General features: G+C 37.2%; 11 protein-coding genes across 18 annotated transcripts; 8 read left to right on the top strand and 3 right to left on the bottom strand.

The window, feature by feature from the left end:
- Positions 1-16,531: 16,531 nt before the first annotated feature.
- On the top strand, positions 16,532-17,487 carry LOC121751305. The gene is made up of 2 exons (XM_042146026.1): positions 16,532-16,775; positions 17,072-17,487. Exons 1-2 carry the CDS (start codon positions 16,655-16,657, stop codon positions 17,311-17,313), a joined length of 363 nt encoding a protein of 120 aa, XP_042001960.1. The 5' UTR covers positions 16,532-16,654; the 3' UTR covers positions 17,314-17,487.
- A 2,834-nt stretch (positions 17,488-20,321) lies between these two features.
- Positions 20,322-24,517, top strand: LOC121753285. Its single transcript, XM_042148531.1, has 6 exons — positions 20,322-20,595; positions 20,679-20,819; positions 23,471-23,721; positions 23,856-23,943; positions 24,132-24,198; positions 24,289-24,517. The coding sequence occupies exons 2-6, from the start codon at positions 20,752-20,754 to the stop codon at positions 24,340-24,342; spliced, it is 528 nt and encodes a 175-aa protein (XP_042004465.1). The 5' UTR covers positions 20,322-20,595; positions 20,679-20,751; the 3' UTR covers positions 24,343-24,517.
- A 748-nt stretch (positions 24,518-25,265) lies between these two features.
- Positions 25,266-26,490, top strand: LOC121752709 (DNA-directed RNA polymerase II subunit RPB7-like). The gene is made up of 7 exons (XM_042147810.1): positions 25,266-25,271; positions 25,359-25,501; positions 25,598-25,763; positions 25,848-25,898; positions 26,125-26,190; positions 26,292-26,360; positions 26,425-26,490. The coding sequence occupies exons 1-7, from the start codon at positions 25,266-25,268 to the stop codon at positions 26,488-26,490; spliced, it is 567 nt and encodes a 188-aa protein (XP_042003744.1).
- Positions 26,491-37,827: 11,337 nt separating this feature from the next.
- Positions 37,828-41,224, top strand: LOC121752207 (EIN3-binding F-box protein 1-like). The gene is made up of 2 exons (XM_042147150.1): positions 37,828-38,052; positions 38,603-41,224. Exons 1-2 carry the CDS (start codon positions 38,028-38,030, stop codon positions 40,477-40,479), a joined length of 1,902 nt encoding a protein of 633 aa, XP_042003084.1. The 5' UTR covers positions 37,828-38,027; the 3' UTR covers positions 40,480-41,224.
- Positions 41,225-50,280: 9,056 nt separating this feature from the next.
- Positions 50,281-52,257, bottom strand: LOC121750851 (equilibrative nucleotide transporter 8-like). The gene is made up of 2 exons (XM_042145479.1): positions 51,741-52,257; positions 50,281-51,108 (listed from the first exon to the last, which is right to left on the bottom strand). Exons 1-2 carry the CDS (start codon positions 52,204-52,206, stop codon positions 50,405-50,407), a joined length of 1,170 nt encoding a protein of 389 aa, XP_042001413.1. The 5' UTR covers positions 52,207-52,257; the 3' UTR covers positions 50,281-50,404.
- Positions 52,258-66,574: 14,317 nt separating this feature from the next.
- Positions 66,575-86,828, top strand: LOC121750723 (guanine nucleotide exchange factor SPIKE 1-like). Of its 5 annotated transcripts, none has more exons than XM_042145320.1 (29): positions 66,575-66,951; positions 68,336-68,413; positions 68,618-68,780; positions 69,024-69,225; positions 69,381-69,436; positions 69,532-69,629; positions 70,052-70,189; positions 70,915-71,226; positions 71,941-72,150; positions 72,262-72,429; positions 72,499-72,690; positions 72,900-72,943; positions 74,226-74,295; positions 75,625-75,786; positions 76,233-76,340; positions 76,501-76,538; positions 77,971-78,115; positions 78,418-78,544; positions 78,699-78,892; positions 80,039-80,169; positions 82,377-82,452; positions 82,588-82,698; positions 82,897-83,079; positions 83,445-83,588; positions 83,700-83,873; positions 84,000-84,347; positions 84,430-84,762; positions 84,844-85,029; positions 85,486-86,828. In XM_042145320.1, the coding sequence occupies exons 2-29, from the start codon at positions 68,402-68,404 to the stop codon at positions 86,692-86,694; spliced, it is 5,334 nt and encodes a 1,777-aa protein (XP_042001254.1). In that variant the 5' UTR covers positions 66,575-66,951; positions 68,336-68,401; the 3' UTR covers positions 86,695-86,828. The 5 variants fall into 5 exon arrangements, with proteins under 5 accessions (XP_042001254.1, XP_042001253.1, XP_042001250.1 ...); XM_042145319.1 differs by having other exon boundaries at positions 68,293-68,413; XM_042145316.1 differs by having other exon boundaries at positions 68,293-68,413; positions 71,941-72,429.
- Positions 86,829-90,690: 3,862 nt separating this feature from the next.
- On the top strand, positions 90,691-92,994 carry LOC121752420 (glucan endo-1,3-beta-glucosidase 11-like). The gene is made up of 3 exons (XM_042147489.1): positions 90,691-91,083; positions 91,655-92,688; positions 92,825-92,994. The coding sequence occupies exons 1-3, from the start codon at positions 91,035-91,037 to the stop codon at positions 92,900-92,902; spliced, it is 1,161 nt and encodes a 386-aa protein (XP_042003423.1). The 5' UTR covers positions 90,691-91,034; the 3' UTR covers positions 92,903-92,994.
- Positions 92,995-96,172: 3,178 nt separating this feature from the next.
- On the top strand, positions 96,173-97,567 carry LOC121751585 (cucumber peeling cupredoxin-like). Of its 2 annotated transcripts, none has more exons than XR_006040124.1 (2): positions 96,173-96,616; positions 96,878-97,019. XR_006040124.1 is itself a non-coding variant. In XM_042146352.1 (2 exons), the coding sequence occupies exons 1-2, from the start codon at positions 96,430-96,432 to the stop codon at positions 97,371-97,373; spliced, it is 648 nt and encodes a 215-aa protein (XP_042002286.1). In that variant the 5' UTR covers positions 96,215-96,429; the 3' UTR covers positions 97,374-97,567. The 2 variants fall into 2 exon arrangements, 1 of the variants encoding a protein (XP_042002286.1); XM_042146352.1 differs by having other exon boundaries at positions 96,215-96,616; positions 96,913-97,567.
- LOC121751584 (nuclear pore complex protein NUP160-like) lies at positions 97,536-112,099 on the bottom strand. 2 transcript variants are annotated; one of them, XM_042146350.1, is made up of 27 exons: positions 111,798-112,099; positions 111,526-111,652; positions 111,169-111,433; positions 110,739-110,799; positions 108,582-108,739; positions 107,549-107,631; positions 106,783-106,887; positions 106,589-106,686; positions 106,157-106,277; positions 105,504-105,686; positions 104,914-105,106; positions 104,224-104,798; positions 103,137-103,299; positions 102,672-102,949; positions 102,408-102,595; positions 101,944-102,020; positions 101,492-101,835; positions 101,068-101,136; positions 100,659-100,977; positions 100,302-100,430; positions 100,002-100,110; positions 99,835-99,906; positions 99,519-99,651; positions 98,729-98,836; positions 98,278-98,418; positions 97,923-98,096; positions 97,536-97,838 (listed from the first exon to the last, which is right to left on the bottom strand). In XM_042146350.1, the coding sequence occupies exons 1-27, from the start codon at positions 111,980-111,982 to the stop codon at positions 97,797-97,799; spliced, it is 4,500 nt and encodes a 1,499-aa protein (XP_042002284.1). In that variant the 5' UTR covers positions 111,983-112,099; the 3' UTR covers positions 97,536-97,796. The 2 variants fall into 2 exon arrangements, with proteins under 2 accessions (XP_042002284.1, XP_042002285.1); XM_042146351.1 differs by lacking the exons at positions 111,526-111,652; positions 111,798-112,099 and having other exon boundaries at positions 108,582-108,707; positions 111,169-111,368.
- A 9,812-nt stretch (positions 112,100-121,911) lies between these two features.
- Positions 121,912-132,074, top strand: LOC121752100 (WD repeat-containing protein 11-like). 2 transcript variants are annotated; one of them, XM_042146987.1, is made up of 21 exons: positions 121,912-122,051; positions 122,150-123,134; positions 123,739-124,198; positions 124,500-124,587; positions 124,729-124,910; positions 125,095-125,231; positions 125,360-125,426; positions 125,655-125,811; positions 125,940-126,051; positions 126,527-126,602; positions 126,701-126,883; positions 127,405-127,565; positions 128,707-128,818; positions 129,055-129,256; positions 129,341-129,618; positions 129,779-129,900; positions 130,689-130,833; positions 130,905-130,997; positions 131,123-131,196; positions 131,317-131,370; positions 131,445-132,074. In XM_042146987.1, exons 2-21 carry the CDS (start codon positions 122,167-122,169, stop codon positions 131,734-131,736), a joined length of 3,963 nt encoding a protein of 1,320 aa, XP_042002921.1. In that variant the 5' UTR covers positions 121,912-122,051; positions 122,150-122,166; the 3' UTR covers positions 131,737-132,074. The 2 variants fall into 2 exon arrangements, with proteins under 2 accessions (XP_042002921.1, XP_042002920.1); XM_042146986.1 differs by having other exon boundaries at positions 121,919-123,134.
- Positions 132,075-141,406: 9,332 nt separating this feature from the next.
- On the bottom strand, positions 141,407-143,902 carry LOC121750824 (probable clathrin assembly protein At4g32285). The gene is made up of 2 exons (XM_042145440.1): positions 143,638-143,902; positions 141,407-143,442 (listed from the first exon to the last, which is right to left on the bottom strand). Exon 2 carries the CDS (start codon positions 143,366-143,368, stop codon positions 141,656-141,658), a length of 1,713 nt encoding a protein of 570 aa, XP_042001374.1. The 5' UTR covers positions 143,369-143,442; positions 143,638-143,902; the 3' UTR covers positions 141,407-141,655.
- Positions 143,903-144,179: the final 277 nt, after the last annotated feature.

Genomic DNA, 144,179 nt, shown 5'->3' with positions numbered 1-144,179 from the left:
CAAAAGAAAAGAAAACACATAAGCGCATAAACTGGTATTTTCCTAGCAGCCATCCCCACAAGTTTAAGGTCAATCCAAGCGTTTACAGCCTCAGATTCCTCCCCTTCCCTTCTTCTATCTAGCCGAGTTGTCAGTTCGTCAAGATAGCCTTCTGACTTCCCAATTGTTAGATTCACTCGATCACTCATTCCTCACCAGGGATGTTAGGATCGGATCGCTCTTAAGTTAAAGTTACTCCACTGATGCATCGGGTTATGAGAGTTTCTCCTTCCTACCGTCTCCTTTTTATTCCTGGGTCTGGTTTCTACTGCTTCCTGCCCTTAAATTTATTTATTTATTTTTTTTTTTCCTGGACTTCGTCCAGCTTATACCTCCGGTTTTATTATTTTAACTCCTCCCCTGGACTTCGTCCAGCTTATACCTCCTTTTCCTGGACTTCGTCCAGCTTATACCTCCAGAAACCCTTTCTTTTTTTTTATTTTTCCGTCAGACTCTTCTCCCTAAGCATCAAGTGGTAGCCCATTCTTTTTACAAGTTAGCTCAAAGTGTATAGGCTTATAACTCGCTCTTATAGTAGGGCTGCACAACTGGGTTATCTAAGGCATCCTCTATCGTTCTCACTTCATCCAACTGACTTTGATTTATTAAGAGAAAAGGATTCACAATTTAGCATGTATTTTCTCTTCAATTACTCTCCCTAAGGGGCTTTTTGCTATTTATTATACCAGTTATGCAAACACGAAACCTAAAAAAAAACTTCTACAAACTCCTAGACCTAACAGAATATGTACAAGACACTAACTGCACTAACTGCGTCCCCCCTCCCACTTAATTTATGCTTGTCCCCAAGCAATCCGTATGAAGTGGAAAGCAGGCCAGTTAGTGGCGACATGAAACGAACTCAACAAAACACAAACTTCTCACACTTAGACCAAGCATTGGGCTAAGTGGGAGAAGGAACAACATACAACACAAAACATGCTATGACATATAACCCCTTCTCACACTTAGACCAATGCCTGGTCTAAGTGGAAGGGTTCAACACATATATACAGAACCTAGCATGCTGACAGGTAAAACAGAAATAAAACGAAAGAACTGTTAAATAAAAGAAAGAAAAAGTTACTTGGGTTTGAGGGGAAATTCAATTCGGTGTCTGGCCCCCGTGGGAGCCAAACTTTGGTGGCACCGTCGGCTGGGTCATCTTTGCTTTCTTCCTGGCCGGCATCTCCGGCTTCACTGGTCTGTCATCAGTAGGTCGGGGTATGGCTGTCCTCAGGACCACGGGTCTAGCGGAAGAGGGGGTGATGTGAGGCCTCGGGCCTTGTGATGGCTTCTGCGCGGATACACTTCCTGGACTTAGCGTTGTAATGTTGCCGCTAGACCCAGGAATAGTTTCTGATGCATCCGGGAACTTTTTGTGCAGCCATTTCAGCATGGTCGTCATCAAAGCAACACCCTCCGCCATCCTGTTGGTTTGCTCTGTTGACGAAGCCACCCAATCGGTGATTCGTCCCCTTAGGACTGCGGCCTCTTCCCTGCTTTTTCCGAATTCCCTTCGGATCTCAGTCATTTCCTTGCGTACCCCGTCGATTCCTTTCCTTACCTCCTCAACCTCTTTCTGAACTCCCTGAACCATCAGCCTGACTTCGTCCTCAGTGGCTTGATCCTTTACCTCCACACCATCGGGTTCCTGCTTGACTTGTGCCTCTGACTTACCGACCTCATAAAAACACACCTCCTTCCCTCGGGCGATCAGCAACCCCTTGTTGATAAAAAAATCGAAATTGAAGACTTCCGGGGCTGAGCACATCTTTACTACACGGCAGGCCTTGCTGATTTTAATTACAATGTTGCGCTGCAAATAGGCCCCGAGAAGATGGCACGTGTACAGATGCCTGGACGGGTTGGAGGTGACTTGATGGCAGGCTTGGGCTAACCAATAACCCAAATGAACTCGTACTCCTGTGGCCATGCACCACGTAAAGTATAGGTCGGCGGTCGTCAGGGCATTGTTGGCAGTGCCCATCAAGTTGTAGCTAACAAAAGTTTGGGCGAATCGCAGGACCCGATTTTCTATATGGTGTGCCTTCGACCAACTTGTTTTAAATTGACCCACTCTTGAGTGAGTCAAGAACTCCCACGCACCTTGTGCCTGAAATCCTGGCGTCAACTTCGGCGGACCAACCATTCTGTCGTTCCACAGGCCCTCATCATCTTCTGTTCTCGTTAGCAAGCCCATCCGCAGCGTCCACTCCCGGATACTCATCCTATGTTCTTCATTAAAAAGCCTGAAAGCTATGGAATCCGCATCCAAATCGGCGGTGGATTTGAACCGGAAGGTGGAAAAGAATTCACGGGCCGCGTCGACTGGGACTTCGAAAGTGCTGTGCTTGAGTAACCAATCAAAACCGATTGCATCTATATACCCCCTGAACTCATCGTTAGAGCTAATATGTTTGAGTTCCGCCGGGTGGTATATTTTTCCGGACTTCGCCACCTTTCCCTCAGCACTCTTTTCCTTGTATATGGCCACACGTTTTGGATCGTCAAATCTTCTCATATTGTCTAACAGCTCGTTTGTAATCCAAATCTCCGTCGGCTCAAAGTTCAGTACATCCTCGTCTTGCTCCTCCTCTGAATCACTGGACCTGGCAGGATTCTCGGGCTCCGTGGCGTATGGTACTTTGGCGGGTGGAGGAAGTGGAGATTCAGTAGATTTCCCCCTCTCCTTCTCGGTCGAGGAGGAAGCAATTTGTTTCCCTTTCCTCTTCTTAGCCCTCGCGCGGCGCCCCTCTTCGTCACTCTCCCTTCCACTCGGCCTGGGGGAGTCTTCCTGCGCAGACACGGCTGTCGCTAGGTCCAGCGTATCCTTTTCCTTTTGTTGGGCAGAAACGGCAATGTCATCAAGAATACTCCGACGTGTCCGTCTCCTTGTTTCCCTTAGATTAAGCTGCGAATCGGCCTCCTCAGAGACCTCAGTTAAATCCACTATCATGTGGAGTCCTGCATCGACAGTTTCTTGAGCACCCTCAGAATCGAGTGCTCCACTTTCCTCTGCTAACAATGGGGTTGCCCCCGTGATATAAACAGGGGTTTCTAACCCCGTAAGATTTCCTTCAGGTTGGGCTTCAGTGCCCACAGATTTTTCGGGAGTCCTTCCCGCATCAACAACTTCCTCAGTAAATTGGGCTTCATCGCCCCCAACTACGTCTAGGGTTTCCTTTTCAGAATTTAGGGCTTCGCCGCCCACTTGAACATCATCATCATCAACAACGGCATCCCTCTCAACAGACGCCTCCAGAACAGGGGTTTCCCCCTCAGCCCTACTAACAGCAATGGCGGTGTCTTCAACTACCGCAACAAGAGCATCTACCCCCCCAACAACACTCTCCACCAAATTCACAGCAGAAATATCAAGGTTTACTCCCTCTGAAACACCATCACCTCCAAACTTTAAAACAGGGGATTCCTTCTGAGAATCAGAACCTAACCTGGGTTCACCTACGGCCAATAACGTCAGTCCCGCGGCCAGATCTGTCTCTACTTCGCGAATCTCCGTAATGGGTGATCCTGGAACGTCGGGCACTGCATCGTCCTCCGGCCTGGTGGCGGTTTCTGGGACTGTGTGCTGGGCAGAGGTGGTTTATTCTGGAATAATGGTAGCAGCCTCCGGTGCGGTTTCTTGTACAGCAGTGGGTGGTGTCTCGACAACCTCCGGTTGTGTCACGGTGGTTGTTGGAACGGCTGGCATGGGTTGTCCCATTGCAAACATCGCGAACGCTTGCATCGCTTTATCGGCCCCTCCGAACTTCTGAAATAGTTCATTCATGAACTCCGCCGCACTCTTCTCGGCGGATCCAGAAGCGCTGCTGGTTCCTTGTTGGTTATCCATGGTATTCTGTAGAAAATTTTGAAAAGAACTTGGGCGAAATTTTCAGATTAGGGTTAGAGAGAGATTGAAATTTGGGGTTTTTGATTTGGGAGAGAGAATATTTGGAGAGAGAATGAGTAATGAAAAAAAAATAAAAAGGCCAAAACCGATCATAGTGTAGGCATTGGAGAGGACAGTTCCTTTTGCAGGCGGGTGCAGGTGGTGACGCTAGCGACCGTACGCCTCCCCATAAAGTGCTCTTTGAAATCCGGACCGGTGTCAATTCCCTCCAAAACTCTTTTACCCCACAATTCCTTGCTCAAGTAAATTCCTTCTGCCAAAACACACTAAAAGAAAACATCAAACTAAAAAAAATGAAACGCCGAACTCCCCGGGTCTAGGATATGACAGCATCAAAAACATTCCCGATGGGTCCGGTATTTCGAAAATATTTTTGGAAGAATAAAATTTTTTTTATTTGTTTGGATTTTTCTTGATTTAAAGAAAGCAATTAAATATTTACAAAATTGTTGTCAAGTGTTCTCAAAATTTCCTGGATCAGGGTATGGTTAAACTTTATATTACTAGACCCAGGAGATATTTTAAAAACACTTCCTTCCTAGACTGGTTAGGTGATATCAAAGAGTGCGCGTAGTGGCACTTCGTCCACTACACACAACTCTGAGCTATCCCTAAAGACCTTTATCCTATGTCCATTGACAAGAAAAGGTATGGAATTTGGTGCACTTCCCTGGATTTCAACTGCTCCGTTTGCTCGAAGTCCCATGATGATGTAAGGCCCAATCCATTTAGACTTTAACTTTCCAGGCATCAACTTGAGTTTGGATTGAAACAAAAGGACTTTCTGTCCTACCCTGAGTTCCTTGACCCGGAGATTTTTATCATGCCAAAGCTTAGTTTTTTCCTTATACCACATGGCAGATTCATAAGACTCAAGCCGTAACTCTTCCAGTTCCTGGAGTTGCATTTTCCTCTCTTCTTCACAAGCCTGCGGATTCATGTTGATCTCTTTGACCGCCCAGTATGCTCTGTGTTCGATTCCCACGGGTAAGTGGCACATTTTTCCGAATACCAACCTATATGGTGACATACCAATAGGTGTCTTATAAGCTGTCCTATAAGCCCATAATGCATCATCCAGTCTCTTACTCCAATCCTTCCTAGACGGGTTCACCGTTTTTTCGAGAATGGCCTTTATCTCCCTATTTGATATTTCTGCCTGGCCATTGGACTGAGGATGATAAGGCGTAGACAACCTATGGTGGACTCCGTATTTCTTCATGAGAGCCTCTATTGTACGGTTCTTAAAATGGGTTCCTTGGTCTGAGATGACAGCCCTAGGGATCCCGTACCTGTTGAAAATGTTAGACCGCAGAAATTTGGCTACTTCCGCAGCTTCGCAGGAGGTCGTAGCTTTTGCCTCTATCCATTTCGAAACGTAGTCCACCGCCACAAGTATGTATGTATTCCCATATGAAGATGGAAATGGACCCATAAAGTCCATACCCCAAACATCGAAAATCTCACAAACAATCACCGGAACTTGTGGCATTTCGTCCCTTCTAGAAATTCCTCCAATCTGCTGACACCTTTCGCAATTCTGGCAGAATTCGAATGCATCCTTATGTAATGTAGGCCAGTAGAAACCACTGTCTAGAACCTTCCTTGCAGTCTTCCTAGGTCCAAAGTGACCCCCACAAGCCAAAGCATGGCAATGATTCAGCACATCCCTTTGCTCCCACTCCGGAATGCATCTCCTAATTACCTGGTCAGCTCCCATTTTCCACAAATACGGATCGTCCCAAAAGTAGTATTTGGCTTCACTTTTCAATTTCATCTTCTGGGCCCGGGAAATTTCGTCGGAACTGGGCACTTCTCTAGTGACCAAGTAATTTGCTAGATCAGCGAACCATGGCTCTGCATTCGCCTGGCATTTCCTTTTTTCAGCATCTCCTGGACCTGTTGCTGCCATTACTTCTTCCCAATTGATAGGTCTAGGAGAATCGTTAAAATAATAAAGATGTTCTTCCGGGAACGCATCAGGTATTGCTTCATCCGTCTCACCTTGGTAAATGCGACTCAGGTGATCAGCCACCTTGTTCTCCGTCCCCTTCTTGTCTCTGACTTCCCAGTTAAACTCCTGTAACAGTAACACCCATCGGATCAACCTTGGCTTAGACTCCTTCTTTGCCAGTAAGTACTTTATCGCAGCGTGATCTGTGAAGACTATCACCCTCGACCCGAGCAGATATGGTCGAAATTTTTCAAAAGAGTACACGACTGCCAACATTTCCTTCTCCGTGGTGTCGTAATTTTTCTGGGCTTGATTTAGCGTTTTTGACGCATAGAAAATCACGTAACTTTTTCCATCAACTCTTTGACCTAGCACCGCCCCTACTGCATAGTCACTCGCATCGCACATGATTTCAAACGGCAAACTCCAATCAGGTGCTCTGATGATGGGGGCAGATACTAATCTGTCCTTCAGCAGCTGAAAAGCCTTAATGCACCCCTCATTAAAAACAAACTCAACATCGTTATGCAACAGATGAGTGAGTGGCTGAGCAATTTTGGCAAAATCTTTTATAAATCTCCTGTAGAATCCTGCGTGACCTAGGAATCCCCTCACTTCCTTTTGATTTGTCGGGTGGGGCAGTTTTGATATCACGTCCACTTTTGCTTGGTCCACCTGTATGCCCCTTTCCGATACTACATGCCCCAGGACAATTCCTTCAGGGACCATGAAGTGGCATTTCTCGAAATTCAAAACCAAGTGCTTCTCTTGACATCTTCTCAGCACTACATCCAAGCTCGCCAGACATGAATCAAATGAATCCCCGTATACAGTGAAGTCGTCCATAAAGATCTCGATGCAATCTTCCAGCAGGTCTGAGAAAATACTCATCATACATCGTTGAAAAGTGCCTGGTGCATTGCAAAGGCCAAACGGCATTCTCCGATATGCATACGTTCCGAACGGACACGTGAAAGTTGTCTTCTCCTGGTCCTCGGGGTCCACGTAAATTTGGAAATACCCACTATATCCGTCCAAGAAACAGAAATATTGCTTGCCTGCTAATCTCTCCAGCATCTGGTCAATGAACGGAAGGGGAAAATGGTCTTTCTTGGTTGCCTCATTCAATTTTCTGTAGTCAATGCACATCCTCCAACCGGTGACTAGCCTGGTCGGTACCAACTCATTCTTGTCGTTCTTGACAACCTGGATTCCCGACTTTTTGGGTACCATGTGTACTGGGCTAACCCATTCACTGTCTGGTATGGAATAAATGATTTCTAGGGATAACAACTTCAATACCTCCTTCAATACCTCCTCCCTCATATTGGGATTCAATTTGCGTTGAGGGTCTCTGCAGGGTTTCGCTCCTTCATTTAATCGAATGTGATGCATGCACAGATCAGGGCTAATCCCTACCAAGTCAGAAAGTGTCCAACCAATAGCGCTCTTATTCCTTCGGATGACTTTCAGCAGCTCCTCTTCCTGTTCCTTGATCAAGTTGCTGTTGATAATCACCGGAAAAGTCTCATTCGCCTCAAGGTAAGCATACTTTAGGCCTGGCGGAAGTGTTTTCAACTCCTTCTTGGGAACATCTTTTTCCTGGGGCAGGGGGTTCTTTTCTGCAGCTCCAGTCGTCATCCCCTTAGTCGATCCAGGAAGATCTTCCTTGCTTGCCCCATAAAGTGTCTCCCTCGATCTGGCTAGCTCGGGCTTGGTGCAAAATTCCAGAATTGCTTCTGCTAGCTCTTCATCTGACAACTTGCTCGTATTCATTGCTTGGCACCAACTGGCCACCTCCTTATCAACAGCATGACTCATCTCTGAGTTCTCAATCTGTCCCTGCATTAATTCAGTCTCGAGGTATTCCTGGACCAAGGGGTTAATGATATCTACAGAATGCATATTTTCAACATCAAGTGGCTTCTTCATTGCCTCATCTATGCTGAATGTATATTTATCCCCATTGTAATCGAGACAGATAGTACCATCAAAGACATCAATGATAGTCTTAGCAGTTCGTAGGAAAGGTCTCCCCAATAATACTCCGCCAGACTCTACAGACTCATTATCGCTCATCTTAATCACATGGAAGTCAGCCGGGTACAGGAAGTCGTGTACCTTGACTATTACGTTCTCGAGCACTCCTTCAGGGCAGATGCATGACCTGTCCGCCAATTGGATCACAACCTTCGTATCCACCATACCTACTCCCACTAACCTCTTGTATATGGACAGGGGTAACACATTTATGGATGCTCCCAAGTCACACATAGCATGCTCAATTTTCACATCGCCGATGGAAATAGGCAAGGTGAACATACCTGGGTCATTGCATTTCGAAGGCATCCTCCGCTTCTGAATTACCGCGGACACATTCTCGCCTATCAAGATTTTTCCACTAGGTCTAGCCTTCCCAGCTATAAACTCTTTGATGAACTTGCTGAAAACTGGCATTTTCAAAGCCTGTAAGAAGGGTAGATTTATCTCCAGTTTCCCGAAAATATCCACAAGATCCACTGGCTCATCCTTCTTTTTCTTTGCCTCTCCTCGGTTTGGGAAAGGTTTTGGTCGTTTCTCGGTTCCGGAACATTCACCTGCTGAAAATTCATCGACTCCTTTTTTCTCTACCAATTCCGGTTCTGGATCTAGGAAAAATGGTTCGATTGTCCTGGGCAGCCGTTTCTCTAAATCTCCTGCCTGAAGTTCATCTCTAACTGCAGGGTTGCTTTCAACCGAGTTTCTTGATTCAGTGGTTTTTTCCTCTGCTTCCTTATCCTTAATGGGGGTCGTGACCTCTCTGTACCTCATGACCGGCCCTTCGTACTCCTTCCCAGATCTCAGCGTGATCTGGCTAATATTGGCTTTGTCAGGTGGTCTTACCGATGCATGAATCTTGCCCTCGTTTCCCCGCATATCACTCAAGGAAGTAGCTATTTGAGACAACTGTTTGGCCAACATATCCATTGCCGCCTTCTGTTCTTGCTGCGCATCCTGAAGCTTGTGGACCACATCATTGTTCGACTGTAAATTGTTCTGAATGTGCTGCTGGGAACTAACGAGGTCGTGAACCATCTCATCAAGGTTCCTTGGTCTAGAGCTTGGCTGACTAGGGCCTGGCCCTATATTTTGGTTTGTTCCACTTCCTTGGCCTGGGCGAATGTGCCCTTGACCTCCTGGATTGTTGTTGAAATTACTTCCTTGACCTGGGTAAGGTGCTTGGAAATTCCTTTGATGTGGTGGTACATAAGAATTCCCTTGATAATTTTGATTCTTGTTTCCCCAGGTCGAGTGATCTCCTTGATTACGGTTGTTCCAATTTCCTTGCCCCTCATGATTTCTCCAGTTACCCTGCCTCTCGGGCTGCGGTGCGGACTGTATACTCAGTTGGGGTGCTGGCTGGCTTTGCTCGTTTTCAGACCATCTAAAGTTCGGGTGATTCCTCCAGGGTGCATCTCTTTGTCTTCCTTGGTTCCAACTTCCATCAGGATTCCAACTTCCCATCGCGTTCGCCTGGGCCTGGTAATCACCTTCCTGAGGTCCGTAATATTGCTGGGGTTGATTATCTACTGGACCTAACAACTTAGCCGTTTCCCTAGGTGCGGCTGTATTAGTTTTTTCGATAGCATTCAGCAAGGCTTTCTCCAACCTATCAATCCTTGCTTCAACTTTGTCATCCTCCTGCTCCCTCAATGCATTCACAGAGCCTTTTCTCACAGCATTCCTCGTACTGTCATACGCCTTCTTGGCGTCGATTAATCTTCCCAAAATCTCTCTTGCCTCACTTCCTCTCTTTCTTGTAAAATTCCCCCCGCTCGAGGAGTTCATCAAATCCTTAGACTCGGGAGTTGCCCCTTCATAAAACAGAGAGTAGGTCTCTGCCTCTATCATCCGATGATTCGGGCATGCGTCCAGCAATCCCTTGAACCTTGACCAGTATTGGCTCAATGACTCATCGTAATCCTGCTTGCATTCCACTATCTCCTTCTTCAGAGCGTTCGTCTTGTTGGATGGAAAGAAGTAATCTAGGAACTCCAATTTAAAGTCCCTCCAGGTGCGGATAGAATCCGGGGGTAATCTCAACAACCATGTATTTGCCTCCCCCTTTAGAGTGAAAGGAATCGCGCGCAAGCGATAGTCCTCCTCTGTCGCATCATTAGGCCTCCTTTGAATGCCACATAACTTGCTAAACTCGTTCAAAAACTCGTACGGGCATTCACTCCTTCGCCCAGAAAATGTTGGCAAGACACCTAACACATTCGTTTTGATCTCAATAGATCTCTGACGTGGGTTCATCACTATTGCGTGTGCTGGTTCTCCATCGAGATGAGCCGTTAGTGACCCTATTTCTGGATCTGGGTCCGCTACGTGTGCCATCTCAACTTCCTCTTCCTCCCCTGTTTCTGACTCTGTTTCCGATTCTGGTGGGGACTCCGGATCTGTTCGTCCTGAAGATTCCCAAGATTCGTCACTCAAAAACTCAGTCGGGAACGGATCTCCCGTCGTGAACCCTGATCTGGTAGTCACAGTGGAGGCTGTATCCTTGATCTTCCAAACGAACTGACCGTATTTCCAACCAGACGAGTTACTCCGGTGGAAGCTCCTGCTCATGTACTACAAAGAAAACAGAAAGAAAAAGTAAATTAAAATTATTCACACCAAAAACTCTAGGCACTAACACAAAGTACGCCATCCATCCTCGGCAACGGCGCCATTTGAAACGAGGGTTTTTTGTTGGTTGTATATATCGAGTGTGCACAGAAATAGATCACTGCAAGCGCTTGGTCAAGACACCATGCTCCTTAAATCCACTAGAGCACAAGGTCTAGGAACTTAAGAGAACATAAAGTGCTTGGTCGTTGGACACACATCGACCCTCCTTCAAAAAATATAAATCCCTCAACCCGAATACTATGAATTAGTATAGGGAAGTGGGGTCGATCCCACAGAGATGGACTCGCAAAGTAGTGCTCAGAGACTTTGGACAGACTAATGGCTGCTGCCACGCAACAAAAGGGTTGAGAATTTTAAACTAACTCTAGACCTAGGCAGAAAATGTAAATGCTAGACCTAGGACATGTTAAACTTGTAAATTCAGACTTCGACAACAAGAAACATAACCACTTGCTAGACAGTGTAAACAACTACCTAATCTAGCTAAACAGAATATGACTGAAGGTGGGGACCATAATTCCAAAAATGGCAAGTACGGAAAGAACTGCAGATTAACAAACTGAGCAAAAAGCGAGATTCGAACAGAATATAGAGATTTGGTCGTCGTTATCTTGCTGCAACTCGGAAACACATCAGATCTGCGTACACTAGACGGAATGAAAGAAAATCACGTAAACTAAGCATGAAAATCAGATCGAAACTACTCAGATTCACGGCAGAATGCTTGATCCACTCCGGATCCAAGACATCCGAACCCAACACCCAACAAATCCAGCAAATCCAACCAAAATTCTTCCACAATCCAACTCCAATCTCCCAGATCTGACCATTAACCTGCAATAACTCAGTAAACAGCTGCGAAACGCATCCAACTCAGACAAATTAAAACTCCAAAATCTCAATAAGCGAAACGATCAAACCAGAAATCAACACAATCGCCATAACGGAAAATCAAACTTGCATCTAAATCAGAAACTATTCGGTGAAAACAGCGAACCGAGCTTCGAACAACGAAGCTCGGCAAAGTAAGCAAAATGCGGAAAGCAGAAAATAAATTGTTTCTTCGCTCTTAACAAGAGCGGTGTTACACCATATCAGAAGCTAAGATGAAACCCGGACGTGCGAACTGAGATCTCCTCAAAACTAGTATCAAGTGTGTGTGTGGGAAAGTGAACTAAGCAACAGGCTGTGGTGAGGTCTCCCCCGGGAAGATCCCTCCAGCTTGCATGCTTCTGCCTTTTATAGATGCGGAAATAGCCCTTGAGTCTTCGTAGAAATCTCTATTCTACCCTTCAACTCTGGAGCTTCCTCCGTCGAGCAATTCTCTTCATAATCGTTCACTAAATCGCCAGTTCCTCGACCTTGTGATTTTTTGGTCTTCTTTCCTGGACCTGGCGAATTCCTTCACACACCTGGCTTAAAACGTGCGTTAGTCCTAGTAAAATCACGAATTAAATCCCTAGACCCATGCATGAAATTAGCCTTATCAAACTGCTCATTGTGTGTCTGTGTGTGAGAAGAGAAGAATAAGAATGTTTCGAAGTGAGGGGCGGAGATGAGATTAGAGAGACAGAGATATGTGAATACTCAAAATATGGAACAATGTATTTCCCAAAATACCCCCATGCAATTTTTATTAATAGAAAATGAATACTTAATTTAGTCATTAGATTAAGATAATGTGTGGCTGAGATTTGTTCTCTAGTTATACACTTAAAACTAGTTATATCTTGATCACTACCCTATATATATATATATATATATATATATATATATATATAAATAGGGTTGTGATCAATGTCGAACCAATTTTAAAGACCGAACTAGAGACCAAATCTGGGCCATTAGATCTAGTTTTTTTGATGAGATGTGGTGCTGTGTAAATTTTTCGGTCTTCATTACAAGCCCATTTTACTTCATTGTATAGATTTATTACTTCATTCCGTACGTAATACCTTGAAACTACAACATGTTTTTACTTTCTTCCATTAGTTTTTGAAATGATTCAACATATGTTTCATTTGAATTCATTGACCTGAGTTTTTACTTTATTTACATTAAAAAATGCAATTTATTCAAGTGCGTTTATTACTTCATTCAAAAACGTTATTACTTCATTGGATAAGGTTTTTACTTCATTCCAGTAGGACTTCACATACTCCATTCCAATAATTTATTGCATCATTCCATGTGTTTATTACATCATATCAGCGTTGTGGCGGTGGTGATAGATATTGTGGAGAGAAAGAACGACACGCGACGGCAAAACCGCATTTACGTACTGGAATGAAGTAATAATCCTACTGGAATGAAGTAAAAACCTACTGGAATGAAGTAAAAACCTACTGGAATGAATTTAAATCTTTGTAACATGTTTGTATGACTTATTTACCTTCGGATGAATTAAAATAGGCTCGTGATGAAGGTGAAAATAAATTATAAATTTGTGCCTCTCATCCATAAAAAACTAGATCAAAAAACCCTAATTTGGTATGGTTCGGTGGTTCGGTCTTTAAGAGTGGATTTGTGAATAATGGGACTCTAAATATATATATATATATATATATATATATATATATATATATATATATATATATATATATATATAGGGTAGTGATCAAGATATAACTAATCTTAAGTGTATAACTAGAGAACAAATCTCAGCCACACAAATAAATGGAACAAATATTATTTATTTTAATAATACAAAATAGACCAAGGGCATTTTCGGAAATTACTTTATGAAATTCATAAGCTGGAATTGAGAAATTCATCCAATTTCACCGGATCTTCTTCCTCCTCTATCTGCGCCACCGCCACCTCCGCCACCGTAGTCTCCGATTTTGGTGGTGCACGCACTGCTCCGAAGATCCGTCCGGAAATTTCTCCCGCGTGATCGGCGACTACGGATCTGGAAATGTCGAATGCGCCGACGCCGTCATGGCGGCGATTCCATTTCAGTTTACTCATTGCTATTGTTATGTGTGACATGTTTTCTGAAGCCATGGTTAGAGGTTGAGAGTTGAAACTTCTTCAGCAAATAGCAGAATGAAATTTCTTATTTTCGTATTATGCATTTGATTGTTAGTCTTTCGGCTTCAGGATGAAGTGGATACATGCCTTACTATGTTGTATCAGTAAAGTTGAAGGAAAGCTCTTACTACATAGCCTGAATATGTGTTTAGGAAATCGACCCAAAATTTATTAGTTTATACATATTATTCTAATATACATAAGGCTTGAATGGTAGGGCTGAAAGTTCCTGAAAGGGCATTGTTCACCACCACTTTCCCCTGATTGGTAGCTATGATTTTACTTCACTCTTGTTTACAAAACACATCACTCTTATAATAAGATTTTACTTCACTCTTGTTTACAAAACACATCACTCTTATTCTGATTTTACTTCACTCTTGTTTACAAAACACATCACTCTTATTATGATTTTACTTCACTCTTGTTCAGAAAACACTTCACTCTTGTTCACAAAACACATCACTCTTATTCTGATTTTACTTCACTCTTGTTCACAAAACACTTCACTCTTGTTCAGAAAACACTTCACTCTTGTTCACAAAACACATCACTCTTATTCTGATTTTACTTCACTCTTGTTCACAAAACACATCACTCTTATTCTGATTTTACTTCACTCTTGTTCACAAAACACTTCACTCTTGTTCACAAAACATTTCACTCTTGTTCAGAAAACACTTCACTCTTGTTTACAAAACACATCACTCTTATTCTGATTTTACTTCACTCTTATTCTGATTTTACTTCACTCTTGTTCACAAAACACTTCACTCTTGTTCAGAAAATACTTCACTCTTGTTCACAAAACACATCACTCTTATTCTGATTTTACTCCACTCTTGTTTACAAAACACATCACTCTTATTCTGATTTTACTTCACTCTTGTTCACAAAACACATCACTCTTATTCTGATTTTACTCCACTCTTGTTCACAAAACACTTCACTCTTGTTCAGAAAACACTTCACTCTTGTTTACAAAACACATCACTCTTATTCTGATTTTACTTCACTCTTGTTTACAAAACACATCACTCTTATTCCGATTTTACTTCACTCTTGTTTACAAAACAAATCACTCTTTTACTTCACTCTTGTTTACAAAACACAACACTCTTATTGTTAAGTTACTTCACTCTTGTTTACAAAACACGTCACTCTTATTGTGATTTTACTTCACTCTTGTTTACAAAACACATCACTCTTATTCTGATTTTACTTCACTCTTGTTTACAAAACACATCACTATTATTCTGATTTTACTTCACTCTTGTTTACAAATTACATCACTCTTATTCTTATTTTACTTCACTCTTGTTTACAAAACACAAAGAACAACACATAAATATGAAGTGATCTAATTCCAAACTCAAGCACCATCAAGATTCAAGAAATCAAATTCTCATAATAGTAGTGATAAAAAATATATGCCAGTGCAGCAAACACAAAATTGAAGCAAATTAAGTGCATTATTTAGCAACAATTATCCAAAACTGAAACTCTAATCAACAAAAATCAATGATTTATGTGAGCATGGAAGTAGAATATGACAGCAGCAGCAGTGGCAATGGCTGTGACCATCCACCTCCTTCCACCGCCGATCTCCCTAATCACCATCTCCTTCTCATCAAAGCACGTCTGCATTTCCTACTCCGCCAAATCTTCCGATTCTACTTCTCCACAATCCTTTCCAAAACCTGGATTCGCTCATCTCTAGCATCCAATTCCACCATCAGCGACGCATTTTTCTTCCAATTCAGCGTCCGATTCCTGCAGAACGTGACGACGGCGACGCCAACATTGACGAGAAGGTTGAATCGCTTGAATTTTGCAGAAGAGATAAGAAAAGGTTGAATCGCACAATGAGGTTGAATCTCCTGCCGCCGCTGCGACAACGGCAGGTACAAGGCGGTGATGAGGATGGAGAAGAGAAGAAGAGGAGATGAATTCTAATTTGCCGACGTATCCTATTTTTGGATATGCAATGACCATTATACCCCTGCCTTGTTATTGTAGAGTAAATTTGTGATTGAGGGAACTAATTTCTCCTTAAATTCAAAAATTAATACTAGCCCTTGATTTTTTTGATCTTGTGGCTATTATTTGTTCTCTAGTTATATGGTTAAGAGGTGTTTGTCATAGATCATGACCCTATATATATATATATACTTAAAAATAAGTCCAAATTTTTTATCAAGTAAATATAAAATGGGTAAGAGATGACTTGGTTTGACTCCCAAATCTTACCCATATGAACAACAAAAATGGCACTATCAGGCGGCGATTCTAGAACAACAATTTTTTATTGGTTTGAAAAATGTTTAATTCACTATAGTACTACTACTGTTTACAAGTATGAACAAATAATAAAGAATTTACCTAGCAGATTTCGTCGTATATATGAAACATCATCGAAACCTAATATTTCATCTCACCTATGAAAAGATTATATGTAATTAGTCTGTTTCTTTTCCATGTTATAGTTTTTCTTTTATGACAAGACTAAAATTATGACTTCTTGACTCAACTTTTTGAGATGAGCTACTCTTAGTAAACCATTCTAATTACATTAAATCAGCCTAATTAAAATGTAATAATCTTGATTAAATCTTACTCCTATTAGAAATATGATTAACTATATGACAATAAAGTCTAATAGCACGCTAATATTAGCCACAACCAAAAGATTAGAGAACATCACACTCAAAAACTCAAATTAGGGCTAAAACATCATACAAATAAATTCTAGAATTAGTAAAATCAGAATATCATCATCTCAAAAACTGACCAATACGATAATAAAAACCAATTTAAAAAAAGTACTCCTAAATAAAAATAAATATATCCTCATCTTAAAGAAATAAATAGCCAATTTTATTTTACTGGAGTATAAAAATAGCATCAGCATTTCTTCTTCCACATTAAATAAAGAAACCATTTTCCCTCTTCTCCCACACATCCCATCACCAACTCACTTCTCTCTTCTCTCTTCTCTCTCTACACAGAGGGACAGAATTGACAGATCGTCAACTATCATGCCTTCGATTCTGTCATCACAGAGCGTGGTGTTCGCCACCGCCATGGCACTTTCCGGCACCGTCATTCTCCTCGCCGCTCTCCGCCTCCAGAAACCCACTTCCCATTTTCCTTCCTCAGGTATTTAATTTCCAATTTTCGATTGCCTCTGCATGCTCAAATGGGGATATCAAAACACAGCTTTTCTCGACTAGGAAATTTAATCCGAATATTAATTTTTTTTTGTCCAAGAATCATGGATGTGATCTTTGAATAATACTAACATGATAAGATAAATGTATATGTTTTTTTTGTATATATGCAACTATTTATGTATTTTATTTTATTTAGACTCTAGTTGTAATGCTTCATTTTACATGGAAATTATATTTATTTTATGAATATAAATTCAATTAAAAAAAAGTGCATGTGGGCAGATGGAGGGAAGAAAATAAAGAAAAAGAAGATGAAGAAGGTGCACTTTGCAGAAGATGTAGTGGACCCAATTGGGAATAGTGAAGAGTATAGGAAATCACACAAGGCTAACTTCCATAAATATTCAAATCCAACCACTTTAAACAAAGGCAGGAAAATTCAAGAAATGCCAGCCAATAGATTGGCCCTTTACAATGGCATTTTGAGAGATAGAGTCCTCCAAAAGATCACATATTCATGTTGATAAATCATTTTCTCTTTTTTTTTGGTAAAAACATTCTTCGTTTGTTAATATAGTCCAACTCTGGTTCTTTGAGTTAATTAGTTAGGGTCAGATTTGGCCATTTGAGAGTTGAGATGTGTACAAAGTTTCTATCCCAATATATTCAAATAATCAACTCGTTATATATTTTATTTTGATCGTGGATGTGATGTAAGGTATAGTACATTCTAGCATAAATTTGTATAGTTTATAATTAATGCGTGAGGTGAGCTTATAAAAGTCTACATACAAATTACAAATATAAAATACATCTTGACTAGGTGCTGTGGACCAATATCTCTATTCTCTCAACCTTTAACAGCTGCATAGAGGCCAATAATTGGGCATTATACATTAGTTCATCAACTTAGTTTTGTGATTGACCTATTCTTTTATAATTCCACCATTAAGATGCTGACAAGTGTCACAAGATTGTTGGACAGACCAATTGGAAGAGTGCATATGGGGAAGTAAACTCTAGACCATCCAAGAAAGAGTTAGGTTTCAGTCTCTAACAAAATTTGAAATTCTACAATGAGAGGATATTGTACTTAATTAAATGCATGTGCCAAAATCTTTGTCCTACGTTATTATTCGATTCCCTTGTTTTGAATATTTGGTATAGCTTTATAAAAGTTGAAATAAGAACAAATGAATGGTGTGAGCATGATTCTCGGATAATTTAAAACTATAGTTTGTTAAGTATGGAATTTGATAAACAAATAGAGACAAAAGGTTTTTAAAATCATCATGTAATGCTAGGGAATGAATGATGTGTGACCATGAGTCTTCTGCTTTACTCCCCCCTCCTACAAAATTACGCATTTTTAATTGGGCACGAGTTTTAATACTCCCTCCGTCCCAAGTTACTTGAGTTGTATTCCTTTTTGGGTTGTCCCAAGTTATTTGAGTCATTTCCTTTTCTGACTAAAAACAAAACATCTAATCTTACTGTATTATTTCTTTTACTTTACTCTCTCTTCTTTCTTCTTTCTTTTACTTTATTCTCTCCTCTACTTTATTTAACTTCTCTCATCTACTTTATTTAACTCACTAAATACAACTTTCTTAAATCTCGTACCGAAAAGAAACGTCTTAAGTAACGTGGGACAGAGGGAGTACGTAATTACTAATTAGTAAAATAAAATAAAGATGGAAAGAAAAGTAATTAAAGTATTGTTAATAGAGAATGAGTTCCATTTCAATAGAGAAAAAAAAAAGTTTCCAAAATTAAAAAGTACATACTTTTAAAAGCAAAACACTTTTTTTTCTCTATCTCTTATTTTATATATCAATTTGTCATTTCAAAAGTTTCTACTTTTAGAAACGAGAGTATTTGATATTTTGGACTTTATCGCATATAAGATTTCATCTTTTACGAATTTTAATGCTGTATCACAGAAAAGGTTGCTGAAATCTATTAATGGTATTAAAAAAAGAAAATATTTAGCTTGTTGAATTATTTTTGTTTATGAATTGAGCTGCTTGTCATAAATTGCTAAAACTTGCATGCACTCGGTCTTCGTGCAATGTTGGGCTCGTAAAATATATGCCCAAATAAAAGTTGGGCTTAATCAGCCCGCCCAATAACCTTTTCGGATTGATTGGAATGCTGGTTTAGAGCATCCACAATGGCTTTCGCCCAACCATAGCCCAGCCACAAACTTCTCCTGCCACATCATCAACACTAAAAATCTTCCTGCCACATCATCAGGACAAGCAAATAGCCCAACAATAGCCTAGTCACATCACTCCTAATTATATAAAACAAATAATTGATAATCACACAAAATACGGAATTAAATTTACGACACAGATACGGGAAAATTTAATAATATTATTTAAATTAAAAAAGTACATTAAAAAAATACATAAATTTTAAAAAAAGTACATTAAAAAAATACATTAATTTAAAAAAATTACATTATAAAAAAAAAAAACCCGACCTCCGCCTCACTCCTCGTCTCCGTCGCCTCCGTCGCCGCCGGTACCCCCCCCGTGCCCCACCCCGGCATCGCCGGTAACCCCCCCGGCTGCCATCCCGGGCATCATCTGCTGCCACGGGTACATGTTGTAGTACCCGGGCATCGGACCCATCCACCTCCCACGGGTACCGGGGGAGTTTGAGACCCGCTCGTCATTGGAGTACCTTCGTTGTTGTTCTCCATTTCACGTTGTTGATCTTGTACAGAAATTAAGATAGATAAAGTACTCGTTAAAACAAGTGGTGCGAATGAAAATGACGTGCAAAGCACGTATATATAGTGTTTCAAAAATTAAAAAAAAATCGCTCGTCGATAGTTTGCCGGGCCGGAGCCTGCAATGGCGGCGAGCGGACCGGCGAGCGCATCGCCCAGCGCTCGCGAATCGGCGTGCGCTCGCCGATTTTTTCGCCGAAATGGCGCTCGCCGGTTATAATGATTCGGCGAGCGAACCGGCGAGCGCCGTTGATCGGCTAGCCGGTCCGCTCGCCGCCATTATGATTTATGGATGCTCTTAATAAGTTGGCCTACAAATTGGAATGCTGGTTCAATCATTATTATTCTACTTTTTTGTTTTTTCTGTTTATAATTAAATTAGGGAATTTGAGAAGGGGTAAAAGAAAGATAAAAGCGTAGTTGATAAAATTATCTTCCCTTCAGATATTAGAGTTATATCATTAGATAAATTAATTAAGAACTTGATTCTCTTTAATTAAATAAAATATCGAGCTAATGTATAAGTTATTCTTAGACTCCAATTTTGGAACAAACCCATTTGTTATCATTGACTCTTTAATTTAAAAAAATCAAATCGAGCTATTTAAGTTATTCAAAATTCATGACTCCAATTTTGGAATGGACCCACTTGTATTTCGGATCCGAATGTTCATATTAAAACTTAAATAATTGGATTGATGATATTTTTGGGAGTTTTTGTTGTGTGTTTTTAATAAAAGATTTTGGTAGTAGTTTATTTAGTAAGGAAAAATTATTTTGTTAATTACCTGTCACCTAACCTGCTGCTTTCTTCACAAAAATTCACCATCTAAAATGTCCCGTTTTCCCAAAACTTTATCTTTAACAATTAACACTCACTGATTAGCAATTTCGACACCCATCTTTCGTAATCACTCGAATAAGCATATAAAAGGGACGTAATTTACAGTCTAAATGTTGTGGATAAGGCCGTAATCATATCATTCATATCAAGAATCAAGATATAAAGTAAATCTTGATTTGCACTGTAAAGTCTTCTTGCGGCGGTGCCTGCTTTTTCTCTCAGGTAAACGAAATAATTCTAATCTGACATTTGTGATTTTAGGTTTTTGAGGGATTTTGATACTGATTATGTTGAAATATTAACAGGGTCTGTGTTAATCTATTGGAATCTGATGGTTTCTTGATTTGGGAGAAAGATCGCATTTTTATTTGGGCGTTTATGTTTAGATATATGATGTTGCACAGTTCGTTCAGTTCTTTGATCAGCCATTTCCTTGCTTGCATGGGGTATGTGCTCTCATTTTAATCTGTTTTTAGTTTTTTTTTATTATTTAATTTTATTTTCGATTTATTTTTATTATTTGATCGACTGTATGATTGGTTATTGAATTGATTGAATCAGTTTGTCATGACTAGAGTTTGTATGGAGTATGATTTATCTATATGTTTGTCTTTCCTTTCCCCCCTTTTGTTTGTGTATCTTGTTTGAAAATGTGATGACAATTGGCTTTCTCTGTTTTAGATTATGAAATTGTGATCTAGGAAGCATCATGGTTAGGAAATCAAGCCAACTTTTGTTTTTTGATTCGGTTTGAACTCGTCACTTGCTAAACAGTGTCATCATAAATTTGAAGAGGAAACTTATAAATGGTAGTAATGATTTAGGGCTCCCTTCATTTAGTAACCTGGAGCCTGGAGGCTTGGTCTTGAGAAATGAGAGGTGTGGTGAATGGTAAATCCAGTGTGTCGGGATGAACTCAGTGGAGTTATCTTACATGAATAAATGAGGACCCAATTTTGTTTACTTTGGAAGGAATATTTGGAAATTTTGCATTAATTACTAATAACATGATCAGACATACCTGGTTTGGTTAAGAGGTGGGCCAAGTTCATCCAACAATATTGTATGTATACTTATGAAAAGGCAAAATGGACTAACACAATTAAAGCTTGATTGATCTAGCAGTAGTCTCTGAAAATATAATTTCTTCCCTTTTATACTTCAACAATCATCTTAAGCTTGAAAGTAAGATTGGTTTTTGTTTGTCGAATACGTAAATTATTTGTATTTGTGCGTGCTATACTTCCATTCACATATTGCAGCCATCCGTAATACCTTTTTGGACCATCAAATGGACAATTCCATGGGTATCCAAATTGAGGACAGGCACTTGCATGATAAAAATTTATTTTAAATCTTAATCCTCCTATTTGATGCTCCATACGCTGTGGTTCAGGATTAGATCAGGGACTCTACATTTATTTAAATTGGGGGAGGTAGTGCTAGATATGATAAAGTTAAACTCAAGGAAAACCCAAGTGAGTTGTAGAGAATTAGTTAACTCTAGCCATATTCTGCTGAGTTGTGAACACTGGTTTTACATGAGCTCAAAACAATAAAAACGCTAATCATATGCCAGATAGGGGATGTAACTTAGTTTAAGTATTGTGGCAGATGAAACTTTTAGTTTTATAGTTTTATTTTAGCATGTAATGTTCTCTCTGAGTGTGTTTCTTTTTAAATAAAATTGGCGGTTGTCACAATTTGTAAGAATCTGGAATTCTGTATTTTCCAATTTTTTCGACATGTTTATTAGTTCTGTCAATCACTTTCATTTCATATGTTGTTCCCTTTCTACTCAACAGAGCTCCTTCAAACATTGTACAGGTCTTTTGAGTGAACTGAATACTTTTTAGCTAGATCTTGCCAATGAATTATGTTAGCCATTGAAACTCACAAAATGGGAATTTAATAGGAAAAGTTAAGAAGCTTTAGCACAATGGTGTCTGATACTCGAATAACATCACCCACAAAATGGATTTTGATAGGAAAAGTTAAGAAGATTTAGCACATTGGTTTCTGATAATCAAATAACAATCCCCTGTGTAACGCCCGGGTCTATGGGGCCTCCCCACAACCATTCATTCTTCCTCAGATTCGGTACAATGATACAACGAACCTGCTAGGAACTCTTTGGCTTTCATTCTTGCTTTGCCAAAATGGTTAATCCAAGCTGCTAACAAAGTCCATTGGACCTCTATATAATTCTTCCTCATATATTCTGTGTGGTGGGAAATGTCCCGCTGTTCCAATTATGTACCTGTGAATGTGATTGGTTTCTAGATAAGAGTTGGATAAGTATATATATTGTTTATTTTCAGTTCAAGTTTAGAGCCCAAACCATGTAGTTTCATCGTATCTACTTTTAAATTTAGAGCTGAAAAAATAAGCATGGCAGTGGCAGAATTTGAAGGGGGTTTCCAGTTTTCTTTTTTAGTGCTATAAGACTAGAGCTATAAAAACTATAAATGTACCCGAAGTATTAAAAACAATAGAAGCTTTTGATCTTCCAAATTCTTCGTAGCATTGATAATAATTTGACTTCGATCAACTTGTCGATAGTGTTGATTGGTTTTTTATGTTTATACAGTATATTTCCTTGATTCAAAGAATTGATTGTCAGTCACTTATCCACCAAAAATTCTGCTTTCTTCCTACAACTGTGTGTTGTTAGGTATTTTTTGCAACCACAAAGTAAAGTAACATGAGCCGAGAGGAAAATAATCGATAGTCATATGAAATTGTCCGCATCTCATTTGGTTGGCAAAATTAACTTATCAAACTGAACAAGTTTTTAAGGTACACAGAGAATGGTATGATTATTATCATTGTAGAATGCTGTTAGTTACTTCGGAAGAATCTTTCAGGGTTCAATTGACTGTCTCCGCATTTAACTCACATGTGATGACTGTCTTCAGCCAGTTTGTGAGAGAGAAAGATTAGAATGTCATAACGTGTAGGGGGCTGTATCACCAAACACGAATCTTTGACAGTTCCCTTTTTTTTTTGCTTATTTTCCTGATCTAGCATAAATCCCTATTGTCTTCTCATCTATATTTATGGAAAACATGTATAAACATCGCTTGTAACAGCACAGAAGTTGTATTGGTTGTTGTGATAAATCTCAACCAATCACTGCTGTGGACGAACCATCAAAAGGACTAAGAATCCAAGGCCAGCTGGTGAAGAAACAAAGCATTTCAGACGACTTCTGGAGCACCAGCACGTGTGATTTGTTGGAGAACAGCACGCTTCAGTCACAGAGAAGCTATTCATCAATCAGCGTCTCAAATCAAAGTGTCAGTTGCAGTGGCAGTGCTAGCAACCCTCCAGAGTTCATAAATCATGGCAAGTTTTATCAATTTTGGCACTTACTCATAAAACAAAAGTAAAGTTGATCGGTTATTAACATTTTTTTAAAATTTTGATATGATACGATATGTTTTAGCTGCTGCTTTAATAAATTACTGTTGTGGGTTCAGGTCTGCTGCTATGGAACCAAAGCCGCTCTCAATGGGTCGGAACTAAGAAGTCCCAAACCCCTAAAAAAAATCGAGAACCTGTATTAAGGTACTTTAACTTGCCTTGTTCTTGAAATGTGGTTCTTTTTTGCAGATGTAGAGTTCTAGTTACATTTTTGGCTAATGTTTCATACACAATAGATGCTTGTTATGTTTTTTTCTGTTTCGTTGACTACTTTTTTAGTGCACTTGAAATAGTTTTCTGTCACATTCACTGACCCTTTGGCGCCCGTATAGTTGGAATGCAAGTTACGAGAACCTGCTAGGGACAAGCAAGCGGTTCCCACAGCCCGTTCCTCTCTCTGTGAGTTACTCGAGCAGTTCTTGCTACTTACTCAGATGCATTTCGTGATTGATTTTCCAGCTAAATCGACGTCTGTATTATGTTTTGCAGGAAATGGTTGATTTTCTAGTGGATATATGGGACCAAGAGGGGTTGTATGATTGATGAAGATTCAGAAAACTGTTATATCTTCACTTCACTAATATACTGTTAAGTTTGAGCTTTCAAAGAAATGGGATTATTTGATGTATAGTTTGCAAAGGGTTAGTGATTGAAAATTGTGCAAATTCTGGTGAAATATTTTTATGACATGAATATATTTGTGTTATCTATTGTTCAACATTTTTTTATTCTGGAGCTTGAAACCATTCAATTTTGTTGATTTATTTGTAGTTTTATAAATTTTAATATGGTAAACATTAACCAGTCATCTTCAAAATTTTAAATCATTAACAGCGTTTTTATATGATATTGTGTTCGCAGTTAGATTATATATATAAACTATAATAATCATACAACTATTTAATTTATAAAATATCATTAATTTAGAAAATAATTTAGCATTTGATGACTATTAAAACTAAATTAAGAAATGATATTCTTTGGGCCCATTTAATAAACCCTATAGTGAGAGGCCCATTATGGAAGCAGCAATCTAAATGGAATAGTTTTTGCGGGGAAAATCGACCAAGATGAATTGAAGAGAGGTCGCCACAACGAATTCATTTTCCTGCTTGCCAAACGCGCCGCTTGATTGTTCCGTATATCTAAACCTACCGTAATCTTTTACCCCAATTTCGTTTCTTTCTTTTTTTTTCTTTCTGTTTTTATGGAGCACAAATTAAAATTTGGAAGAAAAAAATTTTCTTGATTAGTGTTGTTTCTGATTCGACGAATTCCAGTAAATGATAGATGAGGTGGGACATTGAACGCTATGTTTGTTATAAAAGAAATCGTAAAACACTAGTTTCAGTAGCAATTTTGAATCTTTGATAGTTATACCTTGGCATTAACTGTACATACACAATGCTTGTATAAAAAATGTATTTTTTCCCAACCTGAAATAGATTGTGTTTATAGTTATATACATGATGGTATCATACAAGCAAGTGCGAATTTTTATGAAATGATCTTACCAATATAGTGCAAACTTTAAGCTCTAGTGAAGAAACTAGTTCTAGTCTAATCATCATCAAGGAGAAAGAAAGGATGTTTTCCACATGGTATTGGAGAGAAACATGCAGCTACACCCTCGTCATTTTGGTCGTGATCTCCGGGATAAGCTCGTGTCCAAGCTCATGAAAGACGTCGAAGGCACTTGCAGGTTACTCAATCTTGATTCTACATTGATGTTTTTTTTTTTCAATTTTTTGGACATTGATGTTATAATAGAAAGGGCTTTTTATTTGCGTTATGGCAGTGGTCACCATGGATTTGTTGTTGCAATAACTGGGATTGACAATGTTGGGAAAGGGCTGATTCGTGATGGGACCGGATTTGTTACTTTTCCAGTTAAGTACCAGTGTGTTGTATTTCGACCTTTTAAGGGAGAGATTCTGGAAGCTTTTGTTACAATGGTTAACAAGGTGATATTTTTATGATTGTTGTCCCGTCTTGATTTTGTGCTTTGCGTTTATACATTTCTTCTCATACTATGAATTTTTTTTCAGATGGGATTTTTTGCCGAGGCAGGTCCTGTCCAAGTTTTTGTATCCAATCATGTAAGTGGTTTTGTGTTGGTCTTTTTTACTTTGTTTTTTGGCATATCTTTCATTTCAGCAATTCTTAGGATGATATGATTTTGTACTAGTTATCAGAACTTAACAAAAATGGTGTTGTGTTACTATTTTCAGCTATGCTCCTCTGTTTACCTTAGTTGATTATGCATACTCCCTTCTACCAATTTCAACACCTCACTATAAATAAACTTGTGATTTTCGCATGTAGTTGATACCTTATGATATGGAGTTCCAAGGTGGTGATATCCCGAATTACACTACTTCTGATGGTTCTGTACGTAGCCCTTCTTCCTTTGTCTTTTTTAAATCGCGAGAACTTGTTTCTAATGCAATAATCAGCATGCTCTTTGGTTGTTTTTTCCAAATGATTGGCAGGTCAAAATACAGAAAGAAAGTGAAGTTAGGCTGAAGATAATTGGAACTCGAGTTGATGCTACAGATATCGTATGCCCTCTGTTTATTTATCGCCATGACTTTCTACCGGCTGTGATAAATTTTTTTTTTGCAGTTTTGCATCGGCACCATAAAAGACGATTTTCTTGGTGTGATCAGTGATCCAGGTGCAAACTCCTGATGTCTGTCTGGTAGGCTTGGCTGTATTTATTCATACTTGATCTGCATTTTATGTTATACAGCTGAATTGTTGGAATACACTTTTGTATTGATCAGCATCATCTAACAGTTTGCATATTTTGATGGTTCAGGTACAGCAACATTTTGGGGTGGAGAGTGTATGCCAACAAAAATGAAAAGAAATTGCCTAGTAATTCTGTTTTGTGAATCTCAAAACATTTTTTTTGGGAATTTTCCAAGTCCTATATTTTTTTTTGTTGGAGTAGGTATAAAAATTAGCTCTTAATCTGGAAAAAGCTCTTAAACTATTCATGTCTTTCTGTGATTAAAAGTGAATAAACTATGCTTCTGTGAATAAAGGTAAACTAGGTAGTAGTAGTTGATAGTATAATATAATAACCTAATTTTGAAATGTAAAAAAAAAAAAAAAAAAAAAAAAAAAAAAAAAAAAACCTAATTTTGAAATTTTTAACTCTAAATTTAATAACGAAATAATTAGAAAGAACAACTCTATACCAAAATTTGAGATTAAAAACTAGAAAAAAAGAGTGGAAAGAGCAAGAGTAAATATGTGTAACAATTGGTGACAAATACAACTAAACAATGCAATGGGGGGTGGGCCAGGCTTCTCGAAGGATCCGGTTGCGGATGGCCTTAGAGCATCTCCAATGGCGGACGTCCGGTAGGACATCCGCGACGGGCGACCGGGACGTCCGCCATTGTGGCGTTTCAACTCGGATACGGACGTCCCGTAAGGACGTCGGATGTCCTCGGACGTGCGGGTGACGGGCGGGCGAACGTCCGCCATTGTGGCGTGGGTCGGACGTCCGATATTTAATTTTTTTTTAAACTCTATATATACGGCTCGTTGAACTTCATTTCATTCGCACCACTTGTGTTAACAAGTTTCTCTCTTCTTTTACTATAAATTTCATTTCTACTTAATGGAGAACGACAGGAACTCCCCCGCCACGAGCGAGTCGCAGACTCCGACTTTCCCGCCGAACTGGAGGGAAACTCTAGCCGAAATGCGACAACGGTTCCGGCAATATCGGGGATGGGTAGAATGGGTAGGATGGGTGGGATGAGTGGTATGATGTCCCCTTACTGCAATATGTACAATTGGATGAGTGAGATGAGTGGTATGGGTGGTATGATGCCCAGGGCAGCGGGGATGGGGGGCATGACCCCAAATATGATGGGGATGGGGATGGGGATGGGGGGCATGACCCCAATATGATGGGGATGGGTGGGATGATGCCGGGGATGATGCAGACCATGCCTGGGGGAGGGGGTGGCAGGGGCCCTGAACCACTAGCGGACGATGTCTATCGGCCGGTTATCGATATGTTGTCTACTGATACCCCCTCCAGTTTTGTTCCGGAGACTCAGTTCACCGGCGTGGATACTTTCTCTTTTGAGGAGTTGGGATATCTCCAGTCAGGGAGACTCCCGATGATGTGGGGACAGGGGCAAGGGCCGTGGCAGGGGCAAGGGCAAGGGGAAAGCCACGGGCTCTTCCTCGCGAACGGTGGCTGAGGAGACGGGAAAGAGGACGGTCTGGAGCGTGTGGGAAAACGTCGCGCTTTCGAAGGCTTGGGTTTCAATAGTCGAGGATCCCTATGTCGGTGCTAACCAGCATATTGACAGACTGTGGCATCGCGTCGCTGAAGCCTACCTCACACACAAACCGGCTGAGGCGAAGTGTCGCGAGCCCGAACAATGCCGGAAACAGTAGGAGCGGTTGAGGCCTAAGCTTAGTCGATTTGCCAGCCTCTACCAAAACAATGTCTGTCAGGCAACCACGGTATGTCCGAGGAGGATGTGAAGAACCGTGCCTTGGCGCAGTACCCCGACAGATCCTTGAAGTTCAAAGATTTCGACCAGTGGGAGGCCTATCTCGTGGTGAAGGATTCCCAAAAGTTTTGTGGGGGTGTCGAATCGGGCTGGCAGAAGCGGACGAAGATCAACGCTTCCGGTGAATACAGCAGCAGTGCTGGTTCGCACGAGCTCCCGGAAGCCGAGGAAGTGTCCCCGCTACCTCAATCAGACTCCCGTCGGCGTCGTCGCCCGATTGGGCAAAAGGCAGCGCAGCGGAAGGCTAGGGGAAGCAGCAGCGGTAGCGGGTCGTTCGAGGTCCAATCGGAGGCCCCTGCTCCCCCAGAAGAGTACGATCGTCTCGCCTGCGCGCAGATAATGATTAGTTTGGTCCGGACCATGCATAGGTGGCATAGCACGACAGATCCTGTGTACAAAAGGATGTTGAAGGATGTCATCGATAGATGTCGGCGCGATTTGGGGATGCCACCCATTGGAGATGATGGCGCCGAGATTAGCGGCGGGGACGATGGGGGCGGCACGGGCGAGGGCGAGGGCGAGGGCAGCACGGGCGACGAGGACAACGCGGAGTGAGCTGAGTCTAAATTTTCCCGTATTATGTTATTTTTATTATGTAATTTTTTTTCTTTTTTATTATGTAATTTTTTTCTTTTTTTATGTAATTTTTTTTAATGAAGCATTCGCAATTTTCCCCTATTCCGTGTCAAAATTATAATTCCGTTACGTTTATAAATAATTGTGATTTTTTTTATTGCGGGAAGTCCTAGTGGGAAGGGCGATGGGAAGGGCGGATTGTGAAGGGGATGTCCTAGTGACGTGGCAGTGGGATGGGAAGTCCTAGTGACGTGGCAGGAGGTGTTTTTGGGAAGTCCTAGTGGATGTCCGAATGGGACATCCGTGCATTGGAGATGCTCTTAAAAGGAAATATTTCTGAAAAGGTTGGTGCTCGACGTTTCGTATCCTAACCGAATTGACGGCATTTTGGCAGGAAATTACTAAATACAGGCAAGAGGCTTGGATTTTTCCTACAGTAGTAGTGAGTGAGTGCTTAGAGCATGCGCAGCGGTGGACGGACGGCGTCCGTCCGTCCGTGCCGCTGGCACGGCGCTGCTCGCTACGAAGAGCACGTCCGTGCCAGCGAGCAGGCGACGTGGCGACACGCGATTGGGCAACGGCATAGCCGTTGCCTTTGAATTTTTTTTAATTAAAAATTCATTATTTAATTTTTTAAAATGATAAAAAATAAAAAAAAATATTTTCCAAATCCCAAAAATATGGCCGTTTTTTGCCCGTTTTTCTGAATTTTTTTTATTTCCCCCCCCAAAATCATCTATAAATACACACATTTATCATCCATTTATCACTTCAAATCATCTCTCATTCATAATTCTCATACAAACTATCTACACATTCATCTTTCACTCAAAACCTCAAATGAATTTCACCCATCTTATGGCGGAAGCGGAGCGTGAAGAACAAGAATACTACGAACAACATCGTGCCGCTTACGACGCATATGTCGCGGCGAATATCCCCGCTCCTCCTCCTCCTCAACGAACTAGATCAATTCGCCGCTACATCCATCGTGACCGGGAGGGAGCCCACTAAAGGCTCGTTGCCGACTATTTTACCGACCAGTCGCGGTTTCCGGCAGATTACTTCAGACGCCGTTTTCGCATGTCAAAGCGCTTGTTTATGCGAATTGTCAACACATTGTCCGCACGTGTTGAATTCTTCCAAACAGGTCCAGATGCAACCGGCCGGCAAAGTATCACGCCGTTGCAGAAGTGTACGTGTGCCATCCGACAACTCGCTACTGGCAAACGGCCGACCTCTTCGACGAGTATTTGCATATCGGTGAGTCCACTGGAATCCTTTGTCTAAAATTTTTTTGCGATGGCGTTCGTTCAGCCTTCGGTGATGAATTCATTCGGGTACACACCACCGATGATTGCCAAAGGTTGCTTCATCTTCACGAATCAGTCCATGGCTTTCCCGACATTCTTGGCAGCATTGACTGCATGCATTGGAGGTGGAAGAATTGCCCGACTGCTTGGAGGGGGCAACACTTAAGCGGTCACAAAGGCGGCGGCCCAACACTTATCCTTGAGGCGGTCGCCGACTACCGCCTATGGATTTGGCATGCATATTTCGGCGTTGCCGGATCCAACAACGACTTGAACGTGCTCTATTCTTCACCACTCTTCAATGATGTGATGAATGGTGTAGCACCGACGATCGACTTCACCGTCAACGGAGATGCATACCACATGGGTTACTATCTCGCCGATGGTATCTACCCAAGGTGGTCGACTTTCGTGAAGACGCTCAGCAACCCGCACGACCCGAGAAGGGTTCTTTTGCCCAGCGTCACGAGTCCGTGCGGAAAGACGTCGAAAGAGCCTTCGGGGTCCTTCAAGCCCGATTCAACATTGTGAAGGCCCCGGCTCGGCTGTGGTACGTCAATAATATCGCTGACATCATGTTCACGTGTATTATCTTACACAACATGATTATAGCCGACGAAGGACCGATGGCGGCTAGCTTCTACGACGAGGATGAAGCCGGGAGCTCACCCGCGAGGTCTCCCCCACGCCGAGGTGTGCATACGACGGTGGGCCAGAGGATCGAGACAAGGGACACAATGCGCGATACCCGAACCCACGTTGAGCTACAAGAAGACCTAATCAAACACATGTGGACGAAATTCGGCAACGCGTAGTGGTTTTTTAAATTTTAGGATTTTAATTATGTAATTTTTAATTTTTAGGATTTTAATTACGTAGTTTTAAATTTTTAGGCTTTTAATTATGTCTTTTTAAATTTATTTGTAATGTTATTTCGGTTTTTTAATGAATTTTCATATTATGGAAATATTTTTATTTAATTGAATTTTAAATTGAATTGTGTTTGTCATTGCGGAAGAGCACAGCTGTGGGTGTTGTGCTCTTGCCAGAGAGTAGGCAGAAAAAGTGGGGCCGGGCCCACAACCGTACCGCTGGCAAGAGCACGGTTGTGGATGCTCTTATGTTTCCCATAATTTTATCGTATTATATTTAAATTTAGAAAAAAATGATGTATACATTGATATATTGTATGCTATTTTATTAGCTAGGGAAAGAACTAGGAAGGGACACTGAAGATTGAATTCTAGGCTTTTTTATCAATCCAAGAAATCTTCATCCTATGATATTTTCAGAGTTATTGCATATTTTGATAAATTAAAAATGATAGAGAAAATGTATTTAAATAAAACAATCCAAAACAAAACTTAGCTGCTGGATTTGGCAGAGTTGTGTTTGTTCAGTTATGGTTTTGTCCTTTAAATTCCATACAACACCTAAAAACTAGTAGTAAAAAGGAAATTTGAATAGTTGAATTGATTGTTGCTTTTAATTTCCGGAATTGGAATATGGATATTAATGAATAGTGTGTTTTCCTAATTTTCGCAATATTGATTGTTCAAAGAAAAACGACGTATATTTAATAACCGAAAATTAGTCATTCCTTGATTATTCCTTCGCTTAGTTCACACTATTATTTTCCATTATTTAGTCTTTCTTACTTACCTGCTGTCAACTATACTAAGCCACTTATCTATGAATTCCCTTCTAGTATTCATATGATTCGTCCTTTTTTTCTTCTTATTTTATATTTATTATATTTTCTAATTAAATTGAATACATGATTAAATTAAAATATGAAACTTATTAAATTAAGAAAAATTATATAACTGAAATTCAAAAAATATATAATTAAAATCTTAAAATTATTTTTAATGCGTACTCAACGGTTCATACTTCATACTATAAACTTTGGTCATTCTTGGTTATGTTAATTAAATTGTACTGAATCTACTGATTGAAATCTTTAGGCGCGTCTTCTCGAAAATAATGGCCTACATTTTAATTTGTGTATTAATTAATGATGAATTAATCAATTTCTGAAGTTCATTGCACGTCCCAGAAATATGTATTAATCGGATTACATGTGGAACCCACCGATTCTCTAAAATCTTTCACACGCCTTTAAAACAAGTCCATCCCATCCCATATTCCAATCGCCTTCATATGTGTATCGCACTATATACTAATATTTTCTACCTTTTCCTATTCGTATTATCCCTCAACAACATAGTACTACTCACATACACACACATAAATTCTGATAATTTGCTTGTAAATTACCCTCTACATCCCAAAATAGTAATCGCATTTTGTCATTTCAGTTAATCTCAAAATATGAGTTATATTTTACTTTTACTATAAATGGTAAGTATGTCTCATATTCCATTAACTCACTTATTCATTCATATTTTATTATAAAATCAATACTTCATTAAAAAATAGCCTCATATTCCACTAACTTTTCCAACTCACTATTCTTTACATTTCTTAAAGCTCTTTCCCACACTATGTAACTCCTATTGTGGGACGAAGGGAGTACTAAATATTTCCTAAATTTTGATTTTACATTAACTTTATTTCATATTATAAATAATTACACGTGTCATAATTATGGCAATTTATTAAACTGTCTGATTTTCCATACCAACTTTAAAATCTTCTTGTAAATTATCAAACTATTAATTTGTTCTAAACACACAACTAATAAAGATATTGTCACTCACATAGCTTGATAACTTACTTATGTGACGCTATCGAGACATCAACCAAAATAAAATTATATTTTAGGAAGCGGAACGACGTTGTGTTACGTTAAATCATTTATTTCATTTGTTGAACTAGGAATAGTGAATATTGCAATATTTTCAAAACTAATTGCAGTATAAGAACAAGTTGTAATTGTAGTGGTAAACATGTAGATACATCATACATGCATAATGAATTTACATACATTCACCTTAAATTTATATATTTTCAAATAAGGACAACGATAGGCATTCATTTTGTCAAGCCGTATTCAAGTAACTTAGATAAAAAGATGTAGTAGTATAAGTATATAATATATTGATAAAGCTATTTTTGTTGGCATATTATAGGGATCCATTGCATTGCATGCCCACTGGTGTAATAGAAGTCAAATATGAACAAAATTCACTTAACTCAGACAATTTTATGTGCCTGCGTCTGCGTGTGCGCCTATATCTATCTACATATATAATTAATCTACGTGCAACTCATTCAGACCACTTCTTCTTTAAATAGTAGTCTATGAATCAGTGTAGCCAATATATAAACATTACTATATTCAATGGATATGTATATAGTGACAATTTTAACAACCTCTTTGCCTCTTTTCTATTTTTGCACTTAAGTTCTTTCTTTTGTTTATGTAACCTGTGCTTTTTTTTACTATGATAAGGGCAAATGTAACCGCTGTTAGAGGCGATAGTCTAAAAACCGCTATTGAGCGCGATAGGCTCCTCTATCTCGTAGAAATAATCTATATAAACTATAAATGGAGTGACCGAATCAGTAAACAAAAGTCATGAGTCAAAGTTATAGAATGTAAGGTCAATGACGACTCAAAAAGATTGAACTTAATATAACTTTTTGATACTCGTAGGCGACGGTAGGGTCAGCCGACCCTGCACGACCCCACCTCCATTGGTCCCCGTGCATGAAACCTAAATTGCAGTACGAAAACTTGGTTGTGGGCCTGGTGAAACAAACCGACTCCGTGCGACCCCACCTCCATCGGTCCATGTGCATGAAACATAAATTGCACTATGAAAACTTGGTCGCAGGATTGGTGAAACAAACACACCCTATAAATAATATTATGGCGGGATTTAAACCTAAGAAATTTGATTACAAGAATACCCATTTTTTAGGCATGTATCTCACAATATGCATCGACAAATCCCAATTAATGAATAATTTCTAAATTAAACATTGCCAAATTAGTATATATATTGGTTCGTTAGATTGAGACTGAGAAAGAGAGATACTATCTTTGTTCCAAGATATACTCATATATGCGTTTCTTTTCGAGACATAGTTTAGGAAATACTACTAATGTTTAATAGTATGTTAAGTGGAGAGAATATAGCATTATAATAAAGAAGTAAAAGTGGAAACGATTCTTACTATAAAACATGTCAAAATGAAAAAAAAATGACTATATTTAAAAGTATTCTTTCTCCATTTAAAGGTTAAATAGATAGAGAATAAAGTATGAAAGAGAAAAATGAGTAAAGTATGAAAAAAGTTAAAGTCTAATTTTAATAATAATAATAAAAAAAAGTAAAAGAAATATAGTGTAAGTGGTTTGGAATTGCCCGAAATGAAATACATTGCAAGTAACTTGGGACGTAAAGAATATTTTTTTCTACGTTCGATGTGTGACTAATACTCCCTCCGTCCCGAGCTACTCGCTCATTTCCTTTTCGGCTCGGAGATTAAGGAATGAGTGTATAGGAAAGTCAAAAATGACGGCTGTAGGTGAAATTTTTTACTAAAAATGGAAAGAGTGCAAGTAACTTGGGACGCTCAAAAAGGAAATAAGTGCGAGTAGTGCGGGACGGAGGGAGTAGTATTTACCAAAGGAAAATGGAAAGAATGGTTGTCAATCTGTTTGTTTGGTTTGGTACCACAAAGAGAATCGAATTCCCTTTTAATTATCTTCTCGATATTAAAGTTGTTGAATAAATTAGCTAGGGTAATAGAGTGTAGGAGGAAATCAATCACATGAATAGGAGCTGTAAAACAAAGTATACAAATTTATAAATATGAATTGAATCAATCAATCAATCAATCAGAACATAATAAAATTGTAAACACGAGCTGTTAGTCTGTTACCAGTTGTTTCATAGAATAAAGGAAGCAAGTTGGGTTTAGTTTGAGGTACGAATACGATGCACTGTCGCACGCAACCACAACTTGGTGTTTTGCTCAAATCGAGGCATATATCAATCACAAATTCAATTTTATTACTACATTTTGTGTTATTACAATATCATTTGACACATATAAAATGTACTAGGAGTATTAGTTTATCACTCTTGGATTTCATGTACACTATCAATTAAAGAATGGAATTAAAGTGAAAGCGTCAATTTCATTAGGGTTATAGGGTACGTAGTCCTTGTACCATTTTCAATGATTCTATCTTTCTTAATCAACTTATTCACGTCACACTTATGTCCAGACAAACTTTTATTGTTGCGCCAACTTTAGGTTATTGCATTTAATATATGGTTTAGTAATTTCAAATATTGGATTATTAACCGAACATATGAAACTATCGGTACATGGTTCAGCTTAGAAAAGATACCATTCATTTCCCCAAGTCAAGAAAATGAAAATCATCCTGATTGTCCGTATAGATTCGTTGACATCTCCCGATATTTATGTACTTCACACGTCGTTCCACTTTGACATGCAACATGATCCTGCAACGTAATGTTGTCTAACTCATAATTATAACGATAACATGTGACGTTATCATATAATTCACGAAGAGCGTGCATGGCGGGAATATCACATATTTTACAAAGAACGTTGAAAGTTATCTTTTGTAGATTAGTTATTGAGTTAATATCAAGTGGTGAACTTGTAGTAAATATTGAGTGTGGAATTAATGCAAATTGCAATAAAATTACATTAATAATGCATGAATAGCTAAACCACTAAGTTTTTATTCCACTAGTTGGGAGCAAATAGCAATAAATTTAACCATTATTACGCCTTATTAAGAGTATTCATTTTTGTAATAATATCGAAACAATTTATAATTTCATAAAGATAAGATAGGTAAAATTATATACTAGCTTTTTTAATCTCAAATGATTGTATTAAATTATCCTCCATGTATATACGTACACAATAAAACTTGTATACGAAAAGATAGAAAAAATGGTTAAATAACACGCTCAGTATATTTCACTAAACATACATACATATTATATTACCTTGTTTTATTCGTTATTCAAGTAAAATCTCTCACCAATTAATCCTCAATTATTTGAATCCCTATTCTTTATGGATTTGGGAGCTTGGAGACCAGAAGCCATCTCATTAAAATAATCGAAAATTCATGCCTCTGCGCCATTATCTCTACAAAAATCATAATCAATTCCTCAAAATTAATCAAAATTTTGTTATCCTATTTCGTTTACCGTCTTGACCGAGTTAAATTTTCAATTACTTGATTTCCTCCTAAACGGCGTGTTAGATTTTCCAAAATTTGGGTGTTATGAGCTTCATGGAATCGATTCGAATAAATAATTGATTGGAAACTGAAATTTCCTCGGAAATTTGTGGCACGCAATATAATCTTACATTTAAATAATTAAGTATGTACATAAATTTATAGGAATTTCCTTGAAATTTCCCACGTTTGATGGAAATTACAAGAAGAAAGTTGAGTGTGTGTACATATAATTATAGTACTATGATTATTAGATAATCTAAATACTACTATAAATGACCTAACAAGAAAATTATATATTTCACATAAAAAATATTTTATATTTTTCTTAATTGCATCATAATATGACTATTTCAACAAAATCAAATCACTCAAGAAGTCAAGGTGGAGTAATGGCGTCATATGCCGTTAAATTCGGAAATTTCGCATTTGCCTTTTTCCTTTTTTAGTTACAAGATGAGCTTTACACTTTTTTTCTTCCACCATTAAGTACATAATAATTCGTTATATAGTAGTATATCATTAACAATTATATGTAATATATTTTGATAATCTAACACATTAAGAATTGCGAGACATTCATTTTATCACAAAAAGTTGAATATAAAACCTTCAAAAATTCAGTAAATGGAATATTGAAAATTTAAACGCATATCAACTATAATACTACTGTGCTTTTTATACATAAAAATACAAACTTATTACTCCTTAATGATGCACTTTGAAATAGTATTATTTAGATCATTAGATGTAAATTTCTGCTCAATTAAAGCGCATTAGATAAATGAACCTACGGTAGTATTTAGCCCCAAAGCAATTTAGCTAGGAAATGTCTATATGTCTAAGCAATAATTAGTATAGTAATTTTAACAAGCCTCTAACTAACTCTATTTGTTGCAATAAATGATAGTAGATATTTTGAACTTGTATTCAAATTTTGAAATATGATTGAGCTTGATTTAGGTCGAACAAGTTTAAAATAGTCAGAAGATAATGTCTCAGCCAAAATTGGGACATTAAAAACTCATTTGTACATTGGATAAAGACTAGTCTAATTTAGTAAAATTACATAAATGTGAAATAACAAAATTTGTATATGTTGCAAAAATTATAGTAGCATAGTTGTGATTAAAAAGAGGTTCTCGAAAAATAGGGCCCAAGTGGCAAAATGACCGAAAAAGCCGGTTTGGGGTATTGATTCATTGAACGATGCAAGAATTCATGAGGATTGAGGGTTTTCCAGCCATCATCATGAATCTAATGACTTTTGACACTTCACCCAATTCTGTATATTTTAATCTCATTTTATATTTATATTCATGCATGTTGCTATTCTTGCCTCATTTATATATATTCTCAGCACACAACTGTTTTAGAAAAACTCATCCTTTTCTTCTCTCTTTTCTTCTTGTCTCTCTCTTTTTTGCCCTACGGTTGTTGGGGTTGGGTTGTTCATTAAGATTTTGGGTTATCTTGCCTTGGAATGCAAAGATTGCCTCTAATCTTCATCTGGGCTGTGTTGATTTTGTTTAAAATTTTGGTCTTTTTTGCTCTCCTTTGGGGATTTTCTTGTGAGAAACAGCCATGCCTGCTCTTGTCAATTACAGAGGTCAGTTGATTTATCATGATTTATTTGATTCTTTACTAGGCTACAAATGGATTGTGTTTTGGATTAGTCTTAATTATGTTCACGAGATTCTTTCCTAGGTTAGAAATGGACTGTATTTGGAATTGGGAATTATTTTCTTAGCTGACTAAGTTCTTTAGTGGTGAATATGCCATCATAATCTTTTTATGATTGTTAGAGTTTTGGGATTAGTCTTAATTGTATTCATGAGATTCTTTCCTAGGTTAGAAATGGACTGAATTTGGAATTACCAATTATTTTTTTAGCTGACTAATATGCAATCATAATCCTTGCTCTAGAAATTGGTAAGACTAATAGTGTTTAGAATCCATTATTTGAGGTAGGAAGAAATTTGGGGTTAAAAGCTTGTTTAGTTTGATTGGAATGAAAGAGATCAAGAATGGTTCTGAGGTAGTAATCCAGTTATGATTTGGAGAGAAACATTTATGTAAATGGATAGATTAGGATCTTCCCATTTAGGAACTATCTTGATTCAATTTAACTGACATCAATTCCTGGCCAATCCAATCAGGTGATGATGATCTGTATTCTGGGGCTTCATTGCGTTCCGGAGATTCCGGCCTCTTACTCTCCAGCTCCCACGTGGAGATCTACTGCCCGCCAAGGAAGCGCTCGCGGATCAGTGGCCCTTGCTTCATTAGTGGGAACTTCTTCGAGGATAACAGACCATCTGTTGATGTCCTCCCAGATGAGTGCTTATTCGAGATCTTCAGGCGCTTGCCTGGTGGTCGGGAGAGGAGTTCCGCAGCATGTGTTTCAAAGCGCTGGCTCACGATCTTGAGCAGCGTTCGCAGCTCTGAGTTCTACAACAAGGAGAATGTCTCCGCGGATGAGGATATGGAAGTGGAATGTGATGGGTACCTCACTAGGTGTGTGGAAGGGAAGAAAGCGACGGATGTCAGGCTTGCCGCCATTGCAGTTGGCACATCTAGCCGCGGGGGACTTGGGAAGCTTTCTATCAGGGGAAGCAACTCGTTGAGGAAGGTTTCTAACTTTGGTATGTCAGCAATAGCTCGCGGTTGCCCTTCCCTCAAGGCTCTCTCATTGTGGAATGTGCCCTCTATCGGTGACGAAGGGCTATTTGAGATTGCTCAAGAGTGCCATTCGTTGGAGAAGCTTGACCTGTGCCAATGCCCTTCAATCTCTAACAAGGGTTTGGCAGCCGTCGCAAAGAGTTGTCCCAATTTGACTGCAGTGAATATCGAATCGTGTTCAAACATTGGCAATGACGGCCTTCAAGCACTTGCCAAATTCTGTCCGAAGCTGCAGTCAATCACTATCAAAGACTGCGCGCGTGTTGGGGATCAGGGCATTGCCTGCCTTTTGTCATCGGCCTCTGCCTTGACGAAGGTGAAACTTCAGTCGCTCAACATCACAGATTACTCGGTTGCTGTGATAGGCCACTACGGAAAAGCCATTACGAATCTTGTTCTATGCGGGCTTCAAAATGTGAGCCAGAAAGGCTTCTGGGTGATGGGCAATGCACGAGGTCTTGAATCTCTATCGAATCTGACAGTTAGTTCTTGCCGGGGAATAACCGACTTGAGCATCGAAGCAGCCGGGAAGGGCTGCCCAAACTTAAAGCACATGTGTGTCCGTAAGTGTTGCTTTGTGTCCGACAATGGGCTCGTGGCTTTTTCCAAGGCAACGAGCTCTCTTGAATGCTTGCAGTTGGAGGAATGCAATAGGATTACACAAATAGGGATCTTGACTGCTCTTTCCTGCATCAGTTCGAAATTGAAATCTGTTTCTTTGGTTAAATGCATGGGAATCAAGGATCTATCGATCGACTTTCTGGCGCTCTCCCCCTGCGAGTCTCTTCGTTCTCTGTCGATCCGGAGCTGTCCCGGATTCGGAAGTACTAGTTTGGCTATGGTTGGGAAGCTATGCCCCCACCTACATCACTTGGATCTGAGTGGACTTTGTGGGATCACGGACGCAGGGCTTCTCCCGCTCCTCGAATGCTGTGAGGCCGGGCTCGCCAAGGTTGATCTTAGCGAGTGCTCGAATTTGAGCGACGAAGTGATCTTGGCCTTGGCTAGGTTTTACGGTGCGACTCTTGAATTGGTGAATCTCGACGGGTGCCAAAAGATCACCGATGCAACTCTAGCAGCACTAGCCGAGAGTTGCCCGTTACTCAATGACCTCGACGTCTCCAGGTGTTTGGTCACAGATGCCGGTGTTGCTGCTCTTTCGCGTGGAGTACAATCTAATCTGCAGGTTCTCTCCCTGTCAGGGTGCTCGATGGTGTCGAACAAGAGCATTCCCGCTCTCGAGAGACTGGGGCAGACGCTAGTCGGCTTGAATCTCCAGCACTGCAACTCCATCAGCAACAGCAAAGTGGAGATGCTCACTGAGAAATTGTGGAGATGCGATATCCTTTCTTGAGTCGGATCGGGCGAGGATGGCATCACACGAAGATCAGTGTTTTTCACGAGCGCGTGCAACATAGGCATTGGTCGATCGGCCCGACTCGGTTGTTTTCCATGGAGACCAAGGCGAATCAGTTTTTATCTGCTGCCCCCTTTTTTGCAGGCTTCTTTGTATTTAACAAGCCTGTTGAAACCCCCCTTTTTAGCCCTCTCTTGTGGGAGAGGCTGCCTCTTTGACTACCTTTGGTTTCTTGCGAATACGACTATCCTGTTGTGCTGCCGACCAACCTGTACCCGTCCCCGTCCCGCCTATGGTGCTGCACGTTGTCTAAGCCCCGCGCTATCCACCTTCGCGTCCCGTCTGTGGTGCTCCTCCTCGTTGCCTGAGCCCCCACCAGTACTTCCTCCGCCATCGTCCATATTGTGTCAATAAAGTTTTCATTTCCATGTCTCGTGGTGATGTTCGTCTAGTCTAGTCTAGTCATCGTTGTACTTGGTCCCGTGTCGATAAAGCTGTTGCTAGTTTCTGTGTTTTGTAGTGTCAGTGTTATGGTTTCTTCAGTTTGAGTGTCTATGCTTGTTAAGCTTGTGTATTGGGTGGTAATACTCTGTTGTGGATTTGAGAGTGAGGTAGTCTGTTTCTTCTTTTTTATAGGATTGAAATATCCTATTTCTGCAGCCTACCTCACTTCTTGATTCTACAATGTAACTACTTCCCTTTTTATGTTCAATAAGGAAATGAAACTGTGTTTTGTGCTTGATTCTTGGCACCATCTTGCTATTTTTCATTCAATTGACAATCAAAATGTCGAGTCCTTACTAATGGGTTGTAGCAGGATTAATCCGATTCAGCCGAAGGTGGATTCGGAACACCTGTTGGGTTATGAGGAAGCATAGAAACCCCACCGGCCAAAGAAAGAAGACATAGTCGTTGAGGGCAGAGGATGCTTCCTCCCTACTATATTTATATTCATACACATTTATGGTTCAATGTACTTGCTTTTTACTTGTAGGCCTACTTCCACCTAATTTACACATTATTTGTTTCTCAAAAACTTACAACTATATTACTTGATTCATGTGGTCATTTGCAGATCCGGACACAACCAATCAATCAAAGTGATTTTAAGTAAAAATGGAGTATTTTAAGAGTTCGTTTTTGGTATGCATGAAATAAGATATAGTAATATGAATAAAAAAACACAAACCAAAGAGTGGGGACGCGGTCATGGTGTTTCCCAACTCGAAGCCTTCTGGACGGCCACACCACACATGACGACTACACAATTTCACTAAAAGACTAAAATCCAACCTTCTCTACTCAACTGGATGACGTAATTGTTTGCGTCATTTGTCTGAATGATTTTTTATCTAACGTTTGCATGTAGTAGTATTTTTTAGGGTTTATTGCGTTTTTTTAATAATTTTGATATAACTCATGTTAATTGTTATAAGCTAACTATTATACAGAAATTAGTTTATTATAAAGAGAAGTTAAGTAGTATAAATTTTCAATGTGTAGGAGCCTAGCTCGGAGTAATTTGCTAATTGTGATATAACGTTCTTTTTAGTTTCTATCCAGTATTGGTAGCTTATAATATTGTTAATTGCAAATATTAGGGCCTAATTTAGCCTATTTAAATCTTTTTCTATGGGCACACCTGTCTAATATGCATTGAAGATAGACTTCAAGTTGCTACGTTCACTTAATTGGATCAATTGATTTCATGGAGTAAGGATTGTGGAATTTTTTTAGACCAATTAATTTCATGGAGCAAGGATTGTGGGATTTTTTTAGACCAAAGATTACGTTCGAGTTCATCTTGACGCAATCTTTAAATTTATAAACATTTACCTTAGAAATAGAAACAGTTCCCAGATATTAGTTTACGACAGGCTTACACTTTAACAAATAGGTATATTTACCATTGAAATTGTAACATGGTGTACCTAGTTTAAAATATAAAAAAAATCATTTTAAATCTTACCTATATGATTTTTTTTCCAACTATACCTACGAAATCTTTTAGGGCGGCAAAAAGTTGGCCGGACGATGTTCAATTAAGTTTATTAAGCTCTTTAGAACAATTTATAATTCGTTTAGTCTTGCAACTTGTTTGGCAATATAAACTCCTTAGAGCATCCACAATGGTTTTCGCTCAGTTATAACTCAGCCATAGCTCAGCCAAAAACTTCTCCTGCCACATCATCAGCACTAAAAATCCTCCTGCCACATCATCAGGACAAGCAAATATCCCAACAATAGCCTAGCCACATCACTCCTAATTATATAAAATAAATAATAATTGACAATCACAAAAAATACAGAATTAAATTTACGACACAGATACGGGAAAATTCAATAATAATATTAAAATTTTAAAAAGTACATTAATTAAAAAAACACACTTCATTAAAATTAAAATAACATTACAACATCCTCATTAATGAGTTTGTCCCATATCGAAAGTGGAATATAAAACATTCAAGGATGTCTCTATAAAAGAGAAACAACCAAGAATGAGTTTGTATCACATCGAAAGTGGAACATAAAACATTCAGGGTTGTCTCTATAAAAGAGAAACAACCAAGAATGAGTTTCATAAAAAAAATATTAAAAAAAAATTAAAAAATCCGTTGGACGATGCGCTCGGCGATCCGGACCCTGCAATGGCGCCGAGCGGGTCGCCTAGCGCTAGGCGATTTTTTTTTCGGAAAACCGCTAGGCGGTTGCAATGGTTCGCCGAGCTAGGCGTTGCGCTAGGCGCCATTGTGGATGCTCTTATAAACAACTTATAAGTTGTAAAAATAAAATTCCCAAAATATAATTTTCTGAACCCAAATGTACCTTTTCTTATCTAATACTTATGTGGTAATTTAAATATACATACTCCTACCTCATTAATTTTCGTTCCTGCATAATAAAAATGATCCGGAAACATTATCCAGTTTTAATTTATAACTCAATTGATCCAATATTACTTAAAATAGGCCTTTCACAGATGGTTCTAAGGGATGCTACAACTACGTGAACCATCAGAAAAAATTCAATTTAAAAATCAATTTGAGAACAAAATTTCAAGACTAATAACAGTAATTTAAAGAGTGAATTACATCAAAAGTCCTTACTTTTCGGTTTGTGACACTGTAGGTCCCTAATAAAAAAAATATCGTCGGATGACCCTAACGTTAAACATAATCATGAATCAAGTTTTTTTAGCCACTTTTCGAATGAAAATGCCCAAATGGCTTGAAGGGCATTTTTGGCAATCCCTAAATTCACTGACATATGAATTATGTCACATTTATGTCAGCAACTTCTTATATGATATCCTAATAAGTTCTGATACTTCATACGTGATTAAAGTTTTGTCAATATTTGTACACACAAAAAAATTCTTATATTCATCTATTTCTAGTTAGTGGTAACAATATACTAGGTATATCATATAGGAAATTCATTGAGAAACAACAAAAATATGGAAAAGTGAAGTTATTTATGAAATAAAATTTGAATCAATAATACACAGAATAAAAAATATTTCATATTTAATTAAATGATACAGTATTATTTTCTTGAAACACTGACATTTAAAATATTTTTTCATTATATATCATCGAACTAATTTGTTAATGTAAGCCTAACTTTAAGACGATTTTATATTTATTAATATTTTTTTAAGAATTATAATTTAGCTCAAACTGAAATTTTTAACATCATATGAATATTCAATCTTTATATATAAATTTGCATAGTTTCTTCTCGTTCATGATAAAATTGAAATATGAGTAATATTTTGAAAATATTCAAGCATGTGACATTAGCTATTTAATCCTTGTAGATTTTTTTACTAATAATAGTATCTGAAATTAATACAATGTAAATTTATAAATAAATACTGCAAAATTGGGATACTATCATAATAAATAAAATCGATCGACAAATCAAGGTAAAAAACAAATAAAAATTAGTGGAAATATAAAACATCGAAAAATACCTGAAAGTGAGATTTATAAGAAAGAAAGGGTCTCATTTTATTATTTTCATATTAATTAATGCAAATAATGATATATATGTATATTATAAAAAAATAGAAAGTGTAAATAATGACAAAATTTTAATTACGTATGAAGTAATAGAATTTATTAGAAAATTACATAAGAAGTTGCTGACAAAAATGTGGCAGAAATCACATGTCAACAATATAATGGAGTGAGGGAGGCCTCGGCATCCGTTGGATGAGGGAGGCCTCAGCATCCGTCGTTTCCACGAGGTCGTCAAAGCTTTCAGCATCAAGCTCTGGTGGAGATTTCTCACGCAGGATTCTTTATGGGCGCAGTTCACCATGCGCAAGTATTGTTTCCATGCTGGTCGTGCTTTCATTTCTCCTTACTCTGTGCATGATAGTCCTATATGGCATCGTCTCACTGGTATTAGGGGTCAAGTGCATGGTCTCATTAGGTGGTCCCTCGGTGAAGGGCGGATTGGTTTCTGGGACGACGTGTGGGTCGGGGATCTTCCCCTTAGGACCTATTGTCCGCCTGGGACTGATCTCCATGCCGCTGAGGTCTCTAGGTTTTGGCGTGATCATACTTGGCATGTTGAAAAACTGCATGATTATTTGGCTTTGTATGGTGTGCCATTGTATGTGTTGGATTTTATCAGGGCTGTTCCGATCGAGGCGGGCAGGCGGGATGTGATGCGATGGAGCCTCACTGGCGATGGCGAGTTCTCGACGGCCTCAGCTTGGGAGCTCATCCGGACACGGTCCCCTAGACATTTCGGACTTCGCATGGTTTGGAATGTTGGGCTGACCCCGACCATCTCTGTCTTCATCTGGCGCCTCCTCCTCCAGAGGGTCCCTGTTGAGTGTTATGTTCAGGCCCGCGGTATCTCTCTTGCATCCAAGTGTCTGTGTTGTGTCTCTTCTTTTTCAGTTGAGTCGTTTCAGCATTTGTTTGTGTCGAGTCCTCTGGCGAGATCGGTTTGGGATTACTTCGATGGCTGGTTCCCTTACATTAGCACACACATTCACACGTGCACTGATATTGCACTTAGATTAGGTTTTTGGTGGAGGTCCTCTCACAGGGCCACCGCCCTGCACATCAGCTTCATTATTCCCTGTTTGGTATACTGGTTTATTTGGACGGAGAGGAATAGCTGCAAGCACCGCGGCATTTCTTTTCGTTCTTCACATGTTATTTGGCAGGTTGTTCAGCATCTGCGGATCTTGGTGGCAGCGGGTGTGCTAGTCCCCCTTCATTGGCGCGGTTGCACCCCGGCCGTCGACTTCATGCCTTCGATTCCTCCTCGCCGGCGAGTTTTACGGTCCCTGCAAGTGCTTTGGCATCCACCCGACGATCCTTGGGTGAAGCTGAACACCGACGGGGCCTTTACTAGCTCGACGGGACAGGCAGGCGGTGGGGGAGTGGTTCGTGGTTCAGACGGTTCCCTCCTGGGGCCTTTTGCACGCCCCTCGTAGCTGGGTCGGCCTTCGAGGCGGAGCTCTTAGCTCTTCTTCATGGGCTGACTTTGGCTATGCAGTTCTCATCGCATGTTTGGGTCGAGATGGATGCGGCAGCAGTGGTCGCGGTGTTCACTTCAGGACACGGAGGAGCAGCGGATGTGAGACATCACATGGCTCGCATTCGCACTTTGCTCGCACAGACGCAGTTTATGTTCTCTCATATCTATCGAGAGGGCAACCGGCCAGCCGATTTTTTGGCAGGTAGGGGGGTCCAGACCCCTGCCATCACCTTCTTTGATGCGGATTCAGCGCCTCGGTATTTGAAGTCGCTCGTCGGGATGGACCAGTTGGGCTATCCGAACTTCAGATTCAGATATCGAGATGGATGACTACTTCACATGGTTCGTGGTTTTGATTTATGGTTTTTTTGTTTTCCTTTGGAGTTGGCCATCTTTTGGCCATCATCCTTGTTTTTATTTTGGTGTATAGCTTTGTTATGTTTGTTTTCTCGTTATTTAGATGGTTAGTACCCGGTCTGTGGGGATACCATAGTAGCTTTGTTAGCTCTTGTGATTTGTATCTTTCGTGCGGACCGAGTCACTTTTGGGCTTGGATGATGTATGTTCTTTTGGTGATTTTTGATATATACAGGTTGGGGGTCCGCCTTATATTTAACGTTAGGGTCCTTTGGCGCTATTTTTTGGTCTGAAAAAGTATGATTCGTGATTATATTTAACGTTAGGGTCCTTTGGCGCTATTTTTTTTTTGTTAGAGACCTGCAGTGTCACAAACCGAAAAGTTATGGACTTTTGATGTAGTTCACTCTTTAATGTAGTTGTCTAACTAGAGCCAGTATAGCTATATACGCTAATATACGCATCCAATGAGCAGGGTCAAGTTCATAATTTTATAGTTGCTTGCCAATATTTGGATCTAGATCTTGAACCTTTATTAAAATTTCATATCATGTTTATCTCAATATCGTGTACATCAAAACTTGAGTTTCTATCTCATGGAATATATGCATGATATAATTTTACAATAAAGTAGTATCTAATAGTAGTAGTGAATTATCAGACTCTGACAAATTACAAGCATATGCCAAAAAGAGGGGCCTATTAATGGACTTTCCTCGTTGTAATTGGAGGTAGGTTTGAATGGATATGAATAACTTTAATTAGCCTAAAGACTTTGTGGCTAATGCAATTGGGCAATGATAAAGCTTCTTGAGGTTCTTATTTGATTTTATAATTTATTTGGATACTTCAAATCTACCTCTCTTAGTCTTAGTGTGGTCCAATCAAATACCAAAAAATTTAGTGTTATTGCTATCATATTTTATCTTTCTTTCTTTTTTTAACTTCTGGTGGAGTGGGGTGTTTGGGGGTGACATTTTTCTTAATAAATGTGGTGGTTTTTTGTTCATAAGTTGATGCTATTTCTCATTTGAGGCTAGTTTCTCACTTTTTTTGTCCAATATGTGAAAGTCCCTTTCCATGGGTAGACAACACAATAAATGATACAAGAAAAAACCAAAAGTTGGTTACTTTAAATGCACTTCACCTAAATGATAATAATAGAAAAAATAATCTTGTATATATATACTTCATATTACAAGTTTATTTATTTCTATATTACTAGCCAAGAATTGTAATCAAAATAGAACTAATTCTTAATGCATTAATTAAGTCATATTATTTGATGCATCAGGGTCTTTCTTTCGGGAAGATTCATTTTCTGCTCATATTAAAAAAACATATATATGTATATCACTTTCTTTTGGGTGACTACTTCACACACTGAAAATATGTATCATGAAAGGTTAAAAGTATAAGTACTAAAAATGAAAACCACACGTCAAAAAGGGAAGGAGAAAAACCTTTTTAGGCAAGTTGTTTGTATCTGGACGGTTGATATATTGTTTGGGCCTACAAAATATTAGTACTACTAACAATTATTATTATTATTATTATTCTATAATAATTAAAAATACAAAAAGTGCGGCCAAGGACATATAGAGCCTACCACAGTTGTATCAACTCGATCGATCGATGTCGTCAAATTCTAGATTTTAATGACACACATGAGCTTAAAAGATAGTACTTCGAGTATTTTTATATTTTTTAATTTGTAATAGTAGTTCGAGTATTTTTAATGTATTTGTATATTGTGAAAATATTTTTAGTAATTAAAATATTTAAATTAAATAATGGAATGGTAGGACCATTGAGTATGTTCTTGTGAAAGAGTATAGATGTGTGTGTTATGTTCTTGCCAAATAACAGAGAATAAAAAATGAACAAAAGTTGGTTTGGGCCAACTTCTATCCTCTTACTAAAGAGAATGGACGTGAATGCTATAAGGTTTAGCATTTCATAAACAATGGGCTTTGTAAATTGAAGAAGTGGGGCTAAAACAAAAAAGTAAGTGGTGCGATTTATTCCCAACATATTTGATAATTGGGCAGCAGAGACCGGAGTCACGTGAGTGGGTGATTTGCAGCCGTCAAATTATACGAAAGACGGCGGATGCGTGGGTCCTATGTCACGTGACACAGCTACCACCTGAATCAGACATGTTCATCAAACTCAAAACCTCACTAGCTTAAGACATATTCAGTTCAGCTCTCTCCTTCATAATGCTTGTAAGAAGCTCTTCAATACCTCTGCTGAACTCATGGGTTCCGAAACCATTGGCAAGATCCTGTTACATGTCGTTTGACCACAAGCGTATTAAAAAAATCTCCAAAAATCTAACCGAATCTCCAACTAATCATACATTTCTTGTTCCGGTTGAGGATGGAGAAGAAACGGGCTGTAGATAAGCAGCGGCGGAAGTGTCGTATCGGGTGTCAGAGATGGAGATGACGCCAATCATGCTAGTATGGATGTGCATTATATGGGCATGATTGAGGCTGATCCTATGAATTCCATGCTTTTTACAAACTATGCTACATTTTTGAAAGAGGTACACCAACTATCTCTTCATTCTTTTCTATCTGTTATGATAAATATGGCAATTGTGTAATCGACAAACGAAAAGAACGTAAAGATGACACAGATTTACGTGGTTCGCCAATTGGCTACATCCACGGGCAGGAACAGAGAACAAATTTTATTCATAGTGTTTTTAGAGTATGGCTACAGATTTCAGATTGGATCAAGATCACAGAATTATGTGCTCTACTCCCATATAAATAAGCACACATGAGATCATATCTTAATTCGAAAACATAATCCTATCATGAATATAATCCTATCACAATTAGGAAACATGATCTGAAGAGATTCAAGACATACTAACACTATCTTTCCTTCATAAATGCTTTCAAATCTTATTTTACAAAATTATAGAATTTTAAAGATTTTATATATAAGTATTTAGTTGAGGTATATTTTGAAGAGGCTAATATTTAAGGCAAGTAATTGTTTGTTAATTAATTAACAGGTTCGAGGAGACATATTGAAGGGAGAACCCAAGTTGTGGAAATGCTTTGTCATTATATGCTCATCATCTAATTTGGCTTCTTCTCTATAGAGATGCAGAGCGCGCTCATATATATTTTGAACGTGCGGTCAGAGCGGCACCCGACAATTGGTAACTATTCTATTCTATGCTATGCATATATTAAAATTGAAGACCAACAATAGACAGACTATTTCTTCATCCTAATTGATTATGGGATTCGATTATTTGCACCTATGTTATGGCTTCATATGCTCGATTTCTTTGGGATGCCGAAGATGAAATTGAACAAGTATAATATTCTCTTTTACCTTTCTCTTCATGCTAATTGTAATATACTAGGACTAGTATTTTGTACTTCTATTTTGTAACCGCATTTCTAAAATACTGCTAACGCGTGTAATTTGGGTGAATGACATTGTTATTGTAATCTTAATTATTTATTACAATTATTGATCCCAAATGAAGTATTCAAATTATTTGTACAAGTGGTATTGTATTGTTCACATATTTCCAATTTAACGTTCATATTTATGGGATAATTTTTATCAATTAAACTGGCATTAAAAGACTACTCATTGATACTCTCATCAAATTATAAAATAAAATTCTACTAATATTTTACTATTATAAGTTGACAGGTTTAATTGTACACGCAAACATTTAAAAAAAAGAAAAAAAAACATGCGCAAATGGGCCGCACTCTTGTGCGTGCAAATGTTCAATACTCTAGCATTCCATATTGTTGAGTCGTTAAAATTTAAAATAACGCCAATTTTTAAATAGGCATGCGTATTTAAATTTATAAGGAATGAAATTGTCACATTGGCGTTATTTTAAAATTTTTAACTTAAATTTGTATGTTGATTAAATAGGCATGCGTATTTAAATTTATGTTCGTTGCTTGTCGCTGATTATTATCCTCAAATAATTTGAAACAAATTTGGGCATAACACATCATAACAAACACTACTGACTACCCCCAATTCCCAGAGACTTAGATAAATTTCAAATGATCCAAAACCACCCAATGACCGACCCAGCCACCAGCCCCACCGCCAGCATCACCGCCATAACAATGGCGGCCACCTCCGCCTCCGCCTCCGGCACCGTCTTTGGCGCCAGGATCATCAGCACGCTAGTCAGGTAGCCATTACTTAATCCCAGCACCAACGTCAGCACCACCACCGGCGCCTCCGTCCTCAGCCACTCCGGCCCCCGGAAACACCCCACAAACAGCGGATACAGCGCCAGCCTCGCCACGCACCACCACGCCGCCGCCCCGATCCCCTCCATCAGATACACCGCCGTCGCCGCCTTCCCCGCGAAATCCGCCAAATTGTACGTCGCGATCAGCGCGATCGGGTACCAATCCCTGAGCACTTCCGATTTGATGTTCTCCGCTAAAAAACCCGGGAAAATCGACAGCGTCACCGTGTAGATCAGCACCACCCCCAACGCCGGAAACCTAATTTTCCTGAATGTTTCCCGCAATCGGAGCTTGGAGCAGCCGTTTACCGGTAGAATTTCCCGGAAATTCCTGTAGTGATGCTGCATTACCGGCAATTTGAAGAGGAGATTGCAGCTGATGATGCATAAAATTAGGGCGGCAGAGCTCACCACGAAGTAGAATTCTGCACTCGTTTTTAGGCCTTGTGGTGTTTGAGGGAGTGACGCTTTGGTTATCGCCCTCAATATCGTAATCAATACACCTAAAAAGTGAAATTGTTAGACATTTCGATGTCACCTTAGTTTAAAACGACGTTGTTCTGACATTATTTTGGACATTTCCACATATCACCATGGATTTCATTAAGAAAAAAAAAATCGATTTCATAAAAAAATTGATTAAACACTAAAAGTTCACACTCCCTTCGTCCATCAATATAAGGCCAAGTTTGATCGGATACAGATTTTAAGAAATGTATTTAAAAAGTGAATAGAAAGGATTAATAGATTGTATGTCCTACTGTTATATAGTATTTTTATAATAAAATGTGAGTGAAATAAAGTTAGTGAAATATGTGGTTCATTACTAAAAATAGTAAAATAAATAAATGAAACATTTATTGATGGACTGACAAAAATAGCAAAATATGACATTTATTGATAGATGGAGGGAGTATATTTTTTCACCGCCTAAAAACCTGAATTGACTAATAAATTAATGTAGTTTAGGCTATTAGCCCTAAATACATTTTTAAAAATTGCAATTTATATCTCAAAGTTTGAACTTTGTCTCACACATTGCAATTATACACTAAAGGGCAAAATATTTTAGATATTTTAGGTGAGATAACTCCAAAATAGAAAGAGTTATCTGCCCTAGTAAACAGACACATACCAGAGGAGGCGGTGCCGGCGAAGACAGCCTGCATGTAGTGCTTGGGGAGGTTTGCCGCGGCTCCGATCAGGCTACCACCGATCAACCCATCAGCAAACCCACAGATGAAGACTGTGACAACCACCACATAATAAGAGGCTGCTGAGCTCATGATTTCAGGGAATGTCCAATTCATCACAGGAGTAGCCATTAGTGACACAAGAAACATTGAAAACCCCAAGTTGAGTCTCAACCTCAAACTCAGCCTCAGACACTTGCGGCAGTTCAAGAGGACGACGAGAAGTAGGAGCGACGAGCCCATGTAGACGACGGAGAAGACCCTCTCCACGTGGCGACCCGGGTAGATGGAGCCGAAGTAGTCGACGGCGGTGATCAGGGCGTTCCATGGGAGTAAATTCCCAGCTCCTAGAAAGAAATGGAGAATATATGCAAGCTTGAATTTGTCATTGCTGGTTTTGCCTTCCATGTTTTTTTTGTTTGTCACATGCAATAAATTTTGATTAGTAGAATATTGGTGGGATTGCATTATTTATGGATGGATTGGGAGAATATATATCTGAGAATTGATGGTAAGTGATGATGCTTGCAGCAGAATTCTTGATCAAAATTTGATGGTTGGCAGCTTGCTTCTTGTCCATGTCAATCATGTGAGTCATTAGCTATAGCTAGGGTTCATAATTAATCATAGCTCACAACCAAATGATATTGTATACTCCCTTCTTATTTCTTTTCGTTGTGTCCCAAAATAGCTGAGTGCTAGTATCATTTCATTCTGTCACAAGATAATTGAGTCGTTTTTTTTAGCGAAAAATTTATTCTTATAATCTATTTTATTCTCTCTTCACTTTAACTAGTAATTAATTTCTTAAATCTCATTCTAAAAAAATAGTTCATCACTTGATATGAATGAAATGAAATAAGTACTATTCTATCTTTCTCTCAAAATTCATCAGATAAATGCTACTACTTTGTTTTCTCTCTCATCATTCGGCTCTAACATTTTCTTGAATTTCTTGATTGGTTATTGATAGTACTCCCTCCGTCCCGCACTACTTGCACTTATTTCCTTTCTGGGCGTCCCAAGTTATTTGCACTCTTTCCATTTTTACTAACAATTTATACCTACAGCCGTAATTGTTGACTTTGTCTATCACTCATTCCTTAATCTGTGTGCCCAAAAGGAAAGGTGCGAGTAGTGCGGGATGGAGGGAGTACTACTATATCATTTCTAAATAATTTGCCTACAACAATTATGAACAACTATTGTAACAATTATTCTGGCGTGCTTAACCGTTTTGTCATGTCGATGTATGATTGCATTAGTAAAATATGACTAATGAGATGACCTTTGCTTGCCATTGGCTTAGTGTGCATTTTACACACATAAAAAAAATAGATGACCTTTGCTTATGCATGTTGAATTTAGGTTCTCATTAATTCCAACGATGGACTGAGGGGGGCCTTCTGCCCCCACCAAACAATACTGTTTTAAACATAAAAATTGATCTTAATTATTGAAAAATATCGATATTTTGTATGAAATGATGACGTACATAATACAGATTTCACAAAGAAAATTTTCCACCTACACTCTTACACGGGATATCCATAAATAGTACTCCTAGGGTTCAAAGCAATACATAGTACTCCTAGGAAAACAATATGAGTTCAAAGCAACTTTACATCAAGAGTGTTTTTCTCCTTTGTTTCCTAGAGCATCCCTATCCGTGCTCTTGCCAACAAGTACGGATGTGGGTCCGGACCCACTTTTACTCCCTACTCTTAGGCAAGAGCAAAACTTCCACATTCGTGCTCTTCCGCAAGGACAAGCTCAAGAGTCCCATCATTCTATTATTCAATTTAAATAAAAACATATCTACAAAATTAAAATGCATTAAAAATATCCGGAATACTATTACAAATTACAAAAAAATTAAAAATTACATAATTAAAATCCTAAAAATTTAAAAGTACATAATTAAAATCTTAAAAATTAAAAATTACATAATTAAATTCATAAAATTAAAAAAACCCACTACTCGTGGCTGAATTTCGCCCAAATGTGTTTGATTAGGTCTTCTTGTAGCTCAATGTGGGCTCGGGTATCGCGCATTGTGTTCCTTGTTTCGATCCTCTCGCCCACCGTCGTATGCACACCTCGACATGGGGGAGACCTCGCGGTTGAGCTTTCGGCTTCATCCTCGTCGTAAAAGCTAGCCGCCAACGGTCCTTCGTCAGCCATAATCATGTTGTGCAAGATAATACATGTATACATGATGTTGAATCGGGCTTGAAGGACCCCAAAAGCTCTTTCGACGTCTTTCCGAGTGGACTCTTGATGCTGCGCAAAAAGAACCCGTCTCGGGTCTTGCCGGTTGCTGAGCGTCTTCAAGAAAGTCGACCACCTTGGGTAGATACCGTCGGCGAGATAGTAACCATGCATTTCCGTTGATGGTAAAGTCGATCGCCGGTGCTACACCATTCAAAACATCATTGAACAATGGTGAAGAATAGAGCACGTTCAAGTCGTTGTTGGATCCGGCAATACCAAAATATGCATGCCAAATCCATAAGAGATAGTCGGCGACCGCTTCAAGGATAAGTGTTGGGTTGCCGCCTTTGTGGCCGCTTAAGTGTTGCCCCTCCAAGCAGTCGGACAATTCTTCCACCTCCAATGCATGCAGTCAATGCTACCAAGCATACCGGGAAAATCATGGACTGTTTCGTGAAGACGAAGCAACCGTTGGCAATCATCGGTGGTGGGTGCCCGAAGGAATTCCTCACTGAAAGCTGAACGAACGTCGTCGCAAATTTTTTTAAGACAAAGGTTTCCAGTTGACTCACCGACATGCAAATACTCGTCGAAGAGGTCAGCCGTTTGCCCAGTAGCAAGTTGTCGGATGACACACGTACACTTCTGCAACGCCGAGAGACTTTCCTGACCGGTTGCGTATGTACTTGTTTGAAAGTATTCAACACGGGCGGATAATGTGTTGACAATAAGCATACACAAGCGTTTTGACATGCGAAAACGGCGCCGAAAGTAATCTTCCGGAAACTGCGGCTGGTCGAAAAAATAGTCGACAACGAGCCTTTCGTTGGTTCTCTCCCGGTCACGGTGGATGTAGCGGCGAGTTGATCTAGTTGGTCGAGGAGGAGGGGCGGGGGTATTCGCTGCGACTTAGGCTTCATAGGCGGCACGATATTGTTCATAGTATTCTTATTCTTCGCGCTCCGCTTCCGCAATGAGATGGGTGAAATCCATTTGAGAGGGTTTGAGTGAGAGAGGAAGATGTAGATAAGTTGTATGAAAAAATATGAATGAGAGATGATTTGATGTCAATAATGGATGATAAATGTGTGTACTTATAGATGATTTTAGGAATAAAAAAAATCAAAAAAATACCAGAAAAGCAGTAAAAAAACGGCCATATTTTTAGGAATCTGAATTTTTTTAAAAAAAATTGGTATTATTTTCGATTTAAAAAATAAATGAATTTCCAACGGAAATGCCGTTGGCCAATCAGGAGCCGCCACGTCAGCTGCTCGCTGGCACGGACGTGCTCTTAGCTATAAGAGCAGCGCCGCGCCAGCGGCAAGAGCGCAGCGGCGGCAGGCGGTGTCGCGCCGCTGACACGGACGGACGACCCACTGCTCACCGCTGCGGATGCTCTCATGTGTAGAGATAGTGTAAGCATGATTTATAAAGGAACCTAACGTCGGATTTGACAGGGAAGTTGACCAATTTTGGTAAACAAATATACATAGGATTATTCATTATATAAGTTTGAATTTTTGAGAATCAAATTAATTGCAGGTTGCATATATGCTCATTGTTTTATTCTTACAATGTGGGGACAAAAACTCGATGGGTTGAACTGGAAAGCAGCCTCTTTTAATTTGTTTGCACATGCTATATACATCAAATGAAATAAAATCCGTCTCGAATAATTTGGGTACCGATCAGATTACACGGAATAATACACCAATAAAGTGATTACCTAAAAGAATATGGTAGACCAACTAGATTTCAAATTCACATAGGATCCTCTCTATCCTAATTTTAGTATTTCGCACTCTATTTTTTACTATCAATTTTGTTTAATTTTCATTTCAATATATTGTTATTAGTTTATACACCAATTTTGTGCTGATAACCTTTCATTTCAATCTAAATACTAATCGAATAAATAACATTATTAGTAGGACATTGAGTCGGGATCAGACGATCCAATTCGATAAGTGTTGCCCAAATTGTCGACAATAAATCATGAACTACAAAAGCCAATTGTTTTAATGTTATCGTTTAGGAATAAACAAATTAACGTGTGCACGTGGTTTATAGAATAATATTACGATAAATTAATTTTTAGTTTCATACTAATTTTATTTCAGTTATAGATTCAATTATATGATCTTACTTTGAGTTACTTCTATACAATGGAGTACTATATAATAAGGTTAGGTTGAAACTACACCCTAAATTCATAACTATGATCAAATATGGTTCTTGGATAAAAAAAAATGAATGGTGTGGATAATTGGTAAATTTTCGGCCATCCCTTCAGTTATTACTCGAAAACATTCTGAGAACTCGATTACCGATAAAATTTTGTGCTCGGTATGCAATCATTTCCGAGTTAAATTTCATTATTTACAGAGTGTACAATTACTCGCAAAGCGCGGATGTTTTTGTAGTGTTTGTCACTTTTCAATATACCATTTTCGGATATTTTACTTATGTCTTTAGAAAAATTTCAAGTCGTATATAAATTAGGGGTGAGATCCCCTGCTGTGTTTAAAACACAGCACCAAATGCTGTGCTATGAAACGCACAAATTTAGGAATAAAACTGCAGCTTCTCTCCACTTTCTCAATCTTTTAATATTTTATTCTTAATTTTATATTTTTAAATTATGAAGACAAAGCATTGAAAGTATTAGCACGAGTAAGTAGTGAATAAATTTAGCTAAAAAAATGTAAGTGTAGTATCTTAATTTTTTTATTTTAAAAAGGATACCTACAATTAATATTTTCAGATTTTACAAATCTTTCAGTAATTGAACGAAATAAAAAAATTAAGATACTACACTTACATTTTTTTAGCTAAATTTATTCACTACTTACTCATGCTAATACTTTCAATGCATTGTCTTCATAATTTAAAAATATAAAAAAAAGAATAAAATATTAAAAGATTGAGAAAGTGGAGAGAAGCGGCCGTTTTATTCCTAAATTTGTGCGTTTCATAGCACAGCATTTGGTGCTGTGTTTTAAACACAGCAGGGGATCTCACCCCATATAAATTATGCTTTTCTTGATAGACGAGTTTAGCTTTCCTTTCTAAATACAATTAATGCACATATAATACTTTTATATATATGGTGTATTTGACTATGAGATCTAACCCAAGTAGCAAAGTTGACACACCACAAGACTCTTCTTATCGAGAAATAAAGAGTTCAATGTGGCTTAAAAGACGTTTTATACTCATGGCCTCATGAAAATATTTGTTTCAAGTTGAAGTTGGATTCTTAGTAAATACTGTATTATAGTATAGTGGAGTAGTATATTGTTTTACATAAATTATAGGATTAACTAGTGTATAATTGAGTTCAGTTTCGACGGAAATAATTTTATGTTGTAATTTTATAAATAATGGAGTAATTATGAAACTAACTTCAATTCATAGTACTTCAACAATTTGAAAATGCTGCCCACGATAATCAACTAATATGACCAATCAAAAAATAGCAAAACAAAAATACTAAAGTACACCTAGTAAAGTAATATAAATGCAATTTTTGAGAAATTTTCTCTGTAATCTATCTCCGATTCTCTTCTAATCACAGTATTACACTAGTAATTATATAGAATTAAATAGCAAAACAACACTTAATTTTTCATTTTAAACAACAGATTTCTTTCTACTCTGGTTTCGTGACATGTAGTTGAACTTGCTTATCTCATTGAAGCAGAATCACCAAGTATCGATTTCTCGTTTCCGTTGACAAGCAGTTCACCAAACCATAATGATTCTGGTCTTAATTTTAGTTTTGGATCAGACAAGACTATGTTGTGTTTTAGCTCTTTATGAATAGTAAACTGTAAACACATTTGAGCTATTTTTCTTTATATGCAAGTAAAGTAACATGATATTTTCTATTATGTGTGAATATTGCTAAAATAGTTGTTAAATGGCCATGCACAGTAACACTAAGCTGAGCCTTAAAGCATAAGTTACGTTGAAGGGTGGATGGACGCTTTGCCATGGTTGTATAAATTTTCCTAGTAAAAAACAAAATAAATAAACTTTGTTTATTAATTAGCTTTTCAATAATGAAGTTTACAAATTATGGAGACTTGTAATATACTCATAAGCAGTATGCTTTGTGTGGTATGTAATATGCCTAATTGCTTCTAGAATCTCAAGGTTTGGACTGTTATTGTAAATTAAAGTTTAATTTTAAATATATTTTAACTACGTCCCAAATTTTTTGTAGCAAATTCGAATCCTCCGATTTAGTTTAGGTAAATTGGAAGTATGATATGCCTCTGGACTAGTGATTCTATTTTCTTTAAAGTATGCCTACCTCATTTTTAGACTTTTATTGTATATTAGATTACATTTTTAGAAATATTGTGACTATGTCCCAATTTTTAATAGCAAATTCGAATTATACGATGTAATTTAGGTTATTGGAAGTGTGATATGGCTCTGGACGACTGTTCCCTTCCTAAAAAAATCATCTCACATATCTATAAACTTAAAGTATATATTGCTTCATATATCATTTTTGACTATTTTTTTTACAAAAATTGCCACCAAACCCTGAAAGCATAACATTGGCTCACATAATGTGTCATTTCATTTCATAACTGAGCATTTTTCGTTTAAATTTGGACTCAGCCAGATCGTGGACCGTTGCAGATTAAATATTAGTAGTTGTGTTTTTCATGTTCTTTATTTTCTCATGTATTTTTATTTTTTCATTGAATATTTATAAGATCTTATTACTTATAGTTTTAACTGAAGTTCTTATATGTCATCGTTGAAGGATTTTAGAACCACATGAAACACTATATCTATATCAATATTTATCAAACAAATATGCATATTTAAATTTATAATGATATTTACTTTTGAGGAAATTGAATTGAATGACTGAGGAATTTGATCAAAATAAATGGATAGAAATAATTAGGGTTGACATAATTAAAATTAAGTTAAACTAGGGTATAAATATAATAACTACTATATGGTTTGGGGGTCATTTTGGGAGGGGGTCATTTTGGAATTAAAATGACCCAAGCCATGGAATTCCACACTATGTAATTCACTGAGTTAATTTAAATTTTTTTTAAAAAAGGTTCAAAATAGTCTTCATGGTCATGGCTTAAGGAGGTCATTGTGCTCTCAAAAAATAAAAATAAAAAATTATAAAGGCCTTAGAACGTCATTATATAAAAGTTTAGAGACTGCAGTCATAATTTAGTGACCTTTTAATTTAGTTATTTTTTAAATAAAAAAAGAGAGGCTCAAACCACTTATAATTGATGGATCCTTTAGTTGTTGTGAAATTAAAACCAAAATAAAAAATAGAGGAATATTTGGTAGGGTATAGTAAAATATGTTTTCGTCCTTCATATTCCCACTAGCCAAAAACACCGGCCAAAATATAAGTCATGACACCTCTCTTGGTTACGCTTTTGTTATTAAATTGGGACAACATAATGCAAACTTTATGTATACACTTTTTGAACCTACATTACATATATGTAATGTTCTCTAAATGCTCATTCTCAAATAGATCACACTAGAAAATGTTTATCAACAGAATTAAATAAAAGACCATTAAAAAATGGTCGAAAAAAAATATTTCACCATATATGAAAGAAGTTGATCTAGACATCATCATGGAATGAACTTTAAACATATTAAAAGCTTCCCTTACGTTGATTGCTGCTTTGGCCAACAGTTTGCTGGAACCTCTATTGAATATAGAAATGTTTATATCAGTTAATACTTCCAAATCTTCTTGATGAAGTGGATATTTAACAGCTCCTTACACCGATAACTACTACATGAGCTTCAATCTGGTGTATTGGATATTTCCTTGCATTTTCTATTATGTTGTCGTTTTTTTGGTACATTATTAAATGACACTTGCATTTCTATTATGTTGGTGCATATTTTTGTATGGTAAAATGACACTGGAAAAATTATTTGCTAAAAAAAAAATTGGCACGACACAACAAATAATATTGTTCCGGTGAATATATTGTTCCCGACCCTAATCCCTACGCGGGTAACAATGGCTGCCTAGTAATATTAGCAATGGCTAGCTATGATTATTATGGTGAGTAATCTATGTCATACAACATTCGTCCCACCAAAGATAACCCACTTTCCTTTTTAGTTTGTCTCAACCAAGATGACTTATCACTAAAAATAAGAACTCGTGGAACTTCAAAACTACTTCAAATACACTCTTGGCATGCTATTTGTCTTCTCTGGTATTTGTCAACATAGTATTCAGAAAACCATTCTTCTCCAATTAATCGGTGAGATGACTGCGACTGAGGTGGAGATCGCTTTAAGTATTGTCAGGGGTCTGCAGGTTGAAGCTTTACAACAAAAAGGTAATTCTTAAAGTAGCCAAATTAGGATATTACATCTTAGTGAAAAGATATTAGAAATATTCCCAACTCGGCATATTTCACAAATGAAAATGGCCAATATGTTATTCAACTAGGGGTTGGTTATACATCGCAATAAGCAAATTTTTAATTTGTTGCATAAATCCGGCAATTTCATGTACGACAAAAATGCATGTGACGATTCATTAGAACCCATCTTCCACATGGTTGCATGCCTAGGGCTACTGCACAAAATGAGCATACTCTCTGGTGCAATGTTGCGAATGCAACACGAGTTGCAATGGTATGAGGTATGTAATGCAACATGTACATTAACATCTATATACAAAATAAATTAAAAATGTCACGACCGCACTTACTAATAATGCTCCCCCCGTCCCCCAAATATTGTCTCACTTTGACCCGGCACAGATTTTAAGAAATGTAATGAAAAGTGAGTTGAAAAAGTTAGTGGAAGGTGGGTCCTACTTTTATGTATTAGTTTTATAATAAAATGTGAGTATGAATGCGTTAGTGGAATATGAGGTCCACTAATAAAAATGGTCAAAGGTGAAATGAGACAAATTTTGTGGGACGGACAAAAAATGGAAAAATGGGACAAACTTTCAGGGATGTAAGTAGTAGTAATTATTATACATAATTCATTGTGTTGAGCAGAGACAATAAATAAGTTGGGTTAAGGATGTTCAATGAATTGTGTCATTATACATAATTCGTTGTCTTGAACTCTTTCGTTCCATGTGTTTCTTTTGTACTAGGATATCCGAACCTAAATGTTGATACTCTGATACATTATGCTATGAACCACATAAGTTCGTTTTTGAAGTCATGTTATGTTTTAATTATCATATCCATGTTTCTTTCCCTTTTTCCCTTAACTTTTATTCACACTAAACCAAACTTACTATTATTAGTAAGTGCGGTCGTGACAAAATGTAATACCCGCTCTTTTATTACTCTTTTCCTTTATATGAACGTTGTACAAGGACATGAAGTTGTTCTCCCCAAACTAAACTGTTCGTGTATATATATATATATATATATATATATATATATATATATATATATATATATATATATCGAATAATACATTAACCTATATGATCATCTCACATGTGAGTTATGAATGGAAGAAAAAGAATATGGGATACAATACTATTACAAAATACTCATGAATGGGCCTAAGAGCTTAAGAAACTAAAATCTTGTATTAGTTGCACTTTGAGCCTCTTTTTCCCAAGCCTAAATTTCGGCCCGTATCTGACTAGCCGTCGGCTCAGGGCAGCATGCCCATGTCTCGGACAGCAGCATGACAGCCAAGCCTTTCCCTCACCTGCAAGCTTGAGACAAATCTTAGTTACTAAAGAACAAAGGAAATTAAAGAAAACTTTTAGTAGGAGAAATGGGACAATCCCTCTTTAGTAAAGGAGGACCAAGGACTTATCCACCAGGGGCAAGTCAATGCCTGCACATCCACCCCTCAAGCAGCCCCTGCATCCCCTCCTTGTGCACCTGCAAGATCAAACAATTGCCATAAATAAAAGAGAACTTAGGCATAGGCATAACACCAAGTTTTCTTAAATAAAAGTGGTAAGGAATCAAAAAAAGATGATTTGCTACAACTTGTAGACAAAAAAGATGATTTGCTCCAACTTGTGGACAAAAATCTCAATTGATCACAACTCTCTCTCTATATATATAGGGTCCTATTAGGTTGAGATTTTTTAGCTTAATTGAGAATTGAGATACATTTTCAGCCACTCATCCACAACATTTTCGAAATGTCAACTGCAAATAGATTATGTCAACTCGGGGGTATTATCGTCAACAGCCTACACATCAAATGTCAATAACCTGCACATCAAATGTCAACAACTTATAGTTGATATTATATGTGTATAGTTGACATGAATTGTATATGTAGTTGACATTATATGTGTACAGTTGACATGAATTATATATGTAGTTGGCATGGATTGTCCACATAGTCGACATTATATGTGTGTAGTTGACATGAATTGTATATGTAGTTGACCAAAACAAAAATTTAAAAATTTAAAAATAAATAAAAAAAATTAAAATAAAAAAATATTTATTGAATAAAATGTACCATGAAATTACCATTCTGCCCTTTCATAATTAATTAATCTAAAAATATTTTCCATGTGACAAATTCTGGACCACTCATTTAATAAAAATGAGTGGATAATAATGCATCTCAATTCTCAATTAGGCTAAAAATCTCAATTGATCACAACCATATATATATATATATATATATATGTGATATATACATATATATAATATTATATTTTTGTATCTTTAAATCCGAACCGAAAATCGAAAAAATTGAACTGAATTTCAAAATTTTGGTTTGGGTATTCGATTTTCAGTTTTTTTGCTCACCCATACCTCTTGTTATTTCGAACGTGACTTCATGTATACACTAACTAAACGGTTGTGATTGAGCCTTTGATCACCTAATCTATCGATTTTATCTACCGTGATAATTTTTAGTGTTGTAGTCTACTTAGAAACCGGGGATGGTAGGTCATGTGTTCTCTTTACTATATGTATAATTTCTATCATATCGATGTCTTCTTTTGTCCTCCTTCATTTCCGGCTTCTCCCCAAGACCCCAACATTTTCTACTCCACCTATTGGCGGAGGATTTTTTAAATATCATAGTAGTAGCTCATTTCTTTGAATGTATATAGATTCTGATGTTGAATGTTTGAAGATAAAGAACGGATTTTGACGTTGCATTCAGATTTTTCTATAAGCACTAATTGTTGCAAAAACAGATTTTCAAGAGAATTGACATGTAAATGCTTTACAACGGATTTCCAAGGGTTATAAACGAAAATATAGCGAGAATGAGAACTATATGCAACATTCCAACATAATGCAAACTTCATGCTTTTTGAAGCAACATATCTGTAATATTTTTCTAAACTGTCATTATCAAATAGATCATGCCCTAAACCGTATCTTTGTAAAGCTTGTATTGACCTCAACATTCACAAGAAGAAGAAGTTATACATACATTGTTGAATAATACTAGAAACAAACAAATAAAAAATTCTCATAAAATTAAACTATGAGATTATTGAGGCTAATTGTTACCAACTATATGAATTATGATACATGAGTGAGGCTTCCTCATAAGAATCCATGGATCAATTGTGCCATTACTGAAGTCAATATATGTACTAGTTGCATGGTGAAGTTTAATAAAAATAAGATTTAAAAATGATAATATAAAAATAAAATAGTTGCAATTAGTTTATTATGAGGAATAAGACTATCTAGGTTTGAGAAACGAGAGATTTGAGGAGTGGAAGAGAACATTTTAAAATTAAGAGGAAAAAGAATACCTATGTTTAGAAGGGGATTCTACATTGCCTCTACAAAAATAAAAGACGATTCTACATTGCCTCTACAAAAATAAGATAAATCAATTTATGTTCAACTCAGTGAATTTGTTCCACAAGACATTACAACATATATATTGAAAAATAGGACAAATGATTAATCATTCTTTGAAGACATATAATCTAATGGAGATCACACGAATAAATGAAATTATCGGATAGTTTAGTGGCTAAATTCCACAAATGGACGTTACGGGGAAAGTTATCCGCCATTTGTACCCGGAAAAAAAACATTTCCCATCATAGGAAAGACGCAATAGCCTCTCGCGTGTTTAAATGAAACACGCATCAGCCTCTCGCGTGTTTCATTTAAACCATCAGCCCCTGCGGATTTTATCATCCCGCATCAAATTTTTTTTTATTGATTTCAAGCTTAGGCTACAGCTAAACAAAAATTAAAATCCCCGACGCCCATAAATCGAAAAAGGGGTAAGTGGATACAAGAAATTTGTTGTGAGTTTTATGTTATCACGATCTGCAATTTTTCTGAAATATTAGGAGAAGGAAGTGTGGAAGGGGTTTTACATCTCATGCTCTGCAAATTTACGATGTTTTAATTTTGTGATTTCTGAAATTTTGGGAGAAACAAGAGATCAACGGCTGAAATGTACTGCGGAATTTCAATTCGGAGAAAAAAATCATGGAGATGGAACTGCTGGGTTATGCGTTATGTTGATGAAGAATTGGATACAGAGGGAAAAGAAAAGGAATTGAGCAAAATTGTAGAGAGAAGAAGAATTAGATCTGGTGATGGTTTGTTGAGAGCACCCCGCGAGAGGCTGATGGTTTAAATGAAACACGCGAGAGGCTGATGCGTGTTTCATTTAAACACGCGAGAGGCTATTGCGTCTTTCCTATGATGGGAAATGTTTTTTTTCCGGGTACAAATGGCGGATAACTTTCCCCATAACGTCCATTTGTGGAATTTAGCCATAGTTTAGTGGTACAAAATTGAAGGTTATGTTTTTCTAGTTATTTATACTATAAAAATAATCAATAAAGTGTCAATTAAAAGTCAAACAAATAGAACAATAGAAATTGTATCGGGTTTTCGGGTTAGCCCTATTCGGGTTGCGTTATAATCGAGTTATAATTTTATCTTGCTAGAAATTTCCAGTACTAACCCTCTAAATTTAGTGGCTATTCGGGTCTGCCCACGGGTTGCGAGCTGCAATGACATCCGTAAGTGTGTGCTTGTAGAGTAGTTGATTGTGAACGAGGCAAAGTTGCGACGAGTTTTAAAGATGTATATATAGAGTTGTGCACATAAATGGAACACTCGAGGCTCAAGCATAATTGCATGGGCAACTGGCCAACTGTAACAACGAAGACTGATAGATTTAAACCAAGACTAAAACCGAGATTTTATTAGTACTGACGAATATATAAAAACAAAGATTTAATTTGTAGTTATATTTATGTTGTTGTCGGGTAAATATGATTCAATATACTAATATTATTTCTTTGATTAATGGAGTAGTATGTAAAATTATGTTAACGTCCTCAAAATTACCACCAACAAAAATGCATAAACTCTACTAGCCAAACTACTCACTGAAACACAGGAATCATCGGCAAAAAACACAAAAAATATCTGCCATCATATACAAAATCTCACAATCTATCAACACAAAATCGCCTAGATAGGTTTTAAAAAAATAACTAACTCTTGTAGTCTTAGGGGTGTTCGGTTTGCAAGATTGTATATAGGATTAAATTTGTAGCGTGTTTGGTTCATGAGAATCAACCCACAACTCAATCCTAGATGGATAATCATGGGATAATTAGTCATAGCTTAACCTGCTATGACTAAAATAATCTCACAACTCAATCATAGATTGTATCTTGGTATTATTTTATCTTGGAAACCGAACACCACCTTAAGGTATATGCTAATTTTTTAAAGAATGAGGACCCTAGATAATATTAGTGCATTATCTAGAGACTATGAAGGTATTCGGTTGGCAAGATTAAATCTCATGATTAAATATGTATCATGTTTGGTTCATAAGATTGAACCCCACAACTTAATCCTAGATGAATAGTCTCATGATAATTAGTCATGTCAACCGAACACCACCTATATAGTTTCTCACTTTTTTCAAAAAGCCACTAAAAGAACACATATTATTTAGTCAATTTTGTTATTGCTTTAACCCTCCATTTATATTTTATGAGTTATTATACATTAATTAATTACGGTAATAAGCATAGAAAGTAGATAATCGTTTTTGTCGCAGAGTTAATTACACTTGTGAAATTGGCCGCGTTTCCATATATTAGCCGCACTTTTAATATATTGGAAATACTACCAATCGGTTACTGAAAATGATTTAAATATTTTTAGATAATTAATATATATTGTACCTAAAACAAGCATATGTACTTGAATGTATTAATAAATAAAGAATATGCATTAATGTAGATTAATATTAATTATTTATCACATCTGACTAAAAAATATATTTCATGTCACAAAATGTTTCTTCTCCAACTAAAAGTTCTATATTTTCATTTTTAATAAATTTCTCTATCTTAAGTGTAATTCATTCTCTTCTAGAATAATATTTAAACCTTTTTAATATATGTATTTTACTACTAATTAAATTGAATATTGTTTTATCCAGTATAGACAATAGCAGGAAAGAGAGTATACAACAAAATTATTTCGTCAAAAAATAAGATTATTTGATAGCGAAAATGCGAATCAAATAAAGTATAGTTTGTTTGTAAAAACGAAGTAGTGCTGCTGCTCTCTCTTTCTCTCTCTGTCTGTTTGTCTGTCATCTCCTTTCCCCTTTGTTCCAGCTTGTTACATCTCTCCCACCTAATGCACCATTCCTCAACTTCCAAGTCTCCCTATTTCCCCCAATTTTCCAAACCCTCACGCAACTTTCACGCCAATACCTCCGCCGCCCACACCAATGCTGCTGCGAGCTTCTGATTCTCCCCACTTGCTTCTCATTTTATTCTTCCTTCTCCAACCCTAACTTCCTTTTCACTTGGATTTGGCTTCGCTCAGCTTCTTCATGCTCCTTTGGCTCGGGAGTGGCGCCGTCTAGCTCATTCCCGATCCTCTCTTCCACTCAGCCTCTGCAAATTAGTCCGGATCCAGGGTTCGCACATTTCTGTTGGTGACTTTATAACTTGAGTATTGCTTGCTATAAATGTTCCATGAGATTTCGATTGATTCTAAATGCGCGCTCGTTAATCTGTGAGTGGTCGTGCTGTACTGCGATTTTGTCAGTAGCATATGAGGAATTCGTATATTTTTTATGGACGAGCTGTCTATTGTTTATTTTTTTCAGTAGCTTTTCATTGAGCAGTTTTTGAAGTTTCAGAATTAAAATTTAAGTTCAAATTGTTAGCTGAAACGGTTATAAAACTGCTTATGTATTAACACTGGCTAATGTTCAGCTAACTTGATACATTTTTCTGCAAATTGGCCTTTAGATTATACAACTGCTTATGTGTATCAGTATAAGAACTTGCACAGGACTTGAAAAGGGGTCAAAGCAGGTTTTTTTTTTGTATCTTGCATCTTCTTTTCAAACGAGAATATTATGTTATGATTATTGAAACACATTTTCCTTGGACGTACACTCTGTAAATTCATTCATAAATTTTTGGGACCTATTCTCTTATGTCCTAAATTCACCTGAAACTTGACATTCATCTAAGAGGATATACTACAGTCGGCCACAGAAACTGCACATATGTTGTAGAATCATAAGATATAAGGTGAATATGTTATTACAATTTACCAAGTTTTAATCACTTAAAGAACTAAATACATAAAATTTATTATATCAAAAATTTATTTATCTGATAATTGAATCCACCGATAAGCCGGAGATGGAGAGAGATTGCTGTAGATATGTCACTCAATCTCCAACTGAATATGCTTGTGTTCTTACTAAAAATCTGGTATGTTGCTAAAACTAGGTGTAATATATTGCAAAACAACAATTATTGTTCGTTGATCTGTAAAACATGTGTCATCATCCCATTATATGTGGAACATGCCATGACAATGCTTATTTTTTGCAGTTTTTTTATATTCATATACCTGAAATTGCAAGTAAGTCCAAATTAAAGTTTTTGTATGCTAAAGATTCACATTAACTGTTATACACGTTCAGAAACAATGACACCTAGTGTAGATTATTGGATAAATCACAAAGATTAAAATTGGCCCAATAAGAACGGCTGTCAATCCGTGTTTATAAACATATGAGAAACCAACATATATCTGCATTTTCTCAGTTGGTTTGGTTTGGTTGGTTTCTTTAAATCAACTGTCTGAATTGCATTTGATAGCTTGTTTCATTGTTCTACTTCCACATTTACTTCCAACTTTATTGATTTGAGCCTCAAACTGAAATTGTGCTCTTCCTTTCATGTTTTGTACATTGCTCATTTCATTAACTATTTCTCCAATTGATGCTGGTTTTTAGGTTTTAGGTTTTAGGTTTTTTAACATTTGCTTCTCTCATGGAGGCTGCTTCTGCGAGCGGGGTTCGTTTTCGAAGGATACCACGGCAGTCCTTTTCAAATTGCTTTAAGATGGAACCGTTGGTGAGTGTTCTGATGTTCCCTATACAGGCACAACATGTCATTTACATTCCCACCAAGAGATAAATTTATGACACTGAAACATCCCATTCCAGTACTATTAGCGTAGTTAATAATTGATTACCTGCCTATACCATGATATATTGCTTCTGGATGCAAGTGGTTACACTGGACTGTTAAAGCCATTCTGCTGTTTGTTCATTCTAGCTGGACGAAAACTTGGAGCAATGGCCACATCTAAACGAGCTTGTTCAGAGCTATGGTGCTGATTGGGTTAAAGATGAGTACAAGTATGGGCACTATGAGAACGTTGGGTCCATCACGTTTCAGAACCAAGTATTCGAGGGGCCAAATACAGACATTGAAACAGGTCTGTAGACAAAAGTAGTTATTCTCTGTTCATTTATGTATGAACATTAAGTGCAACTGGAAGTCAATACTTAGTCTCATCCTCTCTCATCGAGAATTGTTACTCTCGTTGATTTTCAAATTTGAAGTTCATTCCATTACTAGTTGCGGTTTTAATTTATTTAGTTCATTAAATGTTTTTTTTTCTGGAAACAGTTATTGCAACCGTGCAAATAACTATTTTAATGTCTGGGATGCTCTGCAGAAATGGAACTAGCTAATGCTAGACGGACTAGGACACAAGTATCAACTGAAGAAGAAGTTTCAAGTACATCAGGAAGTAATTGCTTGCAGCATCTTGGAGAATCTCCGTTGCCGGCATATGAACCTGTTTTTGACTGGGATAATGAGAGATCCACAATATTTGGTCAAAGAATCCCTGCTGCTAACATTGTTCAGTACACCAGGTTTCTTCTCTTGACCCCACTCCCCAACTTCGCATACTGACATGCATGTGTACTCTTTACCTGCAATAGATAGAGTATATACTCTTCTAATTGTATCATGTCCTCTTTTTTCTGGTTTCTTCACCTCCCTTGAAATGTGTTTCCCCTCATTGTAGTGGGCTAAGGATTGCAGTGAAAGTCTTATCGTTGTCATTTCAAGCTGGGTTTGCAGGTGAGTGTAGTAACTTTTTCTTCTAATTTTATGTTAATTTGAGCTCTTTGAGCTTCAAACTAATTCCAAAGCTGAAACAGTAAGTTCTCTTGTAGAGCCATTTTATGGCACTATTTGTTTATATAATAGGGAGAGAAGGGAAAAACTATCAGAGGATTTCATATTCAACATGTTACCAGCAGATATACAAAATGTGAGTTGTTGAACTTTATCCATTTTTTGTATTTGAATATTTAAATATTACTCCCTCCGCCCCACCATAAGTGAAGCTATTCCTTTTTGGGCCGTCCCACTATAAGTGACACATTTCCTTTAGTAGCAAAAAGCAACACACTCTCTCTTTTTCTCTCTTACTTTATCCTCTCTCCTACTTTTTTCTCTTTTCATTTGACCATTAAACACCACTACCTAAAAACCTGTGCCCAAAAGAAATGTGTCACATATGTTGGGACAGAGGGAGTAATATTAATTGGATATACTATCTTGCTGTCTGACATGCTTTGTGCTAGATATGATGTAATTAACATTTTATTCTTCAATCTAATGTGTTCAATACAAATAATGCAATGTAGAATTTCTGTGAGATTTTATGGTTTTGCGTTTTCTATTACCCAGATGAATAGTTCTGTTGAGGCCCGCGGCATTTTTCATGTTGATGTACCATCAGCATCAGTCTGTTTGCTTATCCAATTAGAGAAGCCTGCTACTGAAGAAGGTGGAGTGACCTCATCAGTATATTCACGCAAGGAGCCAGTAAGTATCGCCACATTAGTGATCTTACACTGAAGCTCATTGCTCAAATGATATAAAGATAATATTGTATTTATACTTTATTTCCAGAATATGTCCAATATTTAATGAATATTCACCCCAATAACTTTTCTTAACAAGATGTTTCATTTTCATATTATGCTAAAAACAAATGCCGATGATGTGGAAGGCGAGGGTCAACTTAGACCTTGTCTTGATTCTTGAAGTATTATTTCATTTTTGATTAGCATGAGAGCTAGATGAATGGGTACATTTTATTGCATACAAAAATAATAGTATTAGTTATCTGCACTTAGTTGAAATACATTTTTACTCCCTCTGTCTGTGAAAAAATGTCTTAGTTTGCTATTTTGGGATGTCCGCGATTTAAAGTCCCATTTACTTTTTTCCATATTAGGTAAATGGAACCCACCGTTCAACTAACTCGTTCCACTCATATTCTATCATAAAACTAATTATAAAAGTGGGGTCCACATTCCACCAACTCATTTCCCCATTTTTCTTTACAAAGTCAAACAATTTCTTAAAATTGCGACGAGTCGAAATGTGACTATAAATGACAGACGGATGGAGGGAGTATTTACTAGTGAGAAAACTTTATCTCGGCTATTATAACTTTATCATATGTTTTAGAGATGAATTTGGGTCATGTACAATGTTGCTAGATTCATTATTTTTGTTTTTTTGTTTCTTGTTGGAATAATTAGGTTCATCTTACTGAGAGGGAGAAACAAAAACTGCAAGTGTGGTCCCGACTCATGCCTCACCGAGAGTCCTTTGCTTGGGCAATTGTTCCACTCTTTGACGGTGGTGTTACTTCTGCTTCTGGTGGGTCTGCTTCCCCCAGCAGTCCTCTAGTTACTAGCCTTTCTGGCTCAACTTCTCAAGAAGGAGCTGCTGAACCAGTAGCAAAGATCACATTAGATGGAAAGCTTGAGTATTCCGGTGGAAATTCTGTTGTGGTTGAAGTATCAAATCTGAGCAAAGTCAAAGAAGGCTATACTGAGGAATCACTCCTGGTTAGATCCCTTTATATTTTCTTATATTGCATATACTAATGCCAATAGCAAGAACAAAACTCTTAGTATATGGCTCCAAAAATAGTTTTCAACTGAAAGGACATCTTTTCTCTGATTCTAAGCTTGGTTTTGTAGTCAAAATATAAGTCCCAAATATACAAAAAAATTTCTCTCTCTGTTTGTGTATGTCTTCTTAAATCCACTTCTTTTCATCTGTTTGAATGAACTTGTAGAACAGTTAGCTGGTGATAATAATACCCAACTGCTAGTTGTCCAACAACCTTTAGCATATTGGGACCTTTAGTAAACTTTTACTCATCTTCCAAGACAAATTTTTTTTCTTAATTCTTCTCACTATTTAAACATTGCTTAGTAGGAGATTATATTCATTTTGATGTCTTATTTATGAAATCAGTTGTATTGGTTAGTGATTCTCTGTCGCAAAAGCAAAAAAAAACTTTTTGATTGCTATAATCTTCAATAAAAAATGTCTATTCCCATATTATGCACCAATTAAATCTCCCTATGCAAACAAAGTTCACTTTTCGCACAACAAATCACGACTCAGTTGATAAGGAGGTGCTTTCAATTGAAAAAATGGCACTCTTGAATGTAATGCTCCCCTTTTGTTGTTGTTGTTGTTGTTATTATTATATAATTGATATATTTATAATTGAACATGAGTCATTATTTTTTCTTTCTCACGTCTCTTAGGATCCTAAGCGTAAGATTCACAAACCAGTGAAGGGTATCTTAAGATTGGAGATTGAGAAACTCCAATGTGGCCAAGTTGATTTGGGGGGTCATCCTAATATGTCTGATGGAAGGCAGAATTCTGACTTTGATGTGCATTCTTCTTACGGGGCAGTGCTGGATCGAAATGGATCAGTATCTCATGGTTTGGGAGATAGTGATACTAATGATGTAAGTATCAGTGTGTTGGGGGGTTTTCATGCCATATATAGGCTTGAGTTATATGGTCGAATTCCTGTCAAGCCATTCACGTGTTCTCATTATTATTTTGTCCTTTTGCAGTTCCAGGCTTTTGACTTTCGGATAACTTCAAGGAATGAGCCCTTCTTACAACTTTTTCACTGTCTTTATGTGTACCCTTTAAGTGTCAGCATGACTAGAAAAAGAAATTTGTTTATTCGAGTTGAACTAAGAAAGGATGATGCTGATATACGCAAACCTCCTTTAGAGGTATAGTTATGCTTGCTTCCCAGTTTAATTAGTTTGACCAGCTCTGAGTATGGAGTTTCAATTCATCAGGCAATGCATCCAAGGGAACCAGGTTCTACACTTCAAAAGTGTGCCGAGACTCATGTTGCTGTTGGAGCTAGGGTTGCTTGCTATCATGATGAAATTAAAGTCTCGTTGCCTGCTATATGGACCCCATCACACCACCTTTTATTCACTTTGTTTCATGTTGACCTTCAAACAAAAATTGAATCTCCCAAGCCTGTAAGTGCACCGTCATACAATTGAAGAACCACGTCTAGTATTCCCTATTCACATTTATCATTACTTTTTTTGTACCACCAGCCTGCGAACCAGCTTTTTGGTATCTTGATCTATCTGCTTTAGTGTATTGAATGAATTTGTATTTTCTACTGTAAGTACTTCCACTATCATGCTTTCTCATTCAAAACCAATTTTATCCATCACTGCAGGTGGTGGTAGGATATGCTGCTCTCCCTTTATCCGCTTATGCACAGTATGCTCTCAGCCATTTTCTGTTTTTAATTTCTGTATATGTTATAAAAACAAACTTTATCCTTGGGATCTATAAAAAAACCTACTTTACTTTCTGTTTATAGCTTATGATAGACTTGAATGTAGTGAGTAGTAACTAACTAAGCAACCTGAAACAAACATAATTCAGTCTGCAAAACCATATGGATATGCAGTGAGATGTACTGGATTAGATTGTATGACAGATATGACTGATACAGAATATTTATTTTAATATGCAGAATACTTGCATATATTTATATTTACGCACTGTTAAGTTCGTAAATAGTGATATCGTTGATTCATTTGGTGTCATTTTTGGGCATAGGTATCATACACCTTCAATTTTAACTTTTGTTCTAATAAATCACCTTGAGATGCTTTCTAGTAATGTTCATATCCAATTCGTTACTATTATATGATCTAAAGTACTTGGATAAAACTTGAAAGAGTACTGGTCACTATTAATAAATGAGACATGTCACTAAACATGGTCATTTTTATTTCTAAAAAATGAATATTTATTTATTTTGCTTTTTCATGAAAAGTTATGTACCAACTTTGAAAATCCTAATCAGTAATCACTCAATTCAAATCCACATCAATAAGTAGTGGATGGAGTATAGAGCTGTATATACTATATAAGCACATTGAAGCCTGAATGGCCCCAGAGGAAATAGCATTTGAAAAAATGCATGAATCTTTGTCCTATAGAAACTCTGGTGCTTTGTTACTCGTGAATGGCCCCAGAGGAAATTAGAAACATAACCAGACTTTAGCTTTTAACATATATGATTATGAAGTAACAACCAAAGTTTTTCTATGTATGGTAATCCTGAATTTTTAAAAATGTTTCATACAGGTATCCATTTCAACTGGAGAACAACAAACAATATAAATCCTCAAGTTAAATGTCTAGCACTTGATTTAGTAACTTGCCCTTGCCTTTAGGTTATGCTGTACCATCCTCTTTTCTCTGGCATATGATAGAAATATAAAACCATTTCTCTGGTATATGATAGAAATATAAAACCACCTAGAATCTCCAAGCACACTTTCTATCTCTGGTTTCAGACATGCTTTTTTGTCTTTAGTAATTTGGAACTGTGTTTTATCCAGTCCCTTGTATTATGGAATCTGAGTCAGCCATCTGAGTTATGTATATAGGTGTATGCTGCTTGTTGATCCCCATCAACTTTTTTCAACATTTGTCAATAAGGTCATGTTTAAATGGCAAATCACATTATAGACCATGTCTACTGCAGGTCAAAATCTGAGATTTCATTGCCTCTTATGCGGGAGTTGGTTCCACATTATCTACAAGATACCAGCAGGGTATGATGAGATTAAACTTGAATTTAATTCTCCATGTTAAATATTCTCATTATAGTATCTTTGGCAACGTCGAAGAAACTTATCATTATTGCTAGAAGTAACACTAATGACTGCTAAGGCTAATGGCTCAAGTCAGAGAAATGGTGACCCTTTTTATTTGCTGTACATACTAATCCTAGTGCTGTTTGGTTGAAATTACATGTTAGTTACCTACAAAAAAATTCTGAACTATATAATGATGAAAGGTATGGATCATCAAGGGGTGGGTCCATTGATCCTATTTAGCTGGTGATTGGTGAGTAATTGAAGTAAATTGGTTGATGATTTTTTTGTCATGCCAAGGTCTAAAAATAATGACAGTTGCTAATTTAGTATATATGTGTGTAAATTGTGACTTTTATCAATTCATTGTTGATCTTGTCTTAACGACTGGACACAGTGTCAATTGTATTTCAACCTTGAATTCAATTTATGGTATTTAATATGAGAAGCAAAGGCAAGTCAAGTGCTTGTCGCTTTTTTATCATTCAACAATCATCTACTTGCTAATGAAATATTTTCAACTGTTGCATGCTTATGAGGGTAAAATAGATAGCATTGAAAAATCTAGAAACTCAGAAATCCCTTCTACTTAATTTCACCAATCCAACACTAGCTCTTCCTTTCTAACAGAATAATTGATTGCAACATGATGGTCCTCAACCATTTTCAAATGATTGACTCTCTGAGCATTGGTTATGAACTAAGGTTAATAAGGATGAAAACTTTCTTCTAGATTGAAGGCACTCACAATTGGAAAAAAATAATGGAAACTGAATAAACACCTCACAAGAGGAGGCTCACATGAAGTATTCCTGCCACTACAATATGGTGTTCTTCGAAAGTCAACAACCAGAATCATGATAAAACCCCAATGACTGAAATTACTTGATAACAAGGAATATTATTGCCCATGCAAAATGTCTTATTCCATAATAATAATAATAATAATAATAATTAAAAAATAAAATAAATTAAGATTTGACTGGACTCTGCTACTTTTGTTGAGTATACACCTGACATGGCACACCTCTATCAGATTGGGTAGACTTGGAATGAAATGCTCCAATTACCATCACAGCCAATATTTGTTACACTGAGATTGAGGAAAGCCAAAGTAGAGAACTTTGAGTGATAGCTTTAAATATGAAATAATGATTTTGTATTTGGATGCTTACAAAGATGATATTAGTGCTCAACTAAAAAGTGGATATGTTGCACACTTGGCCTTTTGTTTTTCTTCTATAAATTGAACTGTACTCTCGTTTAATACTCTCTCAATTTTTGTAGGAAAAGCCGGATTATTTGGAGGATGGTAAAAACGTGTTTAGACTCCGTCTGCGTTTATGTTCATCGTTGTCCCCAATAAGTGAACGGATTAGAGATTTCTTTCTTGAGTATGATCGGCACATTCTTCGAACAAGTCCACCTTGGGGATCTGAGCTTCTTGAGGTTTATTTTTATATTCTTTTTATACTAATTATTCATCTTGAGAAATGGGAAAGAACATACATTCAGCTACAAACAACATTGAGATTCTTTATTCTGACATACTTTTCCCCGTTTAGTGGTTGATTGTAGTTACATGGCAAGTTTCTAACTAAGTAAATCTTTTCAGCTTAAGTTCTCTGTATTTGAAAATATGAGTATCTTTACATCTCCAGCTAAGAACCCTTGAATCGTTGCAGTTATCTCTCTGTGACAAAAATCATAGAGCACTTACCATTTAATGAACACTTTGTTAAAAAAATTCTTATTTTGTAGGGATTACTGATTTAATGCCTAAAATAATGGAAAATAACTTATCTTCATATTCCTTTTCATTTTGCATGATGTCACTTTGTATAATTACGTGTGCATGATGTCAGTCTATATAAATATTTCTGATGTTTTTGTAGGCAATCAACAGTTTGAAGAATGTTGATTCCACAGCTTTACTTCAGTTTCTTCAGCCCATCTTAAACATGCTTCTCCACCTCATTGGCAATGGAGGGGAGACTTTGCAGGTAAATTACTTAGAACATGGACTAGGCCATTTCTAACCTGCTGCCTTGTGCCTAGTAATTAAATACTGCTATAGCTATTTTATTCATGTGTCTCATATTGCATTCAGAATTGATGTTTGGAAGCATAATATCGTATGCTGATTTTTATTTCCACATTCAGGTTGCTGCTTTCAGAGCGATGGTTAATATATTGACAAGGTATAGTTTTGCTTACATATTCAACACGATGTTTTGCATTAAATATTTGGTGTCTCTGTGACTAGCCTACATACAGAAAATTGGCAAGCACATATAGTCCTGCGTATCTCATTGTCTTCTAATTTAAACTTCCAGTTATTGTGGGTGATACTTGAAATAAGAAGTGTTAGATGGATGAAGCAGTAATTTATTTTATACGCCTGTTTCTTGAACTCTTTGTTTCAGTCTTTGATACGATAGCACCCATAGAAACTTATTACATGCATTGACGACACACTTAGCAACATGTAGATGCTTCTGTTAGGATTGCAAATTAGTGCTATCAATTTCAGTTGGCTTCTTTATTTAGTAATGTATGCTTTTCCTTTTGTTAAGCTTATTAGTTGTCTGGGCTTTTGCATAACTGGACTGCAAGATTTGAATTAGAGTGTAGGTCAGGATTTCTAATTTTAATGATTATCATAAGCTAGCACTTTTGGCGTTGTTAAGCTTGTTAGTTGTCTACTTTCTACTTACCATTAATGCTGTCGTAGTGCGAGCCATCACATAATTTTCAGTTGTGTGGCCCAATACTTGCATTTTATTTGAAAATGTGGTTCCTGTACTATGCTTTAAAGATATGTGCATTGTGCGACTGCCCTGAGATTTGCATCTACCAGTTTCTTCTGACCATTCACTCGAAAAACTTGGGCAACCCTATTGACGATGCAACACTATCTATTATCGCCACTTTTATTTGTGATTATGACAAGATTGTGGCATTACTCACAACTTTTATTAAGAAACCTAGGTCGTTGCATGGTCGGATGAGGCCGTTCGTAAATTTTGAAAATAGCGATAGGTGCTCAACACTGCTCAACAATCACTTTTCTGTAAAATTTGATTCTTTAGACTGTGGATTGAGGGTTGTCTTGATTTAAGGGGATGACCTATTCCTCACAACCTATTCTTTTAACAAGAAACTTTTTTTATATTTCATGAAGTTTTCCTATGAAGAGGATATCATGGCACTAGTCTTAGCCGTTAACAATCACAACAATGACAACCATACATGATGGGGTTTTGTGTAACTATTCACATTGATCAATAGCCTTACCACCCCAAATTTTCCGGGTTGATTGCTAAACTATTAGGTTATGATTTTAAAATGAAGTACAATATGGTGAGGTCGAACCGAATAGTGGATGGCCTATTGCATTGGTGAACGCGAGTTTAGGGCCTCCGGTTTGAGTTGCAAAATTACAGTGTATATGGTGGAAGCGCACCACCCCCTACTCTGTGAATATGACTATTCGTAGACTAAATGAAGCCATATTTCACTATTGCGAATACCCCCCATTGCCACTTTTGTCACTTGATTCTCTACTTTTAAATTGGAAAAATCTTTTGTAAGAAATCCCTTAATGTAGTGCTATTTTCCTGTGTTCCACAGGGTGCAGCAAGAATCAGTTGATGATGGTGAAAGAAATCTTTTTCTTGTTAACTATGTTGACTTTGCTTTTGATGACTTTGGGGGTCGTCAACCACCTGTTTATCCAGGTTTATCTACAGTTTGGGGAAGTTTAGCCCGTAGCAAGGTAATATTGATTCTGAGACTCTTTTGGTATGTTCTTTCTGAATGATGTTTCAGAAGTAAACCAGCTTATCTTAATTTTGGATAGACCAATTTAAAAAAATTGTCAAATGAGATTTATTTCAAATACAAATGATGATCTCTTTGTCTCCAGAAACCATAATATAAGCTAATTAATTTATGCCATCTTTTTCCAGAAAGATAAAGAAGACTATTGAGGTGCTTATAAAAGGCTTATTAATTCACTCAAATCTTCATCTTTTGAGATGAGACTGATCCTTGTTACTTCATTACTTTCAAATTCAGGCTAAAGGTTACCGTGTTGGGCCAGTTTATGATGATGTATTGGCTATGGCTTGGTTTTTTCTTGAACTCATTGTCAAATCTATGGCATTGGAACAAACTCGGTTGTGCTATCACAATCTTCCTTCAGGTAAAAATTCTTATCAAAAGACTGTTTTTTCACTGGTGCTGTATCTTAATGAGCACTAACCTATGGTACAATATGTTTGTCTTTACATCAATAACCTTGTGGATTGTAAGTTAATTATGTATCTATTGTTTTATTTTATTATTATTTTTGGTAGGAGAAGATGTTCCTCCAATGCAGTTGAAAGAAGGCGTCTTTAGATGTATCATGCAATTGTACGACTGCCTATTAACAGAAGTTCATGAGCGATGCAAAAAGGGTCTTGGTTTGGCTAAATATCTAAACAGTGGCATGGCTTTCTTTTGTTACGATCTTCTATCTACCATAGAGCCTCGCCAAGTTTTTGAACTGGTAATCTAACTACTTTCCTGGAGTTCCTGGATGAATACTTTGTACTCCATCCATAACTGTTTTGTATATGTTTTCTACATACCCTATTCATGTTGGTAAAGTACTTCGATCATGTTACACTTGAGAAAGACATATTAATAACTTAGAACTCAAAAACTATGTTATTACAATTTGTTATCAATGTTCATTTCCTTATGGCTTCCCTAATTTGTTAAGAAAATGCAACTAAAAGCATGCTTTAGAAAAAGGAGCTTCTGTATCTCTCTGTTAAAACTTACACATCCACATATTCGCATGCCTTGATCTTAACCATATGACTTTTGATCAGCATCATTGGAAATTATTGGTTGGTGAAATTATTTTCAGCCATCTTAAATACTTCCAAACAGATGTTCTTAGCTTCCAGTAGGCAGCATCTTTTGTTGCATTGCTGCTAAGAATTTAGCAAAAAAGATCTGCTGAGGCATCACGAAAAATACTTTATCCAAGATCTATATACTTAGTATTACCATCTCTAGAAAAAATGTGAACAATGAAAGCATAATTCAATGTATTTTCATTTCATATATAGCCAGAGATTGAAGTTGTACTTTTTTCTAGGACGTTATCACTTTTTGGGGATTAGTCGTCCCTTTGTAACAACACCCTCCGCTAATAATATTTCCTGCTTCCGAACAAGAAATAGGGAACTTATTTTTGTCTTTCTTTCAGTCTCTTGAGAAGTTCAAGAAGGAAAATATAACAGCCACGACTAGGCGTGAAAATTGTATTTGGTTTAAACATTGGCATGCATTGCCCAGAAATTCACATGCTTGTTATTTATTGTTAAGTTGCTTACCCCAAATACCCTCAAGAGATGGGGCAATGGTATTGATGTTTCAATCATAGTTTACCTAAGTGATATATACTGATTGTTTGCACAAAACAAAATCTCCAAGACTCTGCATATACTGTAGGTTATGTCCCCGAAGACTTTTATAAAGCACTAGTAATAACTACTTGCTTCATACTCTTAATTTGACTTTTTTGTTTGTATATTTTTGTTGTTCTCACTTATTTAAAAGCATGATCTGTCTTAGACCTTCAATTGTTTTATGACTCATGTTTATGCTGACTATCAATTTATCTGTAACTGTTGTTTTGTAGGTGTCTTTGTATCTTGATAAGTTCTCTGGAGTGTGTCAACCAGTGCTGCATGATTGCAAGCTCACATTTCTGCAGATTTTATGTGATCATGATCTTTTTGTGGAAATGCCAGGGAGAGATCCTTCTGACAGGTAACCTTATGGTGCTTTTCTTTGTAGCCTCTTTGAGTGCCTGATTGTCATTATTCTGTCACACAGTGATTGCTAAAACTGCTCCAATATTCTTGTGGAAATTAGTTCACAGGCTGACCCGTTTGAATTAAACAACCTCATACACACTTGTGTTTAAGTAAATATCCAGTTTTAACTTGTTCAGAAAATTGGATGAATTCAAAATAAATAAGTATTGCATAATTAATAAAGTTATAAAGTTAGTGTACATTTGCTGATTGTACCCAAATTTATGATGTTGAGTGAATCAAAGATCAACTGCTACTTTCAGTTGATATATTGATAAGGCTATTCTGTTCAGTTATTAAAATGTTGGCTATGTGTTTCTCAATGAGTTCTTCTCCTCTCTCTCTCTCTCTGGTATTTATTAGTTGGCAAGATGACAAATAGCACTTACAAGCTAAATTCGACCAACTTAGATAGGTTGACTGAAATTGCACCTAAGTTGGCAAGATTATTGCTATTTTAATACTGAATCAACAATCTTGAAGAATTGATAAGGCACGATGTGTAAAGAAGAAGCAACTAGTAAATAATATGAAAAGTAATCATTGGGGATTGGGAATTTTTTTAGTGCAAAATCATCCATATTTTTTTGAGTTCAAGTGGAGTGTCCAGTGTTCATTTTCCATTATCTATTAGATATAAATCTTTTTGTTTGAATTTTCTTTCTTAATGTGTAACTTGAGACAGTTCTTTTTTGAGTAAAGGCCAAAATTGGTCCTGAACATATAGTCATTTTACGATTTTGGTCCTAAACATTATCTTTTGGATTTTTTGGTCCTGCACATATGGACATTTGATCATTTTGGTCCTCCGTCAATATTTCCGTTAAAAACTAACGGTCAACATTATCTTTTGGATTTTTTGGTCCTGCACATATGGACATTTGATCATTTTGGTCCTGCACATATGGAATTTTGATCATTTTGGTCCTCCGTCAACATTTTCGTTAAAAACTAACGGTCAACGGCCGATTTTTGACTAAAACAATGGGTTGGGTCGGGTCGTGTTTGGGTCGGGTTTGGGTTATACGTTAAGAAAAAAATAATATTTTCTTAAAATCTAAGCATAATATTTTCGTTAAAATCTAAGCATAATATTCTTAAAAAATTAATTAATATTTTTTAATTAATAAAATTAAAGTATAGTATTTTTTAATTAATTTTTTCATGAATTTGAAGAAAATATTATGCTTAGATTTTATTAAAAATAATTTTTTAATTATTTAATTTTATTATATAGATTTAATATTAATATACTTTAATTTTATTATTTTGATTAAAAAATGATTATTTTAATTTGGTAATTTTTTATTTTATTGTGTAATATCATGTTTAAATCGTATAATAACATCATGTTTTAGTCGTTATAATATTTTTAATCAACAAAAATAACTAAAAATTAAAGTTTTATAATTTTTTAATTAATAAAAAATAATTATTTTTTTTCTTAACGTGTAACCCAAACCCGACCCAAACACGACCCGACCCAACCCATTGTTTTAGTCAAAAATCGGCCGTTGACCGTTAGTTTTTAACGAAAATGTTGACGGAGGACCAAAATGATCAAAATTCCATATGTGCAGGACCAAAATGATCAAATATCCATATGTGCAGGACCAAAAAATCCAAAAGATAATGTTGACCGTTAGTTTTTAACGAAAATGTTGACGGGGGACCAAAATGATCAAATTTCCATATGTGCAGGACCAAAATGATCAAATGTCCATATGTGCAGGACCAAAAAATCCAAAAGATAATGTTTAGGACCAAAATCGTAAAATGACTATATGTTCAGGACCAATTTTGGCCTTTACTTGTTCTTTTTTTTCATCTTTGGAAGATGATGTTTTTTTCCTTTTCAAATTGGTCTTTTGAATTTTCATGATTTTATATCTGTGTTTGGCTTTATTAGGGAAAATTATTTGTTCTTGAGTGACATTATTAAAGACTGGCTTTGATGTTATAAAATGCAGTTCATTTTTGTGATTGGATGAATGCATTGTCCCTATCTGTACTGTAATGGTGGTCTTATCTTATTAATAAAATATTAATTCTTACTAGTGTGTGTGTGTGTGTATTTGACAAAATAGTCTACTTTGAGTCTACACATATTTTTATTTCTGATGTTTAGACATGTCTGACATGGTGGTCTTTTAATCACAGAAATTACATTTCATCTATTCTTATACAAGAGATCTTTATTGCTTGGGACCATGAAGATTTATCTATGCGAGCTAAGGTGAGTGCAGTATGATTCAGCGGCTAGATGTACTCCATGAGTCCATATGTATTATTTACCTTGATAATCATTGATTGATTTCTTCTGATACCTCTTTGTGCAATTTCATATTCCTTATGACATCTTTATTAATAGGCTGCAAGAATATTGGTGGTTCTACTGTGCAAGCACGAGTTTGATTTGCGCTACCAAAAGCTGGAAGATAAACTATATATTGCTCAGTTGTACTTCCCCCTTGTAGGCCAGGTGTTTTAACACATCCCTTTCATCTATGTTCAGTATGGAAGTTGTTATTAAGTTTGTATTGTTAGTCTCTTGTAAAAATATTTAGTCTTCAGAGTTTGACATTTGAGTAATGGTTTGTCATTGTGAGTTATTTTTATGTAGTGCAGCTGCATTGGTATTTGTTCTTTCAATTGCTCAGTTTTTGTTGCATTCTTATAGATACTAGATGAAATGCCTGTGTTGTACAATTTGGGTTCAAGTGAAAAGCGTGAGGTCTTGATCGCTATATTGCAAATCATACGCAATTTGGATGATGCCTCTCTTATTAAAGCTTGGCAACAAAGCATTGCCCGTACCAGATTATTCTTTAAACTTCTGGAAGAATGTCTAATTCATTTTGAGGTAATGCAACATTATGTATTCACTTTTCTTTGTAAATTTCTGGATCTCGATATGCAGGGAAACTGGTAGGTTACAGGGCCAATAAAACCTACTACCTTTGATTGTCTAATCTAGTTCCTAATCAGGCCTCATATTCAAGCCTATCATCATTTTTCATTTTGCAAATCCACCTAGTAAGTTGTTCTCTATTGGGTGCATGCACATAGGAAAATAATTCTTTCCTCTACCAACACTACCCAAGGAAAAGCCTTAATAGTGACCATGCCTTAAATGTCCAATAACAGATCTGTTAGTGTTTTACATGTCTGTGATTTTCCTCCTGAATATAGATCTTAACTACCATGTTCTTTATCATGTATGGGCAGCAAAGGAAGCCTGACGACACCTTGCTTATGGGCAGTAGTTCTCGCAGTCCACTTGGAGATAAGCCCTTCCCATCAAAGTATTCTGAGAGACTTTCTCCTGCAATTAACCAGTATCTTTTGGAGGCTGCACGCCAAGAAGTTGGAGTATGCATATCATCTGATTTAGTCATGTTTATCTAAATGTGTTTTTTCAGAGTTCAATATTATGTTTCACTTCTTTTAGGTGTGCTAAATGTCAAAGTTTAACTGATGCAGCCCCAGGGAACACCTGAAAATGGATATTTGTGGCAAAGAGTCAACTCTCAGCTAAGCTCTCCTAGTCAGCCATATTCCTTAAGGGAAGCTCTAGCTCAAGCCCAATCTTCTAGAATTGGAGCTTCAACTCAAGCATTAAGGGAATCTTTGCACCCAATATTGAGGCAAAAATTGGTACGGTGTTTGATGCAAATAGCAATATTCTTGTTATTGCTTATTGATGATGATAAGTCTTATCATTGCATTCACATTGATCTTGTTGGATATTATTGTAACATCAGGTGCATCTATGTTGTTCAGGAACTTTGGGAAGAAAACCTTAGCGCTGCTGTCAGTCTTCAAGTTCTGGAAATAATTGAGAAATTTTCTGGGGCTGTAGCATCCCGTACCATTGCTACTGATTATGGAAAACTTGATTGTATTACATCTCTATTTATGATAGTCTTTTCTCATAATCAATCTCTGGCTTTCTGGAAAGCTATCTTTCCAGTTTTCAATAATGTCTTTGAGCTTCATGGAGCAACACTGATGTCGAGGGAAAATGATCGTTTTCTAAAGCAAATTGCCTTCCATCTTCTACGGCTTGGAGTTTTTCGGAATGAGAATATTAGGAAAAGAGCTGTTATTGGGCTTCAGATACTTGTTCGGGTAGGTCTATATCATTACTTGTCTAGTCTTTATATCCTTATTCTTATTTCTGGCTCAAACATTAACTGTAATCCTTTTGCAGAGCTCTTTCTCCTACTTCGCGAAGACAGAAAGATTACAGGTTGTGCTCACCATTACATTGTCTGAATTGATGTCTGAAGTCCAAGTTACACATATGAAATCTGATGGGACTCTAGAAGAAAGTGGTGAAGCACGCCGTCTTCGAAAATCTTTGGAGGAGATGGCAGATGAATCTAAGACCCCTTCTATACTCAGAGAGTGTGGTCTTCCAGAAACAGCTCTTGTTGGCAGTAGTGAACAATTGTCAGATAACCGTTGGTCCTGGTCGGAAGTTAAAGTTCTCTCTGATAGTCTACTTCTGGCTCTTGATGCCAGCCTGGAACATGCACTACTGGTAAACCTCTCCCTGTATATTGATCTCAAATTGTGCAACTTCTTTTGTTAAACTTTTGGTACTGATTTAATTTTCTCTCAGGCATCTGTTATGACAGTCGACAGATATGCTGCTGCAGAGAGTTTCTATAAACTTGCAATGGCATTTGCACCAGTTCCAGATCTTCATATAATGTGGTTATTACACCTGTGTGATGCCCACCAGGAGATGCAGTCTTGGGCTGAAGCAGCACAGTGTGCTGTTGCTGTTGCTGGAGTAGTGATGCAGGTAAGATTCTTACATTCGAATTTAAAAATTGGTTGGTATTGATTGATTTGATAAAATCCATAATAGTATTGGTTAGTCATATGGAGTACTTCTTAACTTGATATACGGGGGTTACTAGGGAAATTTTAATATATAGAGATATAAAGACGGATGGGAAAATAGCATTTTTCTTATTTCTAGTGAAACATTAGTAATTTTGGGATGGCATCACCATTCATTAAGATTTTTGTAGTTAACCTTGACATTTTTTTTACTTTTGCTGTTGTGTATTCACAACATAGTTGGTCCACTAATGAGAAAAGAGATCATAGAAAGCGCTTACCAAGAAACTTCCATTACTTTATATGCTTGACATAAGAAAAACATGCATATGACTGATTTGATTGATCGCTTCAAATATCATAACCACTTGTAAGAAATATATGACTTGTATGACATGAACCATTTTATCTTTAGGCACTCGTATCTAGAAATGATGGAGTATGGAGCTCGGATCATGTCTCTGCATTGCGCAAAATATGCCCCATGGTAAGTGGTGAGATAACTAGTGAGGCTTCAGCAGCCGAGGTAGAAGGATATGGCGCTTCAAAACTTACTGTTGAGTCAGCTGTCAAGTACCTGCAACTTGCAAATAAGCTCTTCTCTCAAGCTGAACTCCACCACTTCTGTGCCAGCATTTTAGAACTAGTTATTCCAGTGTACAAAAGCAGGAGGGCATACGGACAGTTAGCCAAGTGCCACACGATGCTGACAAGCATATACGAGTCAATTCTTGAGCAGGAATCGAGCCTCATACCCTTTGCCGATGCAACGTATTATAGGGTAGGTTTCTACGGTGAAAAATTTGGGAAGCTTGACAGGAAAGAGTATGTATATAGGGAAGCTCGTGACGTGAGGTTGGGTGATATAATGGAGAAACTCAGCCACATATATGAGTCGAGAATGGATGGTACAACGTTGCACGTAATCCCAGACTCTAGACAGGTCAAGGCCGATGAACTACAGGCAGAAGTTTGCTACTTGCAGATAACAGCTGTAGATCCAGTTATGGAAGATGAGGACTTGGGGAGCAGAAGAGAGAGATCATTCCCACTTTCTGTGCGAGCGCGCGTCTTTGATCGGTTTTTATTTGATACTCCTTTCACCAAAAATGGAAAGACTCAAGGAGGGTTGGAAGACCAGTGGAAACGGCGTACAGTGGTGCAGACAGACGGTTCATTCCCGGCCCTAGTAAACCGTCTGCAGGTGATAAAATCGGAATCGCTCGAGTTCTCTCCCGTGGAGAATGCGATTGGTATGATTGAAACGAGAACAGCAGCGTTACGAAACGAACTGGAGGAACCCCGCAGCTCAGAAGGCGATCAACTCCAGAGTCTACAGAGAATACTTCAGGGATCCGTGGCCGTCCAAGTGAACAGCGGAGTTCTGAGTGTTTGCACGGCATTCCTTTCGGGCGAGCCTGCAACCAGACTGCGGTCACAGGAGCTACAGCAACTCATTGCGGCACTCCTTGAATTCATGGCGGTTTGCAAGCGTGCTATCCGTGTCCACTTTCGCTTGATAGGCGACGAAGACGAAGAGTTTCACACGCAGCTTGTTAACGGATTTCAGTCACTAACTGCAGAATTGTCCCATTATATTCCAGCCATTCTTTCAGAACTGTAACATGACTAGTGTGTTTAGGAGCTGTATCTTCATCTTCATCTTCATCTTCATCATCTTCTTCATTGTAAAATTCAATCCCTTTTTTGGTGCTTGATCGAATATTCCGTTAGTTTTTATCTATGTTTCTTACATGATTTCTTGGGTGTATTTATATGCTCCTGTCGACCTTTCTGTTGATAGATTGGATGATCTTCTTCAACGTAAAAATTAGTTATATCCACTAAAATAAAATACTACTTCTACCATAAATTTTTAATGGGATGATTGTTATTTGATACACAATTTTGTGCTAATCTCGGGTCAATTTCATAACTTTTGAAATGAAAAATTAAAATCATAAGTTAAGGTTTCATAATTGTCCCGATTTTGCAAATTCTAGTAAAATCAATGGTGATGTGGCAACCAAAATTTCCTACATTAATTGCTCGGTGAACATAGGCAAATAAATTTATTAAACCACCAATTATAAAGCGGGAAATCAATAACTCCCACTATCGAGCTATATTCAATTAAATCTAAGTTAAATTTTTTTGAATTTCTAATCAATTAGAAATCTAGAGATATAACTGGATTTCAATAAATTGTTCTTATTATCTAACCTGTAAGAAATTATACTACTAGTTTATTATTGAATCAAAGATAAAAGATGATTTTATATTTAATCATCAATTTATCCATAAGCATCTTTTACTTCTGGATATAATATCCGTAAAAGAATATGATAAAATACAATGAATAGATCAACTGGACAACCGCAGTTACGAATCAAAATATGGACCTACAATTTTTTTACTTCTCTTTTCACAATCTCTTTCGACAAAATAAACTTTTATGAATTTTTTTTTCTAAGCTTCTGTTAATTGTTAAATTTTCTTAATTTGGAAAATGGTAGAAACTAAGAAATACTTTGGCGTAACAATATTCGGCTTATATTTCTTGTGTGAATTCTATATGGGGTAAATCTTAATAAAACACTCAATTTTCTAACTACACCAAAAGATTAACCACTTACTTAAAAATATAGTAGTAATATAACCATCTCCAACCATACCCAAAAACTATAACCATCTCCAACCATACCCAAAAATGAATTTTGGTTTACAAATCATCTCCAACCATACACCAAACTCAAGCTCATTTTTGATGATTTTTGTGAACACCAAATACGCAAAAATTTTGTGAGAGATGTAAATTTTGAATTTGATATAAATAATTGAAGTAAAATTACTTTTAAAGTGACATATATTCAAAAATGGGTTTGGAGATGGAATGATTATACACTACGTTGTTGTCTGATGCCGTCATGTCCCATGTCTTTATTAAGGAGCTAAGTATTCAGACTTGTTGAAGTCTTTATTAGTCTTTAATTTTATTGAATCTTTATTTTATTATTTTTTTAATAACAATGTGCCATATTGATAAAATTAGGGTGTGTCAACTGTCAAGAAGTCGCCTATTTTTGTAGTTGCATGATTTGCATCCCAAAATTCAGATAAATAATTAAAAACTTATACTCAACTTATACTCCTTCTGTTCCAATTGAATAGAGTTATTCTTTTTTCCGAGTCTCAACAAAATTGAGTCATAAGTCATCTAATCACTTTTTTTATTTTATCATCTACTTTACTCTCTATTGTCTCTCATACTTTTTTCCTCTCTCCTATTTCACTTTATTATCATTTAACTCATTCAATACAATTTCTTAATCTCCATGGCTAAAAGAAATGACCCAACTTAGTTTTGGGACGGAGGGAGTACTGTTGTATTTCTTTTAGCATTTTTTCCCAAAATTAAAACTATTTCATAACTTTAACCATCAATATTAGGATTTGAATTATAAAGTAGTATTATAATGGCATACATGCGAGGAGCGAGGTGGAGTATTAATTAAGGTTCAGTTAGAAGTTTCAGGTCGTCACAAAAGCATCCACTTTTATGGTAGATGACTGAAATGGCATGAATCTTTTTAGAAAGTAAAAGAAAGAAAAGAACCAATACAAATAAATAAATTAAAGTACTTGAATATTCAAGGATTAAAAAAAAAGTGAGCGACAAATTGTATCGGATATTGTGACTTATTGCACCATTTGTTGACACGATAATAAAGTATTTTTACCAACACTTTTCATTCTTTTATTTTTCTCTTTTTACATTTAAAGCTAGTTATATTTAAAAATTACATCATTAATCTCGAGAGATATTTTAATTAGAACAAACAGCAATAAAGTCACTCCTTTTACGTTGGATCACTGTGTCTGTGTATGACGATGACGATGACGATGAATCACAAGTCATGAGGCTTCTGTATTGACTATGATTCTTATTTAAATATATTAAGACCTCTTATATTAATTAATTAATAATTAGGTGGAAAATTTCATTTTACATATAAGTAGGCGGAGTGTCGCTTTGTACAGGTAACGAGATATCAATAAAATAATGAATATATATGGTTAACCCTTAACAGAGTTTTTTTTTTTATTTTAGTTGTTACACTATAATTTTTTAAGAACGTCTTGTCTATCTATTAATATTTTATTGTGTTCGTTCATTATTTTTTATGTATATAATATGAAAACGTAATTGTTTTAACTTTTTTTTTTATCGTTTATATTCTATATTATTTCTATATTTCTACTATTCACTGTCCACGAAAAATAGACCATATTTACCATTTTTTATTGTCCACAAAAAATAGACCAAGTTTGAAAATTGGCCCACATTTGCTACCTAACACAATTAAACACTATGGACCTCACATTCCACTTTTTCCCCTTCTCTCTTACTTTATCAATTTTCATTTTAAAACCCATGTTATTCACAATATGGTCTATTTTTTGTGGATAGTGAGAGTATTACATATGTTGATCTCCATTTTTTCACATTTCTTGTGTGATAACACTTGAAAAGGTTAATAATCTTCCCAATAGTACTTGATGCACGAAATGGGGTTGCCTATTATACAAGTCAATCAGAAAGTGATGGAATGTCAATTATGAGTTAGCAAATCATTTTTTTTTCAAACTATGAGTTGATTAATAATCATACTATTTCTTAGTAATTAGGTATAATTAGATATGCAACCACTCTAGTAATATGTTTTTCTAGTACATCCAATTTTGGCATTATTGGGTACAAATAATACAATGCAGTTGGTCCCCAAAGTATACATCAGATTTGTGACAAGAAACTCAGCATCAAATTGAATTAAATAAAAGTTATTTGTTGAAAAAATTTTCACAAACATGTCGATAAATTAATATTAGTATATATGCATGATAATTGACAAAAAGTAAAGAGAAATGATCTTTATGTGTAGGACTACTGCCCCAACAAATGAAACTTACAATTTAAGTCTTGCATAAAATCAAACTCTATATAAATACTATAGTAATTAATGAAATGATGATAACTTCTCAGTCAATCTTATAATTGGTACGATTCGTGACCCACCAGCCGGGCCCAAACACGGCCCAAACATTAAGTCGTTATCATCTCAGAAATTTTATCTAAAATTATTACTCCATTCTATTTAAAGTATTCTCAATTTAAGTTGAGCAAGATAATAATAAGCTCCATTCTAGATTTTCTTTGTCCATTTTTTGTCATAATGTAAAGAGAATCAAATCACATCAAAGTGTTGGTAAATTTAAATTTATTTATTTCCTTCATATTCGTTCACTTTTATTACATACTCCATTATTTCCACCCAATATTAAGGAATGGAATCCCAACTTTTGTAGAATTCGTGGACCTCTTTTCATTATATCGAAATTAAAATATACTCGTAACACGTGGGTGCATGGCACTATTACACAATCTCACTTTACAAATATATATTGGCCATAAAAAAAGAGAAAAATAAAATAATGAAAAGTGATGAATCTGAGGAGCGTGAAAGCCACCGTATTGAGGACGCGAGTGGCCCTAATTCAGAATTAAAATACTCGTACATATACTTCGAAAAAGTTCAAAAAGAATAACAATTGAAAATCATCGAGCAAAATTTCAAGCTCAAAAAACAAAGTGGAGCCGCAAAATCCAATCAATCACCGCCCGACGCATTCGCATATTTCTACGCTCTATTATTGATTTTTTCTGTTTTTGTGAGTGTTGTGTGCACTTCTGATTCCGAAGAAAACGACCATTAAAACCCACCCCTCAAACCTGCCGCCGGCCACCGATAATTGGCTTCTTGCTTTGAAATACCGCGTGGGACCGACTCAAAATCGAGTCTTGACATAGGGAAGTTGAGAATTCAGTTGGCAATGGCTGGTTTTCGGCTTTGGGGGAATATTTAGAAGCTTTCAATTTGAAGGAATAGGGAGTTTTCCGAAACGATGAGGATTCTTGCTCTTCTGTTATTGGCTTTCTTTCTAGGAGGAGATGGTAAGTAACTGTTTTTGTGATTAATTCAGCACCTTTTGTTTGTTTATTAGTAGTATTTATTTATTTGCTTGTTTCTTTTGTGTTTTGGGGAAGAACGTGATTGAAGTAGTATATAGTTTTTGAAGCTCTTTGTTGAATATGTTATTGAATTAGCAGTGCTTGCTTTTGGATCGTCGATCATGGTCTCTTTGCAAGAAACGTGCAGTATTGCAATTTATAGTTATATTAGTATTATATTTTTGTTTATCTATTTGGTAAAAAATTATGTTTCTGAGTTTGAAATTTTAATCAGATCAAGAACTACTTTTCTGGCATATGAAATTAGATTATAACTAATCAAGTTTTACTCTTTGTATTTGATGGAGAATATGTGATTTTGTGAGCTCTGGCTTTATAATTTAGAGTAAGTTGAATAAAGTGCTTATTATATGTTTGGGGTTGTATACTCATGAATGGGGAGATTTTAGTGCATTGATTGGATTGAACTATGTTGCCGTTGTGGCTTGTTTAATGCTGCAAGTGAAATGATGATGTCTTTGTTTCTTATCTTCTTTCCTGCTAACTGCTGCAGCCCGTCTAGCTATGGCGTTTACTGGAACTTTTGGGATCAATTATGGTAGGATAGCAGATAACATCCCTTCACCCGACAAAGTTGTAACGCTGCTTAAGGCTGCAAAAATCAAGAACGTTAGGATTTACGATGCGGATCACAGTGTTCTCAATGCCTTCAAAGGGACTGGGCTCGAGCTAGTGATTGGACTTCCCAATGGTTTCTTGAAAGAAATGAGTGCTAATCCAGACCATGCCCTGACTTGGGTCGAGGACAATGTCAAGGCGTTTCTTCCTGACACACGCATCGTTGGGATTGCAGTAGGGAATGAAGTTCTTGGAGGTGATGGTGAGTTTTCTCAAGCTTTATTGGGTGCTGTGAAGAATATATACAATGCCACGAAGATGCTCGGAATAGATAGAGTAGTTCAGATTTCTACAGCTCATTCGCAGGCTGTCTTTCAGAATTCGTTCCCTCCTTCTTCTTGTACTTTCACAGAGGCTGTCGCTCCGTTGATGAAGCCTCTCCTGGAGTTCTTTTCGCACATTGGGTCTCCGTTTTGTCTCAATGCGTATCCCTTTCTGGCTTATACTTACAACAAGGGGAAAATTGATATAAAGTATGCTCTTTTTCAGCCAAATAAAGGAATAGTTGATAATAAAACAGATTTACATTATGATAACTTGCTGGATGCTCAGATCGATGCAGCTTATGCTGCTCTAGAGGATGCTGGATTCAAGAAAATGGAAGTTATAATCACGGAAACGGGTTGGGCATCTCATGGGGGTGAAGATGAAGCTGCTGCTACCCCAAGCAACGCAAGGACGTACCACTTCAATTTGCGTAAAAGGCTAGCGAAGAGGAAAGGGACTCCACTTAGGCCGAAACATGTATTAAAAGCATACATATTTGCCTTATTCAACGAGGACTCGAAACCAAATGCCCTCTCTGAGAAATATTATGGACTCTTTAAAGCAGATGGGAGTATATCTTATGATCTCGGGCTCCCTGGACTGAAATCTTCGTCTGCTTCATCTCCCTTCTTCTCCTCTAAGGTATTGAATTCCTTTTCCAAGATACCTTTGATGATTAGGTAGTTATGAATTGTTTCTTGAAGATATGTTTGCTATTTGATCTACAATAGCCTTCTTTATTGAGGAGATAAATTAGTGATTGTTTGTGTATTTGCAGGAGGTTGGAGGTGGAAAATGGTGTTGGTTGTTATTGACAATCTCAGCTTCCACATTGATTCTGCTCTTGAGATTATGAAAAATATATAAAGTTGTATCTATAGAGATAATCTCTTCTCACTATAGTTGTCCGCGATTTGAGAAATGGAAAGTTACTCATTTTCTTTGTCATATCTATTCAAGCAATTTCCTAGACAGGGGGGCTGTGAAATGATAACACGTGCATTTGAACCTTGACATATCGATAACAAGTGCATTCGAACCGTCTGTCCCAAGGAAAATGACTCCTTCATTGGTAATGCATTGCTCCCTAATTGTACTTTGTCGTGATTATATGTAAAAAGATTATACTTTTACATTGGCAAAAAAGGGTTTTAAAAGTGGAAAAAGGGTTATATACTTATTCACTGATTAAAGGTAGGCTGGAGAATTAGATGCCGATTTCTATGGTAGAGAAAAAAAAAGTGAAAAGGGCCATACAGATCCTCAATCAATCAACAATGCCTATCAATTTAGTTACTACATAGTAATAGAAAAAGAAGACTAAAACTAAAATAATATTGCAATTTTTTACTCCCTCCGTCCCTAAAGATTATGAACTTTGAGTTCGGCACGAGTTTTAATACATTATCGGTAAAGTAAGAGAGAGATAAATAGAGAAGTTTTTTAAGTATTGTTAGTTAAGAATGAGTCTCACCTCATTAGAGAGAAGAGAGTTTCCAAAATTAGAATGTTCATACTCTTTGGGGACGGGTGAAAAAAGAAATAGTGCATACTTTTCAGGGACGGATGGAGTGTTTATTTAGCCACGATTAGATGGAGTGTTTTTTATTATTTTATGTAAGATAACTCTAAGATAGTAGAGTTAGTCCTTCCATGAAAAGACGATCCGAATATAGTAAAAAATATAATCAATTGCAGTATAGATCACAGTACTATGAGACATGAGACACAATCATACTACAATAAATATGAAGGATAGTGAATTCACACGCGGATCAAAATTTTTGAGCTGGACACAATAGGAAAGGTCGTTGCCTGTGTCAGAAAAGATAGCGATTGTCGCTAGTAATTGATGACCGAGGAAGAATGGATGTCATGAACTACGACCCGAAAGGTTTATAGATTTTTTAATAATTGATATGAAATATACTAGAATCAATCGTACATGATTTTTCAGTTTACATCTCGTGGCTCGAGCAAGTTCTTGAATTTGCTTAGTCAATTCAATTGTCATAAAAAGACAAAGACCCAAGAAAAGCTCAAATTTTGTGAGATTTTGTAAAATCAACGCGTGAAGGTAGTCACTTCTCATCAAAGATGAAAGCAACTCAATATTTGAAAAGTTTGAAAAGGTAATTAGGGTGATAAATATGACTCTTTCTAACAAATTAAAATATCCACGAAGTTTGTGATTAATCGTAAAAGTTTGAAAAGTAGATATTGGAATCAATGGCAAAAGAAAATGATAATATTAAAGACAAAAATCACATAAAATGGACAAGTGTTGGAAGATAGTGGAGTTCATCAACTACTAATCCATGTCTAGGTCAACCACTAGACTTCATCTATTACTCTAATTCCACTTTTTTCAATAATTATTGTTGGAGGAATACATTTGATTAATATAATAGTATATCATATTCACACCTTTTGTCAATCCAAAAGATTATATAGAAATCATATCACACACGGCACATGCTAGCTTGTATAAAAATTGGATTATATAATCTAATCTTGGAACTATATTTCTTTTATCAAAATGTATCGACTAAAATAAAGAATCGAGTATCAAACAGAAAGATCCAAGAATATTTCATAAAACAATATATATTAAATTAATATCAAAAACCTTCTTGAGATTGTTAATTGTGTATACCTATATTTATCCCAACCAAAAAAAAACATAAATCTGATTTTTTTCACATATACATTTCAAAATTTTGATTTTGAGAGACTATTTTATTAATTCACGTCCAACAATTTGGGGTAGGGTCTAGTTGTTCTACTCAGTTCATAATCATCTTGGAATTATGTGAATTTTCATCAACGTCAACGTTGGCTGATCAAAATACAATATGAAAACGAATTGGGCTTATTTTAAATTAAAATTAATTTATGGGATCTATATTAAACTAGAGCATTAGGGGGGAAAAGTCATAGTTCAATTTAATTGTTGTCTGCTTCAAAACCAATTATAGTAAGTACTAGTACATGATTAGTTCATAATACAAACGTGTCTTATCCGATTTTACTACAAAATAAAATAAATAATCTAGCGGCTAAAATTCTAAAACCAACGTCAAAAAATTATTATTTTATTTTATTCCTGTTTTTCCTCCACAAGTCAGGTATTTATTCGCCACTTCATTTTATCTACAACTCGTCATCATATTCTCTTCTTTTTTTTCCTGAAATATCTTTAAATCCTTCCAAAATCTACAATGGATCCAAACATCCCTTATGAAATCCAACAAAAAATTATGTTGGATATATCGGAGTTGAACCTACTAACTTCACCTTCGATTCTGAAAATCCACCAATAAAATAAAAATATGAGAATTAAGTAAAGAGTATAGAGCTCAATTTCTTAATATTTAAGAGCACATGAATAGTATAATGCTCAAGAGGCTAGTTTTAGGGAATAGTAAAATTTCCTCATGTATAATATTAGGCCGGTCAAAATGAATATTGGGAATTGAATACCTGATATCCGAACTCGAAATACCCGAAACCGATTTTTTGTTTGTAACTCTCTTTTGACTGAAAATAATTAAACTTGTTGATAAAGTATTCATTTACTCTTCTTCGTATATACCACCACACCACAAGCTAATATAGTTTCTCTTTTCGTCTATGTGGATAGGCTAATGGAGTAATATATCATCCACATGCATAATACTTCCTCTGTCCCACAATAATAGTCACATTTTGTCATTTCAACCCGTTCTACAATAAGAGTCACATTTCACTTTTTACCATAAATAGTAAGTAGGTCTCACACTAACTCACTTCACTAACATTTTATTATAAAATTAATATAAAAAAGTGAGGCTAATCTTCATATTTTATTAACTTTTCTAACTCATTATTCTTTATTTTTCTTAAAATCTGTGTTCACTATTATTTACTTTTCTTAAAATTTGTGATCCCTAAAACCTGTGTACTAATAAACAATGAAATTTGTAGAAATGGTGAAATAATATTATATGCAAAAGGAGAGACATAGGTTGTTGAATCCAAGACCAATCCCACTTTCACAAAATTTGAATGGTCTTCAAAGTTTAGGTAGAAACTTCAACCATTGCCACACTATTATCTCTTTCACAATCAATCAATAAATCAAATACGTACTATTCAAATTCATCCATACTTGTGCTAATGCTATCAACTAAACACACATGTAATGCTAGTAATTTAGTTAGTCAGCAACTCCTCCACCATTTCCATTAATCCCTCTTCTCCTAATTAGACTTTTCAAAAGAGCTATCCTCCTTACTCTCTCTCTCTCTCTATAAATAGATCCTCTTTTTTCAAATTACGAAACGCACCCATTAATTAATCATAATCACTATTACAGGGGCAACCAGAGAACACATATACACCATGGCTTTGGATTGCCGTGGCTTTCTTTTTGCCGTGCTTGTAGCGGCGGCCGCGGCTGACCTCTTCGGAAAAGCCTCTGCGGCCACCTATGTCGTCGGAGACAATCTAGGATGGAGAGTTCCTACCACCCCCAATGATTACTCCACCTGGGCTAGTCGCCAAGTTTTTAGAGCTGGAGATGTTCTTGGTAATCACTCTCTCTATTCGCACTTGAAATGGCTACTTTTTTATTTTCAAACTAACTAGTTAGTGTATGATTGATTGCATGTGCTCAAATAGAAAACAATTTTTAAATTAAATGATGAGATTATTGGTGAAGAAGACTAACTAACTAACTAGATAAATCTAGAGCAATAATTGATGGTTGGGGCAAATTATAGTTTAATACTAGTATCTCAACTTATGTTGAAGAATTGAATTGGATTTGATAATAAGAAAATGTTTGTAGTGTTCAATTTACGACGGGGCAACACGATGTAGCAGAAGTGAGAAAGGAAGCATTCGATGGTTGTAGCAGCACCAACCCCATTGTGTTGGCCACGCTTGGGCCTTGGAACGTAACTCTCAACTCCACAACAGAGCATTACTATATTTGTACATTTGCCACCCATTGCTCCGTGGGTCAAAAGTTGGCTATCAACGTCTCCACCGCCTCGTCTGCCCCAACTCCATCACCGGCTCCTTCTCCCCCTATCGTCCCAACCCCGGCCCCTGGAGTCACCCCTACACCATCTCCGAATTCATCACCAGCGCCATCGCCATCACCAATGCCAGGATCACCATCCCCGTCTATGACACCCGGAAGCCCATTACCAGGGGCTCCAGGTACACCGGGGGGGCTCAGCCCGCCTTCGCCTCCAGCTCCGGACTCATCCGCGCCACTTCCTACTATCAGTGCTACTTTGGTGGTGTTTGTATCGGTTGCCTTTGGGTTCATCGTGTAGACTTGTCGCTTAGAATGGTGTCGCTTATGTATACCTGCTAGGTTTTGGTGTTGTTTATGATTTACTATGATTTATGATTCTAGTTCACGTGGACATGACCCATTGTTTTTATTTTATATCTCTAGCATTCAGACTCGTACGTTTGTGTATGCTGCCTTTGTGTAGTTAATAAATTTCATTGGTTTTTGTGTGTATATTTGCACCATGTCATTCAACTGTTTGTTTTCGTGTAGTCACGACACACCACTGCTAAATACAAGAAAGAAGAATGGTAAATTTAAGTAACAAACACTAAAATATTCATAGTAATTTAGAACAAAGATTATAAACAGGGCAAACCACCAGAAACCGGTCAACGAAATAGGGCGAGTATTAGGAGCTCAGAAATGCCCAAGTTTGAAGAAAGCAACGAGTCCAGCAGCACTAGCTTGCACAAGATTTAACATCATCCGACTCCACTTTCAGCTGTAAAAAAGTTTCCCAGCATTTATTAGAGCAACCATCAAACAGACTTCAAGATAAAAACAAGAGCCAAGAGAATAAACTTACCAGATGTAGATGGTTTGATAAAGCCCCATGCAATAGCTTTTTCAGCTTTCCACACTGCTCCCTTCTGTGGCCCATTTGGATGGACTCCTCCAGCATGCCCCATAGGCGTTCCACGTAAGTGTATGGAAACCAAATAGCAAAAGGTTTTTTACGTCGTATAATATCAGCTGGTCGCTGTAGATGATTGCAAAATCTATTCAGTTCTTGGCAACAAGGCTAATAAATCAATGTAGGGCAATCTTAGCCTCAGACAGCGACTATTGTAAAAAGACTACCATAAAACTATGCATATATGTCATGCCTTTCCAGACATTAGTAGACGCCATGATGAATTGGCAAGTATGGATAAACTTACAATAGACGCCAAATTTTCCATGTACTCAATCAGCAAATTGGTAGCCTCCGTATGCCTTCCGTGATCAACATACAGGCGAAATAGGGATGCTGGATTTGATTCATTTCCAGCCATGCCAAAACTACTTTCACTGCGATCACCCTGTCCAATCAATGACAAATTAGGAAAGAAATATGCATGTAATTCTAATGAGCAAAGACAATAAAATATTGAGATGGATTTGCTATAAGAAAATAAATCAGATACAAGACATTTAATCCACCCAAACCCACACATGGCACCAGAAAGATTGGATTAAGAGTCGAGATATTTCCAATTATTCCAACATTTCAAAGTCAACTCTGAGAAAGTTGAGTTTGAACATTGAAGACCATAATTTCTAATATGATTGTTATTTGAGTGTAGGTCTCAAGAATTTATTCAAAATGCCGGAAGTTCGTACAATATTTACCTTAAAATGTCGGACTAACCATAGTGGTAGGTCAATTTGGGAATCAGCTGAAAGTAGAGTTCCAGCAACAATTAATGGCAATCTGGGATTAGTTGCCTTGTACTTATCCTGCGATAAATGACCCAAGTAAGCTGTGCAATATCTAGGACTTTAAACCATCAGAGACAATATTCATAGAAGCAAGCTACTTTATAATCCAAGATAGAACTCCCAACTCATTCTTACCTACTTTAAGATAGAGCAACAAATTTGAAGGGCAATGAATAAGTGAAATAAGGAAGGATTGCAAGCAAGGAACAAGAAAAAAGTTTTAGTTAAACAATTCCATTACTAAAGGGGTGAGAGCAACAGTCCAAAGTATTTCATATACTAATATATAAAGGCTCCAAAACTATCCAGAGTTTTTAATATAATGAACAAAGTAATATAACAGTCTTAGATACGAGTTCGTCATAGGGTGAAGGGGTGAGAGCAACAGTCCTTTTAAATTATGTTCATAATAAAGATCAAAGCATAGTCCCATAAACACAGCCCTATAAAATGCTCGAGTTTTGCTGAACTCGTGGAAAGCCCACAAATATACTGAAAATATGATAACACCCAGACCATAACAAGTCAAAGCACCACAGTACAAAAACATGGCAGATCATGTAACAATGTCAGGAGAAGTATAACGAGCAAAAATGCATCAGTTAGGAGTAAAACCATCTAATATGATATGACAATAATATATAGCAACGGAGGGAGTAATATATAGCACAGGGATAAAAACGGTATAAGAAATACGGACAAGATAGTGTTCAAGTATTCCCCAGTGGCTATTTCCGGCAGATTTGTGTGATGCAGCAGCTGTATCAAGTGAATCATATACAAAATCATCTTCTGATGAGGTCAACAGCAGACCATATGGTTTACAATCTTTCCTGAGAAACACAAGAGTTTTCTAGTTGAATAGACTCATTTGTGAAATATATAGCTTTCGAAACATCAAAAGGTTATCCACATTCACAAAGGTATATAGCTGATTATTCAAGAATCATCTAAATTGTGATCAAATGAGAGAATAAGATTTCGATCATATATATAGCAACAATACATTCACTTACCCGTGGAATGAGGCCCCTAGCCTGCTTGGGCAGCATTTCAGTGCCATTGCGATAAATACCCTTTCAAGTTCCCTGAAAATTTATATTTTGAATAATCAACACATTGTAAACCATCCAAGGGGCTAACAGTTTCTGGGGCCAAAAGTTATTAGAAGGCAGTGTATAACCTTTTAAGACCAGAACCCTTCCAGAATTTGAGGATCACTGTAAACACCATGTCATATGAGCTTGATTCAACCAAAAGATCAATAAGGTCGGTTGATGGTTTATCAGTACCTGAATGAATATTATCACAACAGAGAACATAGAAATGAGAATAATCCTGAGCAGATTTAGGCTGAAAGTAGTCTAAATATAGCATATGCGGCCACTAGGCTGCTAAGTGTTTAGCAGTAAAATTGCTTTAAAATAACCGAATTCAAGTCAATGGTAAAAGTAAAAGTGAAGTAGCCTTTGCATTGTAATACCAGTAAAGCTCCACTTGATGTTTGCCAAAGAAAGCAAATATTCTGCTGATGCTAAGACGAATTCCTTTTCGAGTTTCTCAATATCTAAGCAAGACGAACGCTTTTGAGGCAGAGAATCACCAGCAGGAGCTGAAACGGAAAGAGAAAAGGGATCAGAATAACAAGTCACAACAATTAAAGTTTTTTTAGGATATGTGGGGTCTGGATGGATTCAGATCCACCACAATGGCTCAAAAGGGGGGAAAAGAGGGGGGGGGCACATAAAATTATATAATCAGGCTAGACAAATCAACTAAAACATATTCGGGATTATTCATGGCAAATCCATTAAAAGGTCCAATGGAAATGATGATTTACATTGTTCTGGAATGGTTATCCTAGCCTTTTTATTAGGATAGATTTCTTTATCAGAAGAGATGTCATCAGCAGAGGCATCAATCCAAGCATATGATGGATGAACAAGTTGGAGGGCATTGATAGCAGCAGCAAGCCCATTCAGCCTCTCTTGCAGGGCAAAAGACCTGAGTTGATGATCTTTCCCTGCAGCTTCGGCTCTCAAACGCACAGAATAATGATAAATGTAACTTGCGGCTTTTCGCCAGTTATGCCTATGCACTTCAAATGCATAAAGTAATTTGAATGGGTTTGGCTTTGCTGAGGTATCAGAACGCTCTGCCTGCCAAGCAAATTAATTGATAACTTTGAGATACTAAAAGGTTACTCTAAAATAGAAGATTCCAATTCCCTTGTCAATAAAATAGCAAACCTTCCAGGCAAGCTCTCGCTCTACTTTCTCCACTAAACCAATCAGTGTTAACTGGCCATTACACAGTATCTGCAAGGAATAAAAGAACAGCAAAAGGTTATATGTAAAAGTACTTCAACCCATGCATCTCACCGCAAGATCACTCACTCAAAATAAGATAGAAAGAAAGAAAAGAGATGAAAAGGAGAGGTAACATAAGAAACATTGCAACCTTAGCTCCATTACAATAAAAATTCAGTATCATGCAACCTTCATGTTTTTTGGTTCAGTATACCATACTAGATTTTATCTGTTCCATTATTTGGTTCAGCTTCAATGCTAGATTGCTTCAATAACAATTAAGTGATGTATGCATGGAAAGAAGGTAGTCAACCAAGAAGAGAGTGGGAAAGATGGGGGGAGGGATAAGAAATAGCCTGAAAACCTTAGCAGCACCACGCTCATAAAGAACTATAATGAAACGCCTCAAACAGATGATCTTGCTTTCCTCATCTGGATTTGAAATTATTGCACAATATGCATCGTGGTAGTTATTGAGATCCAACGTGAATTTAAACACATTCGCCCAAAGTCTGCCCTTTACAGTAGTCACTGATTCCCCAAGGTTCTCATCAGAGGTGCTACTCACAGTGCCAAGAGATTCGTCAACTTGCTCAAGAGCAGCCAGAGCAAATTGGCAGGCAGCTTCACTCATATTATATTGTTCAAAGAGCTGCATCACCCATTGATAATAGTGAAGCTTCCATGCTGCAATTGAGTGGGAAATGCCTGCAAGAGAGAAATAATAAACGGCGTGAATTAAAGAAGCAAGAAGCCTGAGAAATCAATCTGGCTATGGAATGTGCACAATAAGACTCCTTTAACTGCTAACGTAACTGAAATCAATTTTGAACCATCCTGCTTCAGGTGGCAGACTTTGTATAGCCTTTGAAGATCCTTCCATTGATGCAGCTCTGAACAACAAACATTACAAGAGATAAATAGAATTTTATTCATTTGCTGACACATATTAGCATATATTTATACTGCAGGAAGGTTTGACAACAGCTATCCAGCTAAAGCAATATCTCACTTAATAAAAGCAAATGTTTAAATACACAAAATAATCAAGAACAAGAACAAGAAAAAACAAGCATAATTAGTCCAGCTTTGCAAGCAGTAAGTCCAACATGGACAATCACAAAGGTACCAGCAATAAGTTACATAAAACATCAACATGCACAATGGAATAACGATTCATAGAAGTGAATCTAGAGTTTCCTTCAATCATTTTCTATCACCCTATCATACTCATTTATTTTAAATGGACTCGGACCAGTAGTGTTGAAATCATTTGATACCTGAAAAAGCATGAAATTGCTTCCCCAACTTTTCTGTCCTTCACTGGTCCATGCAGTCCATACTGAGTCTGAGCAACTAGACAACATCCAAGAAGATGGGACAACAAAGCCAATTTTCCATCCATAGCCTGGAGACTACCAAATGCTTTCTCCTTGCGTGAATATGCATCCACCAAAGTGAGTAAATACTAGCAAAAGTAAGACCGCATCTCAGGACTCGATCCAAAATCTAACATGAGGAGTTTAGGGATAAAAGAAATAAACCTCAGTAGCACTGTATTGATTGTTTCTAAGTAAGATCAGTGCAAGATCATTTGAATTGCTGAAAAATACAGAAGATTCGTCACCACTACTTCCCCAAATTATCCAGCTGATGAGCCCCCTACTTGAACTAACCAAGCTGATAGGATTTGGAAGTTGACTGGAAAGGAGGTTTCCCAATTCTCTGGAGGAACCTTGCATGTCCAATAGTAGAATATGTGCTAGAGAAAATTCAAATTTTCCAAGCTTCCTACTCCACAATCTTTTATCCTCACTGCAATCTGATGAAAGAGAGAGAGAACCCTTCAGGAGTTGGGCCAACATAATTCTGAATTTAAACTAGTTAAATAAAAATGGAGTGACGAAACTCATTAATATCTAATGCTGATGTCTACCGTAAGTACATGACTGGTAATCTAGAAGCAATGGGAACAATAAAAAGCAAATTCAGATCTGATTCCATCCTACCAATCTGTAAGGATGAAAGCTTATGGCTGAAATCTTCAATTGCCAGCAATTCACATGGTGTAGTCCCCAAGTAATGGATAATATGCCATTCTGTCACAATTTCTTGAATCATTGGTATTAACCCTACTTTAATCCTTGAAACGTCATCATATGACATTTTAATCTGCATAAGAAAGGGAACTGAGTTTCTTCACGGAATCAAATTGATCTGTAAATAGAGCTCTAGAGAAACTTCTGTTTCTTACCAAAAAAGGAACTGTAACTAGAGTTTTAGAAATGGTTTATAAAACAGTTCAACCTCCCAAAACAAAAGTACAAAACTATTGTGAAAGAATCAGGTGCAATAGGGTGGGGATGGATACAGTAGTTCCATTCTTACATAGTAATTCTCACAATAAAAAAAGCACCACTAAAGCATATGCATGGCCAATACTTACAATAATTTCATATTTTCATGTTCAACATGGACGACATAATTTTCGGATATTGCTTACTTATTATTCCATTAAACTAGACTGTAAATGCAGCTATTATTGCATATTACATTAAGACAAAGCCAGCTATATTGAACAAATAATGCATGCCAATTATGTCAAAAGCTTATGTAGAAATAAACTTTTCAGACAAAGGAAATCAAGAATGTATAATCCATGATATTTTGTGAAAATGAACAGAATATAAATGGGTGGGGTATTAGACCCGCTAATGTAACCATTTACAGGATAGAGATATAATTTCATTGCCCAGGAAATAAACATTTCAGTCTTCATTAAGGAAATGTGCCAAAAAAAGAATAGCATTGAACTAATAAGAGAATATAACTGGTCGAGAAAGATACAGACATTAGGACCTCTTTAAGCTTTCTAGGTATTTCAAGATTTTTATGATTGTTTCAAGGCTCCTTCACCAAGAGTCTATAATGACAACCATATAGTTAAAAAAGAAAGAATAACAGAGAAACTAGAGCCTTTGATAAGACAACTACATAAAAAATGCAGATAAAGAATGCGACAAATTTTTCTACACATGATTAAAAGTTCTTTCACAAATGATGCAATATACCATGTGTACAATAATGCAAACTGACCTGCCCACTGATGCTAGTCATATAGCTTAGTAGCATAAAGACATCCAACACGGAATCAAACATCATTTTGGCGATTTGGGACATGGACTGTACTATTGCAGAACCATTTAAATGGAACAGTCCTGCTGCATCCGACTTGAGCACAATTTTATGAGGCACTAAAAACTTTAAGTAGCTCTCAACCACATCCAAAACCTTTTTCCATGAGTTAGCTCTATGGCACAATTCATGAAGGGACAAAAAGATATTTGTGGAGAATTTTCTTAGATTTCTGTGATTTAACAATTCTTTTTCCAGGGCAGCATCACCTCCAAGTTCTGGTATTAGAATTGCGGCCGTTGAAGAATTATATCCAGTTTCTAGAATCTTTAGAAGACGGGGAACAACCTCCTCGGAAGATATATGAGGTGTTCTAAGAAGTGATTCATGAAATATAGTTGATGAAGCTTTCCCCAACTGCTGGCTCACATTTCGAACACATTGTAGAAACTCAAAGAGAATTTCTCTTTCAGAAGACTCATCACCCAAATAATCCAGCTCACGGCCTATATAATTTTTCTGGTCCTTAAAAGAGCCTGGAGTCACATATGTCAAGGAGATTACACATTAACTTGAAGTAAATAGGTTGGATTATGAGGTTGCAAGCTCAAGCAAATAATCTAACATTGAAAAAAAAAAAGCCAGGTATACCATATATGATATGCTCCACATCCTCCAAGCCACGGCATAGAGAGATTGTGTAGTTCCTAATTATACCAAAAGCACCTGTCGACGGATCCATGAGAAGACCATATGCTGCATTGTATTTACACCAATTATTCACATAACGGTCGCAGAAAGCTTTCCAACATTGAAGAACGGAAACAGGACTGTCACTTCCACCCTACAAAAGGATATAAATCAATAATCATTATTCCTTTTCATCCTCCTTGCAGTTATGTATAAAGTCAAAAAGCAGCACCAACCCCAACCACATGGTGGACTGCACATTCCTCATGTGCCATTCCAGTTGACCCTTAAAAGTTACGAAATATGCATTTTATACTGATAGTGGCCAATGGAATTGTTTTTAACTTGAGCTTAATCAATAAAAGCAGAGGAGAGCAATAGTTTTTATACTTATAGAGGCTGATATCCAAATCAGGCATGTGGCTTGCAAAGATCAAAAGTAGTGGTGTAAATTCCACAAAACCATGGTGCAGTAACTTGTCTTGAAGGGGAGGGAAACAAAACTAGAGTTATGAATGGACCATCAATTATCGCGAAATGTATTAGAATACCTGATATTCAATCAACAACAAAATCTCACTCTTCAGACCTTCAACAGTGAAGGAACCAAACTCGGAATCAGTGTAGTGCTTGTGGTAATCCGCTAGCGTTTGTCTGATAACAGCATTGCAATGAACCCCAGGAAAAAACAACCCATGAAAAAACACAGAAGATAGAAATGGCGTGATTTCCTCCTGCGTAACAAAAAAATATCAACCAACAAGCATACAGTTATGCAGTAGTTTCACATAGAAATAACAAATATTATCTTGTAGCTCGAGAATATCAAACTTGAAGTTCTTTAGCAGATTTTAGTATGCTTAACCTCTGAATATTTTGTGAAAGAAATATGTTTCAGATGTTATTATGACTTATGAGGCCATCTTTCTTGAGAATCCACACCTTGTCACATAACGGCATTACTATGCAATTCTTGTTATCCTGTTTTTGCACCCAAAAAAATGTTTTTCTGCTGTCCTACTCCAAAACAAAATAACAAATTTGTGCATGGAACTCTCTTCATAACCCACATAACCGGAGAATCGTACGCAGTTGTTTCACATTGTGTTCAGATTTCAGAATTGACTATGACATGGTATTTGGCTACTGTATATTTCTTCTAATTTGTAAAGACAGAAAGAGGTACAAATGTCTTATTATGTACCTTTGCGGAATAAAATGCTGAATAGGCAAGCCAAAGAAGATCATCTGAAGAATGTTCAGAACTCTGAAATAGCAGGTCAGCAACCAAATTTTCTTGCAATGTATAGTAATGTGCTAAACCCCTGATAAAATTAGGTCAATGTTAATCAAACTTGAAAGAGAAATGATTGATCAAAGCTGTCAAAAAAAGCTTAGGTGATAAAAGAAGATATAACTCCATTAATTCATGAAAATCAACATGGTTCAAAAAAAACTTAAAGCCACAAAACAGCAACCGATCCCTAACCATTTCAAACCACAGACCTAGTGCTCAACTCAATCCAGATGATTTTAAGGAGAAGGGTCACAAACTCTCAGCAGGAAAATATGTAATCAGTTTAAATGACACAGCATATGAAGAGTAATAAGAAAGTGCAATATTCAGTGAACTTACTCTGTGGAGTCATCACTATTCAATTCTTGCATTATGAGGCCATCTTCCTTGAGAATCAACACTTTGTCCGAAGTAAGTTTAACATCAATCGGTCCAGCCTTTAAAATATTCATAAAGCAGATGTAACCAGAGATTCAACAATTGGAAGATTGTTAAAATACAGCAGCATAATATTAGGTGAGTCGTTAAATTACCTCTCCCAGTGAGATTCTTCTTGATGAAGGCTCCAATGACAATGGTGTTTTTTCTCCCACATTAAGTCGAAGTCCGTATAGATAGATCGTTTCTGTTGCAACTTCCTTTACAATTTTTCCAGAAAGGAAAAAGTAAATAGCAATGTCAGGACAGCTCGCAAGTATGACTCGAGTGAGAAATTTTTTCTAGAAATCACCCTGTCTAATCATTCATTCCAGAAACAAATTCACCCACTAATATAGCGCGAAAAGAATGATTCAATCTTTTCCTAAACAAGCAATAGCCATCTTCCGCACATAAACCAAAAGGGAAGCATCGTCTGTGAAATATCACATTTGATATTACATTATCTAGTTTTTCCATATAATGAGACTAATATATAAATAACTTGGTATTGTAATACGATATTCCAAGTCAATACCATAGCAAGCTTTTTCCACATGAACAAGCATTAAATCCACAAATTTGAAAGTATTCATATCTAGAAGTTTATGTATCATCAAATTGGGAGAATACGGGTGTAGTTGTAATTTTTATATGGTTTGCTTACAGAATCAATAGATAATTTTCTAAGTCAGATACAGTGACCAGGAAACACTTATCTCTGCCGGCATAAAGTTCAGAATAGGAGGCAGAAAAACATTAGAACAATTAGAAAAACTAGCAAATGGATCAGGAGTGACATAGAAAGAAAAAAATTGAATATAATTGGTAATTTGGCTTTTAACAAATTTGCATGCCCAGAAATCCTTAACTTTCACATACCAAATTTCGCCCATGAAGCAATGCCAAAGGAATTACCCCTGTGACTATATTTGCTTCTCCCGTCCACAACCTAATGAATGCACCTGGAAGTAATATGTCAATGAAACGCACATTAGGCATAACCCAATCATAAATGACTAAACAATTGTCTATGAATAATTTGACAAGGCAAAGAAATTCTACAGTCAGTAATAAAACTAGTGTGTGCACCTCAATGGCTCAATCGCACGTCGCAAATATAGATATCCTACAATAGATGATAATGCTGGTAATCATCAAATAGCAAAAATTCACTATGAAGCTCTCCACCACCAAATTATAAGAATTTGCTAGATAGGATACAAAAATGATCATATGAACAGTAAATAAGAGGTCTCAGCTGCACATCTAAGCCCAACTTTCCTTTTAATTAGTAAGTAAAAAAGAATAGGCATGATTCCTCTTAGCATGCTTGACATAAAACATCACTTATAAAAGATGATGTAAACTTTTAAGAAATCATCATCCGTGAGCATTTTTCATCCACCACCAATTAAATTCATCAAGAAGGGATGAAGAATAGTGATAAGGTATTCTGAACAGTATAGCTTTACTACTGAACAGATATCTTTGCAGTGTTGAACATTCTATTCTAATCCAGATAGCTAACTTTCAGGATCTAAAGTTGTCTCCCATTTCTTTTAATACAAAAAATATCAGCTACTCAAAGAAAGTAAAGGATCAAGCTAAACAGCTGTAACTCATTTATCTGCCAAATAGATTCTTTGGTGTCAGTATCATGGTTCTAGTATTGGATGGCATGTGTTTCCCCTTGTATTTGACAACAATCCATAGCCTAAACATATGCATAAGAAGTATGCTTTGTCTGAGACAAAGAAACTTGATCATAATGTATCTTAATGGATAAAGCAAAACTATGGTGCACGGTATAGTGGGCGAGCAATACTATAATTTGATGCCAAGCATGGACACAGCAATACATAATCAATGACAAGCTGATTTTAGGAAATAAAAGTTAAGGTTGAACCCTTGCCTGTACTTGCTGGAACTGTCATGGCATGACCGAAAATTTTACTACGGCTTAGAAGGTCCCATACCCGAAAACTCCCATCAGAATGAAGCACAAAGAGAAGCTTTCTCTGTTGTACCTCTGATACCACTAAATCCACGACAGCAGCCAAATTAGGGCTCCTAAATGAAAATTGTTAATGAAATAGTATGAAAAATAATGATCACAAGAGACTGAGAGGAGAGAAAGACAAGACAGAAAAAAAAAACATTATTCTGTCTTTCAGACATTAAGTTCAACAAAAAATAATATTGTTGAAGTATTTACAAACCCATAATTAATCAAGTAATAAGAGTACCACAAGCCAATCATAATAAAATATTCGACTCAGAGAAAAAAACTCTACAAAAGATATTAAACAAAACTAAACTTGCTAGTGCCCTTCTTTGTCCCACCCTACAATGTACCATATTCACAATTAATAAAAAAAAATGGGCCCAGTATTTTCCTCGTAGATTGAATTCTAAGTTCTAACATCACTGGGTAGCCTAAGTTTAAAATTAAAAGATGGTCATCCGGATCTCCAAACATGTGAAGCCATCTATCTCTTTTTTATAGGTTGGAGCAGCATCTGCAATAAGCAGTAGGCCAACCAGATCATAATTATGCCAACATCGCAGCCCACCATGCAGTTACTGTATAAAAGCAACTCAGATTAGATGGTAATATCAGCACATGACACTGATAGCTTAACTACAGCCCTACTTCTAATCAATAATAGATGAGTTTTTCGTAAGTGGAACCTTTCCATCTGACTGATCTACACCCAGCAAGCTTTATCGTTTGGATTATACTACCTTCAGTTTTGTGCTCCATAATTAAACAGATCTAGGAGCAACTGGTAGAGGAGCACTAAAGGGAAAGTAGTAGTGGCTTTAGACAATCTGCAGGATTTAAACTCTCCATATCAATTTTAACATTGACATTTGGAATTAATGATATTAAATTTCCCAAATAAAATCCCATTACTTCTTAACCGCACAAAGCTCTGAAAAGTGCTTTTCACATAAAAGCTATTGGTTGGTTTATGAACACTTTAACCAGGATGGAACTTCATTTTTTTGAGATGTAATAACGATTAGCATCATGAGAAACTAAAAGCTTATGCATAAGGTCTGTAAAACAGAAGGATTATTTGAGAAATTAACAGCTTTGCAAGTAGCTTGTTAAGATAGTAGCCACAGTATGAGGGTTCACTCAGTTCTATATATACCTACCTTTAGTTAGTTCAAAGTTTATAATTCATCCATAATTATTTGGTGAAAATAAAAGGCCACAGAGAGGTGAGTTAGTACTATATATGCCTCACTTCAGTTTGTTTCATAGTATCTAAATCACCTATGATTGTTGGTGTAAATAAAAGGAGATCAGTACACTAGGGAGAGAATGTGTGTATCGAGAGAGATGACGGGGGAGATGGAGGGGAGCAGTTTGTAAGCAAGTAGGGTAAAAGTGCATTGTCTTGGGCCACCAGCCTATGATGCTGAAGACATTGGCAAAAACTAATACAATCAGAGAAAAAACAAACCATAGATGACAGCTTAATGTCCCACTACAGAATGAATTTCAGATGCGTTCTTGGGAGAAGTTAATCAGATTATAAATCTTAGTTTGAGGAAGCATATTTTACATAATGTGGAATTCAATTTATATATATGTTCTAAATTGTAGAGTAAGTTAGTGCTTTCCTATTGAAATTAAGACTCATGTATGTATATGTAGGTGCTTTAACCATAAATCAGTAGATGAATATAGAGAAAATTTTTTCCAACATCATGTTCTACCTTTGATGTATCAAGTAACAGATAAGAAACAGAAGAAAATCAAACAGAATATTATCATCACTCATCGGCATAAAAAAAAGCAACAAGAAGTTTTTTCTAAAAAATCAACCATGATTTTATATAAAGGACGTCAGAAAAAATGCAGCCATAATGATGAATAGCTAAATGAACATGCAATTCTCCTGATAATGGGAAAGTACCTAAAACTAGAATCCAAACAAAACTGATGAAGACAATTCTGGTGAGAAAAAATAAAGGCAGGATGCATTAAAATTAAAAATAGTAACAGACTAACAATTTGAGACTCAAACTTCATTTGTTAGAAGTAAAGCCATACCTTGACAATATGCCCCACAACCGACCAAAGCCAGGGTCATCTCGCAATTCGGACACAACGACTGCAGATTATAATTATATCATAAGAATCATCAAGAAAATAATACTACTAATTAAGAGTGTGATTCATCAATAAACAACACCAAATGGATAGGTCTATCTATCATGACTAAGAAATGCGAACTTTGAGAACTTTAGAAATGGAAAGCACCTATCGGAAACGCAATTAAGTTGCATTTATGGAACATCAAATAATTTCGTATAGGTCTACCGTGCGATCATTTAAAACTTTTACTTCAAAAATGTATATCAGAAAGAAATAAGAAAATACAAGGTTACAAGAGAATCAATGATCCATAATTTTGTTATAGCAGCAACACAGTGAGAAACATGTGTCCTCAACAAAAATTAAAAGTATCTAACTTACGGACCTGGAGTGCTGGGATTAAGTATGTCAAGCTGGAAGCAACTGATAGATCCATCACTCCTTCCTATCAGCAAGCATCCTTCTGCCGCTGCAACAGCTGTTGTTGCCCCACTATGAGGTTGAACTTGCGTATTATACTCAAGGACCTCGCTAGCCGGGACCAAAGACAAAGTTCCGTAATCAAGATTGCTCCTCAATCTGATGAGGTAAGCAACCCCTGAGATCGTCAAAGTATAAAGCACCAAACAATCTCCAGAAGCATACTCGGTCTACATGGAAAGGGCGGTATTAGAAACATCATTGATGCTGCCAAATACTTAAACAATGATAAATTAAGTAACCAGTTCAAAGACAAGCAGACCTTGCAGATGTAAGCAAATGGAAAAAGAGCTTCGGGAAATACAAGGCGTAGGCCATTAGTTGATGTATCCTTATGACTGCAAATTCGCACAATCTCAAGCACATTTCCCTGACTCCTACTGATTTTCCTGAAATACGAAGTCATCAGTGCACAGACCAAAGAATAAGAAACACTGCGAAGATGCGATCACTAAATAGCAGCAATCAAACTACATACTGAAAAACTGAACTTATGACTCATTAAAAAACCGCAGCGCCAATTAAGAACAGTACCAGATGAAATAGGAAGGAGGGTTTCCAACGGTGAAGGAAGAGGCGAAGTCTTTAACCATAGAGTTGTCGTTGTTGGCCGTATATGTAGATGTGGAAGGAACGGAGACTTGGCGCCACTCGATTGAGTCTAAGCTCAGCAGTGGGGCCTCCATCCCCGCCATTCTCCAGCAGCTACTGCTCGCCATTGCCGCCGCCGCCACCGCCACCGCCACCGCCTCTTGTTGAAGAAAATTGGAAGCTACGGCACCGGAGAGTAGACGTAGAGAAGTGTCTGTTGGCGTTAAGGGTTTTAGTTAGGGTGAATCGCGAGGGAGTCGATTTTGCGGTTTCTCTTTAAATTTATCAAATCGCGGTTATGAATTAACGATTTTAGGGCCTCCACAATGGGACGGATGTCCCGGCGGACATCCCGACGGACTTCCCAAAAACACCTTCTTCCACGTCATAAGGACATCTCACTGCACTGCCACGTCATAAGGACATCCAACTACACAATTGCGGACATCCTCAAGGACATCCCGACGGACATCCACAAAAAACAATAAAAAATCGGGACGTCCGTGGTGTCAACGCAATGGCGGACGTCCCAGAAAGCCGCAGAACTCGGTGTCTGCAGCGGACATCCGTATCCGTATGCATGCTGCCTAATGGCGGATGTCCCGCGCGGACATCCGGCACGCCGGTCTGACGTCCGTCGGGACATCCGCCATTGTGGGTGCTCTTAGTCCATGCCCGATGTCCTGCACTCCTACTGGCTACTCCTATGACTTTACTCTTCAAAATTCAATAACCCCATTTAGCGCTTACGCAGTAATTTAGTGAAAATCAACCTCATTTTTAAATCTGGGGATGTCAATTGGGCCCGTCTATTGAATTTTGGGTCAACCTTCTCCGGCTGCGAGCTAATTGGATTGTGATTTTATCCGTTATGAATAATCAACCCTAATCATAAATATTCAAATTTCAGGCTAGCTCAACGGGCTAATTAAGCTACTATCGATAATATTAAAATGTGTTCAATCTAATACATAATACATAATGATCAATGTCGAACCAATTTTAAAGACCGAACTAGAGACCAAATCTAGGCCATTAGATCTAGTTTTTTTGATGAGATGTGCTGCTGTGTAAATTTTTCGGTCTTCATTACAAGCTCATTTTACTTCATTGTATAGGTTTATTACTTCATTTCGTACGTAATACCTTGAAACTACAACATGTTTTTACTTTCTTCCAGTAGGTTTTGAAATGATTCAACATATGTTTCATTTGAATTCACTGACCTGAGTTTTTACTTTATTTATATTTAAAAATGTAATTTATTCAAATGCGTTTATTACTTCATTCAGAAACGTTATTACTTCATTGGATAAGGTTTTTACTTCATTCCAGTAGGACTTCAAATGCTTTTACACATACTTCATTCCAATAATTTATTACATCATTCCATGTATTTATTACATCATATCAGCGTTGTGGCGGTGGTGATAGATATTGTAGAGATAAAGAACGACACGCGACGGCGAAACCGCATTTACGTACTGTAATGAAGTAATAACCCTACAGGAATGAAGTAAAAACCTATTGGAATGAAGTAAAAACCTACTGGAATGAAGTTAAATCTTCGTAACATGTTAGTATGACTTATTTACCTTCGGATGAATTAAAATAGCCTCGTGATGAATGCGAAAATAATTGATAAATTTGTGTCTCTCATCCATAAAAAACTAGATCTAAAAACCCTAATTTGGTATGGTTCGGTGGTTCGGTCTTTAAGAGTGGATTTGTGAATAATGTTTATATATATATATATATAGGGTCCTGTTAGGTTGAGATTATTTACCTAAATTGAGAAATGAGATGCAATATCAGCCACTAATCCACAAGATTAACTAAATGTCAATAACTATCACATTATGTCAACACGGGGGTATAAGTGTCATTTCGTGTTTTAATGGGGAAGAAGAACTGCAGCCCCAAAATCAGTTTCCAAAACCACGACTGATCCTTGGAACTTGTGGAGCGGGTCGTCGGGGAAGAATATCTTGGAGAGGCGGAGGCGGAGCTTCTGAGAGGTGGTTTTGGGTGGCGGCGGGCAGACTCTGTGAACCTCCAGCGGCGGAAATGGCGGCATTGTTTCCCCTCCTAGCAGGCTGAGTCTCCGGCTGCCCGCTCCCCGCCACTTCGCTTCTTTCACTCTTTTCTCCGTCGAGAATGCCACATTCAATTTCTCAGTCTCATCGTCCGCGCCGTACTCTCTATCTCTTTCTCTCTACCTGAATTTGATATAATTGGGGAAGATCTACTCAGCTTATGATTAATTCATTGCATATTGATTGGAGATTGCTCGCTGCGTTGTTCAGCTAAACTAATTGAACTGAGTGATGAATATCTCCACATTTTGAAAAATTAGGGTTCTTAGCTTCAGTTGTTTAATGTGTATCTTCGTCGGTTTTACAAATTTAGGGATCTTAGCACTAATTTGGTGTTGATTTGCTGACAACAGTTTCTGCAACCTGGCTTTTCTGCGCTGCAATTCCAGCCCTACTAGTTAGTGGTTTTTCAGTTCCTGTAGCTATTCTAGGGAAACTCTAATTCAAGTCAATGCTAATGAAGAACTCAATTTCAAGGATAATGCAATTATGAAATTATATTGATTTTTAGGCAATGGTTGTAAAATGCAATGATTTTGTTCCTTTGATTGGATGTGGTGACATGCTATACTATCCACTGTTTTTCTGCATTGAATGCCTTCAAGAGAGTTGTGGAATCACTGGAAAAGCTAATGGATGCCACAAGGGAAGAGCTGCCGGACACCATGGTTGTCTTTCGATTATCTGGGATGGAGATCAGAGACTTGATAATGGAACTCAGTGACAATGGTTCCGGTTGAAGCACCGATTGTAGCTGAATCGGTTGAAGCGCCGATCAAAGAGAATCGGCGTTCCACATCAGCGGTGGTTCCGACTTCTTCAGCGATGGTTCTGACTTCTTCAGGTTCAACAATTGATTCAAATTTTAAGTATATTGCTTCGATTTTAGTGTATTAAAACAAATCTGGATTTGTTTTCTTATGAATTCAATTTCTACTGAATTTTTTTGTTGATTAGCCATGGTAGAATCGCAATTGGAAGCATCACCTTCCAGTTAAGGATTTGTTTAAATTTTTAAGATTATTAACATTTCATACAATAGCTATTGACATAGCTATAATAACAGTATATGCTTGTTTGAATAGTTGTTAGGATGACTGTAGGTTGAACCAGAAAGAGTTATTGATATAGATTTATTGTGTTTCATTTCATACAATAGCTATTGACATAGCTATAAAACAGAGTATATGATTTGTTTGACATGGCTATTGACATAGCTATAATTGGGATGCTTCGACAGCAAAGAAGAATTTCATTTCTCAAATAGATAATGAGATTCAAAGAAGACCAGATTTCAACTGGAGAAAAATTGATTTGGTAATAAGATCTCACAATGACATTTACTTAAGAATATGAGCAGGTGTTCTTTGGATATAATTTTATCTTTAATGTCATTTTATCTTTCATGTCAAACAGGTCTTCTTCCCAGTTTGTGCAAATTTCCATTACTATCTTGTAGTATATTGGATGAAGAAAAACACTATTGAGATAATAGATAACAACAAGCCACATAAAAATATGGATCCGTTCGAGAAGTATGACATTGATATTGGTTTAATGGTATGATTTTATCTATGTTATTGACATATTCTCTACATTTGGTTGACATAATTTCTACATCATGTTAAAATGCTTTGTTTGTGTAGTTTGATTTAGTTATTTATATATTTTGCAGAAAGATATGTTTGAAGCATACTTCATAGAGAAGAAAATGTTAGATATTTCAGAAAATATAAACAAGTCTTCAATCAACTTTCTGCCTTTAGAGTGAGCCACAAGCACGAACAAAGAAGGACTGTGGTGTCTATTTGATAAGGCACATAGAGACCTATGTTGGCAAAAATGGCAGTGAATGGGATATTGGCTTCTCTGCGCGTGGTGTAAAGATTCCCCACATACTCAGGGGAAGGTATTGCTACACGATGATTTCATCAATTTACAATAACCAAAGGTCGCCGATGTTACAACTGGCTCATGATTGGATAGAAGCAAACATGGACAAATTGCTTGAGCTAAACAACAAGTACACAGAGTTGTTTAGTAAAAAAGAAGTAAACAAAAAGTGATATTAATGTTTGATGTTAACTTATTTTTTGGATGGGTTTTAAAACTGCTATTGTGGATTCAGACTTTTGAACTTAGCAGTTATATCAAATGTTAATCAGTTCAACAACTTGATTGAAATGTCAACAACTTATACACAAATGTCAACAGCTTGAATAAAGTGTGTACAACTCAGAAAACAAATCTTAAAATTAAAAAAACAAAATCATACAATAGAATGTCAATAGAGAGCAAAATCAAATATCAACAACTAATAAGAAAATGTCAATAACTTGTAGTATATGTTAACCACTAAAAAACAACTCTGATAGTTGTTGACATGGCTTGTATGTCTAATTGACATGACTTATAATTGTTGACATAGTTTCTATGTGCAGTTGACATGGTTGTACGTGTAGTTGACATGGCTTGTACGTGTAGTTGACACGATATGTACCGTAGTTAGCATGACATGTATGTGCCGTTGACACGATATGCACCATAGTTGACATAGTTATATTAGTTGCTGACATGGCTAGTATATATAGTTGTCATAATTTTTAATTGTAATTAACCTTAAAAACATGAATTGTAATTGTAATTACCCCTCCAGGCAGGACTGGGGTAGCCTGGAAGCCCTTATCAGCGAGGAGCACAGAGGCAAGCCTGACTCCAACTTGTATTGAAATGTCAACAACTTATACACAAATGTCGACAGCTTGAATAAAGTGTGTACAACTCAAAAAACAAATCTTAAAATTAAAAAAACAAAATCATACAAAAGAATGTCAATAGAGAGCAAAATTAAATATCAACAACTAATAAGAAAATGTCAATAACTTGTAGCATATGTTAACAACTAAAAAACAACTCTGATTGTTGCTGACATGGCTTGTACGTGTAGATGACATGTCTTGTAACACAGTTGACATGGCTTGTACGTGTAGTTGACACGATATGTACCGTAGTTGACATTACATGTATGTGCCGTTGACACGATATGCACCATAGTTGACATAGTTATATTAGTTGTTGACATGACTAGTATACATAGTTGACATAATTTTTAATTGTAATTAACCTTAAAAACATGAATTGTAATTGTAATTACCCCTCCAGGCAGGACTGGGGCAGCCTGGATGCCCTCATCAGCGAGGAGCACAGAGGCAAGCCTGACTCCAACTTGTATTGAAATGTCAACAACTTATACACAAATGTCAACAGCTTGAATAAAGTGTGTACAACTCAGAAAACAAATCTTAAAATTAAAAAACAAAATCATACAATAGAATCTCAATAGAGAGCAAAATCAAATATCAACAACTAATAAGAAAATGTCAATAACTTGTAGCATATGTTAAAACTAAAAAACAACTCTGTTATTTAAAAAAGAACAATTATGTCTACTTTCTGCCACAACTCCTGGCATTATGATCAGTCACTTTATAACACTTTCCACAACGCCTATAAAGGTTGCTTGCTTTTTCAATTGCTTTCTTTATGCTTGACTTAATCCTGCTTTTCTTGTCACTTGCACCTCCCTTTGTACTAACCACATCTGGAGCATGTGCAGTTATTTCTTCAGGTACAACAATACTATATATGTTCTTGATGGAATCATTTTCATCAACCGATGAAGATCCAGTAGTGTCATCAGTAAAAATTTGAGGACCAATACCCGCAAGCAAATTATCCAATGCAATCAGATGATTTTTATTCTTAAAAGCGCGTTGATATAGACCAAAGTAACGTCCATGACACCTGTTACCAATCTGTAGCTTGCCATCTTCGTTAGAACCTACAAACATATAACATGTCAATATCCTATATAAATTATATGAACACTAAATCTGTAACATGTCAACAGCCTATGTAGTTTATGTAAACACAAAATTGAAATATACTAAACATGAGTGTTTTTGTTAGATACAGAGAATGTCGTCGTCCTGTTTGAGCAACATATGACAAATAAACTGAAATATCTATAGGAAACAGTTCACATACCTTTGATATTTGTGAAAAAAGCCTTCACAAATTTTCTTCTTTTCTTGCATCAGATTTAGGATCATTTGAACATCTACTTCTTTCAGTTTCTCTTTAATATCACGAGAACAATTCCTAACATCATTCAACGTACACCCAACAACATCATAACCACCAAAAAACTCCTTTAATAAGTTGAAAGTTGAAGTAGGACCGATGTTAGCTTTGGTGCAATCTTCAACAAACTTGTGATGAACATCATTCATACTGCGACTTCCTTTCATAAATCGGTTATGATCTTTGTCAACCATAGCATGATTGTGTTCCTCAATGAATTGATGCACAAGATAATATTTAACACCACAATCAGGAAAAAAACTTGAAACTGATCCATGCTCCACATGCACACCTTTTTGTGCCACGTCTGCGTTTCTTCTTTGAAGTTACTTCATCATCATCTGACACGTTCACATCCTCAGATATACTTACATCAACATCCAACGGATCAACTATATGAAAACCTTGTCTGTTGCAAACAACATACTGAAAAAGTAATAACACCACCACTAGACCTATTTCCAAATCTTTGACAATCAAAACAAGCCTCTTGAGCATACTTTTCATAAAAGGAAATTCCCTCCTCAAGTGAAGAAAATTTTTGACCTTCATAGGGCCTCAACTCAGCGTTGCAAATTAGAATAACATATCCTACAACATAATAGGAAAATATGTCAACAATCTAAAACAGATAATGTCAACTAGCACATCTTAACTGACCCACACCAGAATCCAGAATCAAAATCTCAAAATAAACAGCACCAACATATCAGACATCCTATCATGGACTCTCAACCCTACCCATAACCCCTTACTCCACCAACAAACACCACAGCAGGGGTTCTTCAGCCAGGGGAGAGTGCATTTTGCATACAACTATTTTGTATGTCAACAAAATGTTAGTATAGCTACATAGAATATTTAACAGGTAACATACATCATGTCAACATATTTGCATTTATGTCAACAGAACATCAATTCAAACCAGAACATAATGTCAACTAGCATATCTTAACTGACCCACACCAGAATCAAAATTTCAAAATACGCAGCACCAACACACCAACACCAACATCTTAGACATCCTATCATGGACTGTCAACCCTACCCATAACACCTTCCTCCACCAACAAACACCACAGCAGGGGCTCTTCAGCCAGGGGAGAGTGCATTTTGCATACAACTATTTTGTATGTCAACAAAATGTCAACAAAGAGTATAACTATATAGAATATTTAACATGTAACATACATCATGTCAACAGATTTGCATTTATGTCAACAGAACATCAATTCAAATATCAACAACTGTGCATTTATGTCAACGTAGTATAATTCACCAACAAAGTACAAAAAAGTCATGTTAATGAAAACCAATCCAAATTACCTTCACCATTCGTCAACGTCGACTCAGAATAAGATGAAGAATCCATCAGATAACACCTTAGGTATTGATTACGAATTGAACTCGAAGCTAAAGATGAAAAGGCAAAAAAAACTGATTAGGAACAAATTCGACTGGGAATCAACAAATAAAGCATAAAAACAGAATCAAAGTCGATAAAATCAACCTAAAAACTTCAGATTCAACCAAACTCCGCCGAATTAGTCATTTTTTCAAAAATTGATATGCTGAGGAATCGTCGAATCCGAGATCGTTGAAATCACCTGTGTTCTAATTTTCGAATCAATTGAATCAGAAAGCGTTGGAATCGCTCCGCGCTCACCACGAATCGCTCCATCTCGTCCCTGACATACACCGGCAGGTGCCCCTCCAGAACGCCGCCGGAGGAGGAGCGCTTCCGCAGCGACTCCGATCTGAGCAGCCACTACTGCGACGAGTCGCCTACTTTGGATAATCTTCTCATGAGCTTCCTCGGTAGACGGTGGCGGAAACGCCTTCCATTGGCTAATTGGTTGAAGATTTGGTACATGCGTTGCTTTAATGGAGGAAAATTGGGAATGGAATTGGAGTGCTGGAAACCACACGTGTTTCATTTGTTTCTAACTTAAATTACCATTATACCCTTTCAGAATAAATTAATTTAAAAATATTTTTTGTGTGGAAAAATCGGGACCACTCATTTAATAAAAATGCGTGGCTGAGATTGCATCTCATTTCTCAATTAGCTTAAAAAATCTCAATTGATCATGGACCTATATATATATATATATATATATATATATATATATATATAAAACATTTAATTGTGATATTTTTTCAATTATACATTTAGACTCAAATATAACTAAATAAGTACTAATTTAAAATTGGTATAGATAAAATAAAAATTAAACATATTTGAGAAATTTTAAAGTATATGTTATAGATAATATATTTCTTATATTTAATTTGAATGTTTTAATTAGTTTATCTATTATAAATATCATGTACATAGTATATGTATATTAAACATAAGATTGAAGATTTTTTTATATAGTTATATATTATAAAAAAAATATTAATGAAATGTCGAATTATGCAAACAATAATGTATCTAGGTCCAACCCATCGGGCCAGTCCATCGGATTTCGGATCTAGCTCACTCGAGTTGCGAGCTAATCAGGTTATAATTTTATCTGATTGAAATTTTCCAATCCTAACACTTTACATTTAATAGGTTATTCGGGTCAGTCTACGAATTGCAGACTGCATTGACATTCCTATATAAATCTGAATTGCGGACTGCATTGACATTCCTATATAAATCTATTTTTCATTTATCACATCAGTCTACCATAATTTCGTCATAATTAACCGGAATCGGAACCGGCCGGTTAATTGAGGAATCGAGAACCGGTTCTCGTTCAGCATCGATTCCTAATTTTTTTTAAAACATTGGTTCCAATTAGAACCAGGAACCGGATAACATTTTAATTTTATTTTTATATTTCAATATACTAATATCCCTAATCAAATATTATCATTCAAATTCCAAATACTATTTTAATACTTGTCTTTGTGTGCATATATGTGATGTGTGCGCGCGTGTATGTGGCTGTGTTATGTATATATGTTGTGTGCGTGCGTGTGTGTGTGTGTGTGTGTGTGTGTATGTGTATGTTGCTATGTGTGCGCGCGTATATATGTTGTGTGCGTGTGTGTGTTTATACATTGTTGTGTGTGTATGTTGCTTTTTTTAATTAAATGTGTTGTCTGTGTATATATGTGTAGCGTTTTTTTTTCCAATGTGTGTGTATTGTTGTCACTACCGAATAAATTCCTCCTTAATAGGAGGTTGTGTGTGTATTGCTTAATTTAATTCATTGAAATTTTAGGTATGGGATGGTAAATATTAAATTATTTAAATTTTTGTTTCAAATACATTCAGATTGAAATTTACAAATCGATTCCGGTTCCGAATCAGAATAAGTCGGTTCTTAACCGACATGTTCCGGTTCCGAGATTCACGATAATTCAAAATCCATTAACTTTTTTTCATTTTTTTAATAAAAATTAAGCAAATGTAAGTAGTTGTTGAAAATATAGGTAGTGGGCTATAGGACACCTCATTACACAAGTGAATGCTCCAAAGAAATTCGTGGGAGAAGTCATAAAAGCATATATGCTCTAAATTAATCAGTCTACTCCAATGTAGATAACATTTAATTGCTAGTACTAGCAATTAAATATGAAACACATTATGCAATAACACCATGTTATATGTACAACATGTATTAATTAACGAATATTATAGTACTAAACATTTTAAAATGCGATTTAGAAAATACTCCTATAAATTATCAGACTAGTGTTTTTTATTTTGTAAATATAGTCAAATTGGAAACTCCACCTCCTTTGAAAATTGTAATTCTATCAGATCTAATAAGTACAATTTTCACTGCTAAAGAGCATATAGAAATCGATCAGAAAATACAGATCTAACTACCCGATTTTGCCAAAATTGTTCAATTTTCTATTTATTTTTTCATTTGAATTGTGGAAGGAAGGAAGGAGACGACATTGAATTTTTCGGACATCAACTCTGTCTCTGTTTTTCCAACGTGCCTTGCATGCTGTAAACTCCAGATCTCATCCAACTGATCCACTCTCCATTCTCTTCTTCTTCTTCTTTTTCCTTTTGATTATTGATACACAACCCTCTGATCCTGGCAGATAGCAAAGCCTCCTAGATGCCCAGCGAGCCCTCCTCCGCCTCATGGGAATGCATTCTGCCGGGGCCTCCCTCCAAGCACAATGGCGGATCCGCCGACCTCTCCGCCGCCGGCCTCCTCGCCTACGCCGCCGGTAGCTCCGTCGCCATCCTCGACACCCACTCGATGCAGCTCGTCTCCACCCTCCCCCTCCCCCCTCCATCCTCCTCCGCCGCCTCCGCCTTCATCACCGCTGTCAGGTGGTCCCCCTTCTCCCTCCCTCACCACCTCCTCGAGACCGAATCCTCCTCCCCGCACCTCCAGCTCGCCGTCGGCGACCGCCACGGCCGCATTTGCCTGCTCGATTTCCGCTCCAAATCCCCCGCCTTCTTCTTCGACACCTCCAACCCTAATTCCCCCAAATTGGGCGTCCAGGATCTCTGCTGGATCCAGACCCGATTGGACTCCTGGTGCCTCGCCGCCATCTCCGGCCCCTCTCTCCTCTCGATTTACAACGCAACCACCGGCCGCTGCTTCTTCAAGTACGACGCCTCGCCCGAGTACTTCTCCTGCATACGCCGCGACCCCTTCGATTCCTGCCATTCCTGTGCCCTGGGGCTCAGGGGCTTCCTGCTCTCGGTGAAATTGCTGGGGGACGAATCGGAGAACGATGTCATGCTGAAAGAGCTTAAGGTTCGCACAGACGCCACGGAATTGCATAGGCTGGAGAGGGATTCTGCTATTGAGAGCAGCAATGGGGCGCCGGTATCGTCGCTTTTCCCCAATTATGTGGCCAAGTTTGCATTCTCACCACACTGGAAGCATGTTATACTAGTTGGCTTCCCGAGAGAGCTGGTGTCGTTTGACTTGCAGTACGAATCAGTTTTGTTTGCAGCAGGGTTGCCTAGGGGATGTGGCAAGTTTCTGGAGGTGCTGCCAGATGTGAACATGGAGGTTTTCTACTGTGCTCATTTGGATGGGAAGCTCACTACTTGGCGGCGTAAAGAGTGAGTGTTGTATGTCAACATGACTTGCTTTGTTCTGTTGCTTGTGTTTGTGATTCCATATGAACCTCTTCTATTGGTTTAACAATGCACATTGAATAGTTTCTGGTGTGTTTGATCAAATACCTATGCATGATATGTGTTCAAGAATAGTTATAGGCGACGATTCATAACCGCGTCATTGATTCAGCCTGGGGTGGGGTGGGGGGGGGGTTTACATTATACTCTAAGAAGTTTAGTGTGGTTCCCAGGATTTAATTTCAGTTGGGAAAACTTAGAAATTGAAAGTGCAATGTCCTATTTTTTAACTTAAGATAGGAAATTGTTGTTAGTGATACCATGCTGGACTCATTTCATGAATTAGCATTGTACTTTGTGATAATTTGTCACTTTAATGTACCTTTGTCAATCTTCTATTGAAAATGCATTTTTTTGCTTGTCCTATATATTTCTCATAGCCTTATTTTTGGTCAGTATTATGTCAGAGAGACAAGGAGGCATATGAGTTTGAACCTGATCTATATTACCATAAAATTTCATAGTTTTTATGCCTTTTGATTGTTAGGTGGAGTTATGATGACACATATTTGTTTGCTTCTTACCTCAGGTCTGAGCAGGTTCATATTGTGTGTTCGATGGAAGAATTAGTGCCCTCAATTGGCACTACTGTTCCTTCTCCCTTAGTTCTTGCAGTTGCAATCTCACAATCAGATTACACACTCCAAGACATTATCAGACGTTGTCCTGACACAGATCCCGTTGATTTTGAATTGGATGATCCTCTGGCTTTAATCGATGAATCTCATATAATTTCTAAAACCCATTTACTATCCGTTTCGGATGATGGAAAAGTGTGGAAATGGCTCCTAACTGCTGAAAGATCTAAGGATGTTCACAGGGATTCTGAATGTGTGAAAAAAGTCGATGAAACCCGTGAAGTTCCAATTTCAGAAGTTTCTTCATCTGGTCAAAGTACCGGGGATATTGTGACACATCCAGATAGCATAAATTGCAGAGAGAACAGTAAAACTGCTTGCGCTGTTGTTTCTGATGAAGTTTTATTTAAGGTTAGCAGTTCAGCATGATTTATCTTTTCCATAGCTCGAATTTTCTTTTACCTTTTTGGATATGTACATACTAGGTGTTAATTTTCACTGTTGATGCATCTGATCACCAGTCACCACGAAGTCTTTTTGAGATTCTATTTTTTCCCAAAAGGAGAAAAATTCTGATATATCTGCTTTGAACTTGAACTCAGATTTAACAGTATTCTTCCTGTAATATCTTGTACAAGCTGCAAATAGCCTGCTACTGACATATCTATGGTTTCATTTCAATCAACAATTTTATATTTTGCCCATGATACAGACCAATCTAGTTGGACAGCTTCATCTTCTGTCATCAGCTATTTCTATGCTAGCTGTTCCATCCCCCTCACTGACAGCTACTTTGGCACGTGAGTAATCTTCTGTTTTCTTGTAATCATAAAGGAACTTTGTTACACTGTTGAAAGATTATCATATCTTCAAATATACTGTTTCCTTCACCCTTAAGCAGCATTTTGTGAATTTCCTAATTGTTGATGTCATACATGAAGGTGGTGGAAACTCACCTGCTGTAGCTGTTCCTCTAGTTGCATTAGGAACGCAAAGTGGTACCATTGATGTAATTGACATTTCAGCCAATGCTGTTGCTGCAAGTTTTTCTGTTCATAGCAGTGTGGTCAGGGGTTTACGTTGGCTTGGAAATTCAAGATTGGTGTCGTTTTCTTACACACAGGTTAATATTTTGAAGCATCATAACTTTCATAGGAGAAGCAGTTAGAACTTTGTCACATAGGCTTCACTTTCTTTCCTTTGATTAGTGAGTCAGTAACTACATTAAAGATCTATCTTGGTCTTATGTGCCATCTTGATTTGTGAAATTCAGATCCTTAATTCCTTATATAATACCTATTACTCAGGGAAGTGAGAAAATAGGAGGCTATGTTAACAAGCTTGTTGTAACCTGCCTAAGAAGTGGCCTTAACCGAACGTTTCGAGGAATGCAAAAGCCAGAGCGGGCACCGATAAGAGCATTAAGGACTTCATCTTCGGGAAGGTTCACTAATTTTTTATTATATTTTTGTTGTTTATCAGTGAATTTAGTTGTTCTGTTTCATACAAATTATGGCACTGTTTGCAAACTTTTATGAGATCGGTCCTTAGTGTAGCTTCAATTTATTTCAGATATCTTTTGATCTTGTTCCGTGATGCACCCGTGGAGGTTTGGGCAATGACGAAGACTCCAATAATGGTAAGTTTTTGTAAATCTTGTTCCTTATTTGCAATTTTGGGTGGTGTGATGTTTGCCATTGTTCATTGTGTGGATAAATTTGAGATTCTCTCTATCGATCTTGTCCAATCTATTCACATTCCCGAGATTTTTAATTAATTGATATTGTTTTGAAATAAATAAGTTATAGTGCCACTCTTTATACCATATGAAGCTAATTCTTTCACCATTATTTTTGAAATCATGCAGTTGAGGTCTTTAGCTCTTCCATTTACTGTTCTTGAGTGGACTCTTCCAACAGTTCCAAGGCCAGCCCAAAATAAACCTTCAAGGACCTCTTCATTTTTATCTCGTGGTGGCAACCCAGCAGAGACTACTTCCCCTACTAAAGCATCAACTGATACTAGTGAGCACTTTTGTGGTCAAACTGTTTATTACTGATTTAAAGCTGGAGTTTGCTTCTAATTTTACTCTCTAAGTTTGTTATGTTTCCTTATTATTTATTATTTATACACAATAGTTATTGAACTGCAGAAGAAGGAGCTGATGGAACACACGAAGAATTTTCAGAAAGCTTCGCATTTGCTTTGGTGAATGGTGCACTTGGAGTATTTGAGGTGCAGGGACGAAGAATCAGAGACTTTAGGTATCTTTTTGGCTTTTCATTTATTCTGCTATTGCGTTTCCATCTTTCCTGCTTAAAACAAATAAAATGGACGTATCTTACTGTTCATCTAGTAGTCTTCCTAGATTTTAGATAGGAGGGAGGCATATACTCAGTTTTTCCGATGTTTAATATCTCAAAATTCTATAGAACTTCTGTTGCCATTTTTATCTTCTTCATGTTTCATGACCATTTTCTTATTATTTGAACAAAACATTAATATGCATTTATTATTGACACATTTTTACCACCTTGTTCTATGAATATTAACAGTCTTTTGTCATCAATCACTCTGGGTCACATTTCAGCTTCTAGTATTTTATTTGTCATTTCGACAAGTTAACACTTTATTGTACATTGTTAAAAACTTTGTCATGCATCAATTAACTTCCATATTTAATTAACATCATGATATTGCTCTAACTTATTGTCTAATTTTGATTTGGAATTCTATCAGACCCAAGTGGCCTACGTCTTCATTTGTTAGCTCTGACGGATTGATTACATCGATGGCTTATCGCTTGCCTCATGTAGTACGTACCATAGTTGGTGAACTGATCTTATACATGATTAAATTTCCTTGTTGACCTGCATGGGAAGATTTATAGAAAGCTCTGTATTAATATTTCAGGTGACGGGGGACAGGTCAGGCAACATACGTTGGTGGGATGTCACTACAGGACAGTCTTCCTCCTTCAATACTCACAGGGATGGTATCAGGAGAATTAAGTTCTCACCAGTTGTTCCTGGGGATCGTAGCCGTGGGCGCATCGCTGTCCTATTTTATGACAACACATTTTCTGTTTTTGATCTTGTAAGATTTCATCACTAGTTTGGATCGTTTGTGAGTGTTTGGTTTTTATCGCCTGCAATGCCTTTACATATACTCCTATTAAGATACTGGTACAATGTAGAGAAACTGATTTACTCCATCGGGTGTAAATAGGGAGGTTGTGATATCTGTTAATACCTGTTCTATTCTATTCTTTCTTCAATCAACCTTTCGAAAAGCTGCAGTAGTAAACCTCATCTTCCTGTGTAGGAAATTATCTCCATAGTGATATGATTGTGAAGGATTAATCGCTATTTTTTTGGTTTGCAAGAGCTACCCTGATATCTAGTTAGTAACTGTTAAATCCTCTAAAATACCATCTTGATGCACTATAAACATCCCCTTAAAGTTTATATTGTTTGTAAGTGCTTGTTTTTCCCTCCTTCCTCCCATTTTTTGAGGTAACTGGCTAATCCTCAAGGGTATTATCTTTATTTCTAACCTTTGGATTGATCTCATGCTTCCGAATGATTCTGCAATTCACTAGCATGTTTTATTTGCAGGATTCACCTGATCCATTGGCTAATTCTCTTTTACAACCACAATTTCCTGGAACACTAGTACTTGAACTTGATTGGCTGCCTCTGCGGACGGATAAGGATGATCCACTGGTACTCTGTATTGCTGGTGCTGATAGTAGTTTCCGCCTTATTGAACTTAATATGTATGTTCGCTAATTCTACTCTCTATAAATCTTCCTTCTACCCATTTCAACTACATGAATATGAGTGCATGCATGTTGAGTATAAGTTGCTAGAAGACAACATGATTATGATCCCCTCAGACGTTATTATGCCCACATCCGATAAGTACTTTTTATTTTCAGACGTTCAAATGGGTCTACTTACTGGATTTTCTGGAAGTCACTTTCTTAATTTGACACTATCAATCTAAACTACTACTCTTCAGGGGGAATCTACTTTAGGAGGTAGATTAGATCGGCGATATACATTATTGTGTATTTGAAGGAGTAGACAATCAAACAAGCTAAAATGGTTCAATCCGTCAAAGTCTGTGGTGGCCTAGCCTATTTTATTTGTATCTATCTAAACTATCATTAATCACCCCCTTAGAGAAATAAAAACTTAAATTTTATGCTCATCCCATCCTAAGCTCTGACCTTGATTGGAGTCTTTATTCTGGGAAGGATGCAGTGGTAATTTGAAATGATTTGAAAACTGTCACGTCTGCAAGTCAATATTCTACTTCTTTTAAGAGTTTTAATGTTTACATATTTTCATTGAAGGGATATATAATCCTTTCTTGGTCATTGATTTCATGTGCTTGTTCGTCATTCTCATTTCTCACGAAAAACCGAAATGCCACTAGATCCTTACCTCATATCTACTTACCTTATGTAAGCATCACCCTTAAGCTTTGCTCTCGTTTAGTCTAGTCCATGTTAACATCATTTGTTTTGTTTTATACATTTAGCTTGATCCTAATAACTCCAAAAATACTATTGACTGCATTAATTCTACACATTAATGAATAAAAGAAAAAAAAACAAGCTTTGGTTTTTATATAATTCGAAAAAATAATGACAATAATATTTTATTAGAATGAAACTTAATGTATAAAACCATACAAATAATGCTAAATGGACTAAATGATAGCAGTGCTCAAGGATGATGCTCACATAAGCTATGTAGCATAACATTTCACACACACACACACACACACGCACATATATATATATATATATTGTGAGTGTATATGTATATATTATGTACCACAAGTATTGTAAAAGACAAACTTAGATACAGCCTGGTATAGATGATGATGCCAGATTCATGTGCATGCAGAAGTGACCAGAAAACCGGGGTGATGAGTCCCAGAGCTCCTCAGCCAATCAAAGAGAGATTTCGGCCAGTGCCTTTGCCTTCTCCAGTATTGCTCCCCACACCACATGCCCTGGTATATTCTAAAACTTTATTTTCTGAAGACTACATAAAATTTAAAATTGATGTATGTATTTTTTGTGTCCTATGTAGTTCATTACAATAAACGATTGATCTCTGAGTATATTATAAGAATATTTATATGTAGGTATTTTCCCATTAAAAGTCAGAATGTAGCACATCATCCATTTTTTAAAAAATCTATTTCTGTTTTTGTGAAATGAGCTTAGTTTAGAGCTTTATCCTCCATAGGCATTGCGGATGATCTTACAACTGGGTGTGAAACCTTCATGGTTCGATACATTCAGCTCAGTCATGAGTGAGGAATATTCATATGTTACTGGGACTCCATCAGCTGGAGATCTTCGTGGTTATATGATTGATTCACCACGTGTTGGAGACTCTGCTGTTCCTGAGATGCTGCTTAAAGTATTAGAGCCTTACCATAGAGAAGGTTTGCTTTTGTCCCAATTTCAACTATTATTAGATGCTTCTCTTTAAAATTTAATGACTTTTTCTTCCTTCAATCATCCTTAAGCCTGCCTCCTTGATGATGAGAGAGTGAGGCTATATTCCAAAATTGTTAAAAGAGGCTCCACGATGAGGTTGGCATTTGCAGCTGCCGTCTTTGGTGAATCCATGGAAGCACTTTTCTGGTTACAGTTACCACATGCTCTTAAGCACCTGATGAATAAATTAGCTAACAAATCGCCTCAACAAGGCCCACATACAGCTCAAACTCGTGACATCGACGCATCTGTGTTGAGCAGGATATCCTCAAAAAGGAAGTCAGTGCCCGAAGCTAAGAATATTTTGGTTAGTAAATTTAGGTCATAAATGCATTTCATATTTATTGACTCTATTTTATTGAAATTGAATGAGAAGTATTTTGGGTTGTAAGGTGTGAGAATGATGTTCCCATCTATGGATGGTCTTTTGTAGTTGAGAATTTTAATCACGACATTTTGTCTCACAGATTAATGGTCAACTCAAATTGATGGCTTTTGACCAACAAGAATTGTGGGAACGTGCTAATGAACGTCTCACTTGGCATGAAAGACTAGAGGGAGAAGAGGCCATTCAGAACCGTGTACATGAGTAAGTCTCTCCTTTATATAGAACAGTTGATGTACAAAATATGCAAAATGAACAAGATATCAGTGGGATTGTGGCATTTCTGGGACGATGTTCGTGAATGCATGTAGATAGTCGTATGTTGACTGGATACAAAGTTTCATCTTCAATCCTGGAGCTTTTTATGTGATAATTCTGGACTATTAGTAGCTGTATCTAAGCTTATGTATTTGTAAATAGTCTGGTTCAATGTGTAGAAATAGGTCGTTATTTTTAACTTAAAGTCTCATATCCCGAATCTTGCATGGTTTTGCTGCGTACTCCAATAGGATTAATTTGGAGAGATTCATGTTGGATGAAAAGTGTAAACTCCCAGCAAGCAGCTAAAATCTTATGAAGCTGTTGTGACAGGCCATATATATGTATATTCAGGGCGGCTAAATAAAACAACTTTTATAATATAAACTACCCTTAACAGCCCTTAGATCATGAAGATATACGGTTGATTCATCACCTTGATGCATGAAATCATGGCCATGGAGTATGTATGAATTCACTGCTATATTATATGAACTCAAAAATTAAAAAATATTGCCACCTTTTGGATTTGAACCAAGGACCATGAACTCATTCAACAAGTTGATGAAAATAGTTCCTGGTTTATAGTCTACGAGTGGTTTGTAAAATAGTGCTCCCTATATATGTATGTATATAACCTTGAACCTTTGTGGATATTGTAACATAAATTTTGTAAAACTTCTGATGCGAACAAAATATGCTCTTGCCTTACTATTCTAAATCTTGATGGCCAGACTTGTGTCAGTTGGAAACTTGGAAGCTGCTGTTAGTGTGTTGCTCTCAACTTCTCCAGAGAGCTCTTACTTCTGTGTGAATGCCCTGCGAGCTGTTGCTCTTTCCTCTGCTGTCTCCACATCTCTACTTGAGCTGGCTGTCAAGGTAACTGTTTTTCCAAATGATCAATTAAACCTAGCATAATACTATTATCTAATCTACTAAGTTGTGTGTAGGTAGTTGCAGCCAATATGGTCAGAAATGATAGGTCAATGTCTGGCACACATTTGCTTTGTGCAGTTGGAAGGTATCAGGAAGCTTGTTCCCAGGTAGACTTTATCATGAATGTATCCCATGATGCAAATCTATATGTGAAACTTCATCCGTTTAAATACAAGAAAGGGCAATTATTTTAGCAATGATTGCTTATTTGTAGCTTCATCTCATTTTGCAGCTGCAGGATGCTGGATACTGGACTGACGCAGCAACACTAGCTGCAACTCATTTAAAAGGATCTGATTATGCAAGGTTTTGTTCTTTCCTAAATTTAAACAATTTCTAGCTGTTTTTTTATTTTGAGTGATGATCCCGGTTTCCTGAGTGTTAAAAAACTATTTAGGACCCTAATCTTACTTGAATGACCCTCAGGGTGTTGCAACGATGGGCTGACCAAGTTCTTCACGTGGAGCATAATATCTGGAGGTAGCTATTAGTCTTTGAAATACCCTATGGGAGTAGTTGTTTTGGTATTCAATCCTAACAACATGTCTGTGCAGGGCGTTGATCCTGTATGTAGCAGCAGGCGCTCTGCAAGAGGCACTGGCAGCACTACGCGAGGCACAGCTGCCAGACACTGCAGCCATGTTCATACTTGTTTGCCGTGAAATCCACACTGAGTTCCTCTCCCAGTTGGATTCTGAGGAAGATGAAACTTCCAAGGAGAAGGTGGCGAATTTGCCTGGTCTAGACCCCTCAAACGAAGAAGTGATTGCAGTTGGTGAATATTTCGGACAATATCAAAGGAAACTAGTACATCTATGCATGGATTCTCAGCCTTACGCGGACTAGGTATTGCCCACAGCTGATAAGGTATCCAAACTAGTTTTAATACCGATATTTGCCAGCCTGCTTATCGCTATCGATATCACCACCATGTAACAGATATTTTTCATCTAAACCGATGAAAGTCTTTTATAGTTTTAGCGACGTTTAAGAGGCGTTGCTTGTAGTTGTAATGTGTTTTACCCCCCCCCCCCCACAACAAATATAAATGGGAATAGGAGTGTGTGTGTGTGTGTGTGTGTGTTATACAGTATGTACATGCATATGAGGTTGGGGAATCAAGTTTTGTAAGAGCAATAACATATAATTTGATATTGTATAATACACCATTTTTTTGTTTCTTCCTTCTCTATTGTGAATGTGGATCGAATAGTTGTGAGACACCAGTTGCACGATTGAATAAACTGCAACAAGAAAAGTAAAAACACAACAATTACGTGGTTCGGCTATAGGCCTACGTCCACAGGCAGAAAACTAGTGTATGTGTTTATTGATCACTCAAAAGGATTTACAAGAACACTCAATTCTCTCGGAGATTTACAAGTAAAGAACTCTCTTAACTCGCTCGAAGTCGACTTGCTTCGAGAGTACAAATGCACAGTTGGAAAAACTTATCCTCTCTACTCTATCTCTCTTGAATTCTGTTGTTGTTGAATGAGTGGAAGCATCGTCGCTACTAAAAGGAATTAGGCTCGATCAATTCAGCTCAACCGCCTTCCAAATTCTGTTGTAATCGCTAATTCAACGGTCACTCTCGTTTTTAGCACAACGGCTAGTTTCTGGAAACTGCTTTCTCATTTCCTTGGTCAAGCTGTATCTATACTCCTTGATCAAGTCGCATCTCCCTTTTTTTTCTTGATCAGCTTGCCTCCTTGATCAAGTTGTAGCTTCACTGCTATGTCTCCTTGATCAGCTCAATAAACTAACAAATCCTCCACCTTGAGCGATCCAAGGATCCCATACATCTAGCTCCACCTTTCTCCTTTCACTTACAAATTCCGAACCACCCCAACCAAATCTAAGTAATGTCGAAACTTAGACTTTGGCAAGGCCTTTGTAAGTACATCAGCTGCATTGTGTTCGGTGCTTACCTTCTCAACTCTGACTGAACCTTTCTCAACCTCATCTCGAATGAAGTGTAACCTCACGTCGATGTGTTTGCTCCGCTCATGAAAAGTTTGATGCTTTGCGAGGCAAATTGCGCTATTACTGTTGCACTTGATAGCAACATTTTCTTGCTTTACTCCAAAATCAGCAACCATTCCTTTGAGCCAGAAACTCTCCTTCACGGCCTCAGTCAACGCTATATACTCGGCCTCCGTTGTTGACAAAGCCACTACAGACTGAAGATTGGACTTCCAGCTCACCGCAGATCCAAATAAGGTAAAAATATATCCAGACTGCGAGCGCCTATTGTCAAGGTTAGCTGCATAATCTGAGTCGCAAAACCCCATAAGAGCATCTCCATTATCTTCATTTTCTACTTTGAACATAATTCCCAGATCAGAGGTTCCCTTGAGATATTTGAGAATTCCCTTCAATGCTAACCAATGCTCTTTCCCTGGACATGACATGTATCTACTGACTACACTCACTGCATGAGAAATGTCAGGCCCCGTGCATATCATCATGTACATTACACTGCCCACTATGTTGGAGTAATGTATTCGACTCATCTCTCTCTCCTCTTGCTGGTTTCTGGTACACTGTTCCTTAGATAATTTTATTTGCTGAGATATTGGAACTGTTGCTGTTTTGCTCCCTTCAATCTGATACTTCTGTATGACCTTTTTGATGTAGTCTTCTTGAGACAACCCCAAAATTCCCTTGTCCCTGTCTCTGAATATGTCTATACCCAGTATCTTCATCGCACTTCCCAGATCTTTTACTTCAAAGCCTTCTTTCAGCAATCGTTTCACTCTATCCAGCTCCTGCCTATCTGGTCCAGCAAGTAATATGTCATCCACATACAACAGTAGATACACCGCTGGCCCCTCAGAATCAGATTTAAAGTAAACACAGCTATCATACTTGGAATTTACAAATCCCATTTTCTGCATGTGCTCATCAAATTTGATGTGCCATTGTCTGCTTGCTTGTTTTAAACCGTAAAGCCTCTTTTTCAACAGACACACTTTATCCTCACTGCCATGTATCACAAATCCCTCTGGCTGATCCATATATATAGTCTCTTCAAGATCTCCATGAAGAAAAGCTGTCTTCACATCAAGTTGATCTAGAAGCCAGTTTCTTTGTGTAACTATGGCCAGTAGAATTCGAATTGAGGCATGCTTCACCACTGAAGAAAACACCTCATTGTAGTCTATTCCCTCCTCCTGTGTGAAGCCTCTAGCCTCAAGTCTTGCTTTAAATCTGATTTTGTTCCCATGCTCCACCTTTTTCTTGTATATCCATTTACAGCTTACTGGCCTTTGTGTGGATGATCTATTCACAAGTATCCAAGTCTTATTCTTGAGTAAAGACTGTATTTTCTCTATCATAGCTTCCATCCACTGCCTGCTCTCCTTTGACCTCATAGCCTCCTTGAAGCTTGCAGGCTCTGCATATTCAATATTCTCTGCAATACAAAGTGCATAGAGTAAGTACTCTGCCTCACTGTATCTGGTTGATGGTTTAGGGACTCTTCTGATCCTGTCTCTAGCTAGGACATAATCGTTTAGGTCTTGCTGATCCTCCTCAGGATGCAGAGCATCAGTGCTTGGCTCCTCTTGTTCATCATGAGCCTCTGATTGCTGTTCAGCCTCAGCAACTCTGTCAGTTCCAGAAGCCTCCACCTGAGCTTACTCCTCAGGTTCTAAAATCTCCATCTCCATCATTCTTTCATGCTCTGGCTCCTTCCTCAGGTGAGATGACCTCCCACTGTCCTGAGCCTTTTCCAGAAATGGCATTCTATTTTCTTCAAGCTGCACATCTCTAGATACAAGAACCTTCTGATTCCCTAGTTCTATACACCATAGCCTATAGCCCTTCACTCCCTTCTGGTATCCAATCATCACACATCTCAAAGCTCTTGGCTCCAACTTGCTCTGCCTGATGTGAGCATAAGCCATGCAACCAAAAACTCTCATATTTGAGTAGTCCACATCCCTTCCATACCACTTTTGATCTGGAGTATCAAATGCTATTTTCGAAGATGGACTTTTTTTTTTGATGAATCAATGAATGGAATATAACGACATAAAGTAAAGTACAAGTACAAGCAGGACACGGGCATACCCGAGGGATACATGCCTAAAATCCGAAGCTATGTAGGCCGGTGGGGGGGGGAAGTAACCTCTAGGGCAAAGGCACCCTTAGGGTCGGTAAAGTAATCCATAAAACATACAAAGATAATACATGAGTAAGGTCGAACATAGAAGCTTCCCATCGGTAGAAGTCTTCACAGTGGGGTCCTCACGAAATGCTCCGTTAATTCCTTCCATCGGTGTGTGCTTGTACTCGTTGCAACCGTCCACGTTACCCCAATGGAGGTAGGGGTAGGGCCTCATTAAAACCTCATAGAGATAAAACCCAGTGGAAAAAATCTCTAAGAGGAAAAAGAGTACCCTCGTGGCCGAGAGCAACGCTAGACTCCCAAGTGCTCGGTCACTTGATCATGCGGATAAAGGGAGTATAAGACTGCATATGTTACCTTCTTCACTTCAAACACCAGGTGCTTAGGTTCAAAAGCTGATCCGTCGAATATGAAGGCATTCCTGCCTTGCCAAATCAGGCTGACCGTTGCAATGAGAGCTAGTCTTCTAGCCTTGCGCATAACTGCCGCACCGCTTCTTTCCTTGAGCATCCACTTGATGGCGCTCGGGATAGTAGTGATGTTCCTACTCAGTCCCAGCCAGGATTTGATCTCCTTCCAAACTGCCAAAATCTTGTGGCATTTGAAGAAATGGTGGTCCACGGACTCCGTATGCGCCATGCACAGGGGGCAGCCTTGGTCGATGTTCTTGTAGCCCAGCCTGTCCCTCGTTGGAAGTCATCCTCTGAGAGCTTGCCAAGTAGTGAAGGAGTAATTTGGCGGGACAAAGTCCTTCCACACGAAACGGTGCCATAGTCGTCTTTCACCTTTCGGCCTGAACCACTCGTACGCCTCGACCGCTCCCTTTCTCCCGTACCACTATCCCAGCATCTTCTCCACTTCTCTTCTCGGCCGGTCGGTCAGTAACTCGTCTAAGATTTCGAACAGCCTCTTGAAGAGTGGTGAGTCCCGCGATCTTGCCGTCCATTCCCAAAGAGTCCGATTCTTGAGAAACTCACTATGGATCCATTTGATCCACAATGAATCCTTCTTCACATGAATGTTCCACAAGTTCCGCGCAAGTAGAGCCTTGTTCCACGCCCCAAGGTCTCGAAAGCCGAGTCCCCCTTCATCCTTCGGTAGGCAGAGATCCTTCCAAGACACCGGGGGGTATTTCGTACCCCAAAGGAACTCACGACTGATAGAGATGATCCGGTCCCTCACGTTCACTGGCAAGGGGAAGACTTGTAGCCAGTAGCACTCGACTCCCTGCAAAACAGAGCGCACAAGTTCAGATTTACCGACATACGAAAGATTCTTACCTGTCCATTTTTGGTGAGGGATGCGATCTTGTCAATCAACGGCGAGTAGTGCATGATGTTGAGCTTGCTCGACGCGAGGGGCACTCCCAAGTACTTCACCGGCAAGGAACCCAAAGGGAAGCCAAAAACGTTCTTGATCTCCTCCAAGTCCCGTGTTGGCAGCTTGCCACCTAAAAAAAGGTTAGACTTGTCCTTGTTGATCTCCAATCCCGAGCATCCCGAGAATTCCTCCATAGCATCTGCCAAGATCTCCATAGACATGTAGTCGCCCCTACTAAAAAGCATAAGGTCATCTGCAAAGGCCAAGTGAGTAATCTTCTCTCCCGCACATTTTGCATGGAAATTAAAATTAGTGTTCATCGTTCTTGCCGAAGATGGACTTCTATTAATGAGGACTGCAACCATACTGACAGCCTCGCCCCAGAACCTCTTAGGCATTCCAGAGCTAAACAACATGCACCTAACCCGCTCTAGGATGGTTATATTCCTGCATTCAGCAACTCCATTTTGCTGGGGATTGCCTGGAGCAATCCTGTGCCTTCTCATCCCTTTCTCTCTGTAGAAAGAGTCAAACTCATTGCTAATGAACTCTAACCCATTGTCAGTTCTCAAGCACTTCAGTGAACAGCCCTTTTCCACTTCAAAATAAACACCCACAACTTCCTTGAAAAATCATCAATGATGGATAGAAAATATTTACCTCCACCCAATGTGATTGGTATAGCTGGCCCCCACAAATCACTGTGGGCATAGTCAAGTGGAGCTGCTGAACTATGGATGCCCCTTGCAAAGGGTAATTTCTTGCTTTTCCCGAGCACACATTGCTCACATAATCCCAGCTGCTCACTGGGATTTTCCAGCTTGATCAGGCCCTTTTTAGCTAACTCTTTGATTCCTGCCTCCCCTAGGTGCCCAAGTCTTAGATGCCAAGTCCTCAGATCCATTGTTTGCACTAGATTTACTGATCCAGAAATCACATTTGCCTTTAGATAGTACAAACTTCTTCTTCTTTCAGCCATCATGACAATTTCACCATCCTTGAAGATGCTCATGACTCCATCAGATAATATGCAAGCATATCCCGTAACATCCAAGACTCCAATGGAGATCAGGTTTCTCTTAATTTCTGGAATGAATCTCACACCAGTGAGTAACCTTATAGATCCATTATGAAGCCTGAGTCTGATGTTCCCTATTCCTCTGATTCTGCATATCTGATTATTTCCTAACAAGACTGATCCAGCTGCATCTTCGATTTTATCAAAACAGCTTCTGGATGGACACATATGGAAGCTGCAACCGGAGTCCATAATCCAAGGAAGCTCTTCCACTTCTTCAGATACACAGAGCCTTTGGGATTTCCAACTCTTCTGCAAGATCAGCAGTGTTCTTCCCAACTTCTTCCTCGGCCTGCTTCTTTTTTCAATACCAACAATTCTTCTTTAAGTGACCAGGTTTCTTGCAATAGTGACATGATCTTTTCTCCTTTGCATCAGTTGCTTTATTCTTCCAAGTCTTCTTTTGGAACTTCTTCTTTCCATTCTTCTTGAAATCAGCAACATTCAGGCTCTCAGACACTGTATCAACAGATTTAGAGTTGGATTTCTGGATGTCCTTGAGCTTCAAGGCAGAATAGACTTCATCATACTTGATCTTGGATTCTCTCCCAAGAAGCATATCATCCTTAAAGTGTTCATAACTCGGTGGCAAAGAGTTCAACAACATCAGAGCCTTATCTTCATCCTTGATCTCCTCATCAATGTTCTTAAGATCATCAGCACATTTTCCAAAATCTTCAAGCTGCTCCAACACACCTTTTCCATCAGCAATCTTGAATTTCAGCAGTTTCTGCTTCAGATGTAGCCGGTTGACCAGTGACATAGCCATGTACAATGACTCCAATTTGGACTAGACTCCAGCCCTTGTATCTTCCTTTGAGACTTCTCTCAGGACTCTATCAGTGAGATTGAAGATCAAGGTACTATATGCCTTGTACTCCATTTCTTGATCCCTCGCCTTTTCCTTTTCTTCTAGCTCGGGCTTCTTCTCCTCACTGCCGCCTCCACCATTCAAGATTTCCCATAAGCCCTGCTGCATTAGGATTGCCTTCATTTTAATCCTCCACAGGCCGAAATCATTTCGACCAGTGAACTTTTCAACATCAAACCTCGCTGTAGCCATTCCTGATGTGACCGCCGGTAAATCCTTTTGAGTGTTCTTCCATAGATCTAGAAGGAGAGGGGCTGATGTGACCGCCGGAAAATGGAAGATTCATGGAACATTTGCAAAAGGTCTCCAATATGATTTTCATGAATTTCTAAATATTGTACAAGCAGTGAGATTAAAGAGATGATTTTCAAAATTGCCATGAAATTCAATGTATTTTACAAACTTCAAACTATGATCTGCATCGTTAGAAAATGTCAACAGATGATAAAATACAGCAACAGAAAATGTCAACACAATGTCAGTTGATGCTATGTTGAAAATGTGTTAACATTTTTTGTGATGTTATTTTGTCATATGTTTACATTTTCTAACTGTCCAGATCATAGTTTGAAGTTTGTATAGAGTTTGCATTTTAATAGTACCCTAATGTAATAGTATTATTATTTGCCCCTCGTTAGGGCATTGCAATAATGTCAAAAAATCATTCTCATTTAACAAAGTGAGAGAAATGATATGCTACATACTTTATGTGAGCTCCTTATGTGAGCACCACTCTCGTTTAACGCATATTTAACGTTGTTCGTTTTGATTTATATATTTAGTTTCATTCTAATGTATTAAAAAATGTTATTGGAATTTTTAATTTCAAAAATTCATATAAATCAAAGTTCGATTTGCTCGTTTTCTCTATAAATTCAAATAAATTAATAAACTAACAAATCAAAGGTTGTTAAAACTTTATTTTTGATCTTTTTTATAACTTGTCAGAAATTCAAAAAATATTCTAAATATCAAAGGTTGTGAAATATTCATATGCACGCTAGAAGAATAATTTCTCATTTAATGAGACAGACTTAGCAAAGTTAATGGCAGGACTAATTTGATTGCCGATAATGAGATGTCGATAGCATATGGGAATTCTTTTTAAGTTATGACAGCACTTTATTATTGCGTAGATTCTTTATTTACATACAACAAGAAATGTAAACACATGCCATGAAATCCCAAACTAGTGGCTTCATCATTGATAACTTTTATATTTTGATGTTTAAGGCTTATTGATGCGCGCATAAGCATGTTATTATACTAGTATATGTGAATAATTCTATGTATATAAAGGGATATTGGATTATTGGTGTCTAAATCACAAATTTTTTAAAATTCATTTTTTTCTCATGAACTTTAAACTTGACATATAATATTATGAACTTAAATAATTGTTTAATTTTTCCCATCCACGACCAAATATATCCGGCTACATTTAATTTATTATAAAAGCACATAAAATATGGTTACCACTGAAAAATGAAAGAGATTTTTTTAAAAAAATCAATCTAGTAATTTGATTTCTAACAATTTTACTTTTCCACGTTTGGAAAATATCAACAAATTTTATGTTTTTTTTGTCTAAACACTAAATAAAAAAATGATAATTAACGTATTATATACAAGTACTGAAAGATTTTATTACAATTCTGACGACAATAATATTAAGTACTACTATTATGATAAGTTAAATATATTTCATTAATATGAAATTATAGTTTTACTTATCCCGTGTTTGAAAATATCGAGAAAAGATGTTAGTATATTAATTTATACTCCATCCGTCTCGCAATAGGAGTCCTATTTAGTTATGGCATGAGTTTTAATAAATATAAAGAAAAGTGGATTGAATAAGTTAGTGGAGTATGAGTCACATTTATATATATTAGTTTTATAATAAAATGTAAGTGGAATAAGTTGGTGGAATGTGAGACCTACTTACCATCTTATTGTGGAACGACCGAAATGACAAAACATGACTCGTATTGTGGAACAGAGGAAGTATTAATCAAATAAATTAATGATTAATTTTTTATTAATAAAACAATTATAATAATAACAACCATATAATCAATCATTTTGAAATTATATTAAAATTTCTTAATAAACTATAAATTAAAACATAATGATAATAGTTATATTATTATATTTACTATTATAATACATAATTTAAATAATTAGATTAAGATTTGAATTAAAGTATAATTGTAATGATATAATAATAAAATTAATTATATGAAACTTATTTATTTTATTTGTCCCAGAATTATAATCAACATCCTCCTCCTTAAGCATATTAAGAAGATATGAATGTGAATGCAAAATATTAAGAAGATATGAATGTGAATGCAAAGTCAAATTTAACTTAGCCAACTTTATAATTTCAGTCAACGCACTTATTTACTGGAAAAAATAAAGAGATTCTTAATAATTGCGTCCGATGGGGCATGAAAGTAATTAAATTTTGCTGATACATCCGATAAAAGGGGTCAGCTGTCAATTTGAGATGAAAAAGAAGATCTTAGTATTAGACAGAAGGGGAATTTATGATGAAGAAAATCTTAGAAAAAATTGTCTAATACTACTAGTATATTGTATTAAATGAATTAATTCTAGTTTATGGCCCAGATTTTGGGATCATTTGAGATGAAAAAGAAGATTTTATTAGACAGAGGGAGCATTTTATGTGATTTAAAAATTATGGTTATTGTTTTTAGAAGAATTAAAATTTCTAAATATTTTAATTATATAAAAATTTTATGTGATTTCAAAATGATGGTTATTGTTTTTAAAAAAGCATTCTTTTAAATAAATAATAATATAAATTAATACTCCCATTTGAATTTCAAACAAAGTATTGGGCATTGAATGATAGTTGAAATGATAAAATGGGTACTATTTTGGGAGTGGAGAGTATATTTGATAATATAAAGATAAATATTAGGAGTGCTACTATGACATTAATATGGAGTATCTAATTTAGCATGTTGTTGAAGTTTGAGAAGAGTATTTTCAGAATAACCGAAAATAGAAATGACCACAATTTAGTCTTAAAATAGAATGAGTGCGTGTGTGCTTACTCAATAAAACACACATTTATTGAAAACATGAATAACACATTTTATTGAAACACAACTAATTCCCATGTCCAAGAAGCAATTACATAGAGAGCATTTGCTAAAATGAACATTGCCAAAATGGAATCATCCTTATTTCCACCCCATAAAAATTGTGATCTTAAATAAACAAAACTACCAACAAAGGGGTTCTTTTGTATAAAAATATCAAGAATATTCATTACTTTAAAGTAGTACGAGTACTTCTTTGGGCCATTCATTGAAAGGAGTGATATACTTCAGTAGTAAGCCCCATGCTGCTGCTGCTGCTGCTGCTTCAACCCAACATGCTGCGGCATAGCACCACCACCACCACCACCATAGCACCCATACATCAACTGCCCTTGCATCCCGTTGTTTGCTTGCCGCTGCCACAGCTGCTGCTCCTGCGCGAGCAGCTCCCGTTTCATCTCCAAGTCCGCCATCTGCACATATGCTGGCGGAGGCACTGAGAGGGACGCGGCAAAGGGGTCCTTCTGGACCACATCAGGTGCGGGGGGCAACGCCAGCACCTCTGTTGAGGCCACACTGCTTGCGCTCCCACCAATCATCCGGGAATGCTGCTTCACCTCCCCTTGATCATACATCCCATTAAGCAGCAAGGCGTCCAACCCTCCTCCCATCTCAACCTGCTGCATTGACAAATTGCTTACTGATTCAACCAGAACCACTTCCCAATCAGCCTTTCCTCTCTCAGCTGCAGGGTTCTCCCATGCTGAACCCCAACTCACTTTACCCTCTCCGTATTCTGGGAATTCAACCCACTCAGAAAACAGAGACAATGCCAACTTATTGCTTTCCTGATCAACCGATACATCATCATCAAGATTCACTAGGTCTTGCAGGGGATTCTCCGGTGGGGGAAGTGCTTTGATATCACTCACACTCACCTCTTCTCCCTCATCTTTCCTCTGTGAGAAGCTCTCCCCCTCCTTGGGGCTTTCCGCCCTATTCGCCTTCTCCCTCATCAGCCTCTCCAGTCCCAGAAGCTGATCACTGATCTTCTCCACTTGCGGAAACTCAGAAGGCCTCACTATCCCCACATCCTTAACCCAATCATAGAAGCCATTGAGGTCAACAATCATCTTTGCAGCATTCACATAAGCATCAAAGGCCGTGACAGGGTAAGCATACTCCATATCCGAAAAACACTCAAGAAGATGCTTCAACACATCACATATGTCATCATAAAGCACAAAGCTATCCCTCACCAGCAAGCGCAGTGCCACAAGCACCATCCTCGTGCTCCTTGCAGCCCCTGTCGGTCTAGATGCCAAGAATCGGCCAAGGACGCGAAGCAGCTGGTTCAGCCTATCCAACACCCTCTCCGGTGACAAATCCTTGAGCCACAACACCTCTTCTCTCCCCATTCGTGAACCACCACCACTAAAGTCTTCGCACGACTTAGCCCTCCTAAAACCATCTTCATCTCTCCCATGTCCCGCACCACCACCATCACCATCACCAACACTCAGATTCTTCCTCCCACACGCCATTGTCTCCAGCTTTTGATCCAGATACCGCCCGTACGCCCTCACAAACGAGGACTGATCCCACGAGCTAGAGTGCGCATCGTCGCGAAAACCAGCCATGTTCAGCAACCTCGGCCCCCTCCTGCTGGCAAACAGCATCTCCTGCCTGAAAACAGGACCCCCTTCATTCAACAGCTTGTGCACAAGCACCAAAACCTTCAACGCCACAATCCAATCGCTGGTCCTGGTCAGCCTCTTCGAAACTGCAAACACACAAGCGTTCACGTTTATTCTCGAAGATGCCATCAAAATCAGAATCTCCTTTGCGTACTTGTCGTCTGCAGCCTCGTTTTCGTGAGTGGTCGCCTTCACCACCAAAACCTCGAGATCCGGTGCCACGTTGCCCGTCACTTTGGCGAGGCTTATGCTCGTATGATCCTTCACCACCCCTATCGCCTTCCTGAGCGTGCTCGACGCCATCACCGCCGAATCCGATCGCAAATCTCTCTCTCTCAATCTGTATCAAAAATCGATTCACAGACGATCGGCTTTACCTGTCCATAATCCAATGCAATCAGTACCAAAATCAATTACAGAAACACGATTTATTCAAAAGGCATTGAGTTTCTTCACATATCTATATGAATTTCAACCTACGACGAAACTGAGATCGGAAAATTGAGAATTGTGTTTATCTAAAAAATCGATCTGTTGATAGAAAAGGAGAGCATTGTGCAGAGAAGTCTTACGGCGAGTGAGAATTATGTTGATGGAAACGCGGCGATCACATGAGGAATGAATGATCGGCCGACTGGCATGGCGCCGGTAAAAACATTCTCCAACACGATATATACAGTGTGTGTATGTATTTGAATTTGGAATTTGGATGCAGAGAAATTTAAATGTAAATGGACAGAAAAAGGAGAGTGATAGGAATATAGTTAGTTCAGAGAAGAAAGCGTGATGATTAAAGGCTATATATATATATATAGAGAGAGAGAGAGAAAGTGTAGAGAGAGAAAGTGCAATGGCGGAAATACAATAAACCTCTTGACGAGAGGTTTATATCATTTTATGCGAATTTCTTTGACATTTTACAACATGCATAATTAATTACTCTCTAAAAATTTGGATTAATAGGCATTTATGACTGCAATCCTTATCTGTCATTTTGTTTTGTGAATCCTTATCTAAAATTTTGTTTCTATTTTAGTCACAAAGAATCAAATGCTTCGTTTACAATATAGTAGTAGTAGTAAATAATTAAATACTACTAGTATTTACAGGATAT

This window comes from Salvia splendens, chromosome 10, assembly GCF_004379255.2.
Source record: "Salvia splendens isolate huo1 chromosome 10, SspV2, whole genome shotgun sequence".
In the NCBI taxonomy this organism is placed as follows: domain Eukaryota; kingdom Viridiplantae; phylum Streptophyta; class Magnoliopsida; order Lamiales; family Lamiaceae; genus Salvia; species Salvia splendens.
Note: the sequence above shows the minus strand (reverse complement) of the source record. Positions and strands in the feature narration are given on the sequence as shown.

Excerpts from the sequence above, each read along its gene's own strand:
- LOC121751305 (XM_042146026.1), top strand. The coding sequence starts at position 16,655 with ATGCCTTCGATTCTGTCATCACAGAGCGTGGTGTTCGCCACCGCCATG. Across the intron at positions 16,776-17,071 it reads TTCCCATTTTCCTTCCTCAG|ATGGAGGGAAGAAAATAAAG; the intron begins GTATTTAATTTC and ends GCATGTGGGCAG.
- LOC121753285 (XM_042148531.1), top strand. The coding sequence starts at position 20,752 with ATGTTTAGATATATGATGTTGCACAGTTCGTTCAGTTCTTTGATCAGC. Across the intron at positions 20,820-23,470 it reads CATTTCCTTGCTTGCATGGG|AAGTTGTATTGGTTGTTGTG; the intron begins GTATGTGCTCTC and ends GTAACAGCACAG. Across the intron at positions 23,944-24,131 it reads AATCGAGAACCTGTATTAAG|TTGGAATGCAAGTTACGAGA; the intron begins GTACTTTAACTT and ends GCGCCCGTATAG.
- LOC121752709 (XM_042147810.1), top strand. Across the intron at positions 25,502-25,597 it reads GACGTCGAAGGCACTTGCAG|TGGTCACCATGGATTTGTTG; the intron begins GTTACTCAATCT and ends GCGTTATGGCAG. Across the intron at positions 25,764-25,847 it reads TTGTTACAATGGTTAACAAG|ATGGGATTTTTTGCCGAGGC; the intron begins GTGATATTTTTA and ends ATTTTTTTTCAG.
- LOC121752207 (XM_042147150.1), top strand. The coding sequence starts at position 38,028 with ATGCCTGCTCTTGTCAATTACAGAG. Across the intron at positions 38,053-38,602 it reads TGCTCTTGTCAATTACAGAG|GTGATGATGATCTGTATTCT; the intron begins GTCAGTTGATTT and ends CAATCCAATCAG.
- LOC121750851 (XM_042145479.1), bottom strand. The coding sequence starts at position 52,206 with ATGGAAGGCAAAACCAGCAATGACAAATTCAAGCTTGCATATATTCTC. Across the intron at positions 51,109-51,740 it reads CGCCGGCACCGCCTCCTCTG|GTGTATTGATTACGATATTG; the intron begins GTATGTGTCTGT and ends TTCACTTTTTAG.
- LOC121750723 (XM_042145316.1), top strand. The coding sequence starts at position 68,330 with ATGGAGGCTGCTTCTGCGAGCGGGGTTCGTTTTCGAAGGATACCACGG. Across the intron at positions 76,341-76,500 it reads ATGGAGGGGAGACTTTGCAG|GTTGCTGCTTTCAGAGCGAT; the intron begins GTAAATTACTTA and ends TTCCACATTCAG. Across the intron at positions 82,699-82,896 it reads ACTTCCCCCTTGTAGGCCAG|ATACTAGATGAAATGCCTGT; the intron begins GTGTTTTAACAC and ends GCATTCTTATAG.
- LOC121752420 (XM_042147489.1), top strand. The coding sequence starts at position 91,035 with ATGAGGATTCTTGCTCTTCTGTTATTGGCTTTCTTTCTAGGAGGAGAT. Across the intron at positions 91,084-91,654 it reads TTTCTTTCTAGGAGGAGATG|CCCGTCTAGCTATGGCGTTT; the intron begins GTAAGTAACTGT and ends TAACTGCTGCAG. Across the intron at positions 92,689-92,824 it reads CTCCCTTCTTCTCCTCTAAG|GAGGTTGGAGGTGGAAAATG; the intron begins GTATTGAATTCC and ends GTGTATTTGCAG.
- LOC121751585 (XM_042146352.1), top strand. The coding sequence starts at position 96,430 with ATGGCTTTGGATTGCCGTGGCTTTCTTTTTGCCGTGCTTGTAGCGGCG. Across the intron at positions 96,617-96,912 it reads TAGAGCTGGAGATGTTCTTG|AAGTGAGAAAGGAAGCATTC; the intron begins GTAATCACTCTC and ends ACGATGTAGCAG.
- LOC121751584 (XM_042146350.1), bottom strand. The coding sequence starts at position 111,982 with ATGGCGAGCAGTAGCTGCTGGAGAATGGCGGGGATGGAGGCCCCACTG. Across the intron at positions 110,800-111,168 it reads ACTTAATCCCAGCACTCCAG|TCGTTGTGTCCGAATTGCGA; the intron begins GTCCGTAAGTTA and ends TATAATCTGCAG. Across the intron at positions 98,097-98,277 it reads TGGAAAATTTGGCGTCTATT|CGACCAGCTGATATTATACG; the intron begins GTAAGTTTATCC and ends AATCATCTACAG.
- LOC121752100 (XM_042146987.1), top strand. The coding sequence starts at position 122,167 with ATGCCCAGCGAGCCCTCCTCCGCCTCATGGGAATGCATTCTGCCGGGG. Across the intron at positions 123,135-123,738 it reads ACTACTTGGCGGCGTAAAGA|GTCTGAGCAGGTTCATATTG; the intron begins GTGAGTGTTGTA and ends TTCTTACCTCAG. Across the intron at positions 128,819-129,054 it reads TCCCCACACCACATGCCCTG|GCATTGCGGATGATCTTACA; the intron begins GTATATTCTAAA and ends TATCCTCCATAG.
- LOC121750824 (XM_042145440.1), bottom strand. The coding sequence starts at position 143,368 with ATGGCGTCGAGCACGCTCAGGAAGGCGATAGGGGTGGTGAAGGATCAT.